Here is a 119,315-nt window from a genome sequence, read left to right on the forward strand (position 1 = left end):
CGTCCACACGGAAGTAATACAAACAACGATTTTCAAAACAAAAGCAGCACTGTTGTATTGCACACTCGACATAGATACTTTTTAAAATTTATTTTGTAATTTATATTTGGCCTCACGCGGGCCGGACAGGGACGCACAAAGGGCCGGATGCGGGCCGCGGGCCGCAGAATGCCCAGGTCTGTCTTAATGTCTTGTGCCTGCTGCTTAGCGACTGCTCTGAAGTCTGAAAAGACAGTCGGGGACCACGTGCAGGTATTAACTCGCCGCCCTCCCTTGTAGGGGGGAGAGAATATTAATATCATATGATTCACCTGTACGATTGCTAGTCAAATCAAACGCCTTCCAATCGTTTCATCGAATCTCCGACCATGTGAAGACAGCTCTTTTTTTTTTGCATTGAACAGTAGACACATGTTATTTAGCCAGTCTTGAATATAATGTAGTGCACTTGTAAACCCAGGTAAAATGTCCTTAATATCATTACTATAAAATAATCTATACGTATAATTGATTACAATTTTTAAAAAAAAACTATTTTGGAGAAAAAACAGTCAGAAGAAAAAAAATGCACCATTTTGGTCTCTCAGGGGTACTTTTATTCTCACGTGCATGAGGGGGAAATCAGGAAAGCCTCTTGGCTGCAAAACTTTGCCATGAATTGCATTCCTCACGTTTGCAACAGGGATTAGTGCTCATAAGAAGATTGTTTTAAACTGGACAATTATTAAAACCTGCAATTATACTGCTCTGACTTACTGAGCTCGTTCATGAAGGCTACTGAGGTCTTGAAAATGTGCTAAAATGAATGACATGCCTGTGAGCAAGCTAAATAAAAAATGTACTGAAGTGGGAGTTGAAATGCCTCAGTTAGTGAAATACTGGATATGAGAATGTACCCTCTTCATTAGAGCCTTTTAAAACAAAACAAAAATATTTCAAAGTATGCAATGCACAATTGGAAAAAGACTCACACATTCTCCCCATCTGTGGTTGCAAATACATATTTGTCAGAATAAATGTGCATTTAAAACATTTTCTTTTCCAAATCCCCAAAAAGGCAGATTAACGTCTAATTAGATTTGGAGCTGTGAATAATCCCACAAAGTCCTTGTCCACTGATGCATTGTGTTCTCTCAAAAAATTAATTGAAAAATCACAATGGAAACAAGAACTGTTCAAGTGCTGATATGAAAATGTGACAACATTTTTAAAATGTTTAAAATGTTAATTTCTTAGTACAACATGTTAAATAACATATATAATGTCTCATGTTACTTGTACAGCTCTCTTAAGCAGAAAAACAAATCAAGCAGGAATCTGCTGCATGTTGTGATGATGGAGACCCATGCAATTAATCTTATGTACGCTAGATGGTGCCAAAGAACTATGGCCAGCATGGTGCATGGTTTAGTAATGTGTAGGACAGGGATATTCAACTAAATGGTTTTGGGGGGCACACTTTCAGAAAGCTAAGGACCCAGGGGCTGGATGTCACCCTTCACTGTTAGTCTTATTTTGTATATTTTGCAGAACCCCCTTGAAAATCTCAAAACAATTAAATTAAATGAAACCAATGTCCTGTATGTACAGTAAACCACGTTAAACCCAGATTCCGAACTAACAAAGGTCTTAACTCATTCTCTTTCTATGCCACATCAATGTGGAATGCGCTCCCAACAGGTATAAAAGAAAGGGCATCTCTATCCTCCTTCAAAACCGCAATAAAAGTTCACCTCCATGTAAACAATCAAATGCAGATACTTTTTCTTATGCCTTCTGATCTCTCTCTCTCTCTCTCTCTCTCTCTCTCTCTCTCTCTCTCTCTCTCTCTCTCTCTCTCTCTATGTCCACTACTTGATGTCCATATCCTACCCCCCCCCACCCCCCCCTCCACACCCCTGATTGTAAATAATGTAAATAATTCAATGTGATTATCTTGTGTGATGATAGTATTATGATAGTATATATCTGTATCATGAATCAATTTAAGTGGACCCCGACTTAAACAAGTTGAAAAACTTGTTCGGGTGTTACCATTTAGTGGTCAATTGTACGGAATATGTACTTCACTGTGCAACCTACTAATAAAAGTCTCAATCAATCAAAAAAAACATTACATTTTGGTTAATTTATTTTGTCAGTGCGCTCCATTGTTTTAAAGGACCTTCTGCACGAAAGCTCGTCAAATATCATCTCTATGACAGCCATTGGCGTTGTTAGGCCTATTTTAGGAGGGCTCAAGCCCCCCTAAAATGTTCTTTAGCCCCCCCTAAATAATTTGATGTTAAAAAAAAAAAAACTTTTTTTTTTTTTTACAAATACATGCCGACATATTCATTATAAAGTAGCCCGAAAATGAGTTTAAATAAATAATCATATAACCTGTCATTATTCACTTAGTTTCCCCTCACTTCATAGTGTAAGGTAGAGAGCCCCTTTAGTGCGTCGGTATCCAATCCATTCCACTTGTTCATATAGAAAATGCCCACATCACTCAAAATCCAGTCCGCATTTTCTATGCGACCTTGCAGTCCTGCAAGTGTACGAAGCACATTAGCACACAGCAGTGCAGAACAAGAACATTGTGTCTGCTATTGTAAATAATTTAGTTTTTAAGTTTTGTGTTTCTTGTAAAATCTATATCAAGTAATATACATTAGCCTATTGTTAAAATAATGGAAAAAAAACATCATTAAATATATTTGTTTTATTGTATTGTTACATTAATAGCTGTTGTATTATTATAGGATGGCTTGTTAAACATTTCATATGATTTTCAGAGGGTGGAAAAACCAAGACATTTAATATAAGATGTAAAATGAATAAATACATAAAAAGAAAAAGAACAAAAATGGTTAAAAGCCATCGTCCCGGGGAGCATTTCATTTCGTCCCGTGCATTTTTTTTTTACCATCCCCGGGACGACGGGACTACGTTAATCTCAAGCCCTGGAAGTTACATTTTATTGTTTGCATTATTTGTTTCAGCAATGCACTTTGAACATGGTCCCTCAGCTCTTTGACAGCTTTGGCTCTTTTTCAGATCAGCAGTCTTTCTTATTTACAGTATATATAAAAGTTTCTCATTTCTATTCAGACTTCCATATATATTTAATTTCCTTAACAGCTTGCCATAATATATATATATATATATATATATATAAATATATTATATACAAGCCAAATTATCCCGATCCAGATATTACTTTAATTCAAGTAATTAAGTAATATTTCCAGGGCTTGAATTTACAACCATTTTAGTCACATATGTGCCCAAAATGTAATCTGTGCAACTTCAAAATATTTGGGAACAAACAATTATTGTATTGTGAGCTAAAGTGGTGGCATTAGCCTCTATGTTGTGAATTAATAACATAGAGGCTAATGCCATGACTTTCATTGTGTTTCAGTATCTTGAAGGATCATGCAAGTAATTGTTTCTTGTTGATGCTGTAAACAAATTGTCACTGTGCAAACCCATATTTGTTGTTGTACTGAACACAGATTGAAAATAAACCCACTGAAATAATAATAATAACAATGATTAATTTCTAAGTCTTTGTTAGCCGTTTGTGAAGTTTTGTGCTCGTGCGCTACGTTCGCTCACATCCTGTGCATCTCCTGGGGGCTAAGCCCCCCCTGTCCTTAAAAGCTAGTGACGCCCCTGATGACAGCACTCTAGTGTTTTTCACAATCTGCTGCAAAAATGTGAGTCTCTCACAAGTGTTTTTAAACTGAACTTGTGGGCCACCAGTTGAATAGCCCAAATGATGAAAAAGAGAGGACCTAAAATGGAACCTTGAGAAACACTAGTATAATCAAAAAAGTTAAACAAATGACTACAGACTGCCTTTAAAGTACACAAGCTACAGCAACGCCTTGGTTACATAAATCACATTACAAAACAGTAACTGCCAAAAAGTAGAGGACTTAAAGGGTGCCTTGAGGAACGCCCCAGTTATGTAAATCACAAGTTTAGACCCCAGTGTTCTATGTCTGCTTGTAAGGTTAATAATGTCAATGCAAGGATCTACCAATGTGTTTACAGTGGTCCAAGTTCCTCTATACAACAGGAGCACTTACGTGTTTTTAGGAATTTTCGGCAAAAATGTTTGTCTCTCCAGTTTTCAAATGAACACAGGGCCGGTATGGTGTCATTCCTTAACGGAGAGTAGAATAGCACTGGTTTAAAAAGAATGTTCTCACAAAAAACCAATGATGTCAAACCAAAACATTTCAGTTGTTCATAAGATAAGATGGCACTCAAAGCCTGAAGTGCAAAGCTCCTTTAGACCAGAATTAGGTGTAATGCCTAAACAAAAGTAAGCACTAAAAAAACATGCTGTATTTGAGTCCAATCTTTGGAAACTCACAATGAAAATGCCAGTGATTTATTCTATCATCAAAAGTGCTTTACACGAACGGTACAGTAATCACTTTGTACAAACACCCACAATGCAGTTCGTTAACTCTTCTAAAAGATGGGCGATCAATTTTGACCAGGAAAGTGCAGCTGGACTTTAAATCAGCAGGTTGTGGAGCGTCATCTCTTGGACTCATGTCCTTCATTTTCTCCTGCCACAGCTCTCAGGTCCTCTGCTGATTTACATGTGCTGTGGTGCACGTCATGGGAAAAAAACCTTTGATTTGATTGTGTGCTTAAGTCCAGCAAGTCGAAGGAGTCGCTGGAGAAAAGACTGTCCTCGCTCACCATGCTGGATGGGCGACTTTGGAGACCATCAGCGCCCGCTTTGTCCTGGAGGAACTGCTGCAGAGCTTCCGGGAATGTCGCTTGGTCGGATGATGGCAACAAGTGGTGTCCGTCCAGAAGGTCCAGGCTTTGTGAGAATTTGCCGTTACGTTTGAGAATGCCCTTTCGTCTTCTGACTGCCTCGATATACAAGGTTGGACTTTCATCTGCTGCCTGGACACAAGTAGGCTGCTTGTTGGAGAACAAGTCACCCTCATCGCCTTCTTTGACTCCTGCTCTGGAGGAGTCATAACCTAAGGCTCCTTCATATAGGTTCTTAAGTATACCTTTCTTGGGCATTTTAGAGGAGGGCTGGTTGAACGAGCTGGTGGAAAGGAGGACCTCAGCATGTGTTTGACAAAATAGCTGGGAACTTTCTTTTGGCGGGCTGTGCAAAACAGAGTCAAAACTAATTTGTGGTTTGAGAATACTTTTGGGTTTCTTTCTTTCCACGGTGGAGGTGGAGGAAGAAGCTACTGCACCACCACAAGCTCCTTGTGAACTTGGGGGAATGGCGTTCTCCTTGCGAGACTTTCTTACACTGGCTGGTCCTCCTCGCACTCTTGCGCCTCCCCCTCCTCGCTCAGCCCTGAGAGGCAAGCTGAAGTAATGTGCATTGGGCGGATGGTGGATGAACTCCGAAGAGAAGGGCCCTGGGTCAGCAGTCATGTTGTTGACAACCCGATTCTGCCAGTCAATGTAGCGAGCCAGCAAGGGGGAGGGGCAATCCGGGTGTGCAGCTGAAGTGCAGTCACAAACACTCTCCTCGTAACCCCAGTTCACCCACCAGTGGTTGGCTACATCCTCAATGGTGGCCCTCTCATACACGCGTACTGTCAACAACCAGTCGATAAGAGCACAGGCGTCTGGTGGAAGACAACGGTACGTCAGCAAAATACATCAATAATTATATGATTAAAATGCACAATAGATAAACAGCACAGTCACATACCCTAAACGATATGCATACACTGGCACACTTTACACCGTACAATGACACAGTGGTATCTCCAAAATGAAACTCTCTAAATGTCAGCCCAAATGTTCATTAAAAATATGTCACTCAAAAAAATAAATTTTCACTTGCCAAAACGCTATTTTACTTGTTTTAGGCAGGACAAGTAAAATGTTCTTGTTTTGTCGGCAGATTATTTTGTTCATTTTAAAATAATTTTTTTGTTTGTTTGTTTTTGTTATTTAAAAAAAGAAAGAAGTGTTTGTTCTTTTTAGAACAGCATTACTTAAAGGGGACCTATGATGATTTTAATCTACATTTAACACACTTCCTTGTGCTGTAGATATGTATTGGATATGCTTTGCTGTAAAGTTTGCATACATTTTGCTCCACAGTCACATTTATAACCGACTGTCTGCGTAGATGTCTGCAAGATGTTCGTTTGTGGGGGCGTTCCCTTTAGATTGCAATGGAAATCCTTGATGTCGCTTACTCACTGCGCGGCAGCAAACAAGAGAAGCTTTTGTAACTTGTAACCTGTTTTGAAAATGTTTTATTGTAGTTTTCAGACCAATTAATATTACACAAGATTCGGTTTGCATCGAGAATCGCGTTGAATCAAATCGAATCATGCGCTATTGTAAGATTTACATCCCTATCCAACATTGTAATGCCATTCAAAAGTCAAAAATCATTATAGGTCCCCTTAAGGAAAAGCAAATTGGCTATAATCGAAATTGCTTGGTAAGAAAAAATATATTGTTAGTCACAAAAAGTAAAAATAGATCTCCTTTGACGTACTGTGACCTCTTCCTTTCTTGCTTGTTTATACATTTACTATGTGCTATACAACCACATCATATCCTCCTGAGAATAAATGTCACCTGTTTTTGGTCTGTTTCTTTTGTCAGACTTACACATTTGTATTGTGAAAGGTAAATGTTCTGGTACTCAGGAGGATATAATAAAACACTATGTCACAGTAAAGTATAATACACCAACAACTAATTAAGTGTAAAGTGCACCTGAGGGGGGGTTGGGTCTTCGGTAACGACCTCGGCATATCTGCTCTGTAAGCGCGGAGTGACATGCTCCATCGAAGGGCATACTGCTGTACACCAGCGCATACAGCAGCACGCCCAGCGCCCAGCAGTCCACCTGAAGAACACGTGCAAAAGGTACAACTTATTAAACAGGACTTTACAAAATCACTGCTGTGATCATTTAGGTTTGTTGAAGTTAAATGTGCGAAGATGCTTCATGCTTTCTGACGCACCTCTGGTCCCTGATAGGGCAGTCCAGTCACTATCTCTGGGGAGGCATACAATGGACTTCCACAGTAGGTCTGCAGCAGAGAGCCTTTATGGTACTGACTGGAAAGCCCAAAGTCAGCGAGCTGCAAAGTGAGCCAGGGTAATGGAATTACTGTAAATTAATTACAAATCATGCTACTTTAGTATAATATCACTCTACTCCTGGAATGTCGGGATCTATTTAGACTTAGACTTAGACTTAGGCAAACTTTATTGATCCACAAGGGAAATTGTTCTATTTAGGATAAATACCTGAACTTGAAACTGACACTTTTATAAAGGAGGCATGCTGAGTTTATGTAAGGAGAGGAGCGCCAAAGATGTTTGACTGCTCACAGTCACGTCATGGAACAATCTCTCACTGCAGGCCGTACACAAACATACTGAGGCTCCTCTTTATCTGTAGAGATTATTAACATGCACACACTTACACGCTATCAGTGTCTCAGCTGGTAAAAAAAATTCAATACGGCAGCAGAAATTGCAGGCAGGTTGAAGGATGACACTTCATAGCTCACAACAACCGTGAATAGATCCGACACATCACTTGTGGCTTTTATTCTGCAAAAATGTATCCAAGCTACTACAGATGTTGTAATGTATGTTTTTAAACATACTGTAGTGATTGTTTACACAGACATTTGCAGATAAGCATAATTAATATTTGTTCAGTTTTACATAATAGTGCAGGAGTGTCAAACTTTTATTGAGGGTCACAACGCAATTATGGCTGCTCCCACAGGGCTGCTTGTGACAGCAAAAAGATATGAATATGAACATATGATAGCCTTGGTACACAATTTACTTAGGCAACTGTTTTTTTATTATTATATGATTTACTAACAGATGGATGAATAACTTGTTTTGAAATCATAAGTCAAGGTGACAAGAAGATATTTTGGTGTAATAGTGTAGCACATTTTTCTGTCAAAATTGAAAGAAGAAATACATTAGGGCAAAAAGTCCTTTATTATTTTTAGCTTTTCACAAGCTAAAAAATAATGTGGCAGGCCACGTAAAATAATGTGGCAGATCACATAAAATAACGTGGCGGGCCACATTAAACGACATGGCAGATTGCATAAAATTACATGAAGGGCCACGTAAATGACGTTGCGGGCCAAATAAAATGATGTGGTGGACCACCATAAATGACATGGTGGACCACATGAAATGATTTGGCGGTCCACTTTAAATGACTTGGCAAACCACATAAAATTATGTTTTGGCGTTTCTGGGTATTGTTGATAAATGGCTTTTGCTTTGCATAAATTGCACTTACAGATGTAGCGACAAACTGTCAATACTGACAGTGGTTTTCTGAAGTGTTCCTGAGCTCATGTGGTGATATCATTTACATACTGATGTCGGTTTTTGATGCAGTAACGCCTGAGGGATCGAAGGTCACAGGCATTCAATGTCGGTTTTTGGCCTTGAAGTGATTTCTCCAGATTCTCTGAAACTTTTGATGATATTGCGGACTGAAGATGGTGAACTTCCTAAATTCCTTGCAATAGCACGTTGAGAAATGTTGTTCTTAAACTGTTCGACAATCTGCTCACGCATTTGCTGGCTTTTGAATTTTGCGCCTATAACAGTCCAGATGGTTCTTTTCCTCTTTGGTCCGGAGGACACAATGCCCACATTTTCCAAAAACCATTTAAAATATGGACTCGTCAGACCACTTTTCCAATTTGCATCAGTCCATCTTAGCTAAGCTTGGGCCCAGCGAAGCAGACGGGGTTTCTGGGTGTTGTTGATAAATGGCTTTCGCTTTCCATAGTAGATTTTTAACTTGCACTTAAAGATGTAGCGATGAACTGTAGTTACTGACAGTAGTTTTCTGAAGTGTTCCTGAGTCCGTGTGGTGATATCCTTTACACACTGATGTCGGTTTTTGATTCAGTACCGCCTGAGGGATCAAAGGTCACGGGCATGCTGCTTACGTGCAGTGACTTTTCCAGATTTTCTGAACGTTTTGATGATATTACAGACCGTAGATGGTGAAATCCCTAAATTCCTTGCAATACCTTGTTGAGAAATGTTGTTCTTAAACTGTTGGACAATTTGCTCATGCATTTGTTCACAAAGTGGTGACCCTCGCCCAATCCTTGTTTGTGAATGACTGACCATTTAATGGAAGCTGCTTTTATACACAATCATGGCACCCACCTGTTCTCAATTAGCCTGTTCACCTGTGGGATGTTCCAAATAAGTGTTTGATGAGCATTTCTCAACTTTCTCAGTCTTTTTTGCCACTTGTCGTTTTTGAAACATGTTGTAGGCATCAAATTCCAAATGAGCTAATATTTGCAAAAAATAACAACGTTTACAAGTTCGAACATTAAGTATATTGTCTTTGCAGTCTATTCAATTGAATTTAGGTTGAAAAGGATTTGCAAATCATTGTATTCTGTTTTTATTTACGATTTACTCAACGTGCCAACTTCACTGGTTTTGGGTTTTGTAAATCACCCCATGTACTGTGTAGCATACAGTAGAGTATTTTTTTCAAAGTAGTTTAGTTTGGCACTATAATACAAACTAAAACTTCCACACCGAACATCTGTCACCTCTTGTGAGGTCTACCGAAAAGTGGTACGGACTCATGGAGGTTATACACACAACCAAACCACAATAAGAATCTTCAAATGGCTAACAATTTAAGTTACTGATGATTATTTATATCTTATTTTGTCGATAAGGACCTTATCAATTACAACTTTCAACTGGAATAGTTCAGTATTCCCAATTATTTTGGAAGTAATGCATACTGTATTTTAAATATTGGGCTATTTAATATTTTGTTTGATTATAAAGTAATCTCTGAGTACAAAGCTGACTCAAGTGTGATATTACCAAATTCGTATGTTTGTGTTTAACCTCCAACTTTCCATTAAGCATACTGTATATAGTGCAAACAAAACATAGACATGCATAGCACAGTCTTGGTCATTTCCTGCAGAGCGCTGCTGTTTAATAGCCAGTGTGTTGCACCCAAGGTTAGGAAACAATGAAAACTAGCTGAGCAGTCAGCACACGCGTCTGATTTATGTTGGAACACTTTGATTACTGCGATTGTCAGTAGATTTCTTGCATTCTCACAGCTGCCATATATGGAAAGAAATAATAAGGCAGAAAATAAGTTATTTGTGTTTGAGCCTTGAAACTTGAAATTTGTACTAAGCTCAATAACCCAAATTTATCGGTCAGCATGTAATAGAGCTGATAAATAATGAATAAATATGACCCATTCTCATGAAATCATAATACATTCCACTCTCATCATCTAGTTTAGGCACTCTTACTGCATTTACACACCTTTACGGTCAGATCTTCATTCAAAAGAATGTTCTCCAGCTTGAGGTCTCGATGCACAACGCCATTCTGCAAGAGACCACACATAAGGTTCCTTTCAGCATGCAAATATAACAGTGAAAGGCCTCCTGAAGTTTGCCAGATTTCACATCTTTTAAAACCACTGTCATTCCTCTTAAGCCTTGTGCTGCACGACCATGTGATGAACAAAACAGAAGGCCTTGAGCAGGACTTGTAGATTGTGACTTAAGTGTAAGTAAAAAAACAATGACCTCACATAACGGTCTGCCCAAAATAAGACAAAGACAATCGGAGGAAAAAATGCCTACTGTAAGGTACCAAAATAAAAAGACAGCAAGCAATTGACACTGAATTATTTTCACTCATGCACAGAGCCTTTAATAATCCTTCCATGCGCCCTGCATAGCTGAGCGGCACATTCAATAATTCATTCATGTGTTCCATTCTATTTTGAGGCAACTCGTTCAGGGCACAAGGAAAATAAAATCCTCCAATGCGAGGGTTTCATGAAGAACCAAAGCTGTTAAAATGACTCACACTTTTACAACAATACACTTGTAGATTAGTAGGATTTATACGTTTCAGCTCAGATTCCTTTTCAGGCATAGGCGCTGATGTCATGTAAACAATATTACAAACCAAAGGAAGAACCCCTTCATTTACCAGGCCTATGCCAGTAGAACTAAAGCTCATTATAAAAATGTGCTAGTTCAATGTGTTAGTGTGTGAGTGCACGCATAAAATCTCAGCCTAATGCTCTCTTAACCCAAAGAGATCCAAAGTCAAGTTTTTCCGCAGTATTAGGATCAGGATTTAGCAGATTTAGTGGTACTGTATTTGCTTGCATGGTTGAATACTTGAGCTGCGTGCAATTCACCTCGTGCCGAACATATTAAATTACAGCGTGCAAGGACACATGCATTCATTGTGTTCCCTGTGTGTGTGTGTGTGTGTGTGTGTGTGTGTGTGTGTGTGTGTGTGTGTGTATGTGTGTGTGTGTGTGTGTGTGTGTGATGTTTGCGTGTGTGTGTGTGTGTGAACCTTGTGGCAGTAGTGGACAGCTGATGTGATTTGCCGGAAGATGCTTCTGGCTTCTGTTTCTGTAAGTTTCCTCTTCTCCAGGATGTAATCGTATAGCTCTCCATTGCTGGCGTACTCCATCACGATGACAATTTTATCCCGGCTCTCGAACACTGCATTGACACAGCGGACACATTTAGAGGCAACTCTGCTTGTGAGGAAATAAAACTGCAAAGGCTCTAATAGAACAAACTATTTATTGACATTCAAAGGATTCACTTTTCTTATAACTTGACAACTAACCTAACTTAAAGGAACAGATGTTTTCATCAATGAACACTTGACCAAGAAAAATGCTGTCATCGCAAGGGTCGCACGACAACTTAAAAGGCAAAGCAAGATTCAACAAACCTGGGTAACGAACTGTAAGATCTTCATCAAACTAAATGGGACGCCGGAGGAAGCAAAAATCTTGGTGATAAGGAAAATAGAAGATCTTGGTAAGTATTGACATTGATGCAGTACTTGGTATCAATGTAGCTTGTGACTTTTACATCATCTCAATGCTACCCACACCAAGAACACAGACCACACCAAGTATTAATATGGACATGTTACAGAAGATTCTCCAACATCAACAAAAAGAACTGGACATGTGTGAGTATCAAGAGCACACCACAACAGAGACTGATATGGACATAGACCCTGATAATAATTTTTTCTCTGCGATTGTTAAAAACTGTAATTATTTTACCCGCGAACAATATGAAAACAGTGTAAAATCAGAAGATAGTCTATCTATAATACATTTCAATAGTCGAAGCATGTACACTAACTTTGAGGCTATCAAGGATTACTTGAAAGAATTTAGTCATCCATTTACCATTGTTGCAATCACTGAAACCTGGTTCAACAGTGATAAAGGTATTGATTTTAGTCTGAATGACTATGAATTAACATACATAAACAGAATAAATAAAATAGGAGGAGGGATCGCATTTTACATTCATAAATCTGTTACATTTAAAGTTTTGACAAACATGACCATAGCAGTCGATGGATTATTTGAATGTTTAACAGTGGAAATCCTAAATGACAAAAAGACAAATATCTTCATGAGCTGTGTATACCGGGCACCTGGTTCAAGCATAGAAACTTTCAATGAGTGGATGGGTAAAATATTTTCCTCTGTGAACCAAAAAAACATATTTATCTGTGGTGATTTTAACATTGACTTGTTAAACTCAACCAAGCAAAAACATGTTGATGACTTCATTGACACTATGTACAACCTGTCTCTATATCCAACCATAACCAAACCAAGCAGAATAACAACACATAGTGCCACAATCATTGACAACATTTTTACAAACATTATGGGAAATCAAGTCACCAGTGGCCTATTTATATGTGACATCACTGACCATTTACCTGTTTTTACTTTATATGACTGTCATCTCAAGAAAACCAAAGACACTATGGCAAAAATCTCTAAACGAATAACAACTGAGGAAACAATCTGTGCCCTAAACAATAGTTTGGCAGTTCAGGATTGGACTTCAGTATACAGAGAACCTAATGTGGACAGTGCTTATTGTAATTTTTTAGACATCTTTACTTCCCTGCATAATAAACATTGCCCCGTAAAAGAATATTTTATAAAAGGAAAAAATAAAAATTGCCCTTGAATCACAAAAGGGATGATTAATGCCTGTAAAAAGAAAAACAATCTCTACAAACTTTTCATCAAAATAAAAACAAAAGAAGTCGAACAACGATACAAGAAGTATAAAAATAAATTAACTGATATTATAAGAACAAGCAAACGGTTATATTATCTGAAAAAAAACTATATGAAAACAAAAATAATATAAAAGGAACTTGGGATGTTTTGAATAGTCTAATAAAACAAGGATATTCAAAGTTAACATATCCTGATTACTTTATTGATGAAAACGGTGAAGATTATAATATGACTAATGTAGTAAACAAGTTCAATAGTTTTTTTGTAAATGTTGGTCCTAAATTGGCTGTTGATATCCCAGACAATGGAGTTACAAAATCAACTATTGAACAGAATTCTTCGTCATTCTTCCTCTCAGCTACAAATGAGCAGGAAGTGACAAACATTGTGCGGAAGTGTAAAAGTAAGTACTCCACTGACTGCCATGATATCAACATGATATTGGTTCAAAAGGTTATCCTGAATATTGTAAAACCATTAACTTATATACGGTATGTAATTTATCATTCCAGACTGGCTGTTTTCCAAGTCAAATGAAAATAAAGTAACTCTGCTCTTCAAAAGTGACAGCAAACACGCTTTCACCAATTACAGACCAATCTCTCTTTTGCCTCAGTTCTCAATAATCTTAGAGAAACTATTTAACTCTCGACTTGAATCTTTTCTTGAGAAGCATCATATAATCAATGACGGTCAGTATGGCTTTAGGTCCAAAAGAACAACTTCAATGGCAATAACTGAAGCTATTGAGGAAATTACTAATGCACTGGAGCATAAAAGATATGCAGTTGGTATTTTTATTGACCTAAAGAAAGCCTTTGATACCATTAATCATTCAATTCTACTAGATAAAATGTTATGTTGTACAGGGCTTACTCATCTCCTCTTTCTGCTGTAAAAATTGTGAATGATCCACTTGACACTCCTGTGGGGAAACTTTGCTTTGATCAGAAAAATAACAGAAAAATCCGCAGCTTATTCCAAAATGATTGTGTGTCTGTCTCCTATGTAATTGCGCTCTGGAATAATATTGTGAATGACATCTGCTGGGTCAAAACATGGTCCCTTCCTAACAGGTATTTACTTACCAACAAAGTCAAAGAGATATCTTTTAAAATCATTCATCGTTATTACCCTGTAAAGACTGTGATGGTTAGATACAAGAAGGACATTGATGTTACCTGCACCTTATGTAACATGCATCCAGAGACTGTTTACCACCTGTTTTGGACTTGTGAAAGCACTCGATCACTATGGCAGGGCATCTGTCGCTTCATCCTGGACAATATTCACGACACATTTGTGCTTTGTTTTAAAGATGTGATATTTGGTTTTACACTATATGAACAAAAATTTGAAAAGGAATTTTACCTTTGCAACCTCATTATACTATTGGCTAAGTTGTATAATCATAAATGTAAGTTTCTCAATACCCGACCTGTCTTTTGTGCCTTTAAAAAAGAGTTAGAACTGTACATTAAGACACTCTCTACCTCTAGCAACCAGAAAGCTGTGAAGACGATTATGCTGTGTTCCAAATTTGAGTTGTTTACTGAAATTGAGTGAGCCTATGGCTTTGCACTTTGTTTATATTATATATATGTTTTTTTTGCATTCTATTTTAGTTACTTTGAATTTATAACCCCCTGGCGCTGCTTTGTATTCTTTTTGTACTGTTTTGTACTACTTTTGTACTTATTTGATTGTTGAAATGTTGAAATGTATAAATAAAACTTTAAAAAAAAAAAAAAAAAAAAAAAAAAAAAAGGGAAGATATGGAATTAGGGGGCTGGCTGGTGACTGGTTAAAAAGTTATTTAACAGGGAGGGTACAGTTTGTTAAAATGGGTCAATTTTTATCTGATACTCTTGGCATTGCTTGTGGTGTCCCCCAAGGGTCCGTGTTGGGGCCAAAACTGTTTAATGTATATATTAATGATATGTTTAATACATCCAAAATACCCGAAATTTATACTTTTTGCAGACGACACAAATTTATTCTACAGTAGTGATGACTATAGTGAGCTCATAAATACAGTAAACACAGAACTAAACATAGTAAAAAAATGGATGGACACAAATAAATTATCTTTGAATATAAATAAAACTAAGATAGTAATGTTTGGAAATCGCAACATAACGTCTGAACAGAAAATAAGTATTGATGGTACCCAAATTGAAATCGTAAATGAGAATACATTTTTGGGAGTAATAATTGATAGTAAACTATCATGGAAACCTCATGTCAGACACATTAAAACAAAAATCTCCAAAAGCCTCTCAATTATAAACAAAGCAAAACTATACCTCAATGAAAATGCACTCCGTACTCTATACTGCACCTTGGTACTCCCATACCTTACATACTGTGTTGAAATATGGGGGAATACTTACCAAAACACAATTCATCCTCTGATCATATTACAGAAAAGAGCAGTGCGGATCATTCACAACGTTGGTTATTTAGAACATACTCATAATCTGTTTATGCAATCAAAGTTGCTCAAATTTGATGACCTTGTTAAATATAATACATTAATCATCTTATATAAAGCTTTTAACAAATTATTGCCACCTAATCTACAACGTTTTTTTATAAGACGAGTGCAAGCTCATAACTTGAGAGGCTTTGGATATTTCTTATTGCCGAGAGCTCAAACCACTCGTAAACGTTTTTGTGTGTCTGTATGCGAAGTAAAACTATGGAACAAACTGGACTTATAACACAAGCAATGCCAAACTATTAATCGATTTAAACTATTATACAAACATGGGGTCTGGTTCAAATATAGAGATGAGGGTCTTTAATTTGACCTGCTGCTGTACTCTGTCTCAAAGTGTTAACATGTGCTCAATGTTTCCTTACCATTATTGCTATGTTGTCTATTACCATTATTGCTATGAGCCTATGATGTCTATTACCATTGTTGGTATATTCATTATTCCTACATTGTTGATACAAATGATTGTTACAGTGTAATAATTATTGTTACCTATGGTAATGCCACTATGATACAACATCTGTATTATAATCCTTGAACAAAGTGAGAGTGAAACTCATGTGAATAATCACTGAATGGAGAACTGGGGGTGGGATTAAATAAGTTATCTTCTTCCCACTCCCTTTCAGGCAAAACTGGACAATAATGCACTATATTAATTTATATTATTATGTTTTGTCAACTTGTATGTTTTTGTCATTGCCTGAAATAAATAAATAAATGAAAAATGAAAAATGAAAAACCTAACCTAAAAACTTGCAGTGTGTGTTATTTTTGGTCATCTTTAAGATCTACCGTAACATCATCATGCATTGATCATCACTGGTCCCTCACTGGCAATTAAACTGCAAGGTGATCTCATGGGTCCAGCATGTACATACTGAACGCATACATCTTCAAAAAAGACAAATGCTGCCAACTGCATACAAACTAAGACCCATAATTAACAAATAATCTTGACTATTATCTTGTCATGCGTTTTAAATAGGGCTTTCCAAATGAAAGTGTTGCGATTAATCACACAAAATCATTGCTTTAATAATGTATTTACCCAGATTAATCAGACACTTTATTTTGATTTCACATGCTCCTTTACCCTAACTGTGGATGGTTACCTGAAAAGCGGTGTGGGTTGTTATACAGTCAGTGACCAGGTCAATGCATACCCCAGTGCAAACATGGGTGAGGACATTCCAACTGGTGTGCTCGCTGGTAAATTTCACTTCAAAATACACACAACGGGACTGTAGATAAAGCTGCTACCAACTTTTGAATGAATAAATGATGTGCATTCAAGAAAAAGATTCAAAACATGTTTGGGTATGATAATCTGACATCGAAATTGTATTTGTGTCAAAATATTGGGGTCTTTTTTAATGTCAATTTAAAATATGCAAGCAAGTAATTTACTGCAAACAGAATTCAAAAGTGTAAATAATCAGATTTCAACATATACCCAGGTGCATGTCTTTGGAGGTGGAGGAAGCCAGACTACCCGGAGAGAACCCACAAGAGGAACATACGAGAGACTACGACCTGGAAATCGAACCCAGACCTCCTTGCTGTGAGGCACAAGCGCTAATCACTTCCACCGTGCTGCACCAGTTTTGAGTGAGAGATTGAAATTAATCATAACGGCAATCGGCTTTACACATGGATATGTAAAAGTATTTAAACATATTTAAAAATACATCAATATTCATAATTAGGTATGTATATTGTTGGGATTTTAGCGATACAAATATCAATATCGATATTCCTTATTGGTGTAAATAAAGATTTTTTTCATTAGCATTTTAGTAGCACAGGAGGTTGTACACCACCAACATCATGTAACATCTCACTACAGGGAAGTATTTTATAAACACCTGCTTTTTAATCAATCAATCAATCAATCAATCAATCAAAGTTTACTCATATAGCCCTTAATCACAAATGTCTCGAAGGGTTGCAAAAGCCACAACGACATCCTCGGCTCAGATCTCCCAAATCTTAAACAAGTTAACTATATTTGCAGTGCAACGTGCAATGTAGTCATCATCTTGTAAACACCACACAGATCCATCACTGTTTTTCTATTCATTACAAGGAAACTCAGCAGGAAATAATATTTATGTATGGCATTCATGATCAGAGCACAAACCTTTAACATGATTTATCATATAAAATATATTATACATATCAATACAGTCATTTTGCATGTTAGGTGGTTGTGGATTTAAGCAAAGTGTGTTTTGATGCCACGCAAACATGGCGCGATAGAGTGACGTCAGACGGCGGCTGGAGACCTGTCAGCGGATGCATTGCTTCTGAACAACTTTATGGATTATTGTACTACTTAAATATTTTACTTTTTTGAGTGGATTAACATTGGCCTGTGGATTACTGGATCGCTAAAAGGAAGGTTGATGAAGCGCGGTAGTGGCGGTCCTAAGTAAAGTACATTCACTTCAAACTGACATTAACTCTCATTAGCGTGCATAACTTTGAGGGACTTTTGAGGAGGAAGTATTCTTGTGTGACAAACGTTTGTGTGCTGTAGCTTCCTTATTTGGGATTATTCCAAGCTGATTATCAGATCCTATCCGTGTCTTTTTTTTTATGCTTCGCATCGGCACCTGAAGTGAACATGACAGTGGTCATAATTACGACGATCAGTTGCATTAGGGTGCTTTCACCTCAAAGTCTCCAAGACACAAAAAGTCTCCAAGACACAAAAAAGTCTTCATTATCCCCAGAAAAAGATGCTAGATTTGTAGCTAGTAGCTGTTTATTAAAAAAATGTCGCCAAGAAGATTGGAAAGTTGCCACTGGCTGCATAAAAAAAATGCCAATAGCTGTATCACTTGTCCAGAATCTTAACGGTACTCCTGGACCGACCCAAAATACCGGTACACGATATAAATTCCTATTTATAATGGTTCTTCCATTATATATGGAAGTACTAATTGATACTGGTATTTATTGTACTGTATCATATATTTTACAGTGTTTATGTTGTGATATCTTTTGAACATATCGAAAACCTTGCAACTATTAGTGTGGGTGTAATGTAACCCGCCTGGTTCAGTCACTGCTTTTCTGTTCCGCCTGGGACTCCAACCTGGGATGTTTGGCATGAGAGACGAACGTGCTAGCTACCGAGTTAAAAGCCTGAGCTTTACCAGCGTACACAAGGCCCAGCCACACTGGCTGGCCTCCTTTACATGGACATACTTGAAAATATATAATAATGTGATTATAAGATTTGGTCCCTACCCTCGTGGAAGCGTATGATGTTCGGGTGCTTGAGCGACGAAGTAATCTCAATCTCTCTCTGGATGTGAATTCTGTCCAGGTCGTCTGTGATGTGATCCTTACGGATGGACTTGATGGCCACCTGAAATATAAATCCTAATTAATTTACCGTGATCTACTTTTAAGTACACAGCATCAACAACAGCAAGTGTAATACAATTTGTTAACCAAAATGATCAGCCCTGCTAAAAAATAAATACATTGATGAACTCACCACATTTTGTTTTTAGAACTAAAGTTCAAACCAATTAGTCAATTCATTTCCTATTGTAGTCATACGTGCAATCATCCATTAGCTGAACACACACACAAACACAGACAAAGCATTAAAGGCCTACTGAAACCCACTACTACCGACCACGCAGTCTGATAGTTTATATATCAATGATGAAATCTTAACATCGCAACACATGCCAATACGGCTGGGTTAACTTATAAAGTGCAATTTTAAATTTCCCGCTAAACTTCCGGTTGAAAACGTCTATGTATGATGACGTATGCGCGTGACATCAATTGTTGAACCAGAAGTATTGGTACACCATTGAATCCAATACAAAAAGCTCTGTTTTCGTCTCAAAATTCCACAGTATTCTGGACATCTGTGTTGGTGAATCTTTTGCAATTTGTTTAATGAACAATGAAGACTGCAAAGAAGAAAGTTGTAGGTGGGATCGGTGTATTAGCGGCGGACTACAGCAACACAACCAGGAGGACTTTGAGATGGATAGCAGACGCGCTAGCCGCCGACCTCACCTTGACTTCCTCCGTCTGCGGGCCGCATCTATGATCGTCGCTCTGTCGATCGCTGGAACGCAGGTGAGCACGGGTGTTGATGAGCAGATGAGGGCTGGCGTAGGTGGATAGCTAATGTTTTTAGCATAGCTCTGTGAAGTCCCGTTGCTAAGTTAGCTTCAATGGCGTCGTTAGCAACAGCATTGTTAAGCTTCGCCAGCCTGGAAAGCATTAACCGTGTATTTACATGTCCATGGTTTAATAGTATTGTTGATTTTCTGTCTATCCTTCCAGTCAGGGGTTTATTTCTTTTGTTTCTATCTGCATTTAAGCCCGATGTGCTATCACGTTAGCTCCGTAGCTAAAGAGCTTCGCCGATGTATTGTCGTGGAGATAAAAGTCACTGTGAATGTCCATTTCGCGTTCTCAACTCTCATTTTCAAGAGGATATAGTATCCGAGGTGGTTTAAAATACAAATCCGTGATCCACAATAGAAAAAGGAGGAAGTGTGGAATCCAATGAACCCTTGTACCTAAGTTACGGTCAGAGCGAAAAAAGATACGTCCTGCACTACACTCTAGTCCTTCACTCTCACGTACCTCATCCACGAATCTTTCATCCTCGCTCAAATTAATGGGGTAATCGTCGCTTTCTCGGTCCGAATTGCTCTCGCTGCATTGTAAACAATGGGGAAATGTGAGGAGCCTTTCAACCTGTGACGTCACGCTACTTCCGGTGCAGGCAAGGCTTTTTTTATCAGCGACCAAAAGTTGCAAACTTTATCGTCGATGTTCTCTACTAAATCCTTTCAGCAAAAATATGGCAATATCACGAAATGATCAAGTATGACACATAGAATGGATCTGCTATCCCCGTTTAAGTAAAACAAATCATTTCAGTAGGCCTTTAAATGGCTGTAGTACACATTCAGTACTGTATGTTGATAATTACAATTTCTGAGTATCAGGGATGATTATGTGGGTTTAAAAGACTGAATGGAGAACGTGATAACGCTAAAGTGGGGGAGGTGGACAGCTGTGTGGTTTACACTCATCCTGAGCACTCATTGTACACCAATTTAACCCCCAACCAGGGAACACACGCAACCCCTAAACAGACTACCCAGCATGAGCCCCTAAACCTCTTTGGATAGTGTACCACCATATATGGCCAGTCCATTTAGAAAGTAATACTGTCACTATGAACACATACATTTTTATGACATCCTGTCTTCGCAGAGCTAAAATAAAATATTTAGTTTTGATTCATTCATAGGTTGTTATGTTTCGGTGTGGCATTGTTGGATCTGACCCTAGGATGCAGAGACGGCAGGCAAAGTGCAGATAAAATGTGTTTATTAACAAAACTTAAGAAGTACTACAGCAGGGAAGTGCACAGGAAGCATTGGGAATTCTATGTACATTTAGGTGCAAAGCAAAACACACAATGATCCAGCCCCGTCCTAAGGACAGAGCTGGCATAAAAAGTATTCTGATTGGCAAACAGGAACAGATGTGTCCTAATTGCCAATCAGGAACAGGTGAGGGAGCCAGCGCTGACACAGGAGAAGTAGTGGCAAAAAGGAGGCAAACACAAAATGGAAATATAAATAACAGCGCTGGACAGGAAATAGAACTAAATACTAGAAACTAATGATGATTGTGCAGAAAATGGGCCTGGATTTGCAGTCCATTATCTCTTTGTAGCTTGCAGCTTTGATGTAAGCGACCTCGCTAACTTTAGAGTCTAACAATAGCTAAGCTACAAGAACCGCGGCTCTTTCAAAATGTAGTGAAGCTACCACCAAGCTACTGTGGAAATATAGTTAAGCTACTTAGCTTTGCTACATTTAGTTTGTTACTGCCCATCACTACAAGAGAGACATCCTAACTACACAAGTCTCTCATGGGTGAGTAGGCGTTTTCTTCGGGGTCACAGCTCTGCATTCTAAGCTAAAAGTAAACATTTATGAGACATTCTGAGGTACAAAATCATCTGCTTCAGGGTCTATTTTAAAGTTCTATTATTAGTTTTTAATTGTCTTAATGGCCTTGCACCTTCTTATTTCTCTGACTTGCTTTTACCGTATCAACAATTGCGGATCCTGAGGACCCTGGCACTAGCCTTTTAGATACCAGACCCATGGCGAGGTGGCATTTAGCCACTATGGCCCCCACTTGTAGAACAGCTTGCCAGAGAGTCTCAGGACTGTAGAGACCGTTGAAATTATTTTTAAAAAATGGCCAAAGACAACACCTTTTTAATCAGGCTTTTTACTGATCATCTTAAACTCTTATGTTGTTTTAAATTATTTTATTGTGAATTAAATAAATTAATATTATTAATCATTAATATTACTATTATTCTCTCAATGTTATGTGTTTATTAACGTAATATTTATATTATTTATATTTTATTTGTATATTTATTTTATCATATGTTTTATACTACTTTTTAGATGGCGTTAATTTTAGTTATTCTCTAGTGTGGATGCCTCAAAGGTGGCGTTTTTCCTCAAATCCCCAGTGCCATGCCATGTTTTGTTTTTGGTTTGTTATTGTCAATAGTGATGTGTGTGTTTGTGTGTATGTTTTCTTCTCTTCTATTATTTTTGTACAGCACTTTTTGTTTTGCCACTTGCCTGTGTATAAAAAGTGCTATAAAAATAAAGTTTGGTGATGACAATTCACATGCTCCATTACCCCCTACAGTTATGCAACCATGCAAACACACTCCTGAGCATGTTACCTTCTTCAAACGGATTTCATAGTTATTTCTTAATGTGTGGGGCTTAAGCATCCTCTTTACAGGAGACTGATGATGCATCCTTATTAAATGAGGGGATTATTTTGGAGGGTGTGTCAAAGATTAGTCAAAAAGTATTCATTGGCTGATATAGAGAAGAGATGGCGAGTGGTGAGGCTTGGAGGGCGGGGGGCATCATCTTGTGGACGCTTGCTTACTTGTGCGTGCATCTTTTCCTGACCCAAATACTGCTGGGTGCATAGGCTATGTGAAGAAAGCAATATAACGCACAAATGGTGATGGGGGACTTTGTAGGAAGCTTGTGGTATTAGGAGAATATAGGATTAGGAAAGCACAGAACAGAGGAAGAAACCTATTTCTGGGCATCAAGATGCATTTTTTTCAAGTGACAAGTGTGTGTGTGTGTATGTGACCTCACTCATGCGGGGAGCAATGTGTGACATATGTGTCACCTCTAAGTGTGACCTGGAAAAGTACTGTGTTCCTCCAACTAACAATATATCATTGTTCAGTCAAATAATGTGTGTCATATGAGATCACAGCCTGCAACTAAACAAGTGGGAAACCTTAGCTGATATTGTATACAGTTTAATTTTGTCATGCAGACGTGATAAGATATTCCTCTGCATTGTTCAAAGGACATGACTAAATCAGGGACACAGTGGACATGCTGTATTGGTGCACTGGTACAGAAGACTACAATATGGATGCATACTACTATCTAAAAAAGAAGTGTCCTAACTTTTTATCTCCTAAAAAAAAATCCAAGAATTAGGGACATTTTGATATGTTTCATTTTCAAAACCAATGCAACATGTAGATTTTTTTTAATAGAAAAAAAATGCAGACGATTATTAGTGTCACGTGTAACCTCAGGATGCAGAGACAAGAGGCGGCCTGCAGGTAAAATAATATCTTAGTAATGTTAATAAGATAGCACCAGCTTCAAAGAAACAAAGTTCCACAAGTGAGTCAAAAAACTAAATGAACAGAAAGCCATTAAGGAACCAAGGCAGAGGCATACAACTTACAAGTAGAGGGGAACAGGAAACAGAGAACAATGAACCAGCGCCGTCTGACCAACATTGCTGTCTTAAAAAGCCATGTGAATAACAACCATGTATGTGTGACATGTGTACGGTTTAGGGGGACACCGCTCAGGCAGAGGTAAAGTGGCTGACAGTGGAGACAAACAGGAAATGCATGAAAAGTATGAGTGCTGGACAGGAACTAAATAGCAAAACACAGGAAAACAATACACACAAGTCTAACCTGTCATGAGCTGTTGTGACAATTAGATTTCACATTTAATTTTGTTTACGTTACATTACACCTGTTTGCTCTTTTGTTTCATTCAAGTTTTTTTTAGTAATACAATTTAAAAATGTGCCAGGGGACATTAAAACATTTAATGCCGATCATAAACAACCCACGGGCCGCACTTTGGACACCCTGATTCAGCAGGTCTGCAAGATGTTCTTCAGTCTATCTGTAAGAACAATTTGAAATTAGATGGCCAATAGTTATCTTCTATCCCCATGTGGTCACTATCAAACAACAACACTCTCTGTCTTGTTTCCAAAACTAATGTCTGTTTTGTTGCAAAGAATCCTTGGCATGTGCCCTATGCTGGTGCAAGGAATTCAGCGTTTACCCATGCCCTGCCAAAACGATTTGCCCCACTCTCCATTACTCATATACGCAGTCCTAAAGCGGATTCTTTAGGCCTCCATCAATGGACTTCCCACCACTTGCATTCTCTGCCCTAGCCGGGGAAATTGCTCCAGTTTTACTTCCAACGGTCTCTGCACACAAAGCATAATCCCTGTCACAGTATGTTTATTTACTAGAGACACAGAAAGGCATTTGGGGCGGACGGAGTTTCTTTCTCTTTGTGTTTGGATTACAGCAAACAGATTAAGGTCTGTCTTTGTACAGACATCTAAGTAATCTGCCACAATATTTCGTGTTTAGCCTGGTTATTAAAATGTAATATCTGTGTGTCCATTGTGAGGGAGGCCTATTGTGGAAAACTTTATCCCATTGTTCAAGTGCTGAGTGAGTCAGTCCACAGGCATCTCAGCCTGGTAGCACAGGAAGCAAGAGCAGCATTGTAACCATGAGCTCACAAACACAAACACTCACATATATTTGATACACTCAAAGAGAATGGGATGTGGTTGGGGAGTATATATTGCCTAAAGGAACATTCTGCACTAATGTACCCCAGAGACAAAATAATTATTGGACACCATAATAACTGTTGTGTAAATGACTGTAGTTTATCAAACACTAGAAGGATACAAGACAAGTATACTGTTTCAGAATGATTGATTACATTTTGGGGTCGATTGCGTACATGTGGTTGGCCTGTCACATTATTTTATGTGGCCGGCGAAAGCCAGTAAATTTCGGACTATAAGACAATACTTTTTTCCTGTGCTTTGGACACTGTGGCTAGGGTCAGTTTTGTGTTATAAGTGACTATGTATTAATTACTTTTTTGTGCTTTTAAAAAATGTTTCACATTTTTTGTTTTTTTTACCTGTGTAATAATTATTAATAGTACACCTCGTCACCTATAACACAAAGCTTATACTAAGTTTTGTCTTTAAACATATGTAATGTCTGTTTTTAGCATTTTTTTACATAATAAAATATATATCAAAATAGATAGATACATAGTACTTTATTGATTCCTTCAGGAGAGTTCCCTCATGGCCTCCGCATACTATTTAATATGCAGCTCTTGTTGGAAAAGTTGCAACACAGGATTATTAATATATATTCCAAACTTGTTTGTTAGAATAAAGTGCTTCTCCTCTGACTCGGTCCTTCTCAAATAGTGGGGCGGTCCCCTCTGGGGTGGCGCTGTGCGATGCAATGGGGAGGCACATGTGACCTCAGGGAACATGCTTTTTTTTGCCGTATATGACAAAGCATATGTCGAGCGCTTGGCTTCATTGTGACTGCGGCGGGAGACGTGGAAAAAATGTTGTGTTGTTTTCTTTAATGTTAATAAAGTACAATGTTATGCAGAGGTGTACTTATAGACAAATGATAATATTTATAGTTGTGGTGGAGAGCATGGTGGGGGTGCAAAATATTTTCTTCTTCCTGTGGCGTGAGGGCATACCAGAAAATATTGTAATTAAGAAAGCACTGCCCTGACTTATGATTTTGAAAGCATGTACGTTATCCATCAATTTGTATGTAAAAAAATGGGATAATCAAATCCATAGCGAATTGTGTAATAACATATTGAGACAATTTTACTTTAGAATTTATACATGCTCACTGTAAAAAGCGGCCCCCTGGGAGCAGCCGTAACTGCAATGTGGCCCCTAATGAAAACGAGTTTGACACACCCGAGAAAAAGGAATAAAATTGGAGTCTTGAACTGTAGTACCACCTCAAAAATGTAGCCTGTACTCGCGTAAAATTGGGTTTCGAGTTCAAAATGAATATTTCTGCAAGAATATTATTTGAATTAAATTCCAGCAAAACTGTGGTTAACACATTTGTGTTTGTATGAATTTTTCATTTTTATGTGTCTGACATAAACCTAAGGTATGGTATTAATTCATTTTGAACAAGCATACAATTACATTGTGGAACATCCCATATTTACAATTTCACATTTCAATTTGTCCAAAAAGGAGTAGGAAGAAACAGAGCTTATTTAATCCTACACATTTGTCCAATTCATGTACTTAATCTGTAACACAATAACACATATATCAATAAGGTTAACATGAATAGAACATTAATTGTAACTCACATAATTGTCTGATGTTGTAATAGCAGCAGATTTGATTTTATATTAAAAAAAAATCTATGCCAAATCCGGCCCGAGTTCATTTAGAAACTTGAGAGACAAGCATTTTTGCAGCAAATTCCTGAAAACACTACAGTGCTTCTGTTGTATAGAGGAACTTGGACCACTGTAAAAACATTGGCAGATCCTTGCATTGACATTTTAACCTCGCTAGCCAGTACTCTTGGGTGCGAACTTGTGATTTACATAACTGAGGCGTTCCTCAAAGCACACTTTTAAGTCCTCTCCTTTTAGGTAGTTACAATATTTTTTGTAATGTGATTTATATAAGTAAGGTGTTGCTGTAGCTTGTTTACTTCAGACGCAGTCAGTAGTTATTTGTTTAACTACTTTAGTTATACTAGTGGTGTTTTCAAGGTTCCATTTTTGGTCCTCTCTTTTTCATCATTTGGGCTATTCGACTGCTGGCCACGAGTTCAGTGCAAAGATTTTGTGAGACTCACATTTTTCCAGTAGATTCTTAAAAACATTAGAGTGCTGTCATATAGAGATGATCTTTGACTAGCTTTTTTGAAGAGGGGCCTTAAAAACAGCAGAAAATTCCGACCCCAAAAAAGGGAGAAGCGGTATAAAACGGATGGATGGATACCAAAATCAAATGTATACAGTTTCTTCGGAATATAGAAAATAAGTCCAAAATTGAAGGGATACATTAAGTGTATAAAGGATGCTAAAACTATCCCAACTGTTATATCAAGCTATGAAGAAAACATTGGCTTTGTGTTGTATGTGACAAACAGAAATGTTTTGTGGTACATTTCTATCATTCATGGTTATTCTACATTTTTGGAATGTATAGTGTCTTAAAGGTACAGCAATGAACTATTGCTTCGTCAGTGATACAATTCTGTTCAAACACTCACAGTCTTCAGGCTGACTCTCTCCACCGCCTTCTTCACTTTGCCATAGGCGCCCTTCCCCAGCGTCTCCATCAGCTCATAGCGGTGTTTCAAGTTGTGTTTGTGCTGGTGCTTCTTCACCTCCATGCGTGGCCGGCCAGCCGCCTCCATGTCTGCGTCCTCCAACCCGCCCGGCCTGGGAGGGTCTTGCGGACAGCCGAGGTTGGAGCGGTCCCCGGTGTTCACTGCACCTCTGCTGTCCTCCTCACGTCTCCCCATCCTGAGGGCGAGACGACACACTGCTTCACGCTGCCCATTCAAAAAGCCTCTTACAAGTGACAAAGGCGGTGATAAATACGGATTTTGGAAAGTAACACAGCTGTGGCTGTAAACTTTAACAGGGGATAGCCAAGGGGTCCCGGTGGGCGGAGCCTCGTCATTCCAAAACCAGCTGTCATAACAGCAGTGGCGAATCTTGGCCAGGATGCAGTGCCATACAAGATCCAGCAGGTGGTGGTATTTTCTTTCTTTCTTTTCCTCATTAATGCATTCTTACACGTATATATTATGGACGCTCAAATGGGACACAATTAAATAAATAAATACATGTTTTTAAATAGTTACTTAAAGGTATCACTAAATCATTTAATTTAGAATAAATGATAAATAAATGATAAATGGGTTGTACTTGTATAGCGCCTTTCTACCTTCAAGGTACTCAAAGCGCTTTGACAGTATTTCCACATTTACCCATTCACACACACATTCACACACTGATGGCGGGAGCTGCCATGCAAGGCGCTAACCAGCAGCCATCAGAAGCAAAGGTAGAAGGTGGGAATTGAACCCCAGTAACCAGCAACACTCCGATTGCTGGCACAGCCACTCTACCAACTTCACCACGCTTATTGTAAGAGCACCTGTAATTCATTCATAATTGATTAATTATTTAATGTTTTTTATGTAATTCATTCATAATTTATTAATTATTTAATGTTTTTTATATTTGTATTTTTACATATGTTTTATGTATATATATATATATATATATATATATATATATATATATATATATATATATATATATATATATATATATATATATATATATATATATATATATATATATATATATATATATATATATATATATATATATATATATATATATATATATATATATATATATATATATATATATATATATATATTACCAAATAAACGCCCTTGGGCAAATAACCGCCCATGTCCTAATAGCCGCCCGGGGTCTGACCCCATTTTGAGAATTAATCGTCTATGTCCAAATAGCCGCCCATGGGCTGTTATTTGCATAATTTAGATTAAAATGCTACTGGAGTTGCGTTTGCTGCAGTATTATTGTTTTGATGGTTTTATGGAGTACTTGGTACCATCATTTTATTTTTCCTGTATGCTGCTTTATTTAAAACTTGGAGTACTGTAGCCTTTATTTTATTTAAGTGACAGTATTATTGTTCTGTTTTGATGGTGGGTTTTATACTTGAGTACTTGGTACCAAAATTAAATTTTTCCCGGTAGGCTGCTTTATTTAAAAAGTTTATTTATTTTTAGTATTGCTTTCTATTTGACAATTGTTGAACTACTGCCATGTTGAGGCCTTGTTGCTTTTACATTTAAAGTTTTTTGTACGAAAAAAAAATACTGGACAGTAACCATTGTAACCAAATAATGGCCTGGTGCAGGCTGCTGCAAAAATAAATAAAAGCCTTGTGCAAATAACCGCCTGCTTCTTTTAAACGCCTGTCTCCAAAATCGATTTTGTGAAATAAACGCCCGGGCTACTATTTGGTAATATACGGTATATATACATTATATATTATATATATAATATGTATTATATATATATATATATATATATATATATATATATATATATATATATATATATATATATATATATATATATATATATATATATATATATATATATATACAGATATATATATATATATATGTATATATACATTTCTTAAATGTCCTTAATTTTAGTTATTCTCCAGTGTAGACGCCTCAAAGGTGCAGTTTCCTCCAATCCTCCGTGCCATGAATGTATTGTTTTTGCTTTGTTAATGTCAATAGTGTTGCATGTGCGCGTGTGTGTGAGAATGCGTGTCTGTATGTTTTCTTCTCTTCTATTATCATTTTGTTTTGTTTGTTTTGTACAAAACTTTGTGTTTGCCACTTGCCTGTGCATAAAAAGTGCTATATAATGAAGTTTGATTTGATTATAAAATACTAAATGTGGGATATAAATAATAATGGAAGTATAATTGTTTGTATATAGTATATAATTGGTGCAAAGTTTCAATATGTGTACAAGGATATTTCACATGCCTTTATTGTGTATATAATTTAACTGTGTTTCTGTTGTGTATAATGTGCATTTATAATATGTTGTACAGAGGACATTTAATAATTTTCGGAAGTTCATCTTGTACAAAGGACATTTCATAATTTTTGGAAGTTCATCTTGTACTTGACATTGTTTAAAGGGTTAGGCGCAATAAGTGTTCAACCTCAGCCTAAATCTTTCGGTCTGCAACATTTTCATTTTCAATCTATGAATGTACAACTGTTTGTTTATTTTGTTGACGATTGACCGAAGAATAATAAACTATAAAACTATTTTAATATTTAATGAATTATTTGGGCAATTATTGATTTTATTATTGAAACAATTGTTTCACAATTTTATCAAATATTTTTTAGTTTATTTAAGTATTTCATGAAAATGTATGTCACTGCTTCATGTTTATTTTATCTGTCAAGCTCAGCCTCAAAATCAGTGGGCGGAGCTAAAATAAAGCTAGTCCAATAACTTTGGAAGTCTTTGAAAACGTGGCGGCTCTTACTTTTTGGAGAGTTGGTGCTGTATGGAAGTATTATTGTAGCAAAGTTATTTGCAAACGCGTACCTCAATCTGTGTAATCCAATTCATGTTTGTGTACTAACGTGTGTGTGTATGTCAATCTGTGTGTGTGTAATCAGATCCGCGTGTGTGTGTTTTAAGTTGTCTGTCCGTATTATGATTTGTTGTGTGTGAACAAATATCTGTCAGTCCGTATTTCGATCAGAGTGTATGTAAAAATGTCTGTGTGTGCATATTTAGATGTGTGTGAAGCAGGAACCCTCTGTTGGCTATCTTTTTACGCGTGACTTTGGCGACACTTCTGCCATGTCTGTACAGAGATTTGAACTTGTAAAAGGATTTGTCTGCAACTCTCCCTTGCCTTTCCTTACACTCATCACTAATCGGTGCCTTGCAGCCACTCACACTCGTGTTGGCGTTGATGGACTTTTCATCACTGCTGTAAGTAAAAGTTCATGTTTTAGCAGTAACTTAGTGGTCAGAAGTATTTTTTGTATTCAAATAAGTGATCCATAATGACATAGAAGCCTTAGGGAACTTTAGGGAATTCTTGTGCATACTCTGCCATGTTTTCTGGGGATCCTTTTAATTTTGCTCATTTGACTTGTCTTGAAGTACATAAAGCCCTAAAAACATTAGACCACAGAAAATCCCCCGGACCTGACTTGATTGAGCCTTATTTTTTTAAAGCTGACAGCTAATTTTGTAGCAGAGCCACTTTCAATTTGTTTTAATCAGTCAGTTAAAAACAAAGATATTCCATCAGTTTGGAAATCTGCTTTTGTCCTCCCTTTATTAAAGGGAGGTGATCCAGCAATTATTTGTAATGATAGGCCAATATCAAATTTATGTGTCTTATTAAAAATTCTGGAATCTCTTGTTTCTGATCAGCTGAAAGAGTTCTTCTCTTCAAATAAAATTATTTGTAAATATCAATCAGGTTTCAGGAAACAGCACAGCACCATCACTGCTACAATGAAGGTGGTAAATGACATCATTGTAGCACTTGGTACAAAATAGTACTGTGCCTCACTTTTTATTGATCTCTCCAAAGCGTTTGACACAGTAGACCATGCTATTTTAAAACACAGGCTGTTTCTCATTGGACTGTCAGAACATTTTATTTTTTATTTAGCCTTTATTTAACCAGATAAAATACCATTGAGATCAAAGATCTCTTTTCCAAGGGAGACCTGGCCAAGAGGGCAGCACCAAGGTTACATTAAAAACAGTAAACAACACATAAAACATCAAATTTACAACATTAAAACTTGCTCATATGACACATGTGCATACAGACAAGGTAAATAAATGATAAATGGGTTATACTTGTATAGCGCTTCTCTACCTTCAAGGTACTCAAAGCACTTTGACAGTATTTCCACATTCACACACTGATGGCGGGAGCTGCCATGCAAGGCGCTAACCAGCAGCCATCAGGAGCAATGGTGAAGTGTCTTGCCCAAGGACACAACGGACGTGACTAGGATGGTAGAAGATGGGGATTGAACCCCAGTAACCAGCAACACTCCGATTGCTGACACGGCCACTCTACCAACTTCGCCACGAGACTGCAGTCCTTTCACAAAAGCTTTAAACTCATTCAACGTAACAAGGGTTTGAAGTTGAAGATTGTAGGTTATTCCAAGCCTTCGGTGCTGAAAACCTAAATGCTTTCTTGCCCAGTTCAGTTCTTACTTTGGGGACGACAAATTGCAGAACATTTATTGAACGAAGATTGTGACTTCCTTGTTTCTTTGTTAAAAGACAAGACAGATACGATGGAGTGATACCCAGAATGGTTTTGTAGATGAACACATACCAATGATTGAGGCGTCGAGCACATAAAGCCGTCCAGTTAACCATTGAGTATAACACACAATGGTGAGTAAGGGGAGCGCAGTTGGTGATGAATCTCAGTGCCCCGTGGTACACACTATCCAGCCTGTGGAGACAACCAGCAGTAGCATTCATGTACAACACATCTCCATAATCAATAACAGGTAAAACGGTTGTTTCCATCAATTTCTGTTTCACAGTAAAAGAAAAGAAAGACTTGTTTCTATAATAAAATCCCAGTAAAAGTTTCAGTTGTTTTACAACATACTAAATGTGCTCCTTAAAACTGAAGTGGTCATCAATTAAAAATCCTAAATATTTAAAAGAAGATACTAACACAATTTGTTGCCCATTTCTTGTTCAAATGTTCTCACATAGTGCTGATCTTACAATTTTTGATGTGGTAAAGAACATACACTTTGTTTTCTCTGCATTTAAAACCAGTTGAAGATAGCAAAGTTGTTCTTGTACTCCGTCAAATGCATGTTGTAAATATTTAAAAGCCTCAGCAGGAGTGGGTGCTGTGCAGTGTATGGCAGTATCATCAGCGTAGAAATGGAAAGTTGAGTTCGGAATATTCTGTCCAAGATTGTTTATGTAAATAGTGAATTATAAGGGGCCCAACACAGAATGGCGTGGGATGAGTATTGCCACTCGCAAATACCTCACACACTTTTGTCAGGGCTGTGTGTATGCATGTGTGTGTGTGTGTGTGTGTGTCAGAGACAGAGACACTACTACAGCATACACTATACGTTTCGCAGTCACTAATGGCTAAACGGCGAAAGGCTAATGTTAGCATAACGTTAGCTAAAACATAAAAAAAAGTATCTACAATTTGCCGTAACATGTTTTTTGTAGTTGGAAGTGTAATTCTTGTAGGCTGAAATGTGAATATTTCTACTGACACAGATGTTCTTTTTCATAGTTAGTAAATAAACATTAAAGAGTTGTGCTGCCTCAACTGACGTAATGTCACTTTTTTTTTTACAGTGTGTAGTTTGAGCGTGGTCATGTGACTGCCAGGCGTTGTTTGATTGGGGAAATGGAGTTAAACATCACTCGTGCTTACGTTGGATTGGTGAAACAGAGTCATGTGACAGTGCCCGCTGCAAGAGGTCTCTCTAACGAGCCAAAAATATCATGGATAATATGAATAAATATAATGACGTGATAAATAAAAATAGCTAATGCAACTCAATGTAACAGAGTAAATATAGTGTTTCTTCTTCACAAAAAAAATCAAGTAACAGTAGAAAGTAATGTATGTTGCATTAAAACTACTCTGCGCAAATACAATTTATCCAAAAAGTTACTTAAGTCAATGTAATGCAGTAAATGTGTCGTGATCCACTGCCCGGATCATGTTTGTTTAGTTTTTGACTCCCTCAGTTCCTGTTTTGAGCACCCCTGGGTTTGTGTTTTAGTTGCCATGATTGCAGATTGTTTCCCCCTGCCTCTGATTAGTGTTCGGGACACTCACCTGCTCCTAAACACTAATCAGAGAGCTACTCATTCCCTGCTTTTCACCACACTCAGTCTGGCTTTCTAAATAAAAGAAAAAAGCACATCCTTCCACCAGAACAAGAACATATGACTTCTTCTATCGACAGATTATTATTTTTACTATGTGGCATGTTCAGAAATGTCTGACCTCAATGTGTTTTTTAATGAACAAACCCACAGTAATTCATGTTAGGTTGGACACACACTTCACCCTGAACCTCCAGCAGTGTTTTACTCCTCACCATAAAAGGATGAATTATGATGTAAGGAGATCACGAGGATTGAGGTTAGCCACCAGACAGACATCATAGCTGTCTTGCATTGCTGCACGTATTTCTACCACTGCCCATGCATTCTCTGTAGGGTCCAGTTCCAAAATCTCCTTGGTGATGATCTCATGGCGGCCTTCAACCGAGGAAGACAATTTGTAAGCTACTGTTCACACAGGTGTATGATATAATATGACATTAAAAGATAAACAGAGAAAACCCTAAACTTACTAGCCCCCTTGTAGTATCCACAGAGGTACAGTTTGCCATCAACTGCTCCTACATTGGAGGTGTAGTTTCTAAGGGAGAGCAGAGATGTAGGCAGAGTCGGTCCTGGCCTCCAAGTGTCTGTTACTGGGTTGTAGAGCTCTACAGAGCTCAGACAGCTACGTGATTGTCCTCGATCTTCTCCATCGCAGCCTATGCCACCTGAAGAAAATAAGAGAATCACATGTTTCTGTGCATGTTTCCTGGAGGTGGGAGGAAGCCGGAGTACCCAGAGGAAACCCACGCAGTCACGGGGAAAACATGCAAACTCCACACAGCCGAGACCGGGATTGAACTCGGGATCTTCGTATTATGAGGCACATGCACTAACCCCTGTTCAACCGTGCTGCCCGAGGTATATTATTTGTGTTGGCCCTGCGATGAGGTGGCGACTTGTCCAGGGTGTACCCCGCCTTCCGCCCGAATGCAGCTGAGATAGGCTCCAGCACCCCCCGCGACCCCGAAAGGGACAAGTGGTAGAAAATGGATGGAAGTTATTAAAATATTTATCGTGATTAATCAGATTTTTTCATAGTTAACTCAATATTAATCGTGATTAATCGCGATTAATCGCAGAAAGGTATAATGTTTCATCATTAATAAGCGTACCCTGACAGATCATTTACAGGGGGGGGGTGGCTTCATATTGCTGCATGACAATGTTTTAACCTTCTTTATTAATTAATCAAATGTGATATTGAGCCTTCTAATCAATCTGCAATTGAGGACTCGACCAGAACATGTTATGAAATAATTTACACAATATTTCAGACAGCCAAAACCCATCCCCCATATTCCTAAACTGATGTACGAGCATTCCTTTAGGTGCAAATATCACAGAATAACATTATAAAAAATCTCTGACAAAGCAAGATCGTAATGTAGGACATTTTTATGTTGTTAATGGCAGGGTTTCCCGTAAACTGCTAAAATATCTGTGGCAGTGGGGCGTGGTTAGGGGCGTGGTCAACATTACATCATCGCATGATTTGCTATGATGCATATATTCTTCAAAAAGGGAAAACAATGTGAATATACATTTAAAACATCTGTTATAATTAAGTATAGTATTAACATGTATATTTTTCTTACATAATATTGTTTTGTTCTATTTTAAAATTGTTGCTTCTTATTGTACAATGTCATTTGATGATAATTTTTTTTTTTTTTTTTTTAGAGATTCCTCCAATCCTTTTAGTCACTTTTTTGTAATAAAAATAATTGGCAAAAAATCTAGCATTAATTGTTGGCGTTATTGGCGACTGTACTCATGTTTAGAGACTCTGTTTAGATTCTGTCGCGCCATATCCGTTACGAAAAGCGAGCCGCGGATAGCCTGAAGTCACACTTGCTTTGTGTTGTTGAGAGCCTTTTTCTCATTATTGTCATCTTAAATTGTGAAGATCTTTGTCCGCGGGTATATCTCAAATGTATTAAAGTACATCCAGAAAACCCTGTGCGTATGGCTGGTGGAAATGTGTATGTCAGTGTGTTATGGTGGTCTTTTTTCCCATGGTCTTTAAACCGTGCCGGCGCAGAATGAACAAGTGTTGTTTGTCTATGACTAAAACACGGACACAGGCACGTGTGCATGGAGGGAATACTTGTTGGAATTGGACTGTTGTCATCATAAAATTGGCAATAAAAGCTAAAAAGAAAGTCACACTTAGTTTTTTTCTGTACGCTACAATACATTGTATTACTTTTTTTTGTTAGGTGTGGCGGCTAATATGAAACCCGTACATTAAGGAGAAACCCTAAACATAGTTAAATCAGGTGTATAGCGTATTGTATTGGTATGTTTTAATGTCAGATCGACTGTTTGCAATAAAAAAAAGTCTACTTTTGACATCCTGCCGACCGTCTTTCATTTCTGTTGAGCTTTTATGTCATATTACTTACTAAATCAGTCACAGTAACAATCTAAATGTTATGTTATCAGTGCACCTTAACCGTAATCTGAACACGGAAGTGAAGCACCACCCACCTCTGAATGATACGCACAGCAAGTGTTTGCTGCACGGATGTCGCCTCTTATCACGGCAAAAAATAGTCCTTTTTTGTCGGAAAAACAACTTGCCATGGCTTTGAACCTGATATTTCTATAAGATAGACTTTATTTTGTCCATTTCTGTTCGCTTGTGGATCATCAGTAACAAGTGAACTGCAGCCAAGTTCCCCTGCTACGGCACAGCAGGATGGTCAAATCGGCCATTAAAAAAATGTGTTGCGTTATTGAAATGTAGAGTTAACACGTTATTATCGCTTTGACAGCCCTAATATATATATATATATATATATATATATATATATATATATATATATATATATATATATATATATATATATATATATATATATATATATATATATATATATATATATATATATATATATATATATATATGCATATTTACATATATATGTATAGAGATGTAACGGTAAATGATAAAATTATCAAAAAAACGAGATTTTTCAAAGTTTGATAAATTTACGGACTGAATGGCGGCATCTCGTTAGATTAAATGCTTACATGAAAATAAGAGAAATTAACGTTTTTCCCCATTAAAAGGGAACTGCACTTTTTTTTTAGGAATTGTGTTCGTTCACGATCATGAGAGACAAGAACACGTCTTTTTTTTTTAGAATTGTAAAGATGATTTTTTTCAAACACTTGCAAGTTGCGGATAATGGTAGTCACCATTGTAGCCTTCAAAGCCCTCTAAAACGACTTCAAAACCCTCCATCAACGTTTTATATACACACTGCAAGTATATATATAATATAGTAATAGACACATTCATAACAATATGTAATATGTGCAATATTTACTATATTTTGGTAAGTTTAAGCATTGCCAGAACTTACTTCCTCTGCATATTTTTTTCAGTGCCCATTAGGGATGGGCGATACCACACTTTTAGGATTCGATACGATACCGATACTTTTTCTTGCATTTTCATCGATACCGATACCGATACCATTAATTTCTTGTAAATGTTTCAAAAATGTTTGAAAAGGTAGCACATCCCAAAATTAAGACTAGTAGGACAAAATACTCACATTTCACTTGATTTATTGCTCACATCAAAAGAGAGGAACGCTTACGCGTTTCGGCACGTGGCCTTCGTCAGAGCGTTTAAGAGTACATACAATTTCAGTGTCAATTTATACATACACACACACTCAGAGTTCACAACTGGGAATTGGATCCAATTACTGGGGAACCAATCACATGTCTTCTTCCTTGCTGATGCTGGGACCAATTTTCTTTTTAACATAATTGTTCCTTCTGTGTCATTGTAGTCATCCAGTATCCAGTCCAGTGCCATCTAGTGTATGCTAGTCCTAACAACAGTGATTTGCAGAAGCTCCACCTGAAAATTGGTCCCAGCATCAGCAAGGAAGAAGACATGTGATTGGTTCCCCAGTAATTGGATCCAATTCCCAGTTGTGAACTCTGAGTGTGTGTGTATGTATAAATTGACACTGAAATTGTATGTACTCTTAAACGCTCTGACGAAGGCCACGTGCCGAAACGCGTAAGCGTTCCTCTCTTTTGATGTGAGCAATAAATCAAGTGAAATGTGAGTATTTTGTCCTACTAGTCTTAATTTTGGGATGTGCTACCTTTTCAAACATTTTTGAAACATTTACTGGATTACTTTTTTTTGGGTTTGGCACTCCATCTTGAATCACATTGAGAAGCGCAATCTCCTTTTTGAACCATTAATTTCTTATTGGCAATTTTGTCAGTCAAAAATATGATTACTATTATTATTTAAGACAAATCACAAGAAAAATACAGACCATTTATACCACATTTATTATGGTCAATATATAATAAAAGTAAAATTAAAATAAATAACATAAAAATTAAAAATAAATTCAATATAAACAAAAATATACACATTTTCACTTTTCTTATTCCTCAAAAAAAAAAGTCTTGGTAGAAAAAGCTTAAAAAAAACAATTATTCATAACAATGTTATGTTTGAAACCTCTTTGTGGAAGTAAACTTATAACACTTCTCTGAAGCAAAGTCAATAAGTTCCTTCTCACAATAAACTAGGATTTCCTTGTCCTATAAACCTGCATACGAAAGACAGTTCCCTGAGAAAATGAACTTGGAAAAATTATCTACAAAAATGTCTGACACCATCACACCTTTAGTGTACTCGAGATATGTCGTCACACGTCACACTTTACTGAAGTCTCAGATTGCTGTTCAGGAAAAGTAACATCGCTGTCGGCTGGCTGTGTGTATGTTGCACGTTGACGACGCTCATTCGCTGTCTCCTGTGACGTGACTGGGCCAGCTCTATACTCTGCCAGGTACAGGGGTGTCCCAGCACATAGTAAGTTAAGTAAGTAATCAAAAACATCTTAAAGTGATGCTTGCACCCCCCACACGCCGTTTTTTGGTTTATATCGATACTTTTTTCAGAAAAGTGATGCCAAATGAGTAGCGTGTGAGTATCGATATATCGATACCACAGGATCGATACGCACATCCCTAGTGCCCATTGCACTTCCGACTTTAGGAAACAAATGTGTGGTCCTGCTTCCGGAAACAAAACGCGTGCGTGTTATAATCATGGCAGACTTGGTAACAGACAAAAAAGAGCAACTATTTTTGGACAAAAGAGGATTAAAAATCCTATCTTTTTTAACCTGAATATATGGAGAATGAACTCCCGGTTATAGAAGCCAGCATGAACAGAGTGCGAAACGTTGGCGCAGATGGAAGCCGAGAGAGTGAGGACCGGCGTGACTTGACGCTGCAAATATGGAACTTGGAGCCAAGCTATGCCAACATAAATTGCGTGCATACCCAAAATCAACTGGAAATAAATGAAACAGACAACTGTCCATTGAGTGAGTCACCATAATATTAATCATGATACATGCAGCACATCATACAACTACCTACACTGTCGAGCTAGCTGTGTACAAACAAAACCTGAAATGTGGGCTAATACTTTATACATACTGTAATATGATTGTTCATGTTTTTCAGTTAGTACAGATTGCTGCATTGCAAACTCAAAATCCATTCAGCTGCTGACGCAGAAGTTAGCTTGAAGCTAATGTCGTAGCATGTCGTTGCAAAGCGATGTGTTATTACGCTAAAAAAAAAAGAGAGTTCCTTCGTGTTCGCTCCTACAATAACAATGTCGCTACAGCTTGGCTATTACAGGTTACGGAATGTAAATGAAGTATTGTTGGCAGTTTTTGGCTGCATTTTTGAAGGGATTTAGATGCAGAATGGATTGCTCCCACATTAGCAGCATTGCTAACCACACCTTAAAAAAGTGCAGTTCCCCTTCAAGAAAAGACATACCCCAATTTAAACATATATAAACACATTGCTGTCTCTGCAACTAAAATATGTAATTGTGCACATTAAGCATGCAAGCTGTGCTCTCTGAGACCAGAGTGATCGAGGATTACCAGACGCAGGTGTTTTCAGATGGTGCTTTAAAGGTGCGTTCAAGGACCGCTGAACACAGTATGACGACACAACGCCCACCAGAAATAATAAATGATGATAATGCATTTTAGTTGTTACGCACTTTTCATTTAAATAAATCTTATAGTGCTACAGTACAAAGCAATATTAAAGGTAATATCAGCAGCCATTAAAATAGATAAAGTGCTAAGACCTATTAGACTTATTAGCTTATTAGTGATTCCCAGAGCCCAAAAAATGTCTGCGGGCTACAGAGCGTTTTCTGTTCGGGCTCCAGTACTATGGAATGCCCTCCCGGTAAAAGTTAGAGATGCTACCTCAGTAGAAGCATTTAAGTCCCATCTTAAAACTCATTTGTATACTCTAGCCTTTAAATAGACCCCCCTTTTTTAGACCAGTTGATCTGCTGTTTTCTTTTCTCCTTTGCCCCCTCGCCGGGTTATTCCGGTTCCGGTGACCATAGATGAGGTGCTGGCTGTCCAGAGTTGGGACCCGGGGTGGACCGCACGCCTGTGCATCGGTTGGGGACGTCTCTGCGCTACTGACCTGTCTCCGCTCAGGATGGTCTCCTGCTGGCCCCACTATGGACTAGACCAGACCTGGGCATTCTGCGGCCAGCGGGCCGCATCCGGCCCTTTGTGCGTCCCTGTCCGGCCCGCGTGAGGCCAATTATAAATTACAAAATACATTTTAAAAAGTATCTATGTCGAGTGTGCAACACAACGGTGCTGCTTTTGTTTTGAAAATCGTTATTTGTATTACTTCCGTGTGGACGTATGCGTGTGCGTGATTGTGAGTGAATGTGAACAGCTGCAATCAATAATTACAAAATAAAGTTGAAAAAACAGCTATGTCGTGCGCGCAATACAACTGTGCTGCTTTTATTTTGAAAAGTATTATTTATGGGCGTGTGTCCGTGTGTAACCTGCGAGTGAAGGTGCACATGCAGCGACAAGTGATGCACGTTTTACACCCGAGACGCTAAAAAGAGAAAAGTTGATGAAGAATGGCGTGTTTCCAACAAGACATGGACTGCAAAGCAACGTTCACTCTAAGGTGCGTGCCTGCGCAATTGCGCACTGCTCAAGCGTCTGCTGCGCGCAGCAAATATATGCCGCGCACCAAATCAAATCCCATCTGAATTCTGAACAAAATAAACATATTTATTCTATGTAATTTTGCAATGCAACTTTGAGTGACAGTGACAACAAGCGGCCCTAACGGTGTTCGTCAACACCGTTCAATTGAACACCGTTCAATTATTGTAACGTCTATCGAGATGCTTCGAGGACAGGAATTATATCGATCACTTTATTGAGCAAAACTGTTTATATTCGGACATAACCACACCAAAAACATGAGTAAAACAATTCTATCTCGAAAAACTAGTCATTTTCTGCTGTACAAACCAGGCCAAAACCAACTTGTCATCTGTCACCAACACGCATAGCACTAAACCACTGGTGCGTTTATGGCCACACAAAAAGTCGGACAACTCAAACACCACACAAAGTTACACTATGACTCCTCAGTCATACGTGTGCTTATTTTACTGTCATTTATTATTAATGTTAATTTATTTATATTAGTCATGGAATGCTGTTACACACACTATGTTGAAGTATTACTATTATTATTAATTATTATTATTATTATTATTATTATTATTTATCTTACGGTATATATCAAAAATAATATTGAGCAAAATTTAATTGAAATATTGTCGTTGTGGCCCTCCAGCAGTGCTCGGGTTGCTCATGCGGCCCCCGGTAAAAATTAATTGCCCACCCCTGGACTAGACTCTCACTGTTATGTGGATCCACTAGGGACTGTACTTTGAGGGGGGGTTACCCACATATGCGGTCCTCTCCAAGGTTTCTCATAGTCATTCACATCGACGTCCCTTGTGTGGGCTCTGTGCCGAGGATGTCGTTGTGGCTTGTGCAGCCCTTTGAGACTTTTGTGATTTAGGGCTATATGAATAAACATTGATTGATTGATTGATTGAAGACTAAAACACTATCAGTAATGCATAAGAATCGCAAAACATGCAAAATAATGGTTTTTTAACAATGTGTCTATTTATTTTATTATCAAAAAACAAAAAAAAACTTTATTGAGCGTTACATACTTAATATATATACATGAGCGGGATGCCCAGAAGAAAGTTGGCGAAGTGAAAAAGGTAAACTTTCCGAATGTATTCAACTTTTTTAAACAATATTATAGACCTACCAATTTAATGAGATGTGTTTTGCATGTGTTTTGGGGGTTTGCGTTGTTTTGGATTGTGGCGAAGTGTCCAAAGCTTTCAATAAAGCGTCCAAAGTCTCCGATAACTTGTGCAATTTTGCGTGTAATATAGCGTCGAATAGCGGTCAACAAAAATGATGGTCACTCCGCTCAACTTTTCTCCTCTCGCCATGCCAAATGACGATACTGTGCGTTTGCCTCGCGCTTGTGTGACAGTTGTGTTTTGTGAAGTTGCCTGTATTTGGCGGTTTGCGTGTGTTTTGGACGTTGTTACACGTTTGCCCACGGACTACAATGCATTTCAGAGAGGAGGTGAGGTAAAAACTGATGCGGATCCAAATCAAGAGTGTAAATCCACTCAGCGCCATTCTAGCTTCAAGAAATGATTATCTTGTGGTCTTTGTTTGCAACTTTACTTTTTGATACTAAACAACATTTTACATGTTTTTCTCAACTTAATCCTCAAGAGACAAATGCTGACTTTTTTGTCCTTTCAGTAAAATTTTGAAGAATTTTTGGCCATAATTTCTCTTGTGTTACTCCATTGTTAATGATTTTTCCAAAGAGGGTTTTTTTCATGTTAAATCTAAGAATTTTTATGTCTAATTCTTTTGCAGGTCAACGATACACTGGCAGTTATTCGACAATACCCCAAATACAACAGGACATACAGGTCCTTTATTTGTTGAGCAAGTTTTGATTTCTGATTATGTTTTGTTTAATATTTTCTTTTTTTTTTTGCTGAAATTTCAGCCCTAAACAAAAATATCAAACATGTTATGTTAAAAAAAAAAAAAAAAGACTTTTTCAACCATTTGAAGGCCTTTTGAATGAATGATGTCACAGTAGTCAATTAGTATACATTTGCATAACGCTACATGTGTTCCTTAAAGTCCTACTGAAACCCACTACTACCGACCACGCAGTCTGATAGTTTATATATCAATGATGAAATCTTAACATTGCAACACATGCCAATACGGCCGGGTTAACTTATAAAGTGCAATTTTGAATTTCCCGCTAAACTTCCGGTTGAAAACAGTGTGCGTGTGACGTCAATCGTTGAAACGGAAGTATTCGGACTCCATTGAATCCAATACAAAAAGCTCTGTTTTCATCTCAAAATTCCACAGTATTCTGGACATCTGTGTTGGTGAATCTTTTGCAATTTGTTTAATGAACAATGAAGACTGCAAACAAGAAAGTTGTAGGTGGGATCGGTGTATTAGCGACTGGCTCCAGCAACACAAGCAGGAGGACTTTGACTTGGATAGCAGACGCGCTATCCGACGCTAGCCGCCGACCGCACGGATGATCGGGTGAAGTCCTTCGTCGCACCGTCGATCGCCGGAACGCAGGTGAGCACGGGTGTTGATGAGCAGATGAGGGCTGGCTGGCGTAGGTGGATAGCTAATGTTTTTAGCATAGCTCTGTGAGGTCCCGTTGCTAAGTTATCTTCAATGGCGTCGTTAGCAACAGCATTGTTAAGCTTCGCCAGGCTGGAAAGCATTAACCGTGTATTTACAGGTCCATGGTTTAATAGTATTGTTCATTTTCTGTCTATCCTTCCAGTCAGGGGCTTATTTCTTTTGTTTCTATATGCAGTTAAGCCCGATGCTATCACGTTAGCTCCGTAGCTAAAGTGTTTCGCCGATGTATTGTCGTGGAGATAAAAGTCACTGTGAATGTCCATTTCGCGTTCTCGACTCTCATTTTCAAGAGGATATAGTATCCGAGGTGGTTTAAAATACAAATCCGTGATCCACAATAGAAAAAGGAGAGAGTGTGGAATCCAATGAACCCTTGTACCTAAGTTATGAGCCAGCTTGTACCTAAGTTACGGTCAGAGCGAACAAAGATGCGTCCTGCACTGCACTCTAGTCCTTCACTCTCACGTTCCTCATCCACAAATCTTTCATCCTGGCTCAAATTAATGGGGTAATCGTCGCTTTCTCGGTCCGAATCGCTCTCGCTGCTGGTGTAAACAATGGGGAAATGTGAGGAGCCTTTCAACCTGTGACGTCACGCTACTTCCGGTACAGGCAAGGCTTTTTTTTATCAGCGACCAAAAGTTGCGAACTTTATCGTCGATGTTCTCTACTAAATCCTTTCAGCAAAAATATGGCAATATCGCAAAATGATCAAGTATGACACATAGAATGGATCTGCTATCCCCGTTTGAATAAAAAAAAATTATTTCAGTAGGCCTTTAAGTGATTGTTCAGTTTGACGTTTAGCGGTCTGAAATTTCGCCAGAGAGTAATTACACTTTTGTTTTTTATTAAATTGCATTATGTTGTTGATTGCAACATTGTTGAATAAGATATGCACATAAAGTATGTAAGTGTAGTCAATCTTAAAGTTGCACAAGGAAATTATCTGATTAAAAGGCCTTCAAAGGGGTTAAAAAAAATACAAAAAAACATGACATGTTTAATGTTCTTTTAGGACTAAAGTTTGAGAAATTTAAGCAAAAAATGTCAAAGAAAATATGAATCCAAAATGATTTTATACCCTTTAAAAAACTTGAGGACTTTTATGTCCTGTTTGGCTTTGAAGATAACTAAAATCAATTGTCCTTAGAGGGTTAAGAAAGTAACCAAGAAAGTATGAGCTCAGACCTAAAATGTAGATTTCTCCATTGAGAACAGCGGTGCCACAGCGATACCTCGAGTACTTCATCCTGGCGCACTCTGTCCATCTGTCCTTACCGGGATCGAACTGAAACACTCGGTTACTCAGCTTATCTGGCTCTTCATCTGGTAGGTTCTGACAGAGGTAGAAAAAAAAGAAAGTGCTTTGAAAATGGCCAAAAGTGCATGCAAATAACAAACAAACAATGCAGTTTGATGCTTGTTTATTGCTGCACTATTCCTGCTTAAAGGTGGAGGTCATAATCTTGCGGTCAGGTCTAACTTATCCATATAGCAAGGAGGAATTATTAATGCATGTAAAAAAGAGATTACAGTAGATCTCGATACAACATAGTATTTGGTGTTTATATACAAAATAAAGTTACTTTTTATACCTGTGGTGTCCAGCCTCCCAGCACATAAAGATGCTCCTTCAGGCTGACAGTGCAGTGGCAGGCTAGAGGAAGAGGCAGCGGGGCGAAAGACAGCCAACTGCCTCCTCTCTTCAGTGACCACCTCATCACACTGTCTGTGATGATGTAATGATGGTGCACTTTCATCTGGCCACCTATCATGTAGAGGGCGTCGCCCAGCATCCCTATAGCAAACATGTCTCTGTGTGCTGGTGAGCAAAGCTGCACCCAGCAGGACTCCTCTGCAGGATCATATCTAAAACATAAACAAGTGGTAAATGAAGTTTTTTCAAATATTCGCATTTGCTCTCTATGCACACATGAAGATATCCACTCTCTTCACCCTGTGTTGAGCCCCTGCCTCCACTGCAACAACTATGTTGTTACGTGTCACAACCCCTGCTGTGATCTGACCACAGCCTTTCAGAGGCGAAGGTACATGTAGTAAGTCCTTCTGCCATTTGGGGCCCTATTGACTCTAATTATAACTGCTATTTTTTTAACAGACTGTAACTCTGGTATATTACTATGCTTTTTCTATGAAAACCAAATAACTTTTATCATTGCCGACTGAAAAACAAGAAAATATTGTTTTGGTCAAATTGTGCCCCTTAACCATCAGATGGAGCCTTAAAACCATGTGCATAATTTTAATTTTATTTTATTTGGGATATCCCCTTGAGATGCAGCATCTCGTTTTCAAGGGTCTCCTTTAATTCTCAGATGAACTGCCATTAGATATTGAGTTACCTATATAACATGGCAGATATACAGTATATAAAATCATTGTGTGGACTCAATAAACTCAACCAAGTCCGGCCTGCTTTCTCTCCCGTTAATTCTTTCTGATCATGGAAATGTATAAGAAACAAAAAAACAATGAAAGTGTGAACTGTATGTGGCTTGTATATATGCATTTTCATGAAAGGAATAACAAGAAATGATGATGATGATGAATTGTAGCCCAGTAGGTGCTGTAAAATTAATATTTTTTGTCTACTGTATCAAAATCATTGTCATCAGGAATTATTGACATATTTAAGGCATTAATTACCCAACCTCAAACATCTCACTTTGCAACTTATTTGTATAAATATTGCATATTTGCATTTTTCCATTGTAAAAAAAAAAACAGTAGGTATTTTTTACAAAAGGCCATAAAACATAAAAAAACATTTAAAAAAACTAATACAAACTTAATATCAGTACATAGATCTGAATTTGTTGAAAGATTTCAAGCGTTGAAAGTTTAAAAAAATAAACACACCTAAAGATATCCATTCTCTTCACCCTGTTTTGGCCCTGCGCCTCCACTGCAACAACTATGCTGTTGTCACGTGTCACAACCCCTGCTGTGATCTGACCAAAGCCTCCACAGCCTTTAAGGGGAGAAGGTATGTAGTAAGTTCTTCTGCCATTGGGGGCAAAGCAAAAGCTGAGATCGGCGAGGCCGCCACGTCGTGCAGGCACTCCATCTTTGTCCACTCCTCCCAGGCAGAGCAGGATGTCGGTGGTCTCCATCCCATAACGGAGGGCTGGTCGAGGTGGAGTTGGAGCCTCACAGAGACCTGAAGTCTGGAGGGCAGCATCGATCATTGCAACGCACTCAAAGTCCTGCAGCAAAACCTGCATGTGCCATTTACACATATAAATATGTAATTATGCTGTTCTAATCACGTGATAAATGCTGCATCAAGTTTACCCTCCTCTATTCCCACCGGGTTTCTTCTCCTGGCTCTCCGTAGCACCACAGGGTCCACAAGCTCCAGGCGGACATGCCTGAGTAACTCCACAGCCTGAGCTTCACTCCGCAAGTTCCCAAACCGCCTCTCCACCCAACGCAACACTAGTTCCAGCACCACCTCCTCCTGGGAAATGTTGAGGTCGTCTGAAGCTAGCAGATCCGCCAGTCTGTCAGCATCCAGCTCGAGGATTTCTTCCTCCTCACAAACCTGGGCGCAAAATCCAGATTGGTTCAGTTTCTGTCTGTACTACGTTCTATTAAGCCATTATTGTAACTACTGTACCCCATTCAGAAGCCTCACCTGTGCAAAGTGTTGGCAGAGGTATCGAAAAGCACAGTCAGCTAAACCAGTGGCCCCCAGGTCTCTGGCCCAGTGGTACAAACCAACACAGTTGGAAACGTCCATACTGGCCTCCATGTGGTTTTGACACAACCTGAGGTCGTAAAAACAACGGACATGTGTTACGGTGTGAGTTGGTCTCGACCCCAGGATGCAGAGACAGGAGCCGGCATGCTGGTAAAAATGTATTTAATAAACAAAACTAGTGCAGCTAGGGATTGCACAGAAAACCCAAACATAGTGCAACAAGGAAGAACATGCGCAAAAGGGAAAACATGAGGCATAGGAAGCACAAAGATCAAGCAGTGATCCCAAATGATGGCTTAAGAAGCATCCTGATTGGCAACCAGGGACAGGTGAGGGGTCCTGCGCTCAGATTACAGTAGTGGTGGCAAATGGAACCAAACAAGAAGTGGAATGAAAAATAAGAGCGGTGGACAGGAAATAATACAAAATACATAAAACAAATTACTGTCTTATGAGATCATGATAGCGTGTAAACTTTTCATGCTGAATGTCCCACACATTTATGTAGCAATAGTTGTATCAGACACTCATGTTTTGTTTGACCTGTTCCTACCTGAAGGCTCCATCTATATGGAGCAGGAAGGCAGCAGCAGACACTGCCTGGATGTTGTCGTTGGACAGGGGAAGCTCTGCACGGTACATGTAACCAAGGAGAAGTCCCAGGCTGTGAGCAGGGGTGTCTCTCAGGGGTACCTCACCCCCCCTCGTTTCTTTCAAACCACATGTAAACATGGCCTGGACATAGACAGAAAGAGGTAAATGAGGGATCCCCACACTTTTGACTCGGGGGCCACATTTGGTTAAGAGAATTTGGCCGGGAGGGCCAGGCTATCTATTTGTATATGTATATTTTGTCTTTTACCCTCGTTCCCACAATTTCCCCCTCTGTCTTCTCTTTTTTTCCTTCTTCTTTCTATCCCCTCCTGCTCCAGACAAACTAGGGTTGTCCCGATACCAATATTTTGGTACCGGTAGTAGTTCGATACTTATCGATACTTATCCAAAAAAATGGGACCACAAAAAAGGCATTATTGGCTTTATCTTAACAAAAAATCTTACGGTCCATTAAACATATGTTTCTTATTGCAATCAAAGAACAATTTTGTCCTTAAATAAAATAGTGAACATACTAGACAACTTGTCTTTTAGTAGTAAGTAAGCAAACAAAGGCTCTTAATTTGGCTACTGACGTATGCAGTAACATATTGTGTCATCTCTTATTCGTTTATTTTGTGAAAATTATGAGGGACAAGCGGTAGAAAATGCGTTACTAATCTTCTTGTTCATTTATGGTTAGTATCTGCTTACTTTCTGTTTTAACATGTTCTATCTATACTTCTGTTAAAATGTAATAAACACGTATTATTCTCTTGTTTAGTTTTGGATGACACCACACATTTGGGTATCAATCCGATACCAAGTAGTTACAGGGTTGTACATTGGTCATATTTAAAGTCCCCATGTGTCCAGGGACATATTTCATGAGTTTATAAACATAATATAAATTTCAAAAAAGGAAAAAAGATTTTGTGATGATAAAAAATATTGATGTAATCGATGATTAATAGTTAGATACGCTCTTGTACTTGGTATCATTACAGCGGATGTCAGGTGTTGATCCACCCATGGCATTTGTTTACATTCAGGAGCGCTAGCCTGTTAGCGGTGAGCTATTGTATTCTCCTACGGTGTGAAGTGAAGCATGTTTAGCTCTTCCTTCCAGGGATGATACTTGTAAGAAACGTACTTTATTCGTCGCCATGGAGGCGAGGATTAGTGACCTAGAAGTAGCTAAAACACTGCCGACAGCGAATAGATGTTAGCTTCTAGCTACCTAGCCATGTTTAAAGCTCTTCCTGTAGAGCGGCATTTCAGTGTTATAGCTTCACCTTTATCAACGCGTCCATTCTCTCTCTTGTGTCTACACACTGTGTCTGCTTTTAAGTACTCCGTGATTGTGCGCTGCCGAACATGTTCCTCTGCTCGTAAAACCAGCAATGTCCCGACGTGACAACGGCGCGCAGTTAATAAAAAAAACATTTTAAAAAAAGGGAACCGGTATTTTTTAGAGGCAGTGTAGTACCGTTTATGATTCATTACTATCGTGGTACTTTACTAGTACCGGTATACCGTACAACCCTAATTTAAACATTTAATAAAGTCAAATACGAATAAGTCAACAAGAGAAGCGGCTGGACAGAACAGGTTAAAAGAAAAAATCTAACTTCGGACATCCTGCGGGCCAAATTGTGGACGCTGGCGGGCTGTTGTTTGGGGACCCCTAATAAAATGCCAAATGACAAGTACAGTATTCTTTTTTCTACCTATTTCATGTATGTTTGAAAATAATTATACCGGTTATGATAATGTCACAACAGTGTGCCAGTCTCTGACCTGAAAGTAAGGGCTGAATGCAGACAACACCACCTTGTGGCAAGAAAAAGGAATCCCATCAGCTAGCAGAACTACATCAGTGAGCTCCTCAGCAGCTCTCATCTTCTCTAGTTGCCTGAGAAGACGAGCACAATGCTCTGCCAGTGGTGGATCCATTGGGTGATTCCTGCACATAAATAGCTTATAGAGTAGCAGAGCACTGCCAATTATGAGCAGACAAAGGGCATGACCTTCACAATCAAACATTCATTCATAAAGGGACTGTATCAAGAACAATATCCAACTCTTTTTTACACTTTGTTGGACATGAATGTCAGAACAGCAGCAAGCCGATAACACAAGTGTACTAAATAGGTCACCTTTCTCAAGACAAGCATACTCAAGCAATTTTGCAACGTGTGCGATCTGATGCAAGTATGACTTTTTAGCAAAGCATGCAGATATTTCTCATACCAGTAAGGTTCTCAGATGGTTCAGGCGTCTCTGACTTAAGATGAGTTTGGGTTTTTCCACTCTGGTGTAATTCTGGTCACTATAGCAGTTCTGTTGTGTGTTCTGTGAGCGTGGCCAAATGCTCACTGGAGGAAAAGTTTAAAATAGACCAGCAGTGCTACAGTAATTTGGTGTCTTCAGGTTTCCACAAGGGGCTGACCAGCACTTTTATTTATCAACAGGAGTCGCATTTAGTTTGCGACAAGCTGGTAATAACATCATTTTGCACCAAACGTATAAGCACATTTGTCAATTCAATGTATATACTCCGATGATTAACTTGTGTGATGACTGTATTATGCTGATAGTATATATTTGTACCACGAATTGATTAACGTGGACCCCGACTTAAACAAGTTGAAAAACTTATTGGGGTGTTACCCTTTAGTGGTCAATTGTACGGAATATGTACTGTACTGTGCAATCTACTAATAAAAGTTTAAATGAATCAATCAATCAATCAAACCACTGAACGGCTTAGCCATAGGCAACATTACTATATTGGATTGGAGTGTAAAGGTGACTTAGGGGTGTTATTTCATGTATAAATGTATTTAGAAGGTAGTAAACAGTGTTCTTTTAATGCTCCAGGTGTGAAAATTTGGTAACACTTTAGTATAGGGAACACATATTCACCATTAATTAGTTGCTTATTGACATGCAAATTAGTAACATATTGGCTCTTAATTAGTCATTGTTAAGTACTTATTAATGCCTTAGTCTGCATGGCTTTTTTATACAACCAGTAAGCCATTAACTATGAGTCTTCCCTCAATAACCTCAGAATTATTGCTTATTAGTAACCCTAACCCTAACCCTTATATGTTCCCCTAGTGTCCAAATAACTCTAAATTAAGTCTTTGTTACTTTAATAAGCAACTAATTAATGGTGAATATGTTTTCCATACTAAAGTGTTACCAGAATGTTTTATTTATAATTAATTATCGCGGAAATTCATTTATTGTGGCCATTTCCGAAACCAATTAACAGCGATAAACAAGTGATTACTGTCCAGACTAATCTTGTTGTATATCTTCATCCAGTAACATTTGTGATCATTCACATGTCCTCATGTTTGTTTTTTTAATCCTTATCCTTGTCTGCACATACACTCCCCCCCCCCCATTGGTTGCTAAAGTTGCTGAACCGTATCAGAGCTTCATTTTCTTGGCTAGAGATAATTTACCATTCTGCTTTGTCAGGGATGGCAACATATTTTTTGTTCTGTAGGAAAACTTCCAAATCAATATCATGTTGCGCTATTAGTGCATTGCATTTGTATCTTGGAATATTAACAAAAAGTGCAACAAACTATTGCACTTCTAGTAAGCAAATTGTCATTGTAATGTTCCCTGCTCACAGTGGGAGTCATGTCCCAACGTCACCATGCTGATATTCATTATCTGGCAACCTTGACTCTGTCTATGCAAAATGTAGTCAGATGGTTTGTGGCGTAAGTAAAAACAATGCTGGTGCTACATTGGAGAGAAAAGGGTTTAACATCTATTTTACACTACTTATTTATATTTGTATACCCCTTTGTCTTTTAATGATATTATTTTTTATATGCCATGAAGAATGTTTGTCATGTTTGTTTTAGCACAGTAGCATCTCCTTCTGTAGTTCACTTAAGGTGCACACTTTTGAACTAAAACACACAGAAAAACAACATGTCAACGCACACAGCGCCTGACCACTGACCAGGTGTCACTGATTAAACAGACCTGCCAAAAAAACCTGTTAGTTGTGTAATGCAAAGTGCTCAACTGCGTGGAAAAAGTTAGTTATTCTGATAAATCATAACACTGAACACTAAATTGGCCCTTGTGCGTGTATGAGTGTGAATGTTGTCTGTCTATCTGTGTTGGCCCTGCGATGAGGTGGCGACTTGTCCAGGGTGTACCCCGCCTTCTGCCCGGTTGTAGCTGAGATAGGCTCCAGCGCCCCCCGCAACCCCGAAGGGAACACGCGGTAGAAAATGGATGGATGGATGGATGTATCGACATCACTTGAGAAAGTCATCTCTTTATCAACTTCAGTCCTAAATAAAAAACAGGTCATGTTTTTTTCTTTTTATTTCAACCCTTTGAATACCCATTTGACTGAATTATGTCAGGTATTTTTATGAGTCATCATTCATACTGAAAATGTTAAAGGACTGTGGTACTGGGGTAAAGATCAGGGCTGAATATACTGTAAATAATATTTAGTGATAACACTAATTTGATGCACTGTTGCTGTTTCTAATTTCAGGATTTCATTTTTGGCAAAAAAATAGCACCATTTTTCATATTTACTGTCTAAAACCGGATGGGACAATTTTTTGTCAAATGTTTCCCACAAGGCTTTGACCGTTGCTAAGGCTGCTCATGGACACATTTAAACTATTGCCAGCCAAGTGGCATCTATTGTTACGGCAGGACAACAGTGAGTGGGCCCCATTATAAATTAATAAATAAATGATAAATGGGTTATACTTGTATAGCGCTTTTCTACCTTCAAGGTACTCAAAGCGCTTTGACAGTATTTCCACATTCACCCATTATCACACACATTCACACACTGATGGCGGGAGCTGCCATGCAAGGCGCTAACCAGCAGCCATCAGGAGCAAGGGTGAAGTGTCTTGCCCAAGGACACAACGGACATGACTAGGATGGTAGAAGGTCGGGATTGAACCCCAGTAACCAGCAACACTCCGATTGCTGGCACAGCCACCCTACCAACTTCGCCACGCCATCCCTTTGTTCATTCATTCAGCAATCGTTTTAAAGAACACATTTTGTTCTTAGGCCCGCTTACGAAGTTTTTAAGGAGATTTTTGTATTCACCAATGTCTTCTTAGCTGGGATTTGTTCGTAGGTAAGAACAAAATCTACGAGTGCTCCAGAGCAGTGGTCCCCAACCACCGGGCCGCGGCCCGGTACCAGTCCGTGGATCGATTGGTATCGGGCCGCACAAGAAATTAAAAAAATAAATTAAATTAAATTAAAAAAATAATAATAATTAAATCAACATAAAAACACAAGATACACTTACAATTAGTGCACCAACCCAAAAAACCTCCCTCCCCCATTTACACTCATTCACACAAAAGGGTTGTTTCTTTCTGTTATTAATATTTCTGGTTCCTACATTATATATCAATATAGATCAATACAGTCTGCAGGGATACAGTCCGTAAGCACACATGATTGTATTTCTTTATGACAAAAAAAATACATTTAAAAAAATAAAACCGTATAGAGGCTTTGTGGGAAATCTACCATCAGGCGGCTTCAAGATTTGACAATTGGAGGCCAAACCCAGCATTAAACCATCCAAGCCCTCTCAGGTGCTGCAGAAGAAGCTAATCATTGGCTTGGGGTTAAGAGGCAGGACAATTCCTGGGCCCCAAAGTAAGACCATTAAAATCGTGTTGAAATCAGAGGTACATGGCACACCTGGGATGAGCTATCTCTAGGTGTGTGTGCCTATGCATTGAAACACCAATGAAGGAGGATACCCACCTGACGACCCCAATGTATGTACCGGCCCCATACATCACCACAGCTTCATGACGACTCTGATGGATGCATCGTCCCTGCACACCTCCTTTGTTAGCAGTTCATTCAGGGGATTGTTTCACTTAGTCCCTAAAACAGAACTTCATGCAGTCACGTTACTGTTCAAACAGGTCTGAAGTATTTAGATTGAAATGTTTGAAATATAAATACTTCCTACAGTACAAACGGCAGAGTGTTTGGGGAAAATGGAACAGTTTCTCTCTTTAAAGAGATTTGTGGTCCCAAAAAGTTTACGAACCCCTGATTTACAGTACAGTCGTCCCTCGTTTATTACGGATAATTGGTACCCAACATGACCGTGGTGCAGTGACGTGGGGCGACCTTTACACCAGGTGAAGCACAGAAAAATATGAAGCATAGTATAAGATAGAAATCTATGCTATTTTGAGTTAGAAATGGCAACAGTGGAGAATGCATGTTCATGTACGAGGCAGTCTGCCCCACAAGAGGATAGAGAAAACAAAGGAACATATTGGATTCTGCATCGGTCTACAATGGCAGACTCGTGCAAAGCTCTTCACGTGAAACTCTACTATATATGGAGATATCCGCTGATGACATCAATTGGAAAAATGTCACAAATTAGGGAAATTCGTTTGGAGGAAGTATAAGGTAGGCAAGATTGTTTTACACATATCTTTGCCTCCATGGTTTGATTGTACATTTTCAGGACTTATGCAGATCCTGAATACACAAAAACAGGTACAAATAGGTAAAAAAAACTTGGTCTAGCATAATAGGTCTCTATGGAATTCAAATGGTCTAATCATTGTTAATACAAGTTGCACTTTAAAATAACAAGAAAAAGAAGGGAGTAATTCACTTTCATAAAAACATTAGGATAATGATATCATGATATGATGAATGGGACCAAAAAGTATTTGATAATGTTATCAAATGTTTTAGGTCCCATTTGCTTTAGTAAAATAAATACAGTTTTCTTACCTTTCTGTATTTGTATCTGAAGCAGCACTATCCATCCATCCATTCATCCACTTTCTACCGCTTGTCCCTCTCGAGGTCCCGGGGGTGGCTGGAGCCTATCCCAGCCGCACTCTGGCAGAAGGCGGGGTACACCCTGAACAAGTCGCCACCTCATTGCAGGGCCAACACAGATAGACAGACACACACATTCACATACTAGGGACAATTTAGTGTTGCCAATCAATCTTTCCCCAGGTGCATGTTTTTGGAGGTGGGAGGAAGCCGGAGTACCCGGAGGGAACCCACGCAGTCACGGGGAGAACATGCAAACTCCACACAGAAAGACCGGGAATCAAGCCCAGGACTTCCTTATTGTGAGGCACATGCACTAACCTCTGCTCCACCGTGCTGTCTGAGCACTATATATCCTCCATTAAAACATATGTTGTGTGATCACAGAAGCATTTGGTCCTGGATATATAATCCTCCATATTGGCAGACACATTCATTCTTTCATTCCACTCCATTTTATTTCATTTAAAGCAGTAAACCAAGCTTTTTGCGTCCGACAAAAAGAATGCACACTCACAAACGCTGACTTGACAAATGCCAAGTTTGTTATAAATAAAGTTGTTTGAAAAAAACGCTGGCTTCCTCGCAGGTGCGTCTGTTAGCTCAGGAGCGCCCCCACTTCTCCCAGTGTGGCAAGTGTCAAGTGTTGGTGGTGACGAACCCCAAGATGCAGAGATGGCAGGCTTGGCGCAGCAAAACATGATTTAATGTCCAAAATTCAGAAAAAACACAAACTAGGATCCAGGATACCAGGAAAACATGTGAACTGGAAACAGCGAATAGGAACCAGCAACCAGGAAACGAGAAAACTGGAGACAGCAACCAGCAAACACTCCACAGCATACAGGAAACAGCTTACAAAACTCCAGCACTGACTTCTTCTTCTTCTTCTTCTTCTTCTTCTTCTTCTTCTTCTTCTTCTTGTGATTTTATGGCGGTTGGCAAGCAACCTTGTGGTGAGCATTACCGCCACCTACTTTAATGGAGTGTGGATCGAGGTGGATTCCTGCTCTAAATTATTTTATTTAACCCAGTGTTTTTAAAAAATGTGTGTATTGCTTTATAACCTGTGTGTTCTGAGTGCAATCCTAATATATCTTCCACTGCTAACCTAATATTCTCTTTCGCTAACTTATTTCCCAGTATTTCCCTTTCTCTATTATATTTTCTACAATGTATTAAAACATGTCTTACATTTTCTATCTGTTGGCAAGAATCACACAGTCCTGTAGCATGTTTCCCCATCAATTTCAATGAACTATTTAGATATGTATGTCCTAATCTCATTCTAGTAATAATGTCTTCTTCCTTCCTATTTCTATTGCCTCCTCTCATTACACCTACTCTCCTCTGGACTTTGTAATACTCTCTACCTTTTGTTTCCTTATTCCAATTATCCTGCCACTTTTTATTGTGTTCTATCTTAATGATGTTCTTCACTTCTTCTTTACTGTGCTTAATCTCCATGTTTACTTCTGTTTTAGTGGTTGCTTGTTTTGCGTACTTATCAGCTAATTCGTTCCCCTCAACTCCTACATGAGCAGGAACCCAAAGAAATGTTACCACACCTCCCGCTTTACTTATTCTGTAGACTGCCTGAACTATTTCATTAACTAAATCCTGTCTTGTTTCTGACGCTATGTTTTTTATGCTAGTCAATGCACTGCTGGAGTCCGAGCACACAACTGCTTTTCTTGCTTTATTTTCTTCTATCCAATTAATTGCCATATAAATTGCTACCAATTCTCCCGTAAAAACAGATAATTTATCACTAATTATTTTTATTTAATACTATGTTTCCTTGTGGAATAACAGCTGCTGCTCCTACCTTATTATTTATAGTTTTTGATGCATCTGTGTACACCATGATGTTGTCTAAAAACGTTTCCTCAATCCATTGTTCTATCTGGTAACTATTTAAATTTCTATTCTTTAGTAAATGCATGTTTACATTTGGGTTTTCATACATCCACGGTGGTATTGCGGGGATTGGTACTGTAGGGCTAACTTTAATATTATCAATTTGAACTTTATTACATCTGTCTCCTATTATCCACCCAAAACTATTCATTTTTTTCTTCTCTTTTTCTTGGCAGTTTAATAGTACTTGATGGGTTGGATGTCCTTGCTTGGACCCTTTTAAGTTTGCCCAATAAACTACTGACAGTTGATCTCTCCTCATATCTAAAGGTTTTTCATTCATCTCTACTTGTAATGCTGCAACTGGGGTTGATTTAGTAGCTCCACAACATAATCTTAAAGCCTGTGATTGGATCCTGTCTATTTTCCCAAGTAATGTTTTTGCAGCAGATTGATAAATAATGCATCCATTATCAATAACAGATCGTATTAAACTGATGTATATTGCTTTCAATGTCTGCCTATCAGCCCCTCAGTCTTTACCCCTCAAAGCCCTCATTACATTTAATACCTTTTTACTTTTCTCCACTATTTTGCTGATGTGGGTTGACCAGTTAATATTTTTATCAAACCATATACCCAAATATTTAAATACTTGTACCTCTTCTATATTTTCTCCATAGAGTTTAATTTGGATCTTGTTTTGTACTTTCCTCTTTGTAAAATTTATTACTTTTGTCTTTCCAACAGAGAATCTTAAACCCCACGCCGTTCCCCATTCTTGAACTTTATTTACCGCTTTTTGAATCTTCTTTTCTATCTGATTAGTATTTCTACCTCTCTTCCACATCACTCCATCGTCAGCAAACAGTGCCACATCCACTAATCCTTCCACTTCACTAAAAACTTCATTTATCATTATTGAAAATAATACTGGACTTATTATACTCCCTTGCGGGGTCCCTTTTTCCACTTCATATACTCTGCTGTATTCATTCTCTATTTTTACTAATATTTTTCTACTTGTTAAGAAGTCTTTTATCCATCTATACATTTTCCCTCGAATCCCAATTATATTTAGTTTTATCAGCAACCCCTGTTTCCACAACATATCATAAGCTTTCTCTATATCAAAAAATACTGCAATTATACTTTCTTTATTTATTTGTCCCTTTCTAATTTCCTCTTCCAGCTGCACTGCTGGGTCGTTTGTGTTTCTTGCTTTGCGAAATCCACTTTGGTAGTTTTTTATTATTTCTTTTGACTCTAAATAATACACTAGTCTTTCATTAATCATTACTTTACCCAAATTTGAGGTCAATGCTATCGGCCTTTAATTACCTGCCTCTTCTGGGTCTTTCCCTGGTTTGCATATCGGAATTATTACAGCTTCTTTCCACTCTGCTGGTAATTTCCCTTCTTCATATATCCTATTATATAATTTCAAGACCACTTCTTTGCCAATGCTGCTTAAGTTTTTGATCATCTGATAACTCACCTGGTCTTTTCCTGGTGTTGTATTTTTAACCTTTTTCAATATTCGAACCATTTCATTCAAAGAAAATTTCATATCTATACTATTGGTTAAACTATTATCATTGTCTTACACCATTTCCCCAATATTTAAACTAATTGTTTCTTCTCTCTTTTGTTTTTCTACATTTCTCAAATTATCATTACTGTGCACTTTAACAAATGTCTTTGCTAAAAGTTCTGCTTTTTCTTTATTTTCTACCACACACCGTGTCCCATCTTTCATCACATGATTTTTATGTTCACTTCTGATCCCTGACATTTTCTTGATCATTCCCCACACTTGGCCTAAAGGAGTAGTTCTATTTAATGATTCACAAAACGTTCTCCAATAGTGTTTTTTTGTCTTTTTAATAACGTACCTTACTTTAGCTTGGTGCCTCTTATATTGGATCATATCTTGGAAATTATGTGTTCTTCTCAATATTCTAAATGCTCTATTCCGTTCTTTTATTGCGTCTGTGCACGCTTGTGTCCACCACGGCACTATCTTCCTTCTTTTCCCTATACTACTCCTTGGTATGCTTTTTTTGGCTGCTTCTATTATGCACTTTGTAATATCTGTATTTAGTTGTTCAATATCTTGATTTATATCCACTTCCTTTAATGTCATGTCGGTACTTTCCCTAAATTGTCCCCAATCACCGTGATTATACTTCCATCTTCCTTCTTTTTTAGTGCTTTCTGTCCTTTGGTTTATGTTTATGTGAATGAAGATTTGGTAGTGATCACTTCCTATAGTGCTGTCTTTATTTACTTCCCACTCTACCTTTCCTGCTAACCTTTGTGACACCAGTGTTAAATCTATTGCTGTTTCTTTACCCGTAACTACATCTAATCTTGTTCCCGACCCATCATTCACACACACCAGTTCTTTTTCCTCCAAAAATGCTTCCAATGTTTCCCCATTCCAGTCATCCCTTTCACCCCACATTGTGCTATGTGCATTAAAGTCACCACACCAAATGATATTGCCACTCCAGTGCTCGACTATTTTTTCTAGTTGATGAATTTGTAATTTCTTGCACGGATTATAGAAGTTTAGCACTTTGTATCTTTCTTTATTATTCCATACTTCTACCCCTACTATTTCTAGTTCTTGTTTTTCTTTTAATATTGTATAATGCATATCTTCTTTAATAAATATGGCACATCCTCCTCCTTGCCCATCATTCCTATCTTTACGTATTGTTACGTATCCTTTTATTATAAAGCTCAATTTTGGCTTCAGCCAGGTTTCTTGAATACATATTATATGTGGTTTATTTTTCATATTATTAATATATCCCTTTAGTTCCTGTCCGTTTGCTACAAAACTTCTGGCATTCCACTGAATAATTAACATGGCGTTGGATTGTGGTAACATGACTCTGTCTCGTCTACTCTCTGTAGTTCACCTTGTACCTGTTCCCAAGATAGTTCTTTTAAATTTAAGAACTTTGCTGCTGCTTTGACAATTATTTTGATCTTCTCAGTTTTATTTCTTGCCTGTTCTGTACAGTTTATGACATATGCCAGGAACACAACTAGCTTGTCCATAGAAAGTCCTGTATTTGTTGCCTCTTGTTTTTTATTACTTGAACTATTGCCACTTCTGTCTCGTTCTGAACTATTCTCACTTCTATCTTGTTCTGCACTTTCTTGATTTCTTACTTTAACTGCCTCTGCATATGTAATATTTCTTTCTACTCTGATTTGCTGTACTTCTGTTGCCTGTTTCCTAATGACAAATCCCCCATACGCTGCTGTGTGATTCCCGCCACAGTTACAGCATTTGACCAGATCATTATCTCCACATTGTCCATATTCATGCTCCCCTCCACACCTTCCACATCTCAACTTAGCATGACACACACTGGCTATGTGCCCATAGCGTTGGCACTTGAAGCAGCGTACTGGGGGTGGGACGTAAGCTCTAACATAAAAGCTTAAAAACCCAATCATGATTCTCTGCGGGAGGACTTCCTCGACAAACTGTACTAATACTGATTCGCTCTCCATCTTTTCTCCATTTCTATATGCCATCATTCTTGTCAACATCTTGACAGTTCCCCCTTTTATTTGTCTTTTCAATTCTTCTAAATTTTCACCTCTTGGAATTCCTGTCACTACTCCTCTTGCCCCCTTTCGTTCTCCCACTTTGATTTTTTCCCTTATTATCTTATTGCACAGTTTTTGCAACCGCATTGCTTTACTTTTTTGCTCTCCATTTTTGCATTTAATCAAAAGTCGCCCATCCCTAAGCACCTTCGCTATCTCCACCTCTCCGATGTCCTTCTTTAACCCCTTAACCAGTGTCATTAAACTTATGTCATTCATGTCTTGACTTGATTTAAATGTATATATAATCCTATAATTATCTTCCATAGTCTTTTTCCTTTTTTCTACTTCTTCATCTTCTTCATGGGCTCTTTTAGCACTCGACTTTCCTTCATGCCCTCCGCTCCCCTTCTTTCCTTTCTCCCCTCTAGTCCTATCCACGTCCATACCTTCCTCATACATCCCGTCACTATCCCCTTCCATCTCGATCCAGTCACAAAACAGTTTATGCACAACCGCCAAGAAGATTTGGATACTCTCACGTGTTTAGCCACCGCTCTTAGTTTACTTCCGCCTTCCGTCGACCAAGGCTTTTTCTGGCCACTACTCCTTCTTCCGCACCAGCATGCAAACACCGAGCCACCCTCCCACAGCTCCACCCTCCCACAGCTCTCCAGCACTGACTGGAGGGCAAGGCAGGTATAAATAGCAGCCGACTGATTGACACCAGGTGTGGCCAGGTGCCAATCAGCCGCAGCTGAGGGGAAACAGCGCTCAGGGAGACAAGCAGGAAACTGAACAAAAATAAGAGCGCTGACAGGAAATAAAACACACAGAGGAAAAACCAAAACATAACCAAACTGTCAGTGACAAGCCTGTTAGCAAATAAGTGTACTGCTTAGGCATTGGAGGACCTAAGCCGCTCGCTTCTCTTTTCTCTATTTTAGAGTCCGATCATCAATAATAATGATGTCACACTTACATTAAACAGGCTGTAGATTCTACATTGTACAAACTAGATATTCATGCTGTAAAATGTATCTGCAAACATTATTTTAGCCTCGCCCTCTTCTTCTTTCTCTTCCATACACACAAGTAAGGAGGCGAAGCGGCAACACATGCTATGATTGGTTTGTGTGCAAATGTAGTGATTATTACTAAAGTAAATGTTAAAAAGCTCTTTTAAACATACAGAATTTACATTTATAACTCCGTTTAATGGACAAATATTAATATTTATGAATTTTCGCTGAGTAGGATTATTGTTAATTAATCCAATATTTTCCTTGAAAAAAACGGTTTGCAACCTTCTAAATTAGGGTCCTCTAAACATGAAACAACACACATTGGCAAGGCAAGTTAATTTATAGAGCACAATTCGTACACAAGGCAAATCCAACTGCTTTACAGAAATTGAAAGAAGGCAAAAATAAAAATATTTCAAATTAAAATCAGAAAATACAATAATAAAAACAATCAAAATTAAATGAACTTGAAATCAATCAAAGACTATAAATAAAATACTTTCAGTTGTCGTATGCACAATTAAATAAAAGTGTTTTCAGCCTACATTTGAACATTGCCAACATTGAGGGCTGTCTCCCATCTTCAGCAAGACTATTCCAGATTTTAGGAGCATAAAACTGAAACGCAGTTTCACCATGTTTGGTCCTGACTCTAGGAACCAACATAATTACACTTTATACTTGTTTCACCTCTGTCTGGAACTCCCTCCCCCCGACGTCCGGAACATTGACTCCATTATCACTTTTAAAACTTACCTCAAAACCCACCTGTTTAGGCAGGTCTATGCCTAAACAGGTGTCTGTTTTTGATTGTTGCTTTGTTTTTTATGCTGCTTTTATGCATTTAGAAGATGTACGACGACCTTGAGTGCTTTGAAAGGCACCTTACAAAATAAAGTATTATTAATAGAGATGTCTGATAATGGCTTTTTTGCTGATATCCGATATTCCGATATTGTCCAACTCTTAATTACCGAATCCGATATCAACCGATACCGATATATTCAGTCGTGGAATTAACACATTATTATGCTTAATTTTGTTGTGATGCCCCTCTGGATGCATTAAACAATGTAACAAGATTTTCCAAAATAAATCAACTCAAGTTATAGAAAAAAATTCCAACATGGCACTGCCATATTTATTATTGAAGTCACAGAGTGCATTATTTTTTTTTAACATGCCTCAAAACAGCAGCTTGGAATTTGGGACATGCACTCCCTGAGAGAGCATGAGGAGGTTGAGGTGGGCGGGGTTGGGGGGCGGGCGGGGTTGAGGTGTGTGGGGGGGTAGGGGGCAGCGGGGGTGTATATTGTAGCGTCCCGGAAGAGTTAGTGCTGCTAGGGGTTCTGGGTATTTGTTCTGTTGTGTTTATGTTGTGTTACGGTGCGGATGTTCTCCCGAAATGTATTTGTCATTCTTGTTTGGTGTGGGTTCACAGTGTGGCGCATATTTGTAACAGTGTTAAAGTTGTTTATACGAGCACCCTCAGAGTGACCTGTATGGCTGTTGACCAAGAATGCTTTGCATTCACTTGTGTGTGTGAAAAGCCGTAGATATTATGTGACTGGGCCGGCACGCAAAGGCAGTGCCTTTAAGGTTTATTGGCGGTCTGTACTTCTCCCTACACAGCGGCGTTTTAAAAAGTCATAAATTTTACTTTTTGAAACCGATAATTTTGAAACCGATATCGAAAATTTCCGATATTACATTTTAAAGCATTCATCAGCCGATAAAATCGGCAGTCCGATATTATCGGACATCTCTAATTATTAATATAGTAGCCTTGAATGTGTTCTACTGCAGATCACAGTACTTATCAGTAGCTCACAGGATCCTCCAAACGTCATTGCTATGGCCGTCACCCGAACACTAAAACATGGCCACGACGTGGGAATGCTTTGTCGCATCCTGAGTAATTCCTCTAAGTCAGGACTTGACTTCCATGTGCTGAAACCAATTTCTGTTGTTCTGCAAAAACTCAGCCAACTTGGCAGTCGCAGCTACGATCACTAGTCGTGTTGTTAGCATTACATGTTAGCAGTTCGATCAATCAAGCCACAGCTGTGTTATTGATGTCTAAGATGGAGTGCATATCCACTTTGACCAGCCAGTTGCTGAGAGCTGATAGTTTAGAACAGTCCTGTCAGCCTGAAGTGCTATGTCCTGCTGTTGGTTTGAAATCGCTGGCGTTAAAGTCTCACCAATGTGGAGATGTGTTATTAATGAGGCAGGTGATAAAGTGCATGAAAAAGTTGTCAAAAAGTTGGTCAACTTGAGATTGTCTAAATGAAGATGGAGTAGCGCAAATAGTGCATTGTCATTAACTTTGCTGTGTGTGCACCCTTACCCCTACTTGGTGAATATCTCCATCAACACAACATAACAATTGGAAAGGTATAAAATACTGCACTGTAATAGATATAACATTTAAATAAAACATAAGTTAACACTTAATTTTGGACAAAAATGTGTAAAATACACTTTTAAAAAGTTTTTTTTAAATGCTTTAAAAAATTAGCAATGTTGTGAATGATAACTGTATGACAGAAACACTGCGGTCGTCACTGCTAAGTTGTAAAATTCAATTCTTAGGCCTAAAGCCTGTTAAATTAGACTCTGCTGGATTAAGTCATCATTCCATCAAATCGCCTATTTCATAATTCTGCTTTTTTATAGGTTGTTTGTAATGTGTCAATATATGGGTTTAAAAGTGTCACTGCCCGGGCGCACTCCAGTGCGCAGTCATCTGTGCACTGCGCTGAGCGCACCTCCAAGCGCGCGCCACTCCGGCTGCAGCAAGCAGCTCCATTCAATCGGCAATCAATCAGCACTCTACACACCTGTCGCTGATGAGCTTCCTGGGCTTCTTAAGCCAGTGCAAACCTGCGTTCCAGGCCAGAACGTAGTTTCCTGTTTCCGTACAGTAAGCCGAAACATCAAGCTCTATGCACACTCTCTCTCTCCGTGTTTCCCCACCTCTGTGCTCATTGTGTGTTGTCGTGTGTCGTGTTCTCGAAGTCCCTCTTCGCTCTCCGGATTCAAGCCGTGTGTCTTGTCTCCCTGGATTCCCTCTGGTCCCCTTGCTGCTTTCCTGGATCTCAACCTCTCGCCTGGACACTGACCTCCGAGCTTGTCTTGCCCCCTTGGACTTCCGCACCTTGCTCAACACTACAGGTAGAAACTCAAAAGCTAATCACTACACATAGTCGCACATCACACACATTTGGATTAGTTTCACACTCCATACTTTTGTAAAAATAGAAATAAATAGAGCTAAAACGACATTCCTGCATTCTGTGCCGTCTTCTTCCCCCGTCACACCGTCACAAAAAGATGAATTTTTAATTCATTCAGAAGCTGTATGATACACACTCATCAGCCACAGTATGTACACGTGCACATTCTACAGATGTAATCATCATTCTAAGATGTAATACAAAAAGCTCCATCTAAAGTTCTGGCTCTTGAAGACAGAAAATTAGGATTACTGAGCAAAGTTTCCCCCACTGTCCTTCCACTTTTTATTAATGTGTTAACAATATTTTGACCCTTCTTTTTCACAACCACAGATTGTCTTTTTTGACATTGTCGTTAAACAAATGAGAAGCTATTCACTGATGGCTCAGTTAAAGTTAGATACCTTAAAACCAGCTGAAACATAATCATGCATCTAACAGTAATTATCCAATGGGAGGCTCTTTACCTATTTGCCTACTTAAATCCAGGTAGTGACCTTTCTTGTTGACCAGGCAGTGTATCAGGCCCCTAACTTCCAGCTTGTTAATAAATTAGGTCAGGAAAACTACCCAAAGTTGTCTCTCTGTCCATAAGGAGCTCCATGACTGCAAACAGATCCTCAAACACCTGCTTTCTTAATCTATGTAGATCAATTATTAATCTTTCTTTGACCTATCGATTAGCAGAAATGCATAACAATATTGGACATAGACATTGCTATATTATGTAAAACAATCAGTATATACAGGTATGTTTCTGCTCATCTTGCTATATTTCGTCGTTTTACTTCATATCCTTCTGAGGCCTCTTGTGCAAAGATGTTATCTTCCATCTTTATTTCATCGAAACATTAATTCATTCATCCTAAGGGTGTCTGAGCAAAGTGAGTTGTTTGTGTTCCATCTCCTCTCCCTAGTTATAGAAAGTTGCCTGATCATCAAAAATGTTCAGACAGTCTTAACTGCGGACGTTTACATGTGTGTGATAGCGGCCAGAGTTAATATGTGCAGGAATGCTTCCTTTGGCTTTTCACATTGTTAGTCATTCTATGCAGAAAGTAACTTCCCCCTGTGAGTCAGTTGTTCTTTTACGTGAAATGCTGAGCTCCGAATATTCTTTTCTCAGTGAAAAAACACACAAAAGAAGTATAACTTTTTGTACAAGGCCATAATATTTATACAGTATGATGTAAGAAAGAAAAAGACAGAAAAAGCTTCCCAGATTATCAAAACTGTTCATTATCAGCTTTGTAGCGATTGACTGCAGGTTGCTACACTACGGAAAGTAAAAAGTAATACAAAAACAGTAAATCTCTTAAATTAGTGCGGTTGAGCATTCTAGTTAGATCACTTCTAATTGCTGCTTTTAATCAGGCATTTTAAAGTTAAAGTTAAAGTACCAATGATAGTCACACACACACTAGGTGTGGCGAATTTGATCTCTGCATTTGACCCATCAACCTTGTTCACACCCTGGGAGGTGAAGGGAGCAGTGAGCAGCAGCGGTGGGCGCACCCGGGAATCATTTTTGGTGATTTAACCCCCAATTCCAAACCTTGATGCTGAGTGCCAAGCAGGGAGGTAATGGGTCCCATTTTTAAAGTCTTTGGTATGAACTCACAACCTACCGATCTCAGGGCGGACACTCTAACCACAAGGCCACTTTTTTTATTTGTATTTTGTTATTTTCTGTTTTACATATTGCTATTATGACTACTATCATTCTCACTCTTATGTTTTAATTATTTCATATTTCATTTTTATGAAAAAACAAAAACAAATTCTATATTACTTTTTAGATGGCGTTGATTTTTAGTTATTTTCCAGTCCGGATGCCTCAAAGGTGATGTTTTTCCTTAATTCACAATGCCATGCCATGTTCTGTTATTGTCAATAGTGCTGTGTGTGTGTGTGTGTGTGTGTGTGTGTGTGTGTGTGTGTGTGTGTGTGCGTGTGTGTGTGTGTGTGTGTGTGTGTGTGTGTGTGTGTGTGTGTGTGTGTGTGTGTGTGTGTGTGTGTTTTGGTGTAAAGTAGTTTGTGTTGCAACTTACCTGTGCATGAAAAGTGCTTTACAAAAAAAGTTTGCTTCATTGATTGATAAAATAAACTGATCCATTTCTTTTGGAGTCTTCAACATGGTGCCACTTTAATATCATTTTAAACATTTATCGCCTGCCTCACGTCTCATTCTGTGCAACAAGATAAACCCCAATCAGTAATGTCATTTGTCATTTTGACAACTACCAATGTAAACATTAACCTGCTCAAAATCCACATCAAACAAGTTTATTAGTTTATTAGTTTATTAAAGATCCCCATTAGTCTACACCGCAGTGGAGACTATTCTTTCTGTGGTCCAGGCAAAAAACATCACACAATCACAAAACAAAAGATTACAATGCAGTACAACATGATCAAATAATAAAATGTTGTAATACAAAAATAGCAACAACAAAGAACCAAAAAAAGTAATAATAACTTCAAGTTGGCATAATAATGTTCATACCAAAGATAAAAAGAGCAATATAAAAATAGATATATATATTTTTGCAAAGATAAAACAAAGAACCAATGGCCTAAAATATACACATTAGTGTACCAAAGACAAACAATAAGTGACGAAAAAGTACCATCCATCCTTTTTCTACGGCTTGTCTCACAATCAATAAGATAGTCAATAGTCAATAAAAACAGTCATGCCATTAGGTACAATATGTAAGTGGTAAATGTGCACATTTCTAGCAGCCAAGCACTTTTCATGACTGCCATTTCAAATATATTAGCCCTCTCATGCGGCTGAATAAGGAAACCACGAAGGACAAAATGTATTCAACAATTCTGTGAAAGACGTGCTGACTTTGACGTGCAGCCAAATAGATAAGACTTTTATATCTTGAAAAGACAACTGTGGCGCCTGATCTTTTTTTTAAAAAATTAGAGCTGTAAAAAATAACAAGTTAACTCAGGTGATTTGTTAAAAAAAATAAATTACATTTTATCATGTATACATGCAGATTAATCACATAATCACGCTTCTTTACCCCAACCGTTGATGGTTACCTGAAAGGCGGCGTGGTTTGCTAAAGTCAGTGATCAGATCAATGCATACCTCAATGCAAACCTGAGCGAGGTGTGCTCGCTTGCAAACTTCACTTCAAAATGAAACCAGATGGGACTTTTAATAAAAATGCTAGCACATTTCAAGCAAAAAAAATTACGTGCATTCATGTAAAAAATGTAAAAAAATGTTCCTGTATGACATTGTGACATTAAAATTGCATTTGTCTCTTTTTAAATTACTTTAGATTGGGCATGTGAAGTAATAATATAAGGAGTTTTTATATAGGACAATATTTCAAATGTCAATGGTGGCAAAGTGTTCACTAAGGTAAACATATATATATGGAAACAATCAGAAAAATGTCCCATTGCCAAAGGTAAACAAATATGTGCACATGCAGAACACATACTCACGGGGTGGTTAAGGGCGGTAGAGGAACAGCCACTCCCACAGTCCAAAACTTGCAAAAGAAAAGAAGCAGTGAAGTTGGACTCACTTCTCAGTCCATGGCATATGCGCTCTTACTTTGAAGAGAATCCTCAGGCACAGGACACACAGAACCAGTTTTACAAAGGCTTTTGCTGAGACAAACATACACCGACATGGAGGATGACGGACATTCCTTTGGGGAGTACTTTGTACATCGGCAGGTTCTGGATGAATTAAGTCTCGATGAGGTGGCACAAAAAGGAATTTGGTCCACGAAGCCATCCTTCAGTGAACGCATGAAAGACACCCTGAGGTAAAGAATAAAACAAACACAGATGAGAGGGTAGGCAAATAAATGCAGGATGTCTTAAGCTGTGACCTTTTGCTTGCTTGGTTGTAAATATGTGTCTAGACCAACTGGTGGTGATTAATAATAATTAAAAAATAAAGTTGATGGCTTATTGGCTAATATGACACACCATAAAATGTGTAAAATGCGAGGACAAGACAACATTTGGTAGATGTCCACAATCTTATGACATCCTACAACAGCTTTTGCAAAGTTAATAACCTACTGACTTGAGACATAAACATATTTATTAAGCATACTTTTTATGTGTGGTTGGAGTTTGCGATGAAATTGCAACGCATTGTACTAAAAGTAGTAAGGCTGTTTCTACTGTACCACTTTTGTGGTCTGTGTGACTGAAGATACAAGAAGTGGCTTTATCTTTTTTTACATTCTATTATCCACATTAAACAGGAATGTTATCCGGTGTGTCCCTCTTTCCAAGGCCACTTTGTAAGCTCCGCAGCATGTGTTGCAACTCTCACAACTCGTATCTTTTATTGATACATTTTGCTGAACGTTTCACCAAAAAAGAGTCTTGTTTCGCAGTGAAATGTGGCATGGCAAGGCTGTAGCCTTCATTTACACCCTATTAATAACAAATACATAAATATCCTATCCCTCAGACAGAAAATGATTGCTTTGTATGGATAGGCTACAAGCTCCTCAAAGGTTCATACAATCACATGTGGTGTATACACCCCACAATAAGCTTGTGATTTACAAACCCCGTTTCCATATGAGTTGGGAAATTGTGTTAGATGTAAATATAAACGGAATACAATGATTTGCAAATCCTTTTCAACCCATATTCAATTGAATGCACTACAAAGACAAGATATTTGATGTTCACACTCATAAACTTGATTTTTTTTTTGCAAATAATAATTAACTTAGAATTTCATGGCTGCAACACGTGCCAAAGTAGTTGGGAAAGGGCATGTTCACCACTGTGTTACATGGCTTTTCCTTTTAACAACACTCAGTCAACGTTTGGGAACTGAGGAGACACATTTTTTAAGCTTCTCAGGTGGAATTCTTTCCCATTCTTGCTTGATGTACAGCTTCAGTTGTTCAACAGTCCGAGGGTCTCCGTTGTGGTATTTTAGGCTTCATAATGTGCCACACATTTTCAATGGGAGACAGGTCTGGACTACAGGTAGGCCAGTCTAGTACCCGCACTCTTTTACTATGAAGCCACGTTGATGTAACACGTGGCTTGGCATTGTCTTGCTGAAATAATGAATGAATGATCTTTATTTGTCATTGTGCATGTACAGGTACAGGTCCAACGAAATTTAGGTTGCTTCCCTAAGGTGCTTTGCATTTAAAACAAAAAGAAGAAACCACACAATGTACAGAAACAACACAATATACACAATATGCAATATGCAATATGGCCTAAGACCACTCTAAGTGGCAATGTAAAAAAAACGAGACAATAAAAAGTATAAAGTGACTAGTAAACTGACTAGAGGAGAAATGCTGGTTCCCAGTGTGCTGAGGGGGTGGGAGTCAGCATTTCCTACCTCCTATGCTGTGTAGGCTTTTTATTGTGGATTAAATATGTAGGGGCGGTGTGGCGAAGTTGGTAGAGTGGCCGTGCCAGCAATCGGAGGGTTGCTGGTTACTGGGGTTCAATCCCCACCTTATACCATCCTAGTCACAGCCGTTGTGTCCTTGGGCAAGACACTTCACCCTTGCTCCTGATGGCTGCTGGTTAGCGCCTTGCATGGCAGCTCCCGCCATCAGTGTGTGAATGTGTGTGTAAATGGATGAATGTGGAAATACTGTCAAAGCGCTTTGAGTACCTTGAAGGTAGAAAAGCGCTATACAAGTATAACCCATTTATCATTATCATTTAAATAAATATGGTAAATATTGTCCAGTTGGCGTGTAATCGCTGATTGCACAGTCCCGGATCGTGATTGACCGGTGGCTTCCTCATGTTGCACGTGAGGGAGTTTTTATTTTTTATTTATTTTTTTATTTATTTATTTATTTTTTACATTCCAGCTGCGTTTAGTGCAGTTATGGCCCGGGGGTAGAAACTGTTTTTGAGTCTATTTGTGCGGGTTCGCATGGTTCTGAAACGTCTGCCGGAAGGCAGCCGATCGAAGTGGCTGTTGCCGGGGTGGGATGGGTCCTTGAGTATGTTGGCTGCCTTCTTCAGGCAGCGGGAGTTGTACAGTTCTTCCAGGGAGGGGAGGGGGAACCCGATGATTTTTTGGGCCGACTTGACGACCCTCTGGAGAGCTTTCCTCTCTGCTGCTGTGCAGCTGCAGAACCATACGCAGATGCAGTATGTGAGGATGCTGTCCACAGAACAGCGGTAGAAGGACACCAGTAGATCCTGTCTCAGGTGGAGATTCCTGAGTACTCTCAAGAAGTAGAGCCTCTGCTGTGCCCTCTTGACGATGGCCGTGGTGTTGGTCCTCCAGGACAGGTCCTCCTCCAGGTGAACTCCCAGGAAGCGTAGGGATGAGACTCTTTCCACACAGCCCCCGTCGATCTACAGGGGCATCCATGGTAACGTTGCTTGGATGGCAACATATGTTGCTCCAAAACCTGTATGTACCTTTCAGCATTAATGGCGCCTTCACAGATGTGTAAGTTACCCATGTCTTGGGCACTAATACACCCCCATACCATCACAGATGCTGGCTTTTACACTTTGCGCCTATAACAATCCGGATGGTTCTTTTCCTCTTAGGTCCGGAGGACACGACGTCCACAGTTTCCAAAAACAATTTGAAATGTGGACTCGTCAGACCACAGAACACTTTTACACTTTGTATCAGTCCATCTTAGATGAGCTCAGGCCCAGCGAAGCCGACGGCGTTTCTGGGTGTTGTTGATAAACGTTTTTTGCCTTGCATAGGAGAGTTTTAACTCACACTTAGAGATGTAGCGACCAACTGTAGTTACTGACAGTGAGTTTCCGAAGTGTTCCTGAGCCCATGTGGTGATATCCTTGACACACTGATGTCGCTTGTTGATGCAGTACGGCCTGAGGGATCGAAGGTCACAGGCTTAGCTGCTTACGTGCAGTGATTTCTCCAGATTCTCTGAACCCTTTGATGATATTACGGACCGTAGATGGTGAAATCCCTAAATTCCTTGCAATAGCTGGTTGAGAAAGGTTTTTCTTAAACAAAGTGGTGACCCTCGCCCCATCCTTGTTTGTGAATGACTGAGCATTTCATGGAATCTACTTTTATACCCAATCATGGCACCCACCTGTTCCCAATTTGCCTGTTCACCTGTGGGATGTTCCAAATAAGTGTTTGATGAGCATTCCTCAACTTTATCAGTATTTATTGCCACCTTTCCCAACTTCTTTGTCACGTGTTGCTGGCATCAAATTCAAAAGTTAATGATTATTTTCAACAAAAAAAAAGTTTATCAAATTGAACATCAAATATGTTGTCTTTGTAGCATATTCAACTGAATATGGGTTGAAAATGATTTGCAAATCATTGTATTCCGTTTATATATACATCTAACACAATTTCCCAACGGGGTTTGTACTTTTGTATAATGACATCAATTTACTGTACATTGATTGTGTCTTTCTGGATTGACGTTTCCAGGTGCTCAGTGCCCCGGGCAAAAGAATTAGTGTTGAGCTGGGTCCCTGTCCTTGGCTGGCTTCCTAAATACTCCATCAGAGAAAATGCGGTTGGAGACCTGATCTCTGGCTGCAGTGTGGGCATCATGCATATTCCGCAGGGTTTGTATATGTAACAGTATGATTGCGACAAGATTTATGGCTCCCTTCAGAGAGCGATAAAAAGAGAGATCTTGAAGAGCCGTTTTTTTTTTCAAGAAAAGGTTCAAAACACTGGTTTGTTATTAGGTTTCCGTTTTAGAATTTTTAATCGCTGCATGGTTGCAGTTATAAAATACAAATTGGATGCAAATAGTTAAAATTTTGACCAATTTATACTGTATTTGTGGGAAATATTCTAAAACATTATAATTTCATTTGGGCTGTGTCACCATTGTAAACATTCCATAATGTTTTGACAGTGAAATCATTTTTTGTGTCACAATAAAAACTACATGTGCCACAAATGACATCCATGCAAATCCATCCATCCATCCATTTTCTACCGCATGTCCCTTTCGGGGTGGCGGGGGGTGCTGGAGCCTATCTCAGCTGCAATCGGGCGGTAGGCGGGGTACACCTTGGACAAGGGCCACCATGCAAATCAACTTTACTGTAAAACTTCGCACATAATAGTGTTTTAAAGTCACAGGTACAAAATATAGCCTACAAATGATACATCTAGAATGCTATGGGCCTGATCTATTAAACGTTTGCGTGTACAAAAACATGTGCAAACTGATAGCACACGCAAAGCTGGTCTACTACATGTATGCGCAGTGGATTCCGTGGTAAAGAGCAGAATAAGGAGCGCAATATATTTAGCGCCTGTCTTCATGAATATGCAGAATATATGCTGATTATCAGAGCATCCAAATTACTGGGAGTAGAAGATGCAAATCAATCAATCAATCAATCAAAGTTTACTTATATCAATCAATCAATCAATCAATGTTTATTTATATAGCCCTAAATCACAAGTGTCTCAAAGGGCTGCTCAAGCCACAACGACATCCTCGGTACAGAGCCCACATACAGCCCTTAATCACAAACGTCTCAAAGGGAAAAAAAAAAATATATATATATATAAATAATAAAAAATATATAATAAAGCATGCGCAATATGATATATCAGCACTGATCACTGTTTTGTGACCACACCTATTGCGTTTTATCTAGCACGTCTGAAAAGTATGTGCTAATTGTGTGACTCAGTTACACACATTGCTGTGGGGAAGGAGGTGCACTGCAAAAACTGAAATCTAAGTAAGATGAAATATCTCAAATAAGGGTGATATTTGCTTATTTTCTGTCTGATAAGATCATTCTTCTCACTAAGCAGATTTTATGTTAGAGTGTTTTACTTGTTTTAAGGGTTTTGGTCCTAAATGATCTCAGTAAGATATTACAGCTTGTTGCTGAGATTTTATGACCTATATTGAGTAAAACATGCTTGAAACTAGAATATCAACTGTTGCAAAGCTGTGTCATCAACACTCACGAGTATAAAACTACTTTTTTAAAATAATAATTTCGTATTTCAAGCATTAAAAAAAATCATGACTTTGACACAATTGTGTCTCATAATTAAAACAGATGACAGCCAAATGGACTTTGCTGTTTTATTTTCAATGAAACAAGAGAAAATACGTACTCATATAGTAGTACAGTTGGCACAGTACAGTAAACGGACAGTTGATATTTAAACATTTAACTTGTGACATTTCTAACAATTTTGAACAGAAATAGTTCATGCACATTAAGATGAATTCTTCAAAATTAAAATTAAATTTTTTTTGGCCGGGGGCCGGGCTGTATGTATGCGCACTATTTGACTGAAAGAGCACGCACTTGGCGCGATGATGTCATGTTATCGATTGAAAAAATTCATTTTTAGAGAATATGATTTGCCTGAGCGGCTAGGAGAACCCGAGAGTAACAAGCGGTTGCCTTGTTGCCTTTCCATTAAGAACAATAAATTAGTTTTTAGTATAAGTTTGCTGGTTTCAAGAAATGTAATGCAGAGCGAATATCATTATGTCAAGATAATGGCACTAGCATTTACATGATTTTTAAGAATATTTTTCAACATATTGAGCAAAAAGGTCTCTTTTTTTTCTATTAAGAAAAGTGCACTTGTTATTAGTGAGAATATACTTATTTTAAGGTATTTTTGGATCCATTGAGGTTAGCTAATTTTACTTATTTTGGAAAATCTTGACAAGCCAAATTTTCTTGTTCTAGTGGCAGATAATTTTACTTAGTTCAAGTAAAATACCCCTAATTTTTGTATTTTTTTTTCTTGTTTTTGAACACTGACTTTTTGCAGTGTGCTTGTGCTGCAAAGACAGACGATGGACAGAAAATCATCTGTTCAATATATGTGCGTCAACATATTTGGACTGTCCAAAAAAAAAAAAAATAGACATATCGTCTATTCAGCAGCATCCTTTTATAATTTATTAATTTGTTAATTATTTCAAATTAATTAATTTAATGATTAAAACAAATTAAATTGATGGGTTTAGTGTATTGAGTGTATTGCAATTTATTTTAAATGCCATTTATTTTTTTCATTTAGGAAATATATAATTTTAATATACCGAAACTCCTATAGAAAAAACGTCTTTCATTACACATTTTCTTGCGTATGAATCATTCTAGAAGCACAAATACGATGATGTGATCCACAGCCTCATTCACAGAACACACCGTTGTTTCTGTTGTCAAGATTGCTATTTAGAAAAGGTGTTACAGATTATAGACGTGTGCTGCTGGTGCAACCCATTGCACAAGGTAGGAGCATCTTTTTATAGTTGTATGGCTGCTGGATAACTTAAGGCAGGGGTGTAAAACCCATTATAGCTCATGGGCCACTTGGAGGAAAATCTATTACCAAGTGGGCCGGACTATTAAAATCATGGCGTGATAACTTAAAAATAAGTACAACTTTATATTGTTTACTTTGTTTAAAAATAGAGCAAGTACATTCTGAAAATGTACAAATATTTTTTTATTATATTTTTACATTTACATGATGTGGTTAATAGTAATCTATCATCATCTGTCATTATTTATGCTTTCTGAATAAACTATGTGGTAATGTTCATCAGTCAAATAGGTGGGATTGAGTCTGGCAGAGTTTTAAAATGCACGATTTTTGAAATAATTTAAGATTAAATTAATATAAATAATCAAATCAAATTACAAGATGTTATTTATGTAATTTACTAATTTTCCTCAATTAATGTCATATGGTTTATGTATGTACACATGTAGCATCATCTACAACAAAACTTGTGAATTTGGACTCATTTTATTAATCATACATGAAGTTAGAAGGGGATGGATATTATTTCAGCATATTTATGTGCGCCCAAAAAATGTGTCACATTACCAACAATATATTTGACAAGTAAAGCATGAGCGTAACAATTTACATTTTGTATACTATCACTATTAGCAGCAAGTACATAGTCTCCAAACACGGCACATAGCTCCGTCCCCTCTGAAGTCATGCGCGCTCTCGCCGGCAGAGGATACACAGATTTGCTAATGTGACATCCAGTGGACACATTTAGAACAGCAGTTTCTTTCATTCAAACATTACAGCTCATTTGTACATTTAGCAAACTCTGGCCAGATTGTACGTTTGTCACCCCTGACTTGAAGGCGTACTGCACTTTTTGGGGGAATTTTGCCTATCGTTCACAATCATTATCAGAGACAAGAACACATACGTCTTTTTTTTTTTTAGGATTTTAAAGATGAAAAAATGCTTGGAAGATGCGGCTAATGGGAGTCACCATTGCAACCTTGCAACCAGCCCTCTAAAACAACTTCAAAACCCTCCATCAATGTTTTGTTTACACATTGCAAGTCTATATGTAATGTAGTACAGACACATTCATAACAATATGTAATATGTTCAATATTTACCGTATTTTGGTCATTTTAATCATTGCCGTGACTGTGATTTCCGTTTCCATAGCAGCACACGTCCGACTTCTGGCAACAAATGCGTGTTCCTACTCTCAAAAACAAACGCAAGTGTGTTCTAATCATGCCGGAATCGATGACAGACATCGAAGACGATTATTTTTGGACAAATAAGGATTCACAACCTTATTTATTTGAAGCTGAATATATACGGAGGATGGACTACTGCTTCTAGAAGCCAGCATGAAGGAAAGGTGAGACGTTGTAGCAGACGATACCCGAGAGAGTGAGGTGAAAGTGACTACGATGCTGTAAATGGGGAACTTGGAGCTAAGCTATTTTGACATAAATGGAGTGTTTAACCAAATAAACCGGAAAAAACGTCCCCAGCCAGCTGGACCAAAGGCACAATTGTCCATCGAGTAGAGTCACATTTTAATCGATCATCTCAGGGTATTCAATCGATCGCAACTGGACTGTTTGGTTTGTCTTAGATTGGTCAGATCTAATTTGACCATAAGTCTATGAGCACGAACTAATGAATCCTACTCGGATGAGAGACGAAAAGTCTTCTAGGACTAACCAAACAGTCCAGTTGCGATTGATTGAATGCCCTGAGACAATGACCTGGATGAATGAGAACATTCATAGACATCTTTAAACGATCATGGTACACGCAGCACGTCATATTTGCTATTACAACTACAGTACATGCGCTGTCTGGCTGGCTGTGTACAAACAAAACATGAAATATGGGTTAATACTTTACAAATGCTGTAATATTATTGTTCATATTTTTCAGTCAATACAGATTATCACATTGTGTTGTGCATTACAAACTCAAACACATTTCTTTCTGTCGTAGAAGCTAGCTTTTCTCTTTCCGTAGCTAGCTTTTACGGCTAATATCGAAGCATGCAGTTGTGTATGATAGAAAGAGAGTTCCTCAGTGTTCGCTCTTACAATAACAATGTCGCTACAGTTTGGTTATTATGCAGGTTATGTAACGTAAATGAAGAATTGGTGATGGTTTTTGAATGCATTTTTAAAGTGATTTAGAGGTAGAATTGAATGCTCCCATTAGCTTCATTGCTAGCCACCTAGAACAAGACGATTTTTACATGTTAGAATGCAAAAACAAAACAACAAAAAAAGGTTTGTCTTTTTGTCTCTCATAAGGATTTTGATAAATAAGCAAAATTCCCAAAAGAGTGCTGTTCCCTTTCAAGGGCTGATTAAAATGAATTCAATTGATGCGTTTGGTGTCCTATAGTGTTTTTTAATGGCATTAGTTTTTTTTATATATAAAATATATGACTGTATTAAAATATCTCCAATATGAAAAACAAAAATGCATTTTTTTGTGTCTTGAGCGCAGTAAGTGCAACCCACACTCTCGCTACAAAAAAAGTGGGTTTCAATGTAGATGCACTGCAGGACTGCTTCTAAAATGCCCATGAAAAGTGGAACATGTCTCCTGATTATTTTAAAACATAGCAAAACGCCGCATGTAGGAGCATAATAACATGAAATTATCAAGTGTCTCCGTGGTGAAAGCTGCGTCGAAGCGCAAAAATATCATTTAAATAATGCGGTCTGCACGAGTTATGAATGGCATGGGCAATGTTAGTAGATCACACTATTTTATACGTTTGTAGATTGCACACGCTGTTTATAAAAAATATAAATAAAAACAAGTACAACATATCAATGCGAATGTAAAATTGTACTACCCTACCTAGTGTGTGAACATCTAAAACTAGGTTACTGAACAAAACATTAAAACAATGACCCATAGAAGCGGATCCAAATGTTTCCTTTGTCTCTTGGTCGTTTTGTGGGGATTTTTTCAATCGACTCCAGACCAGTCAGGTGGGACGCTGCAGCTTATCCCAAGTGACTTCAGGCGGGAGACAAGGTCCACCCAAACGGACAAACAAGCATTTATACTTACATTCATATCTTTGGACAATTTAGAGTTTCCAATCCACCTAAGAAGCCTATTTTTTGGAATGTGTGAGGAAGCGGGAGAACATGCAAACTCCACATAGGGTGTCAAACTCATTTTTACTCTCTCACATCACAATTATGGCTGCCCTCAGATGGCCACTTGTAAAAATGTGACTTCACATCAATACAAACGTATGCTAGCCTCGTTACACAATTTGCATGGGCAACAGATTTTATTATTTTTATTATTATATATCATATTATTGTAAGTCAATATGACAGAAGATATTTGAGTATACAAGGGCCACATAACTGAGAAATAAAAGTATGTGGGGGCCACTTTGATACATTTTGTACATTAAAGATACAGAGACCAATGTAATCTACATAAATATATGCTAAGTTATTTGAAAAAATGAACAGCTTTTGTGTTTTTGGTGACAAAGTATATAATTATTAGTGTTATATATAATATACCTCAATAATTAATTCATTTCATTTTCAGAAAATGTTGAGGGCCATTAAATCACATGATGCATCAAGCCAGATCTGGCCCTGGGACTTGAGTGTGACACCTGTGACAGAGAATTTGCATGTTAGTGTCCTGGGCAGAGTTGTGTTCCACTGCACCGTAAACGGTGGATAGACAGTGTACAGTCTGAAGGACCTGATTTACTAAGATTTCAATGCCTCGCTCTAAACAGCTTGCGCAATCTATAAAATAGCGCGTACTATTAGTGGCCGTGTTGCGTGCAATCTACTAACACTGCGTGTGTAATTGAAAAGTGGTGCAGACCACCTTATTTAAATGAGGATTTTGTGTGTACGATACGCGGCATCACAACGGAGACACTCATTTACTGCATATTCATGTCATCATGCTCCTACCTTTTCAAAACTTTTCAAACATGCAGGAGACATTTACTACTTTTTGTGGGCGTTTAGAAGCAGTCGTATAGCGCAGTGTTTTTCAACCACTGTGCCGCGGCACACTAGTGTGCCGTGAGATATTGTCTGGTGTGCCGTGGGAAATTATGCAACTTCACCTAATTTATCCCAAAAATATTTTTGGCAAATCAATAATTAGAATCTGCCAATAATGTGCCGTTGCTTAGTGTCTGTGCTGTGTAAAACTCGGCAGGGTAACCACGTAATACTCCATTTCAGTAGGTGGCAGCATTGCTTTGTAAAAGTCGGAATGTGTCGGGTAAGACGAGGATGGTTTGTTGTGATCCCGATATGCAGACCACAGTGGGAAGCAGGGTGCAGGTATAAAGGGTATGTAATGCTTAAACCCAAAATGAACGAAAGGAAAAGGCTATGCAAAACAAAAGTCAAACTGAACTGGCTACAAAGTAAACAGAGACAAAATGCTGGACGACAGCAAAAACTTACGGCGTCTACAAAGTACATCCGTACGTTACATGACAATCAACAATGTCCACACAAAGAAGGATAGCAACAACGTGAATAGCCTTGCTTGCTAACACAAAGCAGGTGTGCGGAGGCAGGGTGCAGGTAAAAAGGGTATGTAATGCTTAAACCCAAAATGAACGAAAGGAAAAGGCTATGCAAAACAAAAGTCAAACTGAACTGGCTACAAAGTAAACAGACAGAATGCTGGACGACAGCAAAAACTTACGGCGTCTACAAAGTACATCCGTACGTGACATGACAATCAACAATGTCCACACAAAGAAGGATAGCAACAACGTAAATAGCCTTGCTTGCTAACACAAAGCAGGTGCGCGGAATAGCGCTCAAAGGAAGACATGAAGCCACTACAGGAAAACACCGGCAATACAGGAAGGGCCACCAAAATAAGCAAGACAAGAACTAAAGCACTACACACAGGAAGACACCAACACACTCAAAATAAGACACGACGACTTGGTGGAGTTAATTTTTTTAAGTTTTCTGCTGGTGGTGTGCCTCCGGATTTTTTTTATGACAAAAATGTGCCTTGCCGCACAAAAGTTTGAAAAACACTGGTATAGCGCATCTACATTGGCACCCCTTTTTTTTTTTCACACTGACGGTGCATGGGAGGGAGGCTACACTTATGTGCTCAAGATACAACAAATGCATACTTCAAGAAATTTTTGTCATATAGGATGTATATTTGTAATATATATTCCATGTAAAAAAAAAATTATTAATGGAATATTAAATGACACAAAAACACATCAATTTAATTAGTTTTAATCAGTCCCTAAAGTCATCTAGCAGCTATGAAATCATAAAAGGATGTTGCTGAATAGACAATGCGTCAATATGATTTATTTCTGATTGTCTAAATATGTTGAAATGTACACATGATCCTCTGTCCATCATGTGCCTTTGCAGCGCGAGCACTCCTTTTAGGGGAACTATGTCAGTTTGCACACTCTTTTCAAACGTGCTCAATAAAATGCAAAATAATGTTCCCAAAACGGTGATGAGTATTGAGAAATCATATTGGGCATGCTGTATAATATATTTCTATTTTATCCTCCCAGTGTTGTGGGCGTTTTAATGATCAGCATATACAGTACATTCAGAAAGTATTCACAACACTTCACTTGTTCCACATTTTGTTATGTTACAGCCTTATTCCAAAATGGAATACATTTAATTTTGCCCTCAAAATTCTACAGACAATTCCCCATAACGACGATGCAATACCATAATTATTCCGAATAAAAAACTAAAAAAATCATATGTATTCACAGCTTTTGCTCAATACTTTGTTGATGCACCTTTGGCAGCAATTAAAGCCTCAAATCCTTTTAAATACAATGCCACATGCTTGGCGCACCTATCTTTGGGAAGTTTCGCCCATTCTTCTTTGCAGCACCTCTCAAACTCCATCGGATAGAATAGTTTTGGTTTTCATCCGCATTAATTTATTCCATTTTACTTAACAAAATGGGGAAAAATGTAAGCACTGTCAATACATTCCAGTTGCACTCTATTCTGCATATTAATGAAGACAGACACAAGATCAGGGGTCCCCAAACTACGGCCCCCCAGCGTCCAAAATCCGGCCCGCGCGAAGTCCCAAGTAATTTTTTTTTTTTTTTTTTAAATAATTTAAAAACAATTTTTTTTTTTTTTTTTTAATCTGTCCATTTTCTACCATCTCCTAGCCACTCAGGCAAATCATATTGTCAAAAAAATACATTGCGTGACATGCCGCAAGTACGCTCTTTAAGTCAATTAGTGCGCAAAGAATATATATATACTGTATGTATATATATAGGGCAGCACGGTGGAAGAGGGGTTAGTGCATCTGCCTCACAATACGAAGGTCCTGAGTAGTCGTGAGTTCAATCCCGGCCTCGGGATCTTTCTGTGTGGAGTTTGCATGTTCTCCCCGTGACTGCGTGGGTTCCCTCCGGGTACTCCGGCTTCCTCCCACCTCCAAAGACATGCACCTGGGGATAGGTTGATTGGTAACACTAAATTGGCCCTAGTGTGTGAATGTTGTCTGTCTATCTGTGTTGGCCCTGCGATGAGGTGGCGACTTGTCCAGGGTGTACCCCGCCTTCCGCCCGATTGCAGCTGAGATAGGCTCCAGCGCCCCCCGCGACCCCGAAGGGAATAAGCGGTAGAAAATGGATGGATGTATATATATATATATATATATATATATATATATATATATATATATATATATATATATATATATATATATATATATATATATATATATATATATATACACATCAGTGGCGTGCGGTGAGGTTAATGTCTGGTGAGGCACGACTGCATCATCACAGTCAGATTTACAAACATATGAACCTGCAGTTCAGGTGTACCTAATGTTGTGTCCCAGCGGTCGTTCGCGGCTCCTGCAGCGCGAGCATTGTTGTTTTTGCACTTTTTGGCTTCTTGTTAAGTGACTTTTTTTGGGTGGATTCGGTCTTGCACGTGGAGGGTTTGGGTGTGGGCTTTGGTTGGTGTGGCCGCGGCGCTCCCGTCGGGCGGTGCATTCTGCGGCGGAGGTGCTTGGCACCAGGAGGCGGGGTTATGAGACGAGCCTCACACAGTGTGTCTTCGCAGCAGAGTTTTATGATCGCTCAGCACAAGAAATACGTTACACACATACAGTGGTTGACAAAATACACTGTACATTATATACCTCAGCTAACTAAACTATGGAAATGTATAATATAATTCATATAGCAATACGGTCTCACTGTACAGCAGGCCAGCAGTTAGCGAGTCATTGCGCACAATCCATGTTGAGGCACAAATCAGTGACGTGCCTCAACTGGCTGCTGATCACCGCACCGTCTCTTCTCAGTATTTGAACGGCAAATGTGAAAATAGAAATAAAAGTAATCTAAAACTGGTGAAGTTAAATGGAAAATAACTTTAGTATAATCACTGGATACATATAACAATTTAATTATTATTTTTTTCTTTTTACTTTTTTTTTTCTTTCCATGATGGCAGGTGAGGCCGTGCCTCCCCTGCCTCTAGTGACGGCACGCCACTGATAAACATATATACACACATATACATATATATATACACACATATATATATATACATATACATGTATACACACATATATATACACATACACACATATATATATATACATATACATGTACATATATACACACACATGTGTATATATGCATATATATGTTGGATGAGTGGATGTGCCAGCAACCTGAGGGTTCCTGGTTCAATCCCCACCTTCTACCAACCTGGTCATATCCGTTGTGTCCTTGAGCAAGACACTTCACCCTTGCTCCTGATGGGTCGTGGTTAGGGCTTTGCATGGCAGCTCCCGCCATCAGTGTGTGAATGTGTGTGTGAATGGGTGAATGTGGAAATAGTGTCAAAGCACTTTGAGTACCTTGAAGGTAGAAAAGCGCTATACAAGTATAACCCATAACCCATATACATATATGTATATATATATATATATATATATATATATATATATATATATATATATATATATATATATATATATATATATATATATATATATATATATATATATATATATATATATATATATACATATACATATACACGCACACGCGCACACACGCACATTTATATATATATATATATATATATATATATATATATATATATATATATATATATATATATATATATATATATATATATATATATATATATATACTACCGTTCAAAAGTTTGGGGTCACCCAAGCAATTTTGTGGAATAGCCTTAATTTCTAAGAACAAGAATAGACTGTCGAGTTTCAGATGAAAGTTCTCTTTTTCTGGCCATTTTGAGCGTTTAATTGACCCCACAAATGTGATGCTCCAGAAACTCAATCTGCTCAAAGGAAGGTCAGTTTTGTAGCTTCTGTAACGAGCTAAACTGTTTTCAGATGTGTGAACATGATTGCACAAGGGTTTTCTAATCATCAATTAGCCTTCTGAGCCAATGAGCAAACACATTGTACCATTAGAACACTGGAGTGATAGTTGCTGGAAATGGGCCTCGAAACACCTATGTAGATATTGCACCAAAAACCACACATTTGCAGCTAGAATAGTCATTTACCACATTAGCAATGAATAGAGTGTATTTCTTTAAAGTTAAGACTAGTTTAAAGTTATCTTCATTGAAAAGTACAGAGCTATTCCTTCAAAAATAAGGACATTTCAATGTGACCCCAAACTTTTGAACGGTAGTATATATATATATATATATATATATATATATATATATATATATATATATATATATATATATATATATATATATATATATATATATATATATATATATATATATATATATATATATATATATATATATATATATATATATACATAGCCCGGCCCCCAGCCAAATTGTTTTACCCCAATGCGGCCCCGGAGTCAAAAAGTTTTGGGACCCCTGCACAAGATGGATTGCACGCCTTATTCTACTCACTTAAGAATGGATTGCACACGTTTAGTAGATGTGCTATGAAGTTTGCACGTGATTTAGTACACGCAAACTTTTAGTAAATCAGGCTCTAAGTGTTCTGTCAAAAATCCAGCTTTTTGCCTCATGTTTCAATTCGTCAATGACATTTTTATTGAGAAGAATAATCTTTTTTTTCAACAGGCATGGCATATGCTCTTCTGGCTTCTTTGCGGCCAGTGTTTGGCCTCTACACTTCCCTCTATCCGGTGCTGGTCTACTTCATTTTTGGCACTTCCAAACATGTCTCCATTGGTAAGAATAAAGCAGATTATGTCACCATGGATGTAGAAATTCATATATGTGTTCAAATGTGCAGGTACTTTTGCAGTGATCAGCATCATGATCGGGAGTGTGTCAGAGCGGTTTGCACCAGACAGTAACTTCATCGTTAACGGTACCAACGGGACATCGACTGTGGATATCGATGAACGAGACGCTTACAGAGTACAAATAGCCTGCTCCGTCACAGTCCTGGCAGGGCTGTTTCAGGTGTGTCTAATTTCTCAGAATCTTCTGTGATCTTGTGACAATTTTTGTGACACGCTGTGGTTGTCGCCCAAAGATTCTGTTGGGTGTGTTGAGAGTTGGTTTTGTGGTCACCTACCTTTCTGAGCCACTTGTTCGAGGCTATATGACAGGATCCGCATGTCATGTGTTAGGCTCTCAGCTCAAATATTTGTTTGGAGTTACTCCGGCTCGTTTCTCTGGTCCCCTCTCTCTCATTTATGTGAGTATGGCCCATATTTACCACTCAAGCGTACCTCACATTTAGATTATTTTTTATTTTTAACCTTTCCAACTTTCCTCTTTATGTCACCCTCAGACTGTGGTGGAAGTATGCCGCTTGCTACCTCAGACGGTCATGTCAGAACTTGTGGTCAGTCTGGTGTCGCTCGCTGTTCTCATTGTGGTCAAGGAGATCAATGCCTGCTACAGGCAGAAAATGCCCATGCCTATCCCCATAGAACTTATAGTGGTAAGTCCTCAAGATGTTCTTTCTTTGTTGTATTCACCTGACGTCACGCCCGGCTCATTAAATATGCGGGACTCAAGTGGTTGTCAAGCAAGCGTCTGTTGTCTAAGCGTTCTGGGCGGCATTTTGTCTTTCTCAAAGAAAAATGCCCTCTGCTTGCGTTGTTCTAGGCTGTTGGAACCGTTCAAATCGCAAAAAGGATAAAAGTTTCTTCAAAGTTCCTCAAGAGGTGATTAGAAAAAGGGCGAAAGAGTGCAAGTGATCGAGTTTGCAGTGATCACTTCGCTAAAGGTTTATTTGATATAATTTTAACATTTAGCATTTCCCATTAAAGTATTATTTTATTTGTATTTCAACCTGTTTCAGAGTTCTTAAAACACATTTTTTGCTACGAGTATTTCGTAAAACATCAACTCGGTGAGTCTAAATAAAAGAAAAGCAATTGTGAGCAAAACCTAAAAGAGTTAAGTTTTTACCAAAGGCAGCAATCATAAATGAAGCTTTCAGCACAAACACAATGTTGGGGTTTTTGGTTACATTTTGATAAAGATGAGGAAAACCACGCAAACTCATAAACGGCATGTGCAACAACAAGGCAGCATGGCCGTAACTATGCAGTTACAGTAAGTTGTGATCACATCACTGTCTTCTTTCACAACCAACCTGGTCTTCAGTGGTGTCTCCGATTATCTTTATGAGTGGTTAACATAACGGGAAAATGCTAATCGCAGTTTTGTTTGCAAGGACGTGTCCTCGCAAAATGCAGAGTTAAATCATAAAACGTAACCTTACCCTGCAAGCAAAAACGATGCATGATTTTTTTCAGGGAGAATCTTGATACAAATTTCCTTGGTTATTTATTTATTTACAGACAGAGATAATTTTGAATTACATGTTTGTTTCTTTGGTTAATATCAGAGTCCGTTCTGCAAAAAGGTAATCCCCAAAAGCGCACATCTTATGGACAGGGACCCACAGTTAAAATATATATCATCATTTAATACACAAAATACAATACAATACAATTCATTTCAAAATCTACCCACCAAATACCCATTTACAATTTCATACCAACCTACCAACAGGTTGACATTTATTAAAGAAGGAATTTTTAAATCCATCAAATCAGTCTTGATAATCCTATTATTCAAATTTGATTAAAAAGTTGCATCTTGAAGAGCTGCAATAATCTCATCATACATACAGAGGTCAAGACCAAAATTATGTGACTCATGTGAATTCCTCAGCCACTGTCCTTGACCCAGCCACACACGAATACGTTGTAGACCTCTGGGCTTTTCCAAGCTTTCTTCTGTTTTGTTGTGTAAAACGACATCTGGCACACCAGAAAGTTCAACATGTTTGGGAACACGACCGATGGATAATCCTTGAGATCATTAACAATCTTTTTTTGATAACGCATACTAAGGATCAATTGTACTGCAGAGTTTTCTTTTTTGCTCATATCTGCTTTTAGTGGTAAGATCTAGGCCCCTTGCAATCTCGGATAGCTCACACAATGTTTGATTTTGATTTTTCTTTTGATTTTTATTAAGAATCCCCATTAGCTGGTTGCCACAACAACCCACTAGTCTTCCTGGGGTACACAAACTCAATACAATTACAAGTAAAAGCATATAATTATAACTACACAATACAAAAACAAATAAAAGCATCGATAAGCAAACAAGCAAACAATTTACAGTCACAGAATAATAATTACCATATAAATATAACTACACAATACAAAACCAAACAAAAATCATCAACAAGCAAACTAATTTACAGACTCAGATAAAATATTACTTTCCTTTTAAAAACCTATTTACTTTCAATGCCGGTGAGAATTCGAGGCAGGTTATTCCAGAGCGATACAGATCTTTAAATAAAAGATTTCCGCAAAGCATTCTTCCTGGGACGAGGGAGTACAAAATGCCCCTCACTAGACGCCCTGGTATTATGATTATTTATAGTGCTACTGTAAACTATTTGGGCCATGAGAAAATCAGGAGTTTTACTACCGGTTACTGATTTGTTTGATTGATTGATTGATTGAGACTTTTATTAGTAGGTTGCACAGTGAAGTACATATTCCGTACAATTGACCACTAAATGGTAACACCATTCTAGGTTGCACAGTAGTCACGTTGGTTTGATGGACCACCACTTCGTTCACCGAAAAAGTCATGTGACTGACTACAACCTATAGTCCAGCAGAAGAAATCTGTATCCTATAAAAAATCTATGATTTTGGCCATACTGCATTATTTTTCTATTTTTTTTACTGGTTGTCCGCATTAGGGTCACCGGTCAAGTCTATCCAAACTGACTTTCAGCAGCAGGTTGGGTACAGCCTGGACTGGTCACTGGTCAATCACATGTTAATAGACAACAATGCACACTGGTACTTTATCTTTATCTCCATACTGTAGATTTTATGCCTACATCAAGTGCCACCTATGTCTATCAAGCTCCATGTTCTGATGTTTAAATGTTAGTTGTCTGGTTGTGGTTGTGTCTGTGCTTGTGTTTTTGTTCTGTTGTTTTTGTGTATGTTAAGAAAGCAATGATGCACTGTACCCAAGACAAATTCCCCCGCGGGGACAATAAAGTTGAACCTTGAACCTTGAACTTTGAACTGTTCACATTCACACTGTTGAACAAATGACGTCTCCGGTTACGTAAAATGCATGTTTTTGGAATGTGGGAGAAATGCCAAGGAAGCACAGGGAGAATCTGTAAAGTCCAGACATGTCCCCTCACTGTATTACTTTCAAGAGATGTCCAGACTATTCAACTAACTCCCTGCACCTCTTTTTTCTAGGTTATAGCAGCTACAATCATCACTCACTTCTGTGGCCTTCCTGCCAAATACAACATTGATGTTGTCGGCGAGATCCCGAGTGGGTGAGTTAATCTTTATAAATTTAAGATGCAGAGAGCTACCAATGCATAACAAGATAACAGCGAGACCGGTGGCGGTAGTTTGAAGTTGTGGGGCCAGAAAGCCAAGGTCACACTGTGCATCTACTGTCTTAGAGCAGTGATATTCAACTAAATTGTCTTGGAGGACACATTTGTAGAAAGTTAAAGACCGGGGGGATTGGAGTTCTCCCTTCACTATTAATCTTGTTTTGTATATTCCGGCGAACTAGCGGTATCTATAGTACACATTTGATTTTTGCTCTATTTATTTTGTCAGAGTTACAGGAGCGCTCTGCTGTTTTTAAGGACCTTCTGCAAAAAGGCTAGTCAATGATGATAACTATTCCAGCACTCTAGCATTTTTAAGAATGTGCTGCAAAAATGTGAGTCTCCCACAAGTTTTTAGAACTGAATTTGTGGGCCACCAGTTGAATAGCCCAAATGATGAAAAGGAGAGGACCAAAAAGGGAACCTTGAGGAACACCACTAGTATAACTAAAGAAGTTGAACCAATGACCACTGACTGGATCCGAAGCAAATAAGCTACAGCAACACCTTAGTTACATTAATCACATCACAAATAAAAAATTGTAATAGCCAAAAAGGAGAGGACGTAAAAGAGTGTCTTGAGGACCGCCTCATTGATGTAAATCCCAAGTTTGGACCCCAGTGTTCTGTTTGCTAGCAATGTTTAAATGTCAATGCAAGGATCAGCCAATGTGTTTACAGTGGTCCAAGTTCCTCTCTACAACATGATAACTCTAGTGTTTTTAGGAATTTCCTGCAAAAATATTTCGCTCTTAAGTTATGAAATGAACTTGGGGACCGATATGGTGTCATGCCGATATGGATTTGGGCCCCGGGACACCAGTTGAATAGCGATGTCTTAGAGGGTGTTGGGAAAAGATAGATGTTTTTGTCTTAAACAGTAGATAACAAATAACTGTAGATACTTATGGGATTATTGAAATCTTTCAGTAAAAAAGAACAGCTGCAGAATGTGTGAGTTCAATTTTTAGTCAGCTCGCAGTCACACATTCTTGGGGCAAGAAGAAACAATAGACCAAAAGCTTGGTGCTGAAAAAAGTTAATTTTATCTTGAGATGATTTAACAGAACTCAGTATTTGTATTGTTCCTGTACCTATAGAAAAACCCTGAGTTATTGCTGTATGCTTATCCTACGTCAGGCTTAAGGCCCCTCGTGCTCCAGATGTGACACTCTTCTCTGCGGTGATAGGTGACGCTTTTGCTGTGGCCATTGTGGGCTATGCCATCACTATTTCTCTTGGTAAAACATTTGCCCTCAAACATGGCTACAAGGTGGATAGCAACCAGGTAAGGCGCACACTTATAAGAACATTGTGTCACTTGGTCTGATAATCTTTGAAATCTGATTGTACAAAACAGAACATGAATACAATTGAATCGATTCTTACTGTGTTACCATTTTTGACTCCAGTCAACCACAGTATGTAAGCAAATTTCTCAAAATTCCCTTACATACAGCACATTATTACAATAGGAGCTTTACTTTGTGAAGGAAATCACTCATTTGTCAAAAACAACCATAAGTGTTCATTTTTAACTTTTACATTAGTGTATGCATGTGTGATTGCATGTGACAAAGAGCAGACAGACAGAGTGAAAGCACTGATAAATCATTAATGCCTAACAAGCTTTATGCAGACTTGTCCAGCTTAAATATGCTTGCTTGCTTTCAGTGTGTTGTGATGACACGTCCATATGAAGTTAATGAACAGAAGTTATTGACCCAGAGGGTATAGACTCTGGACATAGCTAGAATTAGGATGTCATTGTACAAGCGGTAGAAAATGGATGGATGGATGCATTGGCGTTGTTAGGCCTATTTTAGGGGGGCTCAAGCCCCCCTAAAATGTTCTTAAGCCCCCCTAAATAAGTTTGTTTCAAAAAAAATTTTTAAAAATCTTTTTTTTTTTTTTTTTACAAATACATGCCGACATATTCATTATAAAGTGGCCCGAATATGAGTTTAAATAAATAATCATATAACCTGTCATTATTCACTCAGTTTCCCCTCACTTCATAGCGTAAGGTAGAGAGCCCCTTTAGTGCGTCGGTATCCAATCCATTGCACTTGTTCATACAGAAAATGCCCACATCACTCAAAATCCAGTCCGCATTTTCTCTGTGACCTTGCTTGCGGTCCTTGGACTTGTTCATATAGAAAATGCCCACATCACTCAAAATCCAGTCCGCATTTTCTCTGCGACCTTGCTTGCGGTCCTGCAGGTGTACGAAGCACATTAGCACACAGCACTGCAGAACAAGAACCTTGTGTCTGCAATTGTAAATAATTTAGTTTTTAAGTTTTGTGTTTCTTGTAGAATCTATATAAAGTAATATACATTAGCCTATTGTTAAAATAATGAAAAAAACATCATTAAATATATTTGTTTTATTGTATTGTTACATTAAAGGCCTACTGAAACCCACTACTACCGACCACGCAGTCTGATAGTTTATATATCAATGATGAAATCTTAACATTGAAACACATGCCAATACGACCGGGTTAACTTATAAAGTGCAATTTTAAAATTCCCGCCACACTTCCGGTTGAAAAACTCCTTTGGATATGATTTATGCGCGTGACGTCACAAAATCCACGGAAGTGGTTGGACCCCATCGACCCGATACAAAAACCTCTTGTTTTCTTCGACAAAATTCCACAGTATTCTGGACATCTGTGTTGGTGAATCTTTTGCAATTTGTTTAATGAACAATGGAGGCTGCAAAGAAGAACGTTGTAGGTGGGATCGATCGGTGTATTAGCGGCTAAGTACAATACTTACAGCAACACAACAAGGACTACTTACTACGCCCAGCCGATGCTTGCCACCAAACCCACGGATTAAGTACTTCGTCGCGCCGTCGATCGCTGGAACGCAGGTGAGCACGGCTGTTGATGGGAAGATGAGGGCTGGCTGGCGTAGGTGGAGCACTAATGTTTTTATCATAGTTCTGTGAGGTCTGGTTGCTAAGTTGCTAAATTAGCCTTAGCGTCGTTAGCAACAGCATTGTTAAGCCTTACCAGGCTGAGAATTTTTAACCGTGTAGTTACATGTACATGGTTTAATAGTATTGTTGATCTTCTGTCTATCCTTCCAGTCAGGGGTTTAATTGTTTTGTTTGTATCTTCATTTAAGAACGATGCTATCACGTTAGCTCAGTAGCTAAGTGTGTCACCGATGTATTGTCGTGGAGATAAAAGTCACTTTAAATGTCCATTTCGCGTGCTCGACTCTCATTTTCAAGAGGATATAGTATCCGAGGTGGTTTAAAATACAAATCCGTGATCCACAATAGAAAAAGGAGAGAGTGTGGAATCCAAAGAGCCAGCTTGTACCTAAGTTACGGTCAGAGCGAAAAAAGATACGTCCATCACTGCCTCTCTAGTGCTTCACTATAACGTTCCTCATCTACGAATCTTTCATCCTCACTCAAATTAATGGGGTAATCGTCGCTTTGTTGCTCCGAATCTCTCGCTCCATTGTAAACAACGGGGAATTGTGAGGAATACTAGCTCCTGTGACGTCACGCTACTTCCGGTACAGGCAAGGCTTTTTTTTATCAGCGAGCAAAAGTTGCGAACTTTATCGTTGATTTTCTCTACTAAATCCTTTCAGCAAAAATATGGCAATATCGCGAAATGATCAAGTATGACACATAGAATGGATCTGCTATTCCCGTTTAAATAAAAAAATGTAATTTCAGTAGGCCTTTAATAGCTGTTGTATTATTATAGGATGGCTTGTTAAACATTTCATAGGATTTTCAGAGGGTGGAAAAACCAAGACATTTAATATAACATGTAAAATGAATAAATACATAAAAAGAAAAAGAAAAAAAATGGTTAAAAGCCATCGTTTGGAGCATTTCATTTCGTCCCGTGCATTTTTTTTTACCGTCCCCGGGACGACGGGACTACGATAATCTCAAGCCCTGGAAGTTACATTTTATTGTTTGCATTATTTGTTTCAGCATTGCACTTTGAAGATGGTCCCTCAGCTCTTTGACAGCTTTGACTCTTTTTCAGAACAGCAGACGGACTCTAAGTCTTTCTTATTTACAGTATATACAGTATAAACGTATAGTATAGACTTCCATATATGTTTAATTTCCTTAACGGCTTGCCATAATATATATGTATATATATATATATATATATATATATATATATATATATATATATATATATATATATATATATATATATATATATATATATATATATATATATATATATATATATATATATATATATATATATTTTTTTTTTTTTTTTTTTTTTTTTTTTTATATATATATATACTATACTAGGGCTGGGAATCTTTGAGTGTCCCACGATTCGATTCAAAATCGATTCTTGGGGTCACGATTCGATTCAGAATCGATTTTTTTTTTCAATTCAACACGATTCTCGATTCAAAAACGATTTTTTTTTTTTTAATGAAAACAATACACAACAATACCATAATAATGCAATACAACTTCAAAACAAAACCCGACCCAGCAACATTCAGAATAGCAATAAACAGAGCAATTGAGAGCAATTGAGGACACACAAACATGACACGGAACAATCTAAAAGTAGTGAGACAAAAATGAATATTATCAACAACAGTATCAATATTAGTAACAATTTCAACATAGCAGTGATTAAAAATCCCTGATTGATATTATCATTACAAACATTAATACAAAAAAAAAAATACAAAAAATGAACAATAGTGTCACAGTGGCTTACACTTGCATCGCATCTCATAAACTAAATGTCTAATGATAATGTCAATGAGGGATTTTTAATCACTGCTATGTTGAAATTGTAACTAATATTGATACTGTTGTTGATAATATTAATTCTTGTTTCACTACTTTTGGTTTGCTCTGTGTCGTGTTTGTGTCTCCTCTCAATTGCTCTGTTTATTGCAGTTCTGAGTGTTGCTGGGTCGGGTTTGGTTTTTGAATTGGATTGCATTGTTATGGTATTGCTGTGTATTGTTTTGTTGGATTGATTAATTAAAAAAAAATAAAAAAAATAATAATAATAAAAAAATAAATAAAAAAATATCGATTTTTTAAAAATGAGAATCGATTCTGAATCGCACAACGTGAGAATCGCGATTCGAATTCAAATCGATTTTTTCCCACACCCCTAATATATACATATACATATATATATTATATACAAGCCAAATTATCCCGATCCAGATATTACTTTAATTCAAGTAATTAAGTAATATTTCCAGGGCTTGAATTTACAATCATTTTAGTCACATATGTGCCCAAAATGTAATCTGTGCAACTTCAAAATATTTGGGAACAAACAATTATTGTATTGTGAGCTAAAGTCGTGGCATTAGCCTCTATGTTGTGAATGAATAACAGAGTCTAATGCCATGACTTTCATTGTGTTTCAGTGTATCTTGAAGGATCATGCAAGTAATTGTTTCTGTTGATGCTGTAAACAAAATGTCACTGTGCAAACCCATATTTGTTGTTGTACTGAACACAGATTGAAAATAAACCGACTGAAATAATAATAATAACAATAATTAATTTCTAAGTCTTTATTAGCCGTTTGTGAAGTTCTGTGCTCGTGCACTACGTTCGCTCGCATCCTGTGCATCTCCTGGGGGCTAAGCCCCCCCTGTCCTTAAAAGCTAGTGACGCCCCTGGATGGATGGATGGATGGATGTAACTATGAATGACATCTAAGTAGGGCTGTCAAAGTTAACGCAATAACGAGTTAACTAAAATTTCCAGCGCAATTTTTTTTTTGACGTGCAGGATTGACATGCGTGCATCATGTGTGACCGTCTGCCAACACCGTAAGTCCTGGAAAACGCACTGCAGCAGGAAATATCATGACTGCTTTAGATCCTATAGGCCTACACTAGTAAATATATGTAGGCCACAATAGGATGAAAGTACTATGTTAAAATTGTAAATCATCATATAATGTCATTGAAACAATCGGAATTGTTTCAGTCAAAATATTTATACTAATCAAGCCTTAGATGTGATTATTTTTATGATGCAGGTGCAGCTGAGTCTCGAGACACTTATTTCTAAGGTGTGGATATTTAGAAAATGTGCTCTTAAATTCAAATAAATCAAATACATCTACAATGTAAAGAAAATCTAATTTGCTGTAAATAAAAAAATATATTTTAGAACACCAGAATTACAAGGTGTTCGAAAACATGATAGATTGTTATTGCATTATTTTACTATGATAGGTCGGTTCATAATCTAAAGTGAAGCATGAAACTCCGGGGCTGAAAATGAGTCTCACTCTAATTGGATGTGTTCGTAAAAGAGTTTCCATTTGATGTAGAGCGGTTTAAAAAAAAACATGTTTAACAAACAAACATTTGCATAAAGACTAACATTTGTCCAGACCCATGTTGATATTAAAAAAGTGAAAAATGATCTTTCTAAGGTACACTTAATAAAGACAAAAAACTTTGATGTGCAATTATTTACGAGTTAAAGGGGACTGCACTTTTTTGGGAATTTTGCCTATCGATCACAATCATTATGAAAGACATGACGATGGAGGTTTTCTTTTTTTTTTTTTGAATGCATTTTAAATATCAAATAAATGCGATCAAAAGCCAGCTTACAATTAATGAAGCTGATGAGAGCCGCTCATTTCTGCCTATAAAGCCCTTAAAAAAAATCTAAACAAGATCCTTTGAGGTTTTATCTACATGACGTAAGTATATATGTAATGTCGTAACAGGCACATTTATAATAACATTTAGTATTTACGTATTTTGCTCATTTTAAGCAAACGCGGCACATTAATTTAAAAAACGCATCACGTTTGCTTTTTTTTTCTTCATCACTGATTTCTGATCACCGCAGACTTCATGAGAGCTAACAAACATAATACAACATCACTTACTGTACACTATCTGCTGTCATTAGGATGCCGACTGTAGGAGCCTAAATGCTGTTTAAGTTAATAGACATTTTATGGAAGGTGCTTTATGTTTACTCAGCCAAAATGGGACTACTTACTTTATTTGAATAATATGACAATGTATATATTGCATGCTTAAAGTAATCATAAGGCTCACTTTATTTGTAATTATTACATTTGAGCGAATAATTTGATAACGCACTATTTTATACTGCTTTACTACAGTGAAGAATATGTAACTATTTAATTGCATATATGGCGGAAGGATCTGTGTCGTAATAAGGTTTGGACACAATGTATTATGGGTTATGGCAGTCAGGTATAAGGTGGAATCGAGCCACAGTTTTTTGACCTTACTCTTACTTTTTCTTACTCTTTCTCGCTGTAACACACTCGCTTTATTTTGCCATTCATTTTCTCCCACATCGTTATTGTTTGACGTTTTGAATGATTAAGTTCACAAGTAAACGCTACAAAACAAAGAGGAGCATCTGGAGTTTTGTTTGTTGTTGCCGCAGCGAGCGGGAGCAGGAGAAAGCAGAGGAGCGTCAAGCTAAGGCTTCATCAGGAAACTACACCGACTGTTTGGATGTTCATATATTCCCATTAGCGGAAGAATGACTCATAATCCTCGCGAAGAAACGGGGTGGGGACCAAGCGTCTTTTTGTGTCATTCTCGCCAGTTCCGGGTCCTAAATGGCTGTCAAAGTGCCCCAACTTGTCGGATTACATCCTCAGCCATCTACTTTCCAGGTGAGAGGAATGATTTATGATTTACAATAAACTTCCAAGGAGGGGGGAAGCAAGGAAACAGCAGACCACTCGATGATGTAAACATAGGGACACACGGTAGTGATCACGGCACAGCTATAAATAGTTTGTCTGCCTTAAGGCTTATAATAACAATATCACTAATACTTAGTTAATATTCAAGTCACTAAATGCAAATGGAGTATTGTTAGTGCTTTTTGGGTGGTTATTTAATGAGTTTTATCGGCGAAATAGAGGATCTCCCATTGTAAGCTGACTTTTATTTACGTTTATTTAATACTTAGAATGCATTAAAAAAAAATCTATCCATCATCATGTCTTTCATAATGATTGTGAACAATAGGCAAAATTCCAAAAAAAGTGCAGTTTACCTTTACAGATAATGCGATTAAACACAATGAAATATTTTAAACACCTGAATTTAATGTTTAATAATGTGTCTTTGCTTTGTTTTGGCTCTTCTAGGAGTTAGTTGCTCTTGGCCTCAGCAACACTGTTGGAGGCTGTTTTCAGTGTTACTCCGTGACTGGTTCTATGTCGCGAAGCCTCATTCAGGAGAGCACTGGGGGAAAGACTCAGGTACTGTAAACTAACATATGTCATTGGACGCAAAATACCTGGAGGAGTTCAAGTACCTCTGAGTCTTGTTCACGAGTGAGGGAAGAGTGGATCGTGAGGTCGACAGGCGGATCAGTGCGGCGTCTTCAGTAATTCGGACGCTGTATCGATCCCTTGTGGTGAAGAAGGAGCTGAGCCGGAAGGCAAAGCTCTCAATTTACCGGTCGATCTACGTTCCCATCCTCAACTATGGTCATGAGCTTTGGGTTATGACCGAAAGGACAAGATCACGGGTACAAGCGGCCGAAATTAGTTTCCTCCGCCGGGTGGCGGGGCTCTCCCTTAGAGATAGGGTGAGAAGCTCTGCCATCCGGGGGGAGCTCAAAGTAAAGCTGCTGCTCCTCCACATCGAGAGGAGCCAGATAAGGTGTTTCGGGCATCTGGTCAGGATGCCACCCGAACGCCTTCCTAGGGAGGTGTTTAGGGCACGTCTGACCGGTAGGAGGCCACGGGGAAGACCCAGGACACGTTGGGAAGACTATGTCTCCCGGCTGGCCTGGGAACGCCTCGGGATCCCCTGGGAGGAGCTGGACGAAATAGCTGGGGAGGGGGAAGTCTGGGCTTTCCTACTTAGGCTGCTGCCCCCGCGACCTGACCTTGGATAAGCGGAAGAAGATGGATGGATGGATGGATGGATGCATCTTAAGTCAGCTTGGTGATAATTACTATATACTTTGTGTCGTTAGGTTGCAGGACTGATTTCTTCAATCATCGTCCTCATTACGATTTTAAAGATAGGATCTCTTTTTCAAGATCTCCCTAAGGTATTTACTTCTTTTTCTTCTTCTTCTTGTTTAAAGGTGCAAAACCGCCACCTACTGTATTGGATTGTGAACCACAGCTCTCTCCCTACCCTCTCCCTCACTTACATACAGTACATACCTTCCTATTCTACATTCTACTCATAAACCTGTCTTCACTCAAATTTTCTGATCACTGCTTAGTATCCCTTTGAGCGTAACCTTCTTCTGTCCATGTCTTCAAACTTCCTCTCCTAGTTTTATCCTTTCTCTGCTGTAGTTCCCACAATGAATGAATGCACGTTCCACTGACACTCCCTCTTTGCAGCTGTCCCATAATCCTGTTGGGTGTTTAATTAAAATGTTACGTCATCAAACTATTTGTGTGTGTCCTGCAGGCTATCTTATCCACAATCGTGTTTGTGAACTTAAAGGGAATGTTCAAGCAGTTCATGGATGTGCCTATGCTGTGGAGGACCAACAGGTTTGATTTGGTACGATTGAACACATTTTCCAAGTGTGAGGCACAGAAGACATCAGGGGAATCTTATGTTTAAAGGCAAATTGAATAGATGTTCATGTTCATTCGGTGACCTTGCTAAAAGTACAGTAGTAGAGTACCAAATACATCTTCAACCATTTAACACTTTTACCTGATAGTACTTTACTACCCTCTAGCTTGTGTGGCTGGTAACTTTCACAAGCACTATTCTACTCAACTTGGACCTTGGTTTGGCTGTCTCCATTGGCTTTTCTATACTGACCGTCATCTTTAGAACACAGCTGTAAGTGCATGTCATTATTCAAATCATATGACTTTGATTAGGGAGGTGGTTTAATATTTGTTGATGTTTTCTCTCTCAGGTCACACTATTCAATCTTGGGCCAAGTGCCAGCCACTGACTTGTACCTGGACATAGACACATACAAAGAGGTACAGTGAAACTTGTGAATTTTGTCAAGACAACACAATCAGTTGACCAGATTAAATGGTTTTCTATTATCTGTATCTTCAGGCTAAAGAGATTCCAGGCATTAAAATCTTCCGTTCTTCTACTACCATCTACTACAGCAATGCTGAGATGTACCTGGAGGCCTTACAAGAGAAGGTCTATATGTTTGTCCTTGTGTTCTTACGGGAACCCATGAAATAAGGTGTGGGGTTGCCCAGGGCTCAATTTTAGGTCCTCTAATCTTTCACATGCTCTTGGGTACCTTATTATGAGACATGGCTTCAGTTAAGCTGATGATACATAGTTGTACATTACTTTGTCTCCTGATGACACAGGACCAATAAATACCCTTTTTAACTGTATTTTAGACATCAAGTCCTGGATGGCAGTTAATCTCCTACACTTTAATAAGACAAAACAGATGTTTTAGTTATAGGTACTGAATGCCAGAGGGAGAAACTTTGACCAAAATTACAAGATTTTAAACCAACACAATCTATTAAAAAATCTGGGCGGGGTTTTGACTGCAACCTGACTTTTAGCCACATATTAAAAATATTACAAAAATAGGTTTTTATCTTCTTAAAGAAGAACTGTACTTTTTGTTTTTAATTTTGACTATTGTTCACAATCATTATGGAAGACATGACGACAGATGGATTTGTTTTTTAATGCATTCTAACTTGTAAATAAACATAAATTAAAGTTTGCTTACAGCGGCACCAATGAGGGGTCCTCTATTTCACCAATGAAATCCAATAAATACCCATTCAAAAACAGCCAACAATTCTCAATTTACATTTTGTGACTTGAATATTAACCAAGTATTATTGATTTTGTTATTATAAGCGCTAACGCAGACAAACTTTTTTTTGCTGTACAATAGCTTTTAGCGGTGTACAATTTCGACATGATTGACTGGCAAGGTGTTTCCTCGCTTCCTTGCTCACTGGAAGTTTATGTAGTTCATAAATTATACATCTCACCTGGATAGAAAAAGTCTGAGTTTGTATTCCGACAAATTGGGACACTTTGACAGCAATTTAGGACACGGAAATGGCGAGCGAGACGCTTGGTCCCCCCCTGTCGACCCCCACCCACCCCGTTTCTTTGTGAGGATTATGGTCATTCTTCATCTAAATGGAAATGTACGAACATCCTAGCAGTCGGCATCTAAATGACAGCAGACCTTGCACAGTAAGTGATGTTTTATTATGTTTGTTGTCCCTCATAAAGTCTGCAGGGAGCAGTAATAATAATAATGAATTAGATTTATATAGCGCTTTTCTAGACACTCAAAGCGCTTCACAGAAAAGTGAGAACCCATCATTCATTCACACATGGTGATGGTGAGCTACTTTCATAACCACAGCTTCCCAAGGGTAGACTGATGGAAGCGTGGCTGCCAGTTTGCACCTACGGCCCCTCCGACCACCACCTATCATTCATTCACCAGTGTGAGCGGCACTGGGGGCAAGGGTGAAGTGTCTTGCCCAAGGACGCAACGGCAGCGATTTGGATGTCAAGAGGCGGGGAGCGAACCTGCAATTCTCAGGTTTGTGGTGCGGCCGCTCTACCCACTACACCATGCCGCCCCCAGTAATCAGTGATGAAGAAGAACAAAAGCAAACGTGATACATTTTTGAAATTAATGCTCCACTTTTGCTTAAAATCATCAAAATACGTAAATATTAAATGGTATTATAAATGTGCTCATTACTACATTACATATATACTTACATCATGTATATAAAACCTTAATGGAGGTGTTTGAATGTTTTTAAGGGCTGTATAGGCAGAATAGAGCGGCATATAAGCTCCATTGTTAGCAGACTTTTGATCGCATTTTTTTAACATTTAGAATGCAAAAAAACCCAATACATCAATCCTCATGTCTCTCATAATGATTGTGAACAATATGCAAAGATCCCAAAAAAGTTCTCCTTTAAAGAACATAGCCAGAGTCCGCCTGTTTCTCTCTCAAGCCAACACAAAGGGGCTAATGTATGCTTTTATTTCCTGTCGTTTAGACTATTGTAATGTCCTGCTCTATGATCTTCCCAGAAATAATATCAGAAGTCTACAATTATAACAAAACTAAGCTGCACGCGTGCTGAGAAGGACCAGAGGGCGGGAGCATATTACACCAGTTTTAAAATCACTGTATTGGCTACCCATCCGCTTCAGGGTGGATTTTAAAGTTCTAGCATTATTTTTTAAATGTCTTTGTATGTCTTTCACCTGCTTTTACCGTATCAACCCTCGTGAATCCTGAGGTCTTCTGGTACCGGCCTTTATCTCTATACCAAATACCAGAACAAAGACTCATAGTGAGGCAGCATTTAGCCACTATGGCCCCAACTGTGGAACAGCTTGCCCGAGAGCCTCAGGACTGCAGAGACCGTTGATATTTTTTTTTTTTAAAGGTTTAAAGACACACCTTTTTAATCAGACTTTGTGCTGATCATGCTAATTTTTCTTGTTATTAATTTCTATTTTATTAATTGCTATTATTACTACTATTATTCTGTCAATGTTATGTTTTCATTAACGTATTACTGTATTATTTATGTTTTATTTTTACATATATTTTATCAAATGTCTAATACTATTTTTTTTTGGATGGCATTAATTTTAGTTGTTCTCCAGTGTGGACATGCCTCAAAGGTCATGGTTTTCCGCAATCCTCAGTGCCATGTCATTGTTTGTTATTGTCCAATAGTGTAGTGCTGTGTGTGTTTGTATGTATGTTTTTTCTATCTTTCTAAAGCATTGTGTGTTTGCCACTTGCCTGTGTATGAAAAGCGTTACATAAATAAAGTTTGATTGGATACAATTTTGATTTGATTTGAATAGCATAATGTATCCCTAGCTGCTGTCTACTTCACCCGAACATTCTTTCATCACCTCACTCACTTCTTTGTGATGCATATTTTTGTTTTGCACAGAGTGGGATTCAAATTGGGAAGCTTCTGGCAGCTAAGAAGAAACATGCAACGCTGAAGCAACAAGAGAAAAATAAAGCTGAACAAGAGAAGAAAAATGAAGTATGACTAATCGCTTCTTTCAAGAAAAATGTTTTGTTATAGTGTTACCAGGAAATCTGTAATGTTTCTGCAGATGGTCGGTGACCTGACCGATGACACGTACTCTTTGAGAGAGAAAAAAAGGGAACAGTTCTGTGCCCAACTGGAAGGGCATAAAGAAGTGGAATCTCCAGGGAATGTGATGTGTAACGGCCAAGTAAACTGGGCTTACCAAGCCGACGTGTCCGATTCAGTTTACAACACGGTTTATGACGACAACGTCACACAGGTTTCAAAAGACAGCGATAAAAAGAGCGGACTCGCCAATGGATGCCACAGCATCATCTTGGATATCTCCACAACCAGCTTTGTGGACACTGTTGCTGTGAAGACCTTGAAAAATGTACATGAATGTCACAATAACTCATTTGTTTTTTGGTCTTAAATTTGTTTCATATTTCCAGTTATTCAGGGACCTACAAGGAATTGATGTGGACGCGTATCTAGCCGGCTGCCAATGTAAGTGGTACTCCAAAAATCTGTCAAAGCACCTAGTCCCTATTAGGCTTGTACGGTATATTGGTATTAGTATAGTACCGCGATACTAATTAATCATATTTGGTACTATACCGCCTCTGAAAAGTACCGGTCCGCCACCCGCCCCCCACCGCGCCCTCGTCGTCATGTTGTGTCATTGCTGGTTTACAAGCAGACAAGAATGTTCGGCAGTGCACACACACAGAGTACTTACAAGCAGACACAGTGTGTAGACAGAAAAGGGAGAACGGACGCATTTTGACTTAAAAACTAACAATAAAGGTGAAGTTATAACACTGAAATGCACACCGGAAGAGGTGCTTTAAGACATGGCTAGCTAGCTAGCAGCTAAGGTCCAGCCCCAGTCGACAGTGTTTTAGCTACTTCTAAATCACTAATCCTGGTCTTCATGGCGACAAATAAAGTATGTTTCTTACAAGTATCATCCCTGCAGGACGACCGGCGTCAAAATGTAAACAAACACCATTGGTGGATCTACACCTATCATCCACTGTAATGATACCAAGTACAGTAGCGTATCTAGTCGATACTACTATGATTACGTCAATACGCCATTTGTCCTTAATAATGTTGACAAAATAATAGAATGATAAATGATACAATATGTTACTGCATACGTCAGCAGCTAAATTAGGAGCCTTTGTTTGTTTACTTACTACTTAAAGACAAGTTGTTTTGTATGTTCACTATTTTATTTAAGGACAATCTGGCAATAAGAAACATGTATTTAATGTACCCTAAGATTTTTAGTTAAAATAAAGCCAATAATGCAATTTTTTGTGGTCCCCTTTATTTAGAAAAGTACCGAAAAGTATCGAAATCATTTTGGTACCGGTACCAAAATATTGGTATCGGGACAACACTAGTCCCTATATATGATTCAATGATTTGTGATGACTGTTCTTATATCATTGCCATGTGTCTGCTCAAATGTTAGCCTGTGTGGTGGAGCAGCTGGAAAGGGCAGAGTTCTTCTCAGAGTCCATTCCAAAGAGCAATCTGTTCGTCACTATTCACGATGCGGTGCTTCACATTCTCAAGAAACTGGAACAGAGCGACGTTATCCTTGTGAGTTCACATTTCTATCATTTCCATCCGAAACGTTCAGTCCCAGTTTCAAGTCTTAATGTTTCCAGGATGTTTCCTGCAATACCCAGATGTGACCAGCAGAGGGAAGCATGCTTCAACTTCATTTTCCATCTTGTTCTCGCCCGTTGGTCACCATTGGTGCACAACGTCTCCTCCTCCCTTACCAGGGGAGAGTCCACCACCATAACACAGTGGATTGGTTGCCAAGGAATTACAGGGAGCCGTTGCCCTGACAACAGTCTTTTTGTTACATTCACTAATGAAATGGCCAGCTATACGTCACTGCATCTACTCCAGGACTCTGAGAGGGGGTTGAGTGGGAGAATGTATTACAGGACTAATAGGAATAGGTATTTTTAGACTATAGGATAGCTGTAAGAGAAAACTACAATGTCAATGTTTCTATCCACAACGTGTGTAGTCTGGGGAGCCCTCTGCTGTCTCAGATACAGAGCTAATCAAAAAAATGTAAATATTTGTTATATAAATAGCTGGCTCATAACATATGCGAGAGGTTCTTTCATATTGGCTTCAAAGATTAAAAAAGAGGTAACGTTTAGTTCCCGCCATGTTTAATTCCTGTTATGTTTAAAGAGGGCAGGAACTATTGAACTCAGCGCGGTTGTATTTATAGTCGGTATTCATGCGCATCATGAGCTCTATTTCAAGAACACCATATGTTAGCATTTTTCACATGTTTTGGTATGCAGAATAAAGGCCACACATTATTAATGCTTTTACAACAAATCAATTGTCAGCGTTTTTTTGTTTAGTTTTTTTTACAAACTAAAGCTATAATCCATGTGGCATTCTAAAAGTGTTGTTGACCTTAATATTTCTGTGGCCTGTTATTACAACAAATGAATATAAAGTTGTTCAGTTGTGGTCAGACGTTAAAATACTCCTCATGAGCATGAATGAATAATTAATTGTGGGATGTTAAGTTAAAGTTAAAGTACCAATGATTGTCACACACACACACGAGGTGTGCCGAAATTATCCTCTGCCTTTGACCCATCACCCTTGATTACCCCCCTGGGAGGTGAGGGGAGCAGTGAGCAGCAGCGGTGGCCGCGCCCGGGAATCATTCTTGGTGATTTAACCCCCAATTCCAACCCCTTGATGCTGAGTGCCAAGTAAGGTTAACCCATTTGACAATCTTTTTGCAGAGCACTAATATTATTAACGCATTTTCCGGACTATAATACGCACCGGTATATAAATCACACACAAAACATTTTGGAATATTTTTTTTTATATATTAGCCTCGTCGGACTATAAACCGCAAATATATACCCGAAGACACTGGAAGACATACACATATTACTCAGTTTTGTTGAAAAATCTACTTACTTCCAATATAAAGGAATAATATACAAACAAAAAGAGGGCTTTGCAATTGGAGACCCTCTATCAGCAATAATGAGCAGTTCTTCATGGAAGACCTGGAAACCATCGCCATCAATACAGTACCCATACACTGCAGACCCACCTTCTGGAGAAGATACCTGGATGACATTTTGGAGAAAATAAAAGTGGGACACACACATGATCTTACAGACCACCTCAACAGTATTGACCAGACTGGAAACATCAAATTCACACATGAAGAGGAAATGAACGGGACCATAACTTTTTTGGACATGAAAAACTTACCGCAAAGATGACAGCAGTCAAAACATTACTGTTCATCGAAAACCGACACACACCGACCAATATCTACTCTGGACCTCCGAACATCCCACAGCACACAAACTATCAGTTGTGAGAACACTCTATGACCGGGCCAACATCATAACAGAAGAACAAGATAGAAAAAAAGAAGAGAAACACATCCAAAATGCACTCAAAAACTGCCAAAATCCAACCTGGGCCATCAAAAAAGGAGAACAACAAGTAATAAACAAGGAAAAGAAAACAAAGAAGAAACCCAAAGAAAAACCTGACATAAAGAACAAAGAGGTCATAACCTTACCATGCATTAGAGGAATAACTGAACCAATACAGCGGTCATGAAAAAACACAAAATAAACAACAGTTAAACCTTACACAAAAACATGAGTTACTTGTACATCCAAAAGACAAAATAGAACAAGACAAGAAATGCAATGTAATTTACAAAATCCTGTGTAAATCATGCGAAAAATCATACATTGGAGAAACAGGGAGGACATTCAACACAGGGAAGAAAGAACACCAGAAATAATTCGAAAAAGAGACAACTGGAAGGATTACAAGAAGCCTAACACAAAAATCCAAACAGGAAATCTTAAAATCAGCCATATCAGATCATTGCAAAATAAATAACCACATCATGGACTGGGACAACAGCAAAATCATCGGGACAGAAAGTAACAAATTCAAACGATGGCTTTAGAAGGCGATCGAAATAAGGAAGCGGTCCAAGGAAACCATCAATCGGGATGAGGGAGCATTCATGCTCTCACATACCTGGGACTGGTTGGCCACGCCTATAAGCACAGCTGATAGGCAACACGTCACAGTTGTCGGATGACCCTTCTGAAGAAGACTGCAGATGACAGTCAAAACATGTCAGGTAACGTTTCAATCTAATATACTGAAAATATGGTCTGATTACAAGAACATTTGAAAGAGCAAATATATACCGGTACGTTGTGGAATTAAATATTTACATAGAATGATTTTCTAAATGTTTATTTACATAACTGAAAAGGGACCTGCACTTTCTCCTAAAAATTTGCCTATCGTTTACAATCATTATGAAAGATAAGAAAACATGTTTTATTTTTTTAGGGTTTTAAAAATGATAAAGAAAATGCGGCTAATGGGAGTCACCGTTGTAGCCTTCAAAGCCCTCTAAAACAACTTCAAAACCCTACATCAACATTTTATATACACACTACGAGTATACAGTCGTGCTCATAAGTTTACATACCCTGGGAGAATTTATGATTTCTTGGCCATTCTTCAGAGAATATGAATGATAACAGAAAAACCTTCCTTCCACTCATGCTTAATGGTTGTGTGAAGCTATTTATTGGCAAACAACTGTGTTTACTCTTTTTTAAATCAAAATGACAAGAGAAAGTACCCAAATGACCCTGATCAAAAGTTTACATACCCCAGTGACTTTGATCTGATAACATGCACAAAAGTTGACACAAACAGGTTTGAATGGCTAATCAAGGTTCCAATCCTCACCTGTGACCTGTTTGTTTGTAATTAATGTGTGTGTATAAAAGGTCAGTGAGTTTCTGGGCTTCTGACAGACCAATGCATCTTTCATCCAGTGCTGCACAGATGTTTCTGGATTCTGAGTCATTGGGAAGGCAAACGAATTGTCAAAGGATCTGCGAGAAAAGGTAATTGAACTGCATAAAACAGGAAAGGGGTATAAAAAGATATCCAAGAAATTGAGAATGCCAATCAGCAGTGTTGAAACGCTGATTAAGAAGTGGAAAATGAGGGATTCAGGTAGACCAGCAAAGATTTCAGCCACAACTGCCAGGAAAATTGTTCGAGATGCAAAGAAAAATCCACAAAATAACTTGCTGAAATACAGGACTCTGAAAAATTGTGGTGTGGCTGTTTCAAGATGCACAATAAGGAGGCACTTGAAGAAAAATGGGCTGCATGGCCGAGTCGTCAGAAGAAAGCCATCACTCCAAATTACTTTGTCCCTGAAGTTTTGAGGCTTGTCTCTGTGCTGTTTGGCGTAATGTAAGCGGGATACTTTGTGACATTTGCGCAGAAATGGCTTTGTGATTTGAACTTAATGAAAAAGACTGAAAATAAGCCTCCCCCCCCCCCCCCCCCCCCCCCCCCCCCCAAAGCTCCTGGTTTTTCAGCAATTGAACATGCAAATTAATGCACCATTTAAGATGCTTTAGTGTTTAAAGAATTAAAAATTATCAACAGTTTACATAAATACATACCCCATTCATCCAAATTAATCACAATGTGTTTCAGTCACTGTTATTTAGTCACTACAGTAATTACAACTTGTGTTCACATCCACAGGAACCACATGGGTTAGCCTACTGTATACAGTATTTACAACCTTACTAGTGTTTAGCCACATATGGTTAATCTAGTTCATTACACATTACTTTGGTTCATTCACACATTACTTTGGCATTTTTGCTTTGAAGGCTATGACATGAGCATTCCTGGCAAATTTCTGAGCAGCTTGCGTTTTCCTTTTTGTTTCTGCTTTAGAGGATTCTGCCTTGGATTTTTTTTTAGCCAATTTCTGTCTCTTAGACCCCCTCACCACTTCTAACTGCTCCAAATGCAAAAATCATATAAGTACAAACAATGTTTATTCTATTAGCTAACTTCCTTTATCTGTGATTTATAGCACAAAATTAATATCTTGCAGTCATGTTTGTTTCAAAATGATTCAACTATTCAATGTCAAAATATAAACAATAGAAATACTGAACAAAATGTCAGCTACTGTCTTGTTCTAAAACACCAATGAAAATTAAATGTAGCATTTAGACAGGCTATACCGTAGCTAAAGTCACCAGTCTGCCACAATCACGTGTGTTCTTAAATGTGTATTCCACCTCTTCCATGTCGAGACCAGTTTTAATTTGGGCTTACATGTTTTGGGCATTGTTTTATCCAGACGCATACATTTGTTCAAATGTGGCCAAGTAGAAACATTGTGGGTTTCCTGGAAGTCGTGTACACCGCTAAAATAAAAATCTAAGGAAGAGAATCTTTCTGCCATCTTCCATTAGTTGTATTTAATATATAAATCACCCGCTTGAATATTCCCTCTTCTCTTCTATGACTCTCTCGTCATCATTTGGGATGTGCGTGTTTGCTGTGATTTCCCTTCCTGGTTCGATGACCCGCCCTATGTTGCCTCAGATTGGCCTCTCCGTAATGTTTTGCTCTAATCTTAACCAACCGTGACTCATCTTAGTAAACCAACCAGTCATCATTGATTTTTCCCGTATAATTTGTCCCCTGCCCGTGAAGTTGCACTAGTCCTGTTCTCTCTCTCTTCTCCCTCTCTTCTTTTGTAGCATGTAGCTTAAGTAAGTGCTACATGGGTCTAAAAATAGCTAAGCTACGAAAATCGCTACTTTTTTAAAAAGTAGCGACGCTACTGCCGAGCTACTAAGGAAATGCAGTTACGCTACATAGCTTTGACTTTTAAGTTAATAATTTTTAATGGAAAACCATAGTTTTTACCACTGCAGCCGTAAACCGGAATGTATTATGTTGTGTATTGAGCTGTATGTTTTGTCTGCATGGTTACACCCAGTGACCACCAGGGGGAGTGCCAGGTGGGTTCATATATGTTGGGTTGAACTTCCGTTCGGTGTGTGGCAATAAAGCTGTCTAACGTCTACACCAGCTCCCGACTCGGCTCTCATGATTACATAGATAAGGTGAAATATGAGTATGACTGTTAGTGTTACATACTAACAGTCAGTATACAATAATTGGCGACAAGCACGGATGCGCCTGCCGACGGATTAAGAGGCGGGTGGCGGCGAATCCGCGGAGTTTATCGACGGCTAGCGTTAGCTTAGATTTGTTAGCATTAGCTCCGCATAGCAGCGGAGGTACGACTCACGTCGGGACGACCTGCGAGCATGGCGGGCATCCTGGGACAGATGGACGCCTTTGATGAGTCGACGGAGCAGTGGTCGACATACGTGGAGAAGTTTGAGCACTTCGTGGCAGCAAATGGACTGAATGAGGGGAGGAAGCTGCCGGTGTTTTTCAGTGTGATGGGACCGGCGACGTACGGTCTACTGCGCAGCCTCATCGCCCCAGAGAAGCCGGGCACGAAAACGTATGATGAGGTAGTGACATTGTTGCAAGCACATTTCTCCCCAAAGCCCATAGTGATTGCGGAGATATATAGATTTCATAAGAGAGATCAGGGGGAGGGGGAAACTATTACACAGTATGTAACAGATCTAAAAAAAATTATCAGAGCACTGTGAATTTGGAGCTTACCTGCAGGATGCACTAAGAGACAGGTTAGTGTGTGGGTTGAACAGTGAGTCGATTAAAAAGAGGCTGTTAACAGAGAAGGATTTAACATACCAAAGAGCAGTTGAACTAGCAGTTTCAATAGAAACAGTGGCACGTGAATCTCAACAGCTTAGTAGCTCACAGAAGGTGAACGCTGTCTCTCTCTCCTTGCCACCGGGCCGTAAATGCACTCGTTGTGGTAGAGTAAATCACAAAATGGAGGAATGTTTTTACAAGGACCAGTCCTGCCACAATTGTGGAAAAAGGGGGCACATAGCTCGTATGTGCAGGGAGGATAAAGGGGGACCGAAGACAACACATTTTTTTGTGGTTAAAAAGGGACAGAAAACGAAAGGAAAATTCAAAAAGAGAGCCCATCAGGTAGAGGCGGAGACTAAGCCCAGCGACCCAGAGACAACAGATTCAGATGGGGTGGGAGGCTTACATGTAGTGGAGGTAGAAAAAAAATGTTAAACATGATAGCGCTGCGTCAGCAATTATCTGGGTTAGACCCAAAGTGGAGGGACAAACTATAGAAATGGAGTTAGACACAGGTGCTGCAGTGTCGATCATTTCAGAAAAACTATACAATGCTAAATTTAGCCAGTTACCCCTCCGTACCACCAACCTACTGTTGAGATCGTATACAGGGCAGGTTATGACACCCTTGGGGGTAATAAAAGTAGACGTGCGTCTCAACAAACAACGGGCACGTCTCCCCCTGTATGTGGTTAAGGGTGACGCTCTCTCTCTTTTTGGACGAGAATGGTTGCGAAAAGTAAAGTTAGATTGGACAATGATTAAAACTATTCGAGCTACACATCCCATACAGGAAGACCGCACAATGGCGACAGTACTAGACAGCCATGCCAGGGTGTTCCAAGAAGGTCTAGGTACACTAAAGGGCTTTGAGGTGGCGTTAACCCTCAAGCCGGTGCATCAACCGAAGTTCTTCCAAGCACGGGCGGTGCCGTATGCACTTCGGCTGAAGGTGGAGGAGGAATTAGAGCGTTTGGAACAGGGGGGCGTACTGTCTCCAGTACAGTTTAGTGAATGGGCTACTCCAATTGAACCCATTGTAAAAAAAAATGGGAAAGTACGTATATGCGGAGATTTTAAAGTGACCTTGAATCCCGCGCTTTGTGCTGAACACTACCCCATTCCGAGGATAGAAGATCTTTTCGCATCGCTAGCAGGGGGGCAGCGTTTCAGCAAATTAGATCTGGCGAACGCATATTTACAGGTGCCGGTTCAGGAAAGCTCCCGTAAATATCTGACCATTACCACGCAGAAGGGAATGTTTTGCTATAACCGTCTTCCATTCGGGATCACCTCTGCGCCGTCAATCTTTCAGCGAGTCATGGACCAAGTGTTGCAGGGCCTCCCCAACGTCCATCGTTTCCCGGACGACATTTTGGTGACTGGGGAGAACGATGCAGATCACCTAAAAAACTTCGATGCAGTGTTGGGCCGATTGGGAAAATTCGGTTTGCGAGTACAGAAGGAGAAATGTGAATCCTTCAAGAGTTCATTAGAATATTTGGGGCATGTCATTGATAAAAAAAGGGCTACATAAGTCCCCAGAGAAGCTTAAGGCCATAGCGGAGGCCCCAGCCCCCATTAATGTGAGTCAGCTCCGTTCTTTTTTGGGCCTGATAAACTATTATGGGCGTTTTGTTAAAAACATGGCAACCATGCTCAGCCCGTTACATGAGCTGTTGCACACCAGAGTGGCATGGAAGTGGTCACCAGAGTGTGAGAAAGCCTTTAAGGCAGCAAAAGACCATTTGCAATCAGAACAGGTGCTAACGCATTATGACCCCAGGTTGCCCCTGCGGATAGCGTGTGACGCGTCGCCGTATGGGGTGGGCGCGGTACTTTCGCACGTGATGCCCGGTGGTGAGGAGAGACCCATAGCCTTTGCCTCTAGGACACTGAGCAAGGCAGAGCAAAATTATGCTCAGATTGAAAGGGAGGCGCTGGGAATTATTTTTGGGGTATGTAAATTCCACGCCTATTTGTACGGGTGCCATTTTACACTACTCACAGATCACAGACCGCTGACAAGTATATTGAGTCCCAGTAAGGCGACGCCACCTATGGCGGCCGCACGACTGCAGCGGTGGGCGTTAGTGTTAGCGGCACACAACTACACAATCCAATACAGGAAAGCAGCAGATCATGGGAATGCAGATGGTCTCTCACGGTTGCCACTGCAGGTAGCGCATGGGGAAAAGCCAGACGCAGTAGATAGGGTGACAGTACATCACCTTGAGACACTCCCAGTGGACAGTGAAGATATTAGGAAGGGAACTAAATATGACCCAGTGCTCTCTAGGGTAGTAGATATGGTAGTGTCAGGCCAGTTTGTTGGAACAGTTGGGCAGAATGACGCGTTGGCACCCTTCTACATGCGACGAGACGAACTGACGGTGATCCAGGGGTGTTTGCTATGGGGCAGTAGAGTGGTGGTGCCTCCAGCGTTGAGACCGCAGCTTCTGAAGGAACTACATGCCGGGCACCCGGGCATGGTCAAGATGAAGGCCATTGCACGGAGCCATGTCTGGTGGCCGGGGTTAGACGCCCAGATTGAACAGCAGGCCAGGACATGCTCTACGTGTCAACGGAACCAAAAGAACCCGGCGCTCTCCCCACTGCACACCTGGTCGTGGCCGGGATCTCCATGGCAACGGATCCATGTGGACTTTGCGGGGCCGTTCGAAGGACACATGTTCTTGGTGGTGGTAGATGCGTACTCTAAGTGGCCGGAAGTACAGGTGATGAAAACGACGACGACGGAGAAGACTGTACAGGCCCTGAGGAGTATGTTTGCCCGCAACGGAGTACCAGAGACACTGGTTAGTGACAATGGGCCACAATTCACAGCGGCAGAGTTCGGGGCATTTCTCCGGGCAAACGGAGTGAAGCACAAAAGGTCAGCGCCGTTTCACCCCGCCACGAACGGTCAAGCAGAGCGTTTTGTGCAGACGCTGAAGCGTTCATTGAAAGCGTCTAGGGGAACATTTACGCTGCAACATCGAGTGGAGGCATTTTTACTCAGCTACAGGAATGCGCCTCACATGACGACGAGTGAGTCTCCGGCTATGCTCTTCCTGCGCCGTCGGCTCCGCTCTCGCTTGGACCTTGTGAAGCAGAACGTGTCGGCTACGGTGGAGCTGGCGCAGGAGGGCCAACGAGAACGCAGAGATCTGGTGGCTAAGGACAGACGGTTTGCAGTGGGGGAGGCCGTGCTGGTGCGTGATTATCGACGGGGGAGGAGAAGTGGATGCCTGGACTGGTGGCATCACAAGAGGGACCGGTATCCTACTCCGTGGATGTGGGGGCAGGCGCACTCTGGAGACGTCACACAGAGCAGATGAGAGCCGGTGACCGTGCGCTTTTGGTTCCCACTGGTCCAGAGCAACCAGCTGTGCCGAGTGAACTGACAATTGGGGCCCAGCCGGTTGCTCCCCCCCCCCTTCTCCGGCAAGAGGGGATGCTCTGGGAACCGGGACAGTCGCCCCCGAGCCAGGAGGGTCACCCAGACGGACAGCGGATGTTGGCGCGCCAGGCCGGAGGTATCCACTCCAGGTTACCAGAGCACCAGACCGCCTTAATCTCTGAACCGGGGGGCATGGGTTGTTAGAGAGTCATGTCACGTTTTGGGGCAGAATAATCCCCGTTGACTGACTCCGAGGTTCGGGGGTAGTCTACCCCCCGGCCTCAGTAAGCATGTATGTGTTTAAGTTTGAGTTCCCTATTTACAATAGCCCCCTAAGTGGGTATTTCAATGTATTTTATGGTTACACCGCCGATTCGCACAAAGCATCATTTTGCACATAACACGTTCTAAGTGCTTATGGCCTAGTCTGTTTTTATAGGCTGGGGTTAATAGGGGTGGTTTTAGGTGGGTGTGAATCTGAAGAAGTGGGGAGGGATGTTGTGTATTGAGCTGTATGTTTTGTCTGCATGGTTACACCCAGTGACCACCAGGGGGAGTGCCAGGTGGGTTCATATATGTTGGGTTGAACTTCCGTTCGGTGTGTGGCAATAAAGCTGTCTAACGTCTACACCAGCTCCCGACTCGGCTCTTGTGATTACATAGTGTTGCGTTTGACCAGATGTTCCTCCTAGTGGGATGTAAAACGCTGGTCAGTCCCAAGTTACTTAGATGACACATAAACTGATCTCGAATATACACCAATCACAGAATAGGTATTTTCTAATTTTATTGTCAAATATTTGAGAATAGAGACCAGCCTCGAACAACACATCCAAATGCGTAGCCCAAGTTGATCTGGCCTTCCACCGGCCAAAAGCAACTCTTTTCACACAAAGAAAGCCCCCATTTCCCCCCCCCCCCCCCTCCTCCCAACACTGATAAGAAGAGAGACTTGGGGGTTGTGTTCACATTCCTGATGGTTTACGACCCTATCTAACCAGGCAATCTGAAGACAAAGAGAAACTAGTATACAGAGTAAAATTAAGGGAAAAAAATATGAGCTGATTCAAACATGATTATGAATAAAGAAATAGCTCTTAAACATATGCATTATCCACAATCCCCCTTCAGATCTTATCCAAAAGATCTCTCCTACAAGAGCAACACCTCTAAAGCACGCCCCACATTAAAGTAGGTGCTGTTTTGGTTTTCGAGCAAGCTATCGATTAACAATCAAACCATAGTTACATGGGAGAGAGAAGGAGGGAGTCAACGTCAATGTCGTCATTGTCAGGGAAGGAAACTAACGGTCCCTGAAAGTCACCACTATGCTTGACCCCCTTCAGTGACATAGCAAGCCCAGAACCAGGGTGGGGTTGACCTTTGACAGCTCTAACAATGATGCGGGTGCATAGAGACCTAGCACAAGGGGCAATAAAGCATCCGCATGAGGTTATGACGGCCAAGAAAACTCCAATGGAGACCAGGGCCGACTTAATTAGGTCAGACCACCTGCCAAAGGTGTTATGAAGCCAATCTTTAAAGGGGTCAGAGACACCGGAAACTTCAGTAAGTTCTTAGGCTCTGAGGCCTTCTAAGGCGCTCTGGACCGAGCCATCGGGGGCAGCATTGTTAGGAATGAAGGTACAGCATTGGTCACCAAACATTGCACACACACCTTCTTCCTTGGCTAGGATGCGGTCAAGGGCTATGCGGTTCTGGATGGCCATGAGGGAGGTCGGGGCAAGTTGTTCAGCAAGTCCCTCAACGGCGTCACGAGTCAGGTTGGTCAGTCTCAACAGATTATAAAAAACATAGTTAATGCGTTCTACATTTTTAGTAGCAGTCACAGGGAAAATAGCACCAATGATAGGAAGGTTCTCGAAACCTGCACAGGATTCACACCACAATTTGTGTTGTGAGGGGACCCCTCTTGGTTGTCCAATTGCATCAAAGTAAACACCATCAGGGTTTCTCATCAGATCAAAGGAGCCCTTTACACTCCTCCGAGATAAAACATGGCGGCGTCGGCGAGAAGTTAGAGAGGCCGCTGAGACAGGAGTTACAAGGGGAGTTAATTTGGTACCCACTAGGGTGAGTGGGGTCACCAGTCTAACCATAGCACAAAGCCCTACGGATAACGTTGGGATTCTAATGTACAATCTGTGCTCCCCACAATACCAGAATAAGTCAGCTCGTGCCCAAGGGCCTATCCTTGAGCCATCTATCAGTGTGGTGCACCAGGAAGGGTTAATGTCACCCAATTTGTTGGGGGACGAAGAGGGTCCTTTGAATTGAAAACACGTGTAATTCAGCTTTTGGGCCACAAATGGAAGAAGTCGGGTGGAATTGTCAACAGGAGGGTACACACTAGCCAACAAATCGCACCCTGGTGGCGTGGGTTCAGAGAACAAGGAAATAAGACAGTTTGAGCCATTTATGTCAGTCAACTTAAAAGGGGCGGGGTAAGTGTGGGGAAAAGGACGTCCAGCGGAACAAGCAACAGTCACCCAGGTTTTAGCATCCACCTGAGCCACAGGTTTACCTGTACCCGCTCCTAAGGTCAAAGTTACCAGGCCTTCGGTGGTGATGTCATTAGCACGCACAGATGTGAGAGCCTTTGAAACACCACCAAGGTGGGGTGGTACTTTAGGTGCTACAGAGGGTGTAGAGGTAGTTAACGCCCTCTCAAGGACATTAATTTTAATAATTAGAGTCTGTATCAGTCAGGTCAACCCCCAAAACAACATAAAAGGGACGATGGGCACCACTTACCATAGTATGTTGTCTGCATCCGACACCAATGGTTCAGGGTTGCGTCGTAACAAATATAGAGGTTATTACCACGGTAATAGCTATTGTGTCCCCCGTAATTAATCACACTGCATAGGTCAAAAAATAAGTCTTGCTATCCCCTTTGACCCAGTCTATTTAAAGTCCGCTGTTTGTTCTTAGACACTTGTCAGTCACTGTCGTCAGGAAGGAAGAACTGAGACACAAAGACAGTAGAACACGCCCAAGCACCAGTCCGTCAGGGAACACTACCGGGTGTGACATCCTGCTTTTCGTCTATCAAAATCAGAGTAATTCAGGTAACGAAACGGGGATAAACATCAAACTTTTCACTTAATATAACGACACAGATAGTTATGCTGAAAACAAGCAAGAGAAATTGGATAACTTCGAGTATAAAGGCTGGTCTCAAATAAGGATATACAATATAGAAGTTAAAAAGAGTAATATAGGTAGAAAATCTCTCTCTCAGCGTCGTCTTCTGGGCTGTAGGATTATGTGTGTGTAATTAAAGCCTCGCTCTTCTATGACACTAAAAATGAGTCGTTTTCTGCTCCCGTTCTTCTTCAGCTGCCTCAGGCTCAAAAGGCGCTGCTGGGGGTCGAGTGGGGCAGATGTAGTGGCGATGTCAGCAATGACATCCGCTGGTAATCTGTCAGGTTCTTTAGCAGGAGTGTAGAGGGAGAGGTGGTACCAGGTGTCCCCTTTTCCAGCTAGTCGAAGGGCGTGAGACGTCCGTTCCACGACCTTGAAGGGACCACCTGGGCTCCGTCCACTTGCGTTTGATGACCTTGATCTTGACCCTCTCAGCGGCCGGAAGGGAATCTGGAGTGGCGGGCTGTCATCCTCGTATCTGTACAGAAGAACTGGCACACAAATTCTGCATTTTTTGTGTAAAATACCATTTTTGGTTTTACGCTGAGTCCTCCTTCCATGGCGGCTGCTGGTCCTGTGAATGGCTGACCTGTATGCAGCTCATAGGGTGGAAAAACTCAAAGGGCGGTAAAACAGTTTTATTCACGGACCTTCGAATGATCATTAACGCTAATTGCAACATGTCAATCCAATTAAATTTGGTCTGTGCACAGATTTTAGCCAATTAGTTTTTAATGTTCTGGTCCATCCTTTCAACCTTACCTTGGGACTCAGGATGGTACCCCAAACCTGTGTTCTAGTCCGAAAGCCTTTTCGACCAAGGCTAAGTGAGGTTTTTTTTTTTTTTTTAAATGGTTGCCGTTGTCTGACCTAATCTTTTTGGGGAAACCATGTCGGGGTACTAGGTCATTCACAAGTCATTTAATTACTGATGTTGCATCCTCTTTTGAGGCTGTTGTTGCTTCCGGCCAACCACTGTGATTGTCAACACAAGTCAGTACGTACCTTTCCCTTGTACCGTATTGATCATATCAGTGAAATCAAAGACTATACATGATTCACCCTGACCTCCTCCATATTCTAAATTTGATTTACTAAAGTAATATCGATGTGTAAAATCGTTATTTTCAAATTAAAATTAGTTATAACTTCTTACCCACGGGAAAAACGTTAAAACTATGGAATGTGTCAGAGTCGGATTATTGTCGATTTTGTTCCAAGGAGTCTGTATCCACCCTCACTCACCCCCTTCTGTTTCTGAAAAAGGACTGTGTTAGTCATACTATCACTTTCAGAAACATCTAAGAAAAAGGTCAGCTAATAGTCAAGTAGCGGAGGACAAGTCATGTTTGAGGTCAATGATAGTCTCTTTAGCCTCTGTGGTCCACTGGGGGGTGGTGTTAGGGTAGGGGACCCCTTAGCAATATCACAAATAACTCAAACTCCACTAAATATGCTTATATTTTATATTGTCACAAATACTAGAAAAATACTACCCGTATGGCGGATGCTTTATCAATAGTATTTTGAAATTTTACCACACCTGGTGGCCCCAATAATTGATTAAGTCAAGCTCATGTTGTAGAAAGTCGAATGATGCGGACACGTTTGTTACTGAATACTTTCTATCAGACTTCTGCCATGGCAACTTTGTGTAGCTGCTAGCTCCTCGTAGCCTACAGGTGTCTAAAGTGCAGCCCATAGTTATGTGTTTAACACAACTATGTGCTAAACCTAAACAATTGAAAATGTGGTATTTGGGTGTCGGTGTAATGTTTGGCAGCTACGCCGTGTCTTATCATTGCACCTAAGTTCTTTGGTTTTGTAGGCGAGACGGAGAGCAAGTGAACAATGTGGGACACAATTGTGTCCATCTTATACCATGCTAGTTGTTTCAAAGATAGGTCAACATGAGCAACCACTCCATGAGTTCCAACATATATAAATATACAAAGGAGTCAAAGGTCTCCTGGTATGAGTGTCTAACTGGTGATCATAACATATGGCGAGTCGGGTGGCAGAACACACGGACGCATCTCAGTCAGTCAGGGTTCACTGTTAGAGCAGTTGGATGTCAGCCATTCCTGTTGTTTCAGGCTGTGGTATGAGCCTTGGTAGTGGTGTCGCAGCTTGGTGGTTGAGCCGTCAGGTAACACCAGGAAGGTTCCTTCTGTGCGATATTGAATGTCAGGGTACAGTCTGTAAAGGAGGTCATTACCAATCTGGCAGGGTGTGTGCAGGTCAATCACGAAGGGGTGCTTTAGTGTGTGTCCCGCAATCTGAACCGGAAGTGGTTTGGTGACAGGTAACCTTCTTGTGACCCCAGCGAAGCCTTTGACCTTTAAAGAGGAAGCACACAGTTTCTTTGGTACCTCTGCATTCAGAATCGAATGGGTGGCGCCAGTGTCAATCACGAACTGATAACATTGTCGTTGACACTCATGTCCAGCAGGGGGCCAGTCTGTATCTCCTGTTGGGGCTCCTGCGGTGGGCGTCCTTTGCCACGCCGGTATAATGTTCGTTTGTTGGCACTACGGAACCTTTCCCGTTCGAAAATGTTCACGACTCCAGTGACCAGGCTGGTCACAGCCGAAACAGTTTCCACCCCGGACTGGCTTTGAAGCATCGTGTTGTCCACCACCCGAGTCCAACCGTCTGGTCGCACGTCTGTTGAGGATTCTTTCCTCCACCTGTTGGAACTCAAAAGCAAGGTCACCCAGTGCTGAATATCCCTAGCTGATTTTTTACTAATTAGTTCTTTTGACCTTTTATCTTCAGCGATCTGTAAATTAAGGAGTTGCTTCCTTGCTGCTCTGTCATTAGCCTTATCATCCTCATCTTGAGGAAAGAGACTGCGCATAGCAGTAGCTATGTTTGTAACGTATGGTGTTATCGGTGAGGTCGAAGATTCAGCCTTTAATCCTGCTTGTTGTTCTGTATTTTTGCCATCTTGTGTGGAAACACAACGATACAAAATGCTTCTAGAGTCTGCTACGGAGAGAGTGTATCCTGCTGTTAGCTCGTCTAATGTGTTGAGCCAAAGACTCCCACCTTCAGACACAGGTGGAAGTTTGTCAACAATGGCCTGCATGTCTGCCACAGCAAAAGGCTTATATTGAAATCTGCCGCTTTTATCAGGAAAAAGTGGATATGCATGTCCCTCCAGCTTTTTTTTTAAGCGTGTGTTGTATGCATGTGGTTCATGTGGGTGTTGGTAAATGTAGCCTTCCATTGAGCCATTAACAGTTACAGGAGACCACAAAGTCTGGCTCTGTTGTGTGTTGTTCAAGAATGTCTGATGTGCACGTGAGAGGCTGTCATCTACTGGGGGAGGGCATTTGTTTATGGCAACAAAATGGTCTGGCGTGTAAAGTGAGGAGTTTTGCGTTGACTCATGCATTATCTGCTGTCTAGTAAGATTAGGCATATTCGGGAGGTTTTCCGCTGGGTGGATGTTATTTTGGGGCTTAGGCACCGGAGGTGAATTACACTCAGGAGACAGCGTTAGTTTTGGAGGAGGGTTCAATCTTAGAGAGGCTGTGTGAGCACCGCCCTCATTTGTCACTTTCTCATCTTTTCTTCACTTTCGTTTTCCTTTACAAACAACATCCTGTATCCATCTCTTCCTTACACTTCACACAATGTTTCTATTTTCTGTTCTCCTAGAAACCATTCACATAACGTAAGGTTATAAACATCCTTTTCCCATATTTCCTCAAACCATCCTCTTCACCCTCAATCTTCCTTCACCTGCTCTCTTTTTCTCTCTCTCTCCTTCTCACTGGAGTAGGGGGCGGTGGCCTAGTCAAAGTCTGGGCGGGTCGTTTGAATTGTCTTGCGCATGCGCGGCAGGCAAAACACCAATCAGTCTAGTTTGTCCTATTTGTCTCATTAATCATCGGTTCTTTTGCTGCATTTCGTTTTTCCACGTAATCCCCGTTTACTTTTATCATACGCCAAACTCTTAAATTCTCGAGCACCAACTCTGTTCCATTTTCACCAGCGCGCGCACACACACACGCACACACACACACACACACACACACACACACACCTAAGCACTCTCTCTGCGTTTCACTTTACCATAAAACTTCCAGTTACTTTTTTATTTTATTTTTTATTTTACCAGACGTTTGAGTTCACAACTTTTCGAGTATTGTAAACTCCCTCTTAACCCTTTCAAGGAACGTTCTCTTTTCTTTTTTTTTCTTCTTTTTTTTTTTCTTTTTAAACTTTACCTGCTAATTCCATTGTCGACAACAGTGCATTCAATTGATTATTAAACAGTAATGATTCATCACATTTTCCCCAGCCGTCATCACATTCTTTTCTGTCACACTCCTTGGCCATTGTGTCTATTTTTCCTTAATTTTAGCGCACACTAAAGTGTCGCCGGGACCTCACAACCGGGGAATCTTTATTGTATTTATTACAAATGGCCTCCAGCCGTGGAATTTATCATATGGTACAGAAGGGCCTCCTCCCGTACGATTCTTAATTTTAACGCACACGTTAATGCCGTAGGGAACTCGCAACCAGGGAGTATTTACTGTATTTTACAAATGGCCTCCAACCCATCCTTAATTTGTGTGCACATAAAAATGTCAACAGGGATCTCACAACCGGGGAGTATTTACTGTACCATATGATGGGCATCCAACCCGTTACTCTTTTAAGCGGCGACCAACTACCCAGGGTGAGCCACACCCAACTATTAGTTCACTCGTCAATGAAACTGCCCGTCACGGTAATCGAGACACAATGACGTGAGTTGACCACTTATTTACAATTTTAATGCAATGGCAGGCTCGGCAAAAATGCAATCAATCTATCAAAATCACCATTCTGTGTCTGGGGTACAAAGCAGTGTTTAACTTACAGACTTCTGGGCA

General features: G+C 39.2%; 3 protein-coding genes across 3 annotated transcripts; 1 reads left to right on the forward strand and 2 right to left on the reverse strand.

Annotated features, from left to right (window-relative positions):
• Window positions 1-4,357: 4,357 nt before the first annotated feature.
• LOC133653489 (NUAK family SNF1-like kinase 1) lies at window positions 4,358-27,525 on the reverse strand. Its single transcript, XM_062052810.1, has 7 exons — window positions 27,118-27,525; window positions 18,879-18,999; window positions 11,398-11,549; window positions 10,339-10,404; window positions 6,981-7,100; window positions 6,730-6,862; window positions 4,358-5,615 (listed from the first exon to the last, which is right to left on the reverse strand). Exons 1-7 carry the CDS (start codon window positions 27,370-27,372, stop codon window positions 4,543-4,545), a joined length of 1,920 nt encoding a protein of 639 aa, XP_061908794.1. The 5' UTR covers window positions 27,373-27,525; the 3' UTR covers window positions 4,358-4,542.
• A 4,120-nt stretch (window positions 27,526-31,645) lies between these two features.
• LOC133652988 (kelch repeat and BTB domain-containing protein 12-like) lies at window positions 31,646-49,315 on the reverse strand. Its single transcript, XM_062051965.1, has 10 exons — window positions 49,160-49,315; window positions 47,319-47,500; window positions 46,700-46,832; window positions 46,373-46,606; window positions 45,922-46,280; window positions 44,637-44,910; window positions 44,230-44,377; window positions 33,847-34,044; window positions 33,589-33,751; window positions 31,646-31,946 (listed from the first exon to the last, which is right to left on the reverse strand). Exons 1-9 carry the CDS (start codon window positions 49,313-49,315, stop codon window positions 33,603-33,605), a joined length of 1,833 nt encoding a protein of 610 aa, XP_061907949.1. The 3' UTR covers window positions 31,646-31,946; window positions 33,589-33,602.
• An 18,131-nt stretch (window positions 49,316-67,446) lies between these two features.
• On the forward strand, window positions 67,447-102,542 carry LOC133653490 (solute carrier family 26 member 6-like). The gene is made up of 19 exons (XM_062052811.1): window positions 67,447-67,714; window positions 71,344-71,483; window positions 83,343-83,453; window positions 83,518-83,690; window positions 83,764-83,928; window positions 84,025-84,177; window positions 86,999-87,081; window positions 88,288-88,435; window positions 95,310-95,423; window positions 96,149-96,226; window positions 96,601-96,696; window positions 96,881-96,987; window positions 97,067-97,136; window positions 97,219-97,311; window positions 100,104-100,202; window positions 100,276-100,584; window positions 100,646-100,700; window positions 101,677-101,807; window positions 101,876-102,542. Exons 1-19 carry the CDS (start codon window positions 67,575-67,577, stop codon window positions 101,900-101,902), a joined length of 2,292 nt encoding a protein of 763 aa, XP_061908795.1. The 5' UTR covers window positions 67,447-67,574; the 3' UTR covers window positions 101,903-102,542.
• The last annotated feature ends 16,773 nt before the right edge of the window (window positions 102,543-119,315 follow it).

This window comes from Entelurus aequoreus, linkage group LG07 (assembly GCF_033978785.1).
Source record: "Entelurus aequoreus isolate RoL-2023_Sb linkage group LG07, RoL_Eaeq_v1.1, whole genome shotgun sequence".
NCBI lineage: Eukaryota > Metazoa > Chordata > Actinopteri > Syngnathiformes > Syngnathidae > Entelurus > Entelurus aequoreus.

Coding starts and splice junctions, on each gene's coding strand:
- LOC133653489 (XM_062052810.1), bottom strand. CDS start 27,372: ATGGGGAGACGTGAGGAGGACAGCAGAGGTGCAGTGAACACCGGGGAC. Junction 10,405..11,397: donor CTGTCCACTACTGCCACAAG/GTTCACACACAC, acceptor GGTCTCTTGCAG/AATGGCGTTGTGCATCGAGA. Junction 7,101..10,338: donor ATGAAGATCTGACCGTAAAG/GTGTGTAAATGC, acceptor CTCACTTTGCAG/CTCGCTGACTTTGGGCTTTC.
- LOC133652988 (XM_062051965.1), bottom strand. CDS start 49,315: ATGGATCCACCACTGGCAGAGCATTGTGCTCGTCTTCTCAGGCAACTA. Junction 46,833..47,318: donor CATATAGATGGAGCCTTCAG/GTAGGAACAGGT, acceptor TTACGACCTCAG/GTTGTGTCAAAACCACATGG. Junction 46,607..46,699: donor TCTGCCAACACTTTGCACAG/GTGAGGCTTCTG, acceptor TTTTGCGCCCAG/GTTTGTGAGGAGGAAGAAAT.
- LOC133653490 (XM_062052811.1), top strand. CDS start 67,575: ATGGAGGATGACGGACATTCCTTTGGGGAGTACTTTGTACATCGGCAG. Junction 97,137..97,218: donor ACATAGACACATACAAAGAG/GTACAGTGAAAC, acceptor CTGTATCTTCAG/GCTAAAGAGATTCCAGGCAT. Junction 100,203..100,275: donor AACAAGAGAAGAAAAATGAA/GTATGACTAATC, acceptor ATGTTTCTGCAG/ATGGTCGGTGACCTGACCGA.